Here is a 144,179-nt window from a genome sequence, read left to right as displayed (position 1 = left end):
CACTCAGGTGCGCATTAGTGAGAGCATTTTCGGAAAAAGCACACACTCAAACCATCTTTAACTCACAAAAACAAACTTTCTCTTCTTAACAGAGCAGCATGTCGCCGATTTTCCTCATGATAAGATACACACATTGACCGTGACACATATTATGATTCACTACATTATTTTCTAGCTGCAACAAACATGTGCGAGTGACAAGCGTTCCCCGCGCTGTAGTGTGCATCAGCAGGGAGAAGATTCAATCTCTTCCCCGGTCACTTCACGCAACTCATAGATGCGACGCTGAACCGCACAGAGAAATGCCAGTTTCAGAGTTTATTTTCATAACCTGCTTCCTTATTATTTGAACTTTAATAAAGATGCTTTAAAGATATAACACTGGGGTGTTTCATTGCGAAATGGAATGCGGCACAATAATCATTTTATCTCGATTATCTTGTTTTTCTAATTGTTGGAAGCCAAAATCATAATTGAAAATAGTATTTGAATAATTGCCAAGCCCTTCTGCACAGTGTTACCGGTTTACTCATTATATCCATATACATGCCCTTGGTCCGTAAGCTGCTTTCTCCACAGCAAAGGGGATACAATGGAATTTCCCCACGATGCTGACTGAAATAACAAACATGAAATCCACAGAAGACTTAACTTTTGTGTTTTGTGTCCTGTTGCTTCACTTTTTTTCCACATGTTCCACAGTTGGTGCTGTGCTTGTTTCTTTAATATTCCACAAGGCCTGCAGCCGCATTGTGTTGCAATAGTGGAGGGTTAAGTCATACTGCGGTTTTCCCCCAGCACACATGAGCACATATACAGATGTGACGAATAGTCGATATTCTAAACTGTGTTCTGGTCAATTGTGTGTGAATGGATGTGTGCGTTTTACCCCAGAAATGTTTAATTCTCACCATGTTGACTTTTGATATGATGTAGCGCTATATCCTATGCCAGTTTAGTGTTTCCACACAAATGCATACTCTACAAAAAACGATAAGCATGCCGCTTATGTTGTTACATGGCCATATGAGCCACATTCTCAGGAGAGAATTAGGTTTGTTAAATCATTTTATTTTAATCCCTTATATGGTGTTAGGAAAACAGCGTTAGTTTTTACATCATGTTTCAGAACAGTGCTTTCTCCAAAAACCCTGGAATAACTGTTTTCTTAAGTGCTTGTAAGCATGTTCAGTAAAACATATATAACGAGTGGAACAATGCTTGCAAAACTTATAGCTTGATGTTTTGGTCTCATTTCACAGACTTCAGTTGATCATGGAGGCAGAAGCTGAGGCAGAGTCCATCAGAGTGAGTTCATGAATCTCCACATGTAAAACTGTTTTAGTGTTACTGTTTAAATAAACCACAACCCACATATCCCATAACACACATCTCCCTTCTCTCATTCTGTATCTCTTTCTCAGATGAGAGGTGAGGCTGAAGCCTTTGCAATGGAGGCTAAGGGTCGTGCTGAGGCTGAGCAGATGTCCAAAAAGGCTGAAGCTTTTAAACAGTACAAAGAGGGAGCCATGGTGGACATGCTGCTGGAGAAACTCCCACTGGTTAGTCCATCCATTAATCTGAATGTCAATAAATGGATACAAATCTTGAAATGTTCCAGTGCTGTTATACAAAATATTCTGCTGTTTGTCCAATCAGATTAGAGTACTGTAACTAACTGTTGTATAATAAATAATAAAATCAGTGATGTGAAGTCAAAATTAGTTATCCAATCCTCTAGATGGCAGAAGAGATCAGCAAGCCAATCTGTGCAGTCCAGAAGGTTACCATGGTGTCCAGCGGAGGATCAGAGGTCGGCGCAGCTAAACTGACAGGAGAGGTTCTGGAAATCATGACTCGCCTGCCGGCCACAGTGGAGAAACTGACTGGAATCAACATCTCACAGGTGACCATACTCTCATTTACCTAATGAACTATTCAATTGGGGTCACTGTGTTGCTGCAAATCACACATATACACACATTTATAATGCACTTACAGGGATGTTCACCCAAAAGTAAAATTCTTTTAACATTTACCCACCATGTTGTCCCAAACCCATATGTCTTTCTTCTTTGGAACACAAAAAGACATGTTCAGAATTTTAGCCTTATTCAGAATTCACTTTTATAGCATCTTTTTTCCATACAAGGAAAGTAAAATGTGACTTTTTGCCTAATATTTCCTTTGGTGTTCCACAAAAGAAAGCGAGTCATATGGGTTTGTATAAGAGTGAGTAAACGATGACATGTAATTTTTGGTTGAACACACTTTAAGACTCATTCGCACTAAACCTGGTGACTCTCTCTTTTTGCCCAGGTGTCCTCAACCCGCATGGGCTAATGTAGTTCATGGAGAATGAATCAGACCTGATCACCTCTGAGGATGGATCTCAGCTCCTCTTGTCCATGTATGCATGTGTGTGTTAGTACTAAACCTGGAACCTTGAGGTCAATGTAGTTTAGTTTTTGCTTTGTTTTTTGTAATCCACCTTATAATGTTTGATTAAGTTTTTTATATATATATATATATATATATATATTCTGTTTTGTGAATTACAGTATATTATATAATCATATGTGGTATATTTAATGGGATAGTTCACCCCAAAATGAACATTCTCTGATAATTTACTCAACTTCATGTCATCTGAGATGTGTATGTCTTTCTTCTGCAAAACACTTTTGAAGATTTGTAGAAAAAGATCCAGGCTCAGCAGGTCCTTGGATTGTGAGTGGATGGTGATTAGATATTTGTAGGCCCAAAAAGCACAGATAGTCAGCATAAAATAAATCAATCCCATACATTGATGTCTTCTAAAGCAGTGTTTCTCAACCTTTTTGGAGTATTGGACCCCCATAATATCTGAAACCAGCCTCATGGACCCCCCTACCCCTGTTCTCACCCACCATCCACTGTTTTCTTTCCAATCACAATGATTTTCACAGTTAAACGCTATGAATGCAATATCAGTGAATGCAAGTTAAGTAAATAATCATTTTTTTTAATGACTGGCAACTAGAATGAATCGCATCTGGCCATTTAATTTGATTGCATTGAAACGGCACAACACATTACACAATCACAACAACATTGTCAATTTCAGAACAATATTCTACTGCATTCTGTAAAACATCACATGTCCATTAATGTCCAATTTGAGATTAATATTTTAACAACATCCATTTGAATGTTACTTTCTTTTGTAAACTTCTTTTGTACACACACTTAATACTAAAATTTCATTCTACTGCATTAAAATTACACAACACATGCTTCATATACAACCAATTCTTTGGAACAATATTCTCTTTCAACACATGGAACAGTTTCAACACTGCCATCTATGTAATTTGACTTTAACTTTTTAACATGTCCATCTGAATGTTATTTTACTTGAATCTTTTGTTTAATGTGAAATTTGCACCTGTTTATCACAAATAAGCTTGTGCATCCTGGGGTGAAGTGTAGCAACAGCAGCAATAAGGTTCCTCTCCAAGCTGAGTCTGTTTCTCTGTTTTGTCTTTATGTGTGCCATGGCTGAAAATGTGACCTCACACAAATAGGTTGATCCAAAAGGCAGCAGTTCATACAGAGCATGTTTCCCAACATCAGGGTACTCCTTTTCAACATTGCACCAAAACTGTGTCAGTGATGTTTCTGAAAACATTATTTTCAAACCCCTATCTGAGGACACATCAATAAGTCTTTCCTGGAGAGTAACAGGAACGGTCTGGGTGCAGGTAGCCACAAAAGGGTTCCTTATCCAGTCAAGTGCAGAATTATGAACCTCAATGTCAGGAAAATATGATCTGAACTCAGAGGAAAGTTTGTCCAAGTGTGCCTGTACTGTTTGCAGAATGCTCACTTTTTCAGCTCTCACATTAACAAGGCACATGTCCAGCTGAGGGAAACTACTGACATCCCCATTCTGGCATTTCCGACACCAGAGCTCAATTTTCTTCATGAACCCTGAAACTCGATCATACAGGTGTAGGACAGTTGTGTCTTTACCTTGCAATTCCAAGTTCAAGTCATTCAGCCTGCTGAATACCATCTGCCAGGTAAGCTAAATATGCCAGCCAGCTGTTGTTCTTCAGCAGTGGTGCAAGTGAATGCAAGTGCTCAGAGAGAAAGTCACTGACTTGATCCCGTAACTCAAACAGTCTCTGGAGTGTTTTTCCCCTTGAGAGCCAGCGTATATCAGTGTGAAGCAACAATTGCTGGTGTTCAGAATTTGCTCCATCACATAGTTTTTCAAACAGTCTGGCATTTAGAGGTCGGGATTTGATGAAGTTTATGATTTTAACAGCATCATTAAGGACTTCGTGTAATTTGGGGCACATACGTTTTGAAGCTAAAGCTTCCCTGTGAATTATGCAGTGAACTGTCTTAATGCCAGGGTTTACCTGTTTTACGCGTGCGAGGAATCCACGGGTGCGCCCCGTCATTGATGCTGCACCGTCCGTGCAGATATGTGAGCAGCGCTGCCAGTTCAACGAGTGCTCCGTGAAAAAAGAATCCACAACATTAAAAACATCCTCGCCGGTGGTTCTGGCCAGCATTGGCTTGCAGAAAAGAATATGTTCGGTGATATTATCTGTGTCCTTGAAGCGAACAAACGCTACCAGTTGTGATTTGCCACTAACGTCAGTTGACTCGTCTAATTGTAAAGCAAAACAGTCAGACCGCTTTAATTTCTCCACCACTTGCGCAAGGATATCCGCAGACATATCATCAATCCGACGGCATACAGTGTCGTTGGATAAAGGCACCGTTTTAATTGCATCTGCTGCCTTCTTGTCTAACATTGTTTCTGCTAGGATGGCAGCTGCTGGCACAATTAATTCCTCAGCAACTGAGTATGGTTCTACTCAGAAAATATTCTTCCAAAACTCAGAAACAACAGGACAAAACCAAAAAGTATGAGCATGCGTCCCATCTGAGCTCTTACATCTATCTCATAATGGGGAAACTGAAGGGTCAATTTTATTGAGTTAAGTTCCCCGTCTGTCGCTCACTTCGACATTGTGTCAAAGAGGTCTCTCTTGAGAGCCTCGCACATCTCTGAAATTGAGAAAAGGCCAATGAGAAATTGGCAGACAGAATTTGCATGTCCCGCCCCTGGACATACGGGTATAAAGGGAGGGAAATGCATCTGTCCATTCAGAAATTTTCTTTAGAGCTGACCGGTCGTGTGATCAGCGAGCTGCGATTCCAGGACCCGGCAGGCTTCCAAGCATTCCTGAGACGGACGACCCAGAGATCGAGACATTTGCTCCGGAGCTGGTAAACAGACCACTCCGTCCCCCGGTGGAGGGCCGGGAGGAGAATCCTCAGTTCAGTTTGTTTTCTTTGCCGCATCCCCTTCGGGCTGTGGTACCCACATTCTCAATAAAGGAGAAATTTCCTCTTTCTCTGGGTCACCCGTCATGCAAATGCCGTTCTCACGGCACCCCGGTGCCACACCTCAACAGTCCCGGCACATCGGACGCGGATCCCCCGCCTCAAGACCCACGACTATTGCCCCCCGGCCAGCCGGTTCTGACCAGTATAGAGGATGGGAACTCCTCCTCAGTCACTAACCCGCTCCCTGCCAGGTGTGCGGAGCAAGGTAAGTGATTTGAGTCTTCCCTCAGCACCAGAACCTCGGGACGTGCTTTTGGCTCCCGACGCCGTATTGCTTGCGCCGCACCGCTGCTCCACTCCTCGTCAAAAACGATCGTCCCCTTAGTGTCCCTAGCACGGAGCTTGGATGCATGGCTTTCACTTCCCAACCTGTCACGCTGGCTGGCCAGGACCATCCGACTCGGTTATGCAATTCATTTTGCCAGGCCTCCGCACCTTTTCTGGGGTGTCCGCTTTGCACGGCGAAGACACCAACTCCCTGCGTGTGGTAATCGCAACCCTCTTACTCAAAGATGCAATAGAGCCTGTCCCTCCAGCCGAGATGAAGAAGGGTTTCTACAGCCCTTACTTCATCTTACCGAAGAAAGGCAGCGGCTTACGACCAATCTTGGACTTGCGAGTTTTCCTCTGGGCCTTGAAAAAACTCATGTTCAAAATGCTCATGCAAAGACACATTTTAACTTGTGTCCGGCATCGAAATTGGTTTGCAGATAAAACAGACCACTCCATCTGAAGGACGCGTACTCTCGGATCTCATGCTCCTTGCGACAGTCCCTACCTGGCGAATTCCCCTGAGGAAGGACCTTCTTTCTCAGGGACGGGGCACCCTCTGGCATCCACGCCCAGACCTCTGGAACCTCCATGTCTGGCCCCTGGATGGGATGCGGAAGATCTAAGTGACCTACCACCTGCCATCGTAGACACGATCAACCAAGCCAGAGCTCCTTCTACCAGGCAACTTTATGCCCTGATGGACAAGCGACAGCTTGTTTGCGAATTGGTGTTCTTCCTGGTCTGAGGACCCATAGAGGTGCGCAGTCGAGTCAGCGCTCTCATTTCTGCTGGAGAGGTTGGAGGGGAGGCTGTCCCCCTCCACCTTGAATGTATATGATGCAGCTAATGCGGCCCACTATGACGTAGTAGATGGAAAGTCTTTGGGTAAGCACGATTTGATTATCAGGTTCCTTAGAGGCGCCCAGAGATTGAACCCTCCTCGGCCAAACCTGTTCCCCTCCTGGGATCTCTCAGTGGTCCTCTTGGGCATTCAGAGATCCCCCTTCGAACTGCTAGAATCAGGTGAGCTCAAGGCCCTCTCCCTGAAGACGGTCCTCCTGATCATGCTCGCTTCCATCAAGAGGGTCGGGGACCTGCAAGCATTCTCTTTCAATGACACCTGCCTGGAGTTTGGTCCAGCAGACACTCACGTCGTCCTAAGACTGCGACCGGGCTACGTGCCCAAGTTTCCTATGACTCCCTTCAGAGACCAGGTAGTGAACCTGCAAGCACTGGGAGGAGGCAGACCCAGCCCCTTCGTTGCTGTGTCCAGTACGCACCCTGCGCACTTATGTGGAACGCACGTAGAGCTTTACACATTCTGAGCTGCTCTTTGTCTGCTTTGGTGGACAGCGGAAAGGGAACGCTGTCACCAAACAGAGGCTTTCCCACTGGGTGGTTGACACCATAGCATTGGCCTATCACACCCAGGCCATGCCTGCCCCATTGCGGGTGCGAGCACACTCTACAAGAAGTATGGCATCCTTGTGGGAACTGGCCAAAGGCACCTCCCTAGCAGTCATATGCAGAGCAGCGGGTTGGGCAACACACAATACCTTTACGAGGTTTTACAATCTCAGTGTTGAGTCGGTTTCATCCCGTGTTCTCTCAGGTCCGAGCTGGTAGAACTCGGTAACGTGGTAACCGGGTGTACCGCTTGCACCTAGCGCCTTTCCCTCCACTGAGGTAATATTGTGCGCTCTTATCCCAGGAGATCCCACTAACTTGGCTCCCTGAATGACTCCTCCCTAGCCCTCTGAATCGCAAATTCAGCAGAGGAATTCCCCGACCAGACCCACTACGAGTACTCAAACTACTCTGTACTGGAATAGGTGCTCCACAGGTCAGGCCCCCGTGTGGACTTGTCCCCCTGTGTGTTTTTTCCATGGTACGGTCCCCTTGCAATCGGACCCGTGTCTCTGTTGGGCAGTCCCTGTTGCCCCCCAGTCGCTGTGTTTGTAGCAACTCCTCCCTCCCAATAAGGTAGGATCTACCACCGTGCCATTTTCCACATGTGACCTGAAATCCCATGAGATGTATTTCACTCTTTACCTCTCCCAGCCTTGGCAGGTGTGGTCTCTGCAGGGTCTTTCCCCCCTGAAAGAATAGGAATTCGGAAAAAACACCTTCCCCGATGCGTGTGATAGCGTTAAGATGGCCCCAGCCGCTTTAGCTCCATGCGAGAAACATAGAGAGAGAAAAGGCGCGGCTAGCGCAGCTTGCTCCCATGCTTGGCATGTCACCTTGTTCCCCCCATATCAGGGTGTAGGGAACCAGAAGTTTATGATGATTTTAAGGCTGACACGGCCTGTCGCTTTGGCACGCAACTGCCTGCCCGCACATGCGTCAGCAGCGCACGTACACGGTTCAGCGCATGGCGCTTCTTCGACACAACGTCGAAGTGAGCGACAGACGGGGAATGTCTAGGTTACTGTTGTAATCTCTGTTCACTGACGTTGTGTCCTCTCGGCCATGTTGCTGAACTGGGCCACTGTTACAGCTGAACCTCATTTTCTGCTCCTCAGGCAAAATCCTGAATGTGTAATAGATTAATTATGTTCTTATAATTAATTATCAGTCTGACTTATTATGTCTGAAGAATTTGTTATAAAAAAAAATCTGTTTGGTGAAATAACTAAAATGCACAATGCATTATTTTCTTAATCTAAAACATTTGTTATTTTACTAAGCAATCCTAATTTGAAAGTATAATCAAACCTAAGGACTGCAACTTCAGAAGGTAAGTTTTTATTATCTTTACACTGCAGCATGTATATAAATTAATTACTTTACAAAGTGGTGACAGACATGTTTACCTTTTAACATATAGGCCTACTTATCTATTATGTATCTTATGTATCCTTTGATTTTTTTAGGAGCTGACATATGTGGAGTATTCTATAATACAGTTTCCAGAAAAAAGTTTGTCAAAAATGAGAATGTGAGTAGACTGCCACATTTACTTGTTTGTCCATCAGTGTCCACTCTCATCCCTATTAAGAGAAAATGAGACCTGTCTTACACCTCCTAAACAGTTTATGTATTAAACTCATGGCACCCCTTTTTGATATCTTTTTTTTAAATGCACATTTTCTCTGTAATCACAAAAATGGACTCAAATCTTTATTGCAACAACTTGTTTCCAGAGTTAATTTTTTGGGGATGCATTAATAAATAAGTTGTTCAAAATAAATTGTGCGTGCAAGTCATGCATATAATAAAGGTACCTTAACTGCACTGTTAATAATTTACTAAAGGTAGCACAAAACCTCAGCTTCATCTGCACATTTTTGGTAAGTTAAAGTCTAAGCTCTGACTCATTCTGCACATCGTGGTTTGATCAGCCGCAGATCCATATTCCTCTAAAGAATTTAAGGAATCTCCCTTGTTTCATCTGAGCACACAGAGATTCTTTATTAATTTGTTCAATATTTTTGCTATTGAAGGGTAAAATTATGTCTAATTGAACTTGAGTTAGAACTGGAACAAAATGTACAAAAAAAGAGGGTGAATACTCTCTGATGTCACTAAAGATGAAGCTTAGTTCATATTTATGTGACACTTTCAGTAAGAAATGTTCTCATTATAAAATGTATATTGATCAAGCAACATTCTGAATGTACAATATGTCCTGTTAATATACTGTATATTTTCAGAGCTGAAAAAGAAAGAGAGAAAGAAAGAATCTTGTGTGCAATGTTATGCATGTTACCTCTCATAGTTTTCATTAAAAAGCGTCTAAGGTTGTCTTAACGCTACAGATGCGTCGTGGAAGGCATCCTTTCCCGTTCCTAGTCATTCAGCGGGAAAAGGCCCTGCGGAGGCCACAACCTGCCCAGACTGGGGGAGGCAACTTGTGGCTAATACGCACGGGGGTTGTCAAGCCACCCGTGGGCATGGTGCGGTGGTAGATCCTGCCTGACCAGGGAGGAGTTGCTACAGACACAGTGACCAGGTGGTAGCGAGGACTGCCCAAGGGAGACGCGGGTCCTGCCAGCAGGGGGACTATACCATGGAAAACACATCACAGGGAGTTGCCTGAAGTTGGAACAATGCCTGTGGAGCCCAAGCCCAACACGGAGCACTCGACTCGTGGTGAGTCTGGTGGCGAATTCCTCTGCTGAATCTGCGGCCAGAGGGCTAGGGAGGAAAAGAATCCAGGAAGTGAGACTGGCTAACCTGGGAAAGAAGGCGCATTGTATCAACTTGGTGAAGGGCGCAAGGTGCAAGCGGAACACCCGGTCGGCTGTTCTGTATTACCGAGTTCTACCGGCTTGGACCTGATAAAACACGGGACGAGACCGTCTCAAACCTGAGGTTGTAGAACCTAGCAAAGGTGCTGGGTGTTGACCAGCCTGCTGCTCTGCAGATGTCTGCTAAGGAGGTGCTATGGGCCAGTGCCCACAAGGATGCCACACTTCTTGTAGAGTGTGCTCGAACCTGCGGGGGGGGCACGGCCTGGGTATGATAAGCTAGGGAAATAGCATCAACAACCAATTGAGCTACCTCTGTTGGGAGATGTCATTCTCTTTCCACCATCCGCCAAAGCAGACAAAGAGCTGCTCAGAGCATCTAAAGCTCTGTGTTCGGTCCACATAGATACACATAGCACATACCGGACACAGCAACGAAGAGGCTGGGTCTGCCTCCTCCCGGGGCAGCACTTGCAGGTTCATGACCTGGTCCTTGAAAGGGGTCGTAGGAACCTTGGGCACGTAGCCCGGTCTCGGTCTTCGGATGATGTGAGCATCAGCCAGATAGAAATCCAGGCAAGTGTCCCTGACAGAGAAGGCTTGCAGGTCCCCAACCCTCTGGATGGAAGCGAGCGCGATCAGGAGGGCCATCTTCAAGGAGAGGGCTTTGAGCTTGACTGAATCAAGTGGCTCGAATGGGGTTTCTGAAGGCCTGAGAGGATTACTGAGAGATCCCAGGAGGGGAACAGGCTTGGCCGGGAAGGGTTCTGAATGCGCCTCTCCGTGCGCCTCTAAGGAACCTGATAATCAAGTCATGCTTACCAAGGGACTTACCGTCTACTGTGACGTTGTGCCGAAGGAGCGACACTAGGGGTCTACAAAGGGAGGGAAATGCATCTGTTTCATTCAGATATTTTCTTCGGAGCCGATGGCTGTGTATGCAGCGAGCTGCGAGTCACACACTGTTCCTCCCATCTCTGAGCGATTGCTGTTGGATCTACGGCGCATTTCAGCGCTTTCTCCCTTCTCTGCATGGCAGTGCAGCTTGCCCCTCGGTGCTTCGACAGCACAATTAAAAGAGTTATTTTCTCTAAAAGAGCAATACACAGACTGGCGTTGAACGTCCTTTTCAGGACGCGTCTTTTTAAAGATGTCTTTCCGCCTCTGTGTAGTTTCTGGATGCGGTTGATTTCTCTCCACTTCTGACAGTCATACAAGCTGCCTCGCGTGCCTGGGCTGCGATCACACACAGGCAGCGTTTTATGAATGGTTCATGTTCTCAGTGCGAGAACATAGCCATGGCAGCATTGCGCTTGCTGCTTTCATTTGTCACGAGAGAAAGCCAATTTTGCTGCCCACTGCGCTGCGCCAACTTTGGGTCTGCTCGCCCAGTCTGAGGCTGACGCGCAGAGGTCCGCTATGCTTTCCCAGGCCGCCGCGAGCATGAGGCTGGACCGGAGACCTCCGCCCCCCCCCCTCACAGCTACTCGATTGGTTCCCCCCCACCCCCTTTCTTCCCGGACGTGCATGACGAGTTGAGTAATCCGTAAAGGGCACCTTTTACTGCCCAAAACCGGCTTCCTCGCTCCTCCGCAATCACTACCCTTGGCGGTGGAGCGGTCCCGAGTTCCTGGCGGTCCCCCAGGTGGACAGAGCGGTTGCGATCCACCTGTGTACCCGAGAACGCCGGCCTGTAGGATGACGTCGTCACTGACCTCAAAAGCCTACAGCACCACCGGCCCCTCCTGCAACCCACCAGGCCAATGCACTTCAAAATCTGCACTTGGGTAGTCCTGTTCCTGATGTGCTTCAGGAACTGTGCTCAATGACCGATTGTGCCCCCCGGGTCCACGAAGGTCCCAGCGCCGGCACTCGGACGGGCGATGGCCACCCTTGTGGTCCAAAAATATAATCTATGGACTGAGCCTGGTCGAGATACAGGAGGTAGACAAAGCACGCTTTCTGAAACGCCCCCGTCTCCCAGCTCGGACGACTCCGCCCAGCAGTCCTCAGCGGTGAAGAAGTAGACGGAGGACATCTCTCATCATCATGCACCGTCGCACTACCAGCATGGACCATGCTCCGTCTGCCCACCAAGGGCGTCCTCCTGCGGCTTCCAAAAAAACGTGCAGCTCCGCCTCAACCCGGGCCCAGCTGTCAGCCCCAGCGTCGAGCGCCCTGCAGGAACCCGGAAGTTTCCCAAGCATTCCTGAGACGGACGACCCAGAGACCGAGATGTTTGCTCCGGAGCTGGTAAGCAGACCACTCCGTCCCCCAGTGGAGGGCCGGAAGAGAACCTTCAGTTAAAGGTATTTTCTGCACATTTTTCAATAATAGAGCAATTTCCTCTTTCTCTGGGTCACCTGGCCCGCAAATGCCATTCTCACGGCACTCTGCAGCCACACCTCAACAGTCCTGGCCCGTTGGATGCAGACCTTTTGCATCCAGCCCCACGACTGTTCCCCGGCCGGCTGGTTCTGACGAGTCCAAAGGACGTCTCCATGGGACCTCCTCCTCAGTCACTAACCCGCCCCCTGCTGGGTGTGCGGAGCAAGGTAAGTGCTTCGAGTCTTCTCTCAGCACCAGAGCCTCCAGACACTGCATTACCTGCTCCGCCCCGCTGCGAAGCCCCGCCGGGTAAGTCAAAAATAATCGTCCATGTAAAAATGTTGACTAGTAGAAGCTGATTTTGCCGGTTGATAACAGACCCACTACAGAGTGTCCGGTGAGAGACTTTTACCAGAGATGATCAGGTATTTGGGAATAACCCATTTATTGTCACCACAACTCAGTACACTGAATAAATTCGACTTTGCATGTGTGTGTGGTTTTCTATACAGATATAAGAAAATAGATAAGTACAAATAACAATAACAAATAACAAAAATGGAAAAGTGCACTGCTAGAAATGATTAATACTGAGCGGTTGAAATTCGACACCTTTGCCCGCTGAGGAAAGAAATAGAGCCGCTCTGTCTAGCACATTAGTGTGCATGCGCTCAAAGAGTGCTTTAACTCTAGAAGTGAGCTGTATATATATATATATATATATATATATATATATATATATATTAATATAATAACCATATAATGACTAAAAGGCACATAGATTATGTCTTCTAAATATAACAATGCAATACGTGAGGAAACGAGTATGTAAATATACACACAAACATCTTTACGAGCTAGTTCGTATTGTCACTCGCATACATTAACTTTTACACATGCGGGCCTATTCAAACGCTCATAAACTAAGTAGAGAACAATGTATAAACGGGCTTCTACTCACTTTACAGGCATGCACACAACTTTAGCAAAGATAAACGCTGCAGTATAGCTTGCATCCATCCGCTTTCCCGTTCGGTCAGACTCAATTCATTGGGCGCGAGCACTAACCGGCACGTCTTTTCCGCGGCGCTGATTGGCCCGCTGGATAGATGCTGCGACGAATGTGTCAAATTTGTCATATAATAAAGGAACTAAGACTCTTGAATATAACTCTAATAGTGGCCTTTTTTTTACAGTCCCCTTAGTGGCCCTAGCACGTAGCTTGGATGCTTGGCTTTCACTTCCCAATCCATCACTCTGGCTGGCTGGCCGACTCAGTTACGCAATTCAGTTTGACAGGACTCCGCCCCCCTTCGCGGGTGTCCGCTTTACCGCAGTGCACAGCAAAGACGCCAAATCCCTGCGTGTGCGCGACTCTCTTACTCAAAGATCCGATAGAGCCTGTCCCTCCAGCCGAGATGAAGAAGGGTCCCTACAGCCCTTACTTTATCGTACCCAAGAAAGGAGGCGGCTTACTACCGATCTTGGACTTGCGAGTTTTCAACCGGGCCTTGCACAAACTCCCATTCAAAATGTTCACTCATGACACCTCCTAACTTGCGTCTGGCATCTAGATTGGTTCGCAGCGGCAGACCTGAAGGACGCGTACTCCCACATCTCAATCTTGCCTGGACGTCAACCCTTTCTACGGCTCGCGTTCATGGCCAGGCGTATCAGTACAAGGTCCCCCCCTGTCCCCTTGCCTCTTTACGAAGGTGGCAGAGGCAGCCCTTGCCCCGCTTCGGGAAGCAGGCGTTCGCATACTCAACTACTTTGACGACTGGCTCATCCTGGCCCACTCCCGAGAATTACTGTGCATCCACAGAGACCAGGTGCTCAGGCACCTCATCCGTTTAGGGCTTCAGGTCAACCGGGAAAAGGGCTAGCTCGCCCCGGCTAGCGCATCTCTTTTCTCGGCATGGAGTTAGACTTAGTCTCAATGTCAGCACGCCTCACCAACAAGCACGTGCAGTCAGTGCTGAAATGCCTCGCCTCGTTCAGGCGGTCACTTAAAACTTTTCCAAAGGCTCCTGGGGCATATGGTGTCCTCCGCGGCGGTCACCCCCAGTTGGTCCAGCTGATTTGGGAACGGTGCGGCAATGCCTAGGTAGACCTATTCGCCTCCCGAGAGACCTCCCACTGCCCACTCTGGTAGGCCCGGACGGAGGCTCCCTTGGGGCAGAATTGCTGGCACACAGCTGGCCCATGGGGCTGTGAGCCTTCTTGCACAGGTGCTGTGCAAGGTCAGGGAGGACGAGGAACAAGTCACTCTAGTGGCCCCCTATTGGCCCACTCGGAACTTGGTTCTCGCATCTCGTACTCCTAGCGACCTCCCTGGCGAATTCCCCTGAGGAAGGACCTTCTTTCTCAGGGACGGGCACGCTCAGGCATCCGCACCCAGACCTCTGGAACCTCCATGTCTGGCCCCTAGATGGGATGCGGAAGATCTGGCTGATCTACCACCTGCCGTCATAGACACGATCAACCAAGCCAGAGCCCCTTCTACCAGGTAACTTTATGCCCTGAAGTGGCGCTTGTTCTAACGTTTCAGTGCATTCCACTTAGACCTCTCCTAAAAAAGATACTTGAACTACCAGGCATCATGTCTAAGGTTATTGCATGGCAGAAGCAAGACAGTGGTGAATGCAAGACTTTTGTGATGGTGAGCTCTGCAAATTCCATGCCTTGTTCTCCCGTGAAGTCTCTATTCCTCTTCTTCTTTACATTGATGATGTAGAAACTGTGAATCCCCTTGGCTCAAAGACATCTGTTAACAAATTAGGATTTATGTATTTTGCTATCAAATGTTTACCGAAAAAGCTGCTTTCCTGCCTTTCCTCACTTTTTTTGCTGGCAGTCTACAAAACCGATGATGCCAAAACATATGGCAATGATGCTGTTTTAAAGCCCATAGTGGAGGACATAAAATCATTAGAGAAAGAGGGTGTTGAAATCAAAACATCATCCTTTGAGGGAACAGTAAAAGTCAGCACCTGCTAGGTTGTTGGTGATAATTTGGGGCTGAACGCAGTTCTTGGATTTACTGAAGGCTTTGCCAGCAATTATGCTTGCCGGTGGTGCCGTGTTCCAAAAGAAGTCCTATGGGTACAGGTAAAAGAAGACCGTGGCATTCTCCGAACTGCTGAGTCCAATGAGAGAGATATTGGTCTTGATAGTGTCTCAGACACTGGCCTAAAACGTGCAAGTGCCCTCAATGATTTCCACTTTTTTTATGTCAGCAAAAACATGGCACCAGGCATTATGCATGACATCTTAGAAGGTGTAGGGAGTTATGAGATGAAGCTGATCATAAACTCACTGATTGAGGAAGGACACTTCACTCTAGACACACTAAATTACAGGATCACAAGCTTTGATATGGCTTTAGTGATGTCCACAACAAGCCCAATTTGATTACAAAGCATTACCTGTGTAACAAAGATGGGGTCATGAAGCAGACAGCAGAACAGATGTGGTGCCTTTTGAGACTCTTTCCTCTAATGGTTGGAGATCTAGTCCCAGAGTCAAATAGGTTCTGGGAACTACTGCTTCTCCTTCTTTCCTGCATGGAATTCATTTTTTCTCCATCTCTCACTGTCGAGAGCACAATCTACTTGAAGTGGCTAATAGAGGAACACCATACTCTCTTTCTTGAGTTGTACCCACATCAACATCTGAAACCTAAAAACCACTTCATGTTGCATTATCCAAGAGCTATAAGACAGCTTGGGCCATTGGTGCAGTTTTGGACTATGCGATTTGAAGCGATGCATGGCTTCTTTAAACGCATAAGCCATATCACGTGCAACTTCAGGAATATCTGTAAGATGATGGCCATTAGACATCAAGTAATGTTGTGTTACAATTTCTGGAGGTGTCTTTGATCACAATGTTGAAGTGGGCCAAGGTCACAGCACTATTCTCGCTGATCTTGAGAAATGTGATGAAATCCAAGGAGGCTTGGAAAATATTCCATCCTACACAGAGGTGTATGTGCCAGCCTGGGTAAAACTTAAGGGAACAACATATAGGCCAGGTATGACAGTGTTTGTGTCTTACTGTTCAAGTGGTGACCCACAATTTGGATGTATAAGACACTGCTTGGCTTTTAACTCCAAATTCAAATTAGTGATTGAGAAGTTAGTCACTGTTGATTTGAAAGGCATTTATTTGCCTTTGCTGTGCAACACACTCGTGCCATCACATGTATTGATGTCACTGATCTGACCTAATTTATTTGCCTAAACATTGTTTTTTTCGTTCTGTAGAACAGTATCCCGCCACAGCACGGCACTGAAAATGCACAGGCCACCATTGCATCTGAAATTGCACAGCCCAGCACTGCACATGAAAATTCACAACCAACATTTGTTTATAATCTTTTTCCAGATGACACGTTTGTATGTTTCCTGACAACTAGGAAAAGCGTGAGTACTGACAACTATTTTTAATTTGTTGTCAGTACCTTTTTGTAAAGTAACATCTCCTACATTTACAGTAAGATACTATATTTACTGACAAATCTGCTATGTACCAGGATATCCGTGCAATACTGATGAAAGCACCACATGGACCCTCTATTGTGGAGAGTCTAGAGAATAATAAAATTTCCACCAAGCAAAGGTGTGCAATGGTGCGAATTACCGTTTCTTATCTTATTGAGAAATATGGCGAAACGTGAGTATAAATACTATGTATTTTCACCCAAATCAAGACAGAATAAGACTATCTATTTTGAAACAATGTTTTTCTTTCTTATTTGGCAATCATAATACAGACCATCAACAGAGACCAAAAAGGCAATGGCCATTTCTCTAGTAGAGACATTTCCCTGTCTTCGTGACCCTGAAGGAAATGGCTTTGTGAGTGTATTCATCTTATTTTATTCTGCTGACTGACATTATCTATCTCAACTGTCATTTAACTTTTCTGTCATACTGAGTTATAATGGTCAACTTTTTTGTTAAATATTATTTTTTTTATGATTTTTTTATTATTTTTTTAAGTTGAGTTAACCATTACTGTTGTTTTTTGCACATTGGTGATTTAAAGGGGTCATGACATGAGAAACCAAATTTGCCTTGATCTTTTGGTATATAAGAGGTCTTTGTATCATTAAAACGTCCTGCAAGTTTAATATTTTAAGACGTCCTCCCCATTCTAAACGAATCATTTATTTAATCAAGCTCAAAATACAGCTCGTTCTGGATTCATGGTTAGAAGTGACGTGTCGGTTAGAAGTGACGTAACAGCATTTGCATATGACCGCCTCCAGCACAAGATAACTACGCTTTAAGCGCAAGACTACGCTCATTTCAGTATCGCCGTGCGCCTCACAAGTGTTCAGTCGATGGACAGCGAGCTCTGACAGAGACTACTTGTGCACAGGAAAATTACGATGCCACACAGATGTGCTGTTCCTGGCTGCGGTCAAACAAAACCTCTGAATAAGCTGCCGAAAGATCCAGACGTCAGGGAAAAATGGATGCAGTTTATTTTTTGCGGACGTTCCAGTCACGGCAGTGTTAACTTAAGCGTTTGTTCTGTACATTTTAAGGATGACTGTTTTGAGAACAAATCTCAATATGATGCTGGCTTTGCCAGAAAACTGTTGCTCAAAGATAAGTCCGTGCCGACTATTCTGGGAACAACGACGACGCAAACTGTAAGTAGGCCTAATCTATTTTAAACTTTAAACTACTTTTTAAAGCGCAATTTCATTCATTATGAATAATCACAGTGTTTTTACTTAGTTTACTTGCATATTGTTCTGGCTGGGGGCGTCAATAATTGATACATAGGCACTGACGTTAGCCAATCATAACAGTGGGCGTTAACACTGAAGTCTTAAATGGAAAACGCCCCCAAAACAGACTGTTTGAATCAGAGGATGAGAAACAGGGTGGGAAAAGGTCATAAATCACTAGATTTTAAAAGTTTTTCTTAAAAAAAAATATATTAATACTATAATTGCACCTAAGGGAACATAATAATACAATAAAAAAACCCATGTCATGACCCCTTTAAGGTTGCAAATGATACTATGTAGATTTTGAAACATTAAATAACAACAACAATGACAAACATTATCTTTCAGGAGGCCTGGTTCAGCCAGGGGCGAAAACACAGGCCTTCCACAGGATTTCTTGAAGAGCGCCTTCGCAATATAAGAAAGAGGATGCAGGATTAAGAACACAGCCCTCCGTAGTGTCTGTCGGTGAGGAGAGGTTGACTTTCATACCTAGTAAGACTTACGCTTATAATATTTGTTTTCAAGAATGAAAAACTATTTGAAGAAAAATCTACTTAAATTATGTGGGAAAACAAGTTTATTTTTCTTAAACCCATTGGCAGATTATTTTTCTTGTTGTAAGAATAAAATCAGATTTCTCTGAAAACAAGACTTAATATCTTATGCCATTTTGCTTGACAAGTAATTAGTATGGTTTTTAAAATGTTTAGATATTTTTACAGTAAAACAGGACAAAAATACTGGGTTAAATTGTGTAATGTGGCACAAGTCTTCATAGCTATTTGATCGCCCACATTTATTTAATTATTTGATTATTAAATAATTTTACTTGATTTATAGGTTAGATTTTTTGGAATATTTGAATGAAATAACAAAAGGATAAACAGCCTGTTTTTCTCATATTTGCCAAGGGTGGCAATATTTGTGGAGGGCATGTACACGTACGTATAGCTGATGTAAATTCACCAATATGACTTTTCACTTTGTCAATAGCATCAACTTTGTCTCCTGAGAGAGCAATTCAATTAAAAGAATGGCTAAAAAACAAAATCAGACCACTGGACCAGGTTGAGCAGAATATGAAAGCAACTGCTCTTTTTAGGGCTCATTGGATTCGCCAGAACAGCTCCAAACCAATATCTGAGATTTTATCAGATTTCCCTCGTCTAATGGATACCCCAGGCATGGTAAATGCAATATATCCTCAGTGTCTTTTTCACTTCGTTGCCTAGTAGATTGAAGCAGATTAATTTTAAATTTGATTTAATAATAATTATAATAACATTAATCATGTGATAAAGTGCCAGCCTCACTTTCATCAATGAGTAAAATGTGTGAATTTATCACAAAAATTCTATGATATTATAATCATAATTGTCATAATATTAATTTCCAACTACAGATATCTCAAGACTTTAGTGTACTCCACCCTGATGCTGCTGACAAATTGTGGTCATCCTGGTTGCCTGACTTTGCTGACAAGATCATGGCCTTTGCTAAAAGAGATGGACGACAAATGGATTTCCTCAATGTCTGCAGGTTAGTAATTATGTAAAATCAAATGCAGAAGAAACAGTTGCATTAAAAGTACTTGCCCCTTCTTGATCTTCTCTTTTCTCACTTTTTAAAAACACTAAAATGCTGTTTAGCTTATTTAAAGAGGCGTTTCATGTGAGTTGATCACAAGTGGCCAGGCGAGACATCAGGGAATGGTCTCTGATTTCATCACCTTTATGTCATCTCAAACTCAAATAACTTTCATTCCTCTGCAAAACACAAATAAATTATTGTTTTGTTGCAATCTGGAACCCTGGAAAAAATAAGTTACATTTTAGTCTGTTTATTACCCAAAAGCTATCGAATCAGATGACAAGGATTAAACCACTGGACTCTGGAAGGTATGGATTACCTTCATGTTGCCTTTAGGACAATTTTGGAACTTAAATGTTTCAGACCCCATTGAATTTTATTAAAAGTACAAACAGACATCTCCTTCAAATTATCTTTGTTTGTGTTCTGCAGAAGAAAGTCATATGAGATTGAGATGGCATAAGGATGAGAAAATTATGAAAGAATTAGATATTTTTGGTGAACTATGTTTTAAAGCCACACAGAACCAGCAATGTTTAAAACTCTTGTTAGTGCAGCAGTTGTTTAGTAGCTGAGATGTGTACTTTAGCTACTGTCCAGTTCGCATTGAGGATGGATTAGTGTTTACACCTAAAATGTGATGTGGTCACTTGTGTCTTTGATGACCTCCATACAGTATATGCTTTTTGTGATCCAGTTACAAAACATTTTGGGCCCCCATTTATACCTGTATTTTGTGCTGATCGCTTGTGATCGGATCACTGAAATTAACTTTTCTCTCCTTTTAGATACCAAAGGCACCATGGCACTGAAAATGTTACCTCAGATCCTTCCACCATCAGTGTACAAGATTGGCAACAAAACCTTCCGGCCAACTATTGAGGAAGCCAGAACCTCTTTCACTGATGTACAACCAGTAAGTAGAACATGTGAAAACAACACCAGAGCATGCTTATTTATTTACTTTAAATTACAGCTGTTCTTTAATTGCACTTAAACCTGTAACAATTTTTTGGTAAGGAGTACATGCACTTTAATTTGATGTTATTTTCTTATTTAGTCTGGAACCAACAGTGCAGTACCTACTAAAACAGAGGGAGGAGAAGGCCTTCCCATTTGTCTTAGAACTTGGAGTTGGTGAACAGTTTTTCGTGGTGGTGAATGGGGAAGTCCTAGAAGAGCAAACTCTCCTCAAGGCAGAAGATGTTTGTTTCAAGTCCTTTTTTTGCTTTGACACCCACTTTCCAAAACAATGTTCCCCTGCCTGGGAGTTTTTGCAGCAGGTAGTTTATGAGTTGCCTGGTTCCGAAAATTTAAAAATGTGCTTTTTGCATGCCTCCATTTATGCTGCTGAGGACTAAATTGTTTATTAAACTAACTAATGCAGGTATTTTGTATCCATGTCTGTATCTATTTGTATTTATTTATTTGGTGTTTTTTGAATTGATTTGCTACAATTTAGTAATTCTTGTACATTCTTAATAATTAAAAGCACTGCCTTGTTCCAAAAATGTAATTATAGATTGTTTGAATAATTTTATGCTAGACTAAAGAAATTAAATGTTAAATAATATACTGATAGTATTTATTTAATTTGATATTCTGTATAATAACTATTTGCTATTATTTTGTCATCCAAAAATGTATTTTTTTTAATAGTGTTTTAATTTTCTGCCTGATACAGAATAAAATGATAGTTTTTGCTGGCCATTTAATAATTAAATAAAATGCATACATGTATACTGTTGTGAAATGTTTTTTAATAAGCATAACATGCTTATTACTATTTTTAGTAGTAGATTATCTAAAATAAAGAACCTTTAAAAAGTAGTCGCTTTTAACCCAGCATTGTGTCAAGAAACAACCCAGCACACTGTTTAAAATAAATAACCCAGCAAGCTGAGTCAAAAATAACCCAGCGTGTGTTCTGACCAATATTTACCCAGCACTGGGTTACCAAATGGTTAATTTTAACCCAGCATTTTTTAGAGTGTATTTGCATACATTTGGAATTAGACATTTTTAAAAAAAAATTATAAAGCTTGCAAGAGGCACATTCACAACAATGTTTCACCTCCGTGAAGTTGGCATCACTTATAATTAAATAATCACCACTATTTTATTCGTTTGTGCTGTGTTTGGGCTGATTTGTGCTGCAGAAATTAACGTTTGTGCTGGTTTGTTGTTTGAGATATTAAGCATTCAATTTTGGGCTGTTTGACGTCACTCTCCTTCCCATCTTGTTCAAATCGACCCAAACCGGTGCCAATCGTTTGTGCTCTGTTTGTCCCGTTAAAACAAACATTGAAACTATTTTCCTTCCTAATATATAGCAAAAATGCTTTTGTGCTCGATTTGTGTCAGTTTGTGCTGTTGAAAGAAACAATCTAACTAATTCCATTACATAGAAATAACAAAATTATCTCCCGGATCTGTGACGTCAGTCATGCATTTACCTCATCTCATCCAATGCGCTCATTTTCTGACTCGTTCGTTTGTGCTCGCTCGGTGCAGGTTTCTTACCGTTGCTGTCATTGGTTTATTTTTTTATTGACAGTTTGACTTAAAGCTTCAAATTCAAATTTAGGGTAGTCATTAATTACACAAAGCAACACTGAATGACCCTAAAATATCATGAGCAGAGGAATATAAACCTATAAAACTTATTCCAAACAGTTTAATTAAATTGCATATACTGTATTTCAAATGTTAATGTGAGATTTTAGTTGGCTGTGGAATTTTGGTATGTTTTTCAGGATGTTTATATCTTCTCGATGATTATGTAATATTAGTGTCTTCGTTATACAGATTGAATACCAAATTAACCTATTTTCTATAAAAAATATTGTGATTATTATAATGATTTACAGACATTTACAGGAAATGTTTAAATTATCTAGGAAAATTTGATTCTGTTTGGTAAAACAAGTTAAAAATAATTAGAAAAAAAAATCTACTTAAAAAAAAATACATTAATCTAGAATCAAATTATTGCTATCGTTTAATATTTCTACTCGTATTAAATACAAATTCACTTTTCTAACTTCTGTCTGCTCTAATGAGAGGGCACTAGCTTGCTAATTTCACCTGACAGACTAATACAAAAGCAACCACCTGCTTGTTTTATGTATCTACATGCACTTTAGCCCATGTAATGAAGAGCCCAATCTGTGAGTATACTAACCACACCCCTGGAAGAGCTCAGGAGCCTCTGAACTTCCATCATTGTTTCATGATCACATATGAATCAAAAGTGTCCCCTCTTGCAAACCTAAACAAATGGCAAAAACCTGTTCTTTCATCACTACCCTCAACAAAAAGTTATGGAATGGGCCATTCATCCATCCTCCAGCCCAGGAACTGTTGTTAACATCACCCTAGACAAAGATGTCAATCCTACAAAGGTCTGAGTCACTGCACAACAGTCAAAGAAAGTTACATGGCTATAACAGAATCAAGATCATTTAATTGACAGAGTTTACTAATGGCAGAATGTTCTCCGGAATTTCAAAGGCAGAAGTCAGCAATTCAGCATAACCGGTTGCCAATAAATTCAAAGATCTAACCAGTAGTGGCTCATGACCAAAGATATTGGTAGAGCAGATCTTGCTTTTTATTTTTATTATTATAATTTTATTTTACATTATTCAACTTGTTCAAACACAAACGCAATATGAGGTGTCCTTGCATTATTCCATCACAAGGAGGCTCCCTTAGAACATAATATTGATTCTAATATTCAAAATAAGAATGCTTTACCTTAAAATGTTGTAGATCAAAATCTAAATCAAATGCAATTTTATAATGTTAAGTGTTGTTGAAAAACCCTAGGGAGGAGAGAGAGAAAGAAACAGAACTATTTACATGCCATTTACACATTCCCTCACTACAAAAAAACGAAATGCTTTATAATTAGCCTATAATTTTCTAAATCACAGTAAAAAAAAAAAAAAAAAAGAAGGCTTTTTGACATACAATTTGTCGTCTTACAAAACATACAATGACCTACCATTATCTTTTGATTGCCAAACAATTTTTTATGTCTGGATTGTCAGGACCAAGTTGTTTGAAGGCCAATTTGAAGGAACTGAATAGAAAGGACACACACGTTTATCGATAGTGCCCACCATGTTCGCAATATGTCACACTGGTGGCCCGCACTAATACTAAAGTTACCTTTGCTTTGGTACTATGTTTATGGTCAGGTTAATTTTTGCCACAATGGGTGTCAAAAATGGTTCTCTTGCATTACCATATTTGGCCACAGATTTCCATTGCAAACACTGAGGGGCGCTGTGGAGTTCAGGAGGCCAGCAGACTGTCTGTACACAGACTTCTGTGTAATGGAGCTTTCAGTTACTTTACGACTTACAAAATATGGTAAAAGCTTATACTAGGCCTGCTTTTAAAAACACATGTCAGCATTTTGAATACATTTATGGGCACACAAATTAAATTATTTAGTTTATAATATGGATCTATGTTTTAAATTGATGAATATTCCAGTCTGCACAGATAGATAAACCGCAGCTGTTTGTAACGCCTTTTTTTTTTATTTTGTACTTTATTTTATTGTTTTATCTAATTTCTTACTCTATGCACTTATGATATCTGCATGTGTGTGTATCTCATGGTTTCTAAATGTTGTTGAGTTGTGTATGGATGCATATGTGAAATGATGAACTTCAGATTAACAAAATGGATTGTGTTTGAATGTAAATGCAAATAAGCACCTGGTTTAAACTTTATTTGAAAAGGTTATTTTATTAAAACATCTATAAAAATAGACAACAGGCAATGACAATGACTAAAAGAGGCAGAGTCTAAAACATATACGGACAGACCCGATTAACAACATATACCAAATATTAATGAAGAATATTATGTTCCATGAATTATTTACATTTTTAATGAAACATGAATAGATGAAATAGCTGAGGACAGAAGATACCCAAAACTATATTTATAAAAATACAATAGAAGCTTAGTTCAGTGTACCAAAAAATGTTAAAGCTCATTCAATAAGCATAGTCAGCACAGCAACATAACCATTTATGACTTATATTCTTGTGTATATTACAGTATAGGGCTACTTATGTGGCTTTGTTACTTTCCACCACTACATACATATCAATGATGTATATTTATCCAAACACCAGTTTTAAAGGTACAGTCTGCAGCTTCTGAAACAGTACCACAGAGACTTCAAGAGTTATCTGAACTTTATGGCAAAAAAAAATAAAAAATACAAATAGCTTTGCGTTTAAAAGTGCATGTACAACATTTACACAGAGGCAACATACATCCTTATTACCTTGTAGCTCCTAAAGGTGGCTGTTGTGCCACCAACAATCATCCAGTTGCAGAAATTACATAAAGTAACAGCTATCACTTTCTCTGTAAGTCCCCCATGTGTTTACATAGTTAATATGATCACTTTTGTAAAATTACTTTTCTAACTTTCTGAATGAAAGTGGTTAAGATTTGTTTGATGTCTTAAGTCTATCAACTTATTGAGGAATTAAGTGTTAATGAGAGTGATTGACAGATTCAAATGTGCTGCTACTGTAAAACAGCAGCTGGATTTTTTTGTATTGCAATTGAACTTTCAATTATTCTTTGTAAACACAGAAAATTATTAATTAATTTCTGTCACGCTTACTGATATAAATGTATATCCTTTCTGTACTGTTGCCTTTCTGCTCATTTTACTCTTTCTCCATACTTTCCAGGCACCTTTGTTACAAATCTGTCAAGTTCAGACACATCGAGTCCTTTCAAATAGCACATTAGGAGTATACTACCACACAGTCCATCTGTGTACAAAACAATTAGGATTTCCAAAAGTCCAGTTGAACCCAGAACATACTACTACCACAAGTTCTGATCAAGAAGTTCTGCTTAGTTCAAGTCATTTCACATAATGCCAGGCCAATTACAAAACTATCTGCAGACTCTGACTACACAATAAATCACATTTACAGTAAATGAAAGGAGTGACAGAGATCATTTGTGTGATGTTGGACAGGTATGAAGCCACAAATATCAATCCTACATCACATTGTTGAACAGAATTATAGACCTTTGTCAAATTCAACAGTATACACTTGAATCCCTTTTCTGTTTTATCATGATCTTCACAGAAAAGTTCATCCCCACTTTAGATGGGTCTTCAGAAGGTCCACTGCCTTCAATTTCTCAGATTGGCTGCATTAACTGAATGGGCTCTATTTTCATGACCACACAAGGTGCAGTGCAATGCACAACGAAAGTGTGCAATGCCGCATCTGATTTTCGTGAGAGCGCTAATCCTAATCCCAATCTTTGTGCCAGCGCAAGTGGGGGTGGGAGTGTTTACACTGTCTGTGGGTTTATGCCGTCAAACTGTGGAAGTATTGTATGCTGATGAAGCGGTACAAAGCCCAATATGCTATTTTCCTGAGAAATAGGTCATTGCGTTAAGATGTTTTAAAAGATGTATAACTCAGTTCCTGCATTTGTAGTTTGGAGATTCCACCAGCAGTTGGATAATGTCCAAACTCTGAAAATATAGTGGAATATCAAATTATCTCCCTGATAATCCGTTGTAGCTATTTTAAAAACAAAAAGTTAAGAGATTTGTGTTAAACTTTCTAACTTTCTTTAATTTTCAATGATTATTCTTATTTTGTTTTAATTTAAAATTGTATTTCTGATCTAGTTTGTACTGGTATTTGTCATTGTAGATTGATTTTTAGATGCTGGTAGAAATTGGGGAGGGTAACATTTTTGGATTTTACAGCAGGTGGTAAAATTTGTTTTTGACCACTTCATGGTTTTAATTATATTTTCATTAAATTTGAAATTAGAAATATTTTTGGTTTAAATTTTTTGTGTTTCAATAAATGAATGCAATTTTTAAAGCAAAATCAGCAGGTAGAAGTGAAGTGTGTGCCAAAAAAACCCAAAACAAATCAATCCACAATCGAATCTAGGCTGATACAATCAGTTAATACTACCCATGATTTGTGTGACAGTAGATCAATTTGATTAATAACTAACATTTTCTATAATTTAATGGAGCCAACATTTAAGTCCTGATGAAACCACATTTTCCATGCAAATAAAAGGAGCGTGTCACTGTCATAGAAGACTAACATTCAGCAAGGATGCAGTTAAATGCACAAAAGAACGTAAATCCATATTTCTATTCTTCTAATTCACTGCACACAGCCCTTATACACTACCAACTTCTTATGAATGTGCTGTCTTTGTTTATATCGCTGGTGCTTAACAGGGAATGGATTACAGTATATATTGTAATAGGATGCAGTTGGTGCCAGAGAAGAACCTCTGAATTAAATTGCACTTGACCCAGCCCATTTGCACTATGTTCATGCAACTTTGCCAAACCCACTTGCGCCTAGACTTAGTGCATCATTGTACGAAATTCCCAAAACGTATTGGGCATGCCCATCGACTTTGCGTGTATGACTTCTCGCATAGCGCTGCACTTAGCACTCTTAAAATAGGGCTCAGTGTGACAGAATGCTTATGATGTCTCAACATTTAGCCAAAACACTGATAACTACCATGAATTAGCTTATTTAAAAAATTAGATGTGTTTACATGACATTCAAAATAATGGAATCATTTGTTGCTTTTGACATAAAAATTAAAATACGCATGTGCACAGAACTTGCGCACACTGGATAAGCGGGTAAGAATGCCGGGAAAGGTGATTACTTGCAGATGGATACTATACGTAATTACACCAAAATATTTGTCTATTTTTCCAGACATTCTTATCAAATGTATACAAGTGTTGTGCGCATGTCTGTTTATGTTTTAACGTCAAAAGCAGAGAATAATCAGATGATTTCAAATGTCAATGTGTTATTCTTGCACTGTCAGATTTTTGAATAAGCAGATTTTGGGTAGTTATACAGATATTGGTGTGCAGGTATAAGCACTCATTAAGTTCTAACCAGAAAAGTTAACAGCAACAACCAATAAGCCATCATTGAACACTAGAGTGGGATTTTTTACCAATGAGATTTCACACTGAGTGAGGCAACTCTGTACAGCACCACAGAAATGTCCTGTCACTCATCTTGTTGCATCACGGCTGGTTAGGACATGATTCAAAATAATAATTTTATATTACTTATTGAGATGAAATAAATTCCCCAACAATGTGTATGTTTAATGATCTGTATGATCTTAATTATTACTTTCCTAGTTTGCAATTTACCCTCCACCACAGTAAAATACACATAAATCTGGCTGATACACCCTCACAATTCTCTAAATGACCTTAAATGCTATTTACTGCTAAATTAATTTTAAATGTTATTCTCTATAATTATTTATTATGCAAGTAGAAAAAAAGCATAACTGCTGTATTTTTTTATACAGTATGTTTAAATATGCGCAATCAATCATTTGTCCAATGCTGCCCACAGAAAACTATGACTAAAGAGTTTTTAGAGCTGTCTACTTTGGTGCTGCCTGTCATCTAGCTACAAAACCCTCCACCAGTTACTATGATTATGTTTTGAGATCTATTCAGTGTTCAGGGAATGAAGAAACAGCTTTGTTAGCTGTTGGTTCAGGGTTTAGGGATATAGGTTAGATGACCAGGATATAGAGTTCAGCTGCAAAGCAACATTTTATCACAAAATCTCATATTTTTCCTTTTAGCCCATTGTCAGTAATTAGTCAACATAACTGGACCTCACAGAGCAAACTAGACTTGAATTTCATAGTTGGAAACAATTACAGAAAGGGTTCATTTTTAATTTTCCTTCACTGTTTAAAGAGATAGTTTACCCAAAAATGTAAAACATTACTTTTCATTACTCAACCTCATGTCATTCCAAACCCGTATGCTGTTTTTTTTTTCCATGTACCACAAAATAAGTATTTTCATTAAAACGGTGATTTGAAATCAACAACCGAATTAGTTTAATTAGTGAATGGAGCATTCTTTCGAGTTGGTTCTTTTCAATGAACCAATTCACAAACTGGACAGAACAATTCGTTTACGAATTGGACTGATCCGTTTTTTCGAGTTCTGGAGAAGAGCGTCACTGAATAGCGAACGGTCTGTTCCTCAAAGAAAGTTATCATATGGCTTCAGAAGACTTGGAATATATCACACAAGTTGTATGAACAATTTTATGGTATTATTTTCTTGTCATATTAGTGCTTTGTTGTATGGAAAACACCTGCATTAAGAGTTTTCAAAATACAGGTATGGGTTTGGAATGACATGAGGGTGAGTAAATACTAATAGAATTTTAATTTAGGGTGAACTATCCCTTTAAAGAAAGTATGAGGCAGAGAAATGTCCAAGTAATGTTTAGGGAAGGAAAGAATGGCCTGGCCATGTCCGTAGTGCATTCTGTGTGATTTAAAACTAATACTTTGAAATGTAATGTGATGAGCATTAACAGGGGAACAGCAAGCTTAAAAACTCATTTTGGGATAAAATGTTGCTTATTGAGTTTAGGATAAGGGACGAGCAGCAGGTCATTTAGGGGCACCGAACCTGCGGTGGGCCCCGACCCACCGATCATAAAATACACTAATTTACATAAGAGTGCTTAGCCGTTGTGTCTGCTTAAAAACACACCACCAGTCTGTGGTCCACACACTTTCTTACATCTCTCCTCTGTCTCCTGCTAAAACAGAAGAGCAGAATAAAAGAGCAGTCTTTTTCATCTCTTAGTCCCTCTCTCTCTAAACCATGTTCATGGCATCTTCAGTGAGGAAGGAGTGAATGTACGCAAAGGAAGGCCGTAGTTTACAGTCTCTGTTCCAGCAGCTAAGCATCAGCTCGTACAAACCCTGTGGGCACACCACCGGGCGAGCCAGGTACACCTGATAAAGAGAGAGAGAGAGAGAGAGAGAGAGAGAGAGAGAGAGAGAGAGAGAGAGTGAGACTATGTCTATGTAGAGTGTTAATGTATATGTTTGGAAGCATTCATACCTGTCTGCCCTGGTCTCTGAAGAACTCCCCTGCATTGTCAATGACCTGTTCATCGGTCATGTGACTGTATGGCTGCTCCTGACACACACTCAGCATCTCCCACAACGTCACACCAAATGCCCACACGTCACTTGCAGTAGTGAACTTCCCCTACACACACACACACACACACATAGAAAAATGACTCACATGAACCATTATAACACCAATATTTATATGAATGTAAAAGTGTGTATATTAGGTGCTGCGTATGGTCACCATTTAATTTCTTTTTCACCATTTTTAAGCACCTTTTTCCTTTCACTAGTTCATTTTAAATGGTCCTGCAGTGTGACAAATTTCTCAATAAATATGAGCTCATGAATAATAATAAAAAAAAAATGGCAAAAGCTGTCTACAATAGTTTTAGAGTATAACATGTCATACATGCCATGCATAACATGTCACCTTCCCAAAAGTATTTTATGTGAATAGAAAATAAAATGTCTAAAATCAAATTAAGTAATTAAATATACTGAATCTTCTGACATAAAGTACTTCTGCAATGTAAATGAGTCATTCTAGATATAAAAAGTTCAATCACTAATTTTGAGTATGTTCTCTCACCATAAGTATGCACTCCCATGCCATCCAGCGAATAGGCAGCACAGCTCTGCCCTGGATCCTGTAGTAATCGCCAGCATAGAGGTTCCTGCTCATGCCAAAGTCAGCAATTTTGATCTGACGCTCTTCTCCACTGTCCTCTCCCTCTCCTCTCTCTCCACCCACCAGGCAGTTTCGTGTGGCCAGGTCTCGATGCACAAAGTTCAGAGACGACAAGAACTTCATACCTGATGCAATCTGACTCGCCATGGAGATCAACGCTGGGTAGCTTAGACAGAAAGAGAGAGAGATTTAGTTTTTTTTGCATTTTGATAATTCTTCCTAACTAAGACAAATGTGTGTGCATGTGTACCTGATGGTTGGTGTATTATGTAGAGGTCCAGTCTTGTCCAGTAACACTCTCTGGGAGAGGTACTGATTGAGGTCTCCACTTTCCATGTACTCTGTGACCATACACAATGGGTCACTGCACACACACACACCCAGCAGACGGATGATGTTCGGATCCTTCAAGCGAGATAAGATCTTCACCTCCTTCAGAAAATCATTCCTGTAGAAAGACGCGTTGGGAAAGAACGAGGGTGCACACATGAGGGGAAACAAGAAGAAAAGACAAAAAATTGTACAGTATGTGAAGATCAAAAACTTTATTAAAATTTACAAAGAAGCAAAATAGCTATCATTGTTTTACAGTTAAAGGTGCACTCAGTAAGATTTCAGCTGGCTCTTACTCATCCCATCAGTCCTAGTAGCACTTGTGGTTATAGACTCTACTTTCCTCTATCGTCCTGGATACTGGGAGTTTGTTTATTAAATGCTGCCGCTTTACACCAAAGATGTTTGTTTATCTTCTGTTTTGTTACTCAATTCTGTGTTTTTCTCTGTCTCATACTACAAACATCCCAGTTATGGACATTCTTGGATTTAATCCATATAAATTTTCAAGCAATTTTGAACGCTGGACTGTGACCGGACGCCCGCGAGCTCAACCCCGCCCTGTGCTTGCCATTTATAGGTGCTGTGAGAGAAGCAGGACTTGTTTGGACAGTTTATATTTTCACTTGCTCTCATTATGTTGAACTATCTGTTGAATCACAATCATGCTGATCCCATCAATCTGGACTATACTATTGACTCTGGCTCCATTATTTTCTGTAGTAAGTACACTGCCTGGCCAAAAATAAAGTCGCTGATTGGATTTAAATAAGCAGATACTTAAGAGCCTATGACTAGATCATTATTGCAGTGATTAATATTTCAGCTGGAAACAATTCTTTTAACCCTAACTGATGCTTTGTGTAGCTTCTCATTTCTTAAACAACCATGTCGGAGGACGTATCATGTTATTGGCCTGCATCAAGCAAAGAAAACAACTATGGAGATTGCTGAAATCACTGGAACTGGGTTAAGAACTGGTACATTATTAAAACCTGGAAGGATAGTGGTGAACAGTCAGATTCACTGAAGAGATGTGGTCGGAAAAAAATCTGGAATGATCGTGATCGGAGATCACTAAAACGCTTGGTGAAGTCACATCGTAAAAAATTGACAGTAGAACTAACGGCTATGTTTAATAGTGAAATGTATAGCATTTCCACTCACACAATGCAAAGAGAACTTACAGGATTGGACTAAACAGCTGTGTGGCCACAAGAAAGCCACTTGTTAGTGAGGCTAATCTGAAAAAACAACTAGGGAGCATTAAGATTGGACTGTGGAGCAATGAAAAAGGTCATGTGGTCTGATGAGTCCAGATTTACCCTATTCCAAAGTGATGGACGTATCAGGGTAAGAAGGGAAGCACATAAGCGATGCACCCGTCATGAATAGTGCCCACTGTACAAACCTCTGGAGATAGTGTTATGATCTGGGGTTGCTTCAATTGGTCAGGTCTAGGCTCAGCAACATTATGTGGCAATAAAATGAAGTCAGCTGACTACCTGAATGTACTGAATGACCAGGTTATCCCATCAATGGATTTTATCTTACCTAACGGCACAGGCATATTCCAGGATGACAATGGCAAGATTCATCGGGTGCAAATTGTGCAAGAGTGTTTCAGGAAACATGCAATAATTTTCACACATGAATTGGCCACCGAGTCCTGACCTTAACCTCTTTGATAGTTTTTGGGATGTGCTGGAGAAGACTTTACAGAGTGGTTCGACTCTGTCATCAATACAAGATCTCAGTCAAAAATAAATGCAACTCTGGATGAAAATAAATGTTGTGACGTTGCATAAGGTTGTAGAGAATGTACGCTAAAGGCGGTCCAATTAAATATTAGAGTATGCAACTTTTTTTGGGCCAGGCAGTGTATATTGTGTTTGTTGTTATATTGTTTGGTTTGCTTGTTTTGTTTACATGTACTTTTATGAGCATTGGCTGAAAGCACTATATAAAATAAACTTCACTAAAAATTAACTCCGTAAATTGCTTGACACAGTTTCATGTGCTGTCAACATGGCAGCACCAATGAGGGGCGACGGTGCCATGTAAAAATAAACAGCTTAATTACCGATATGAATGGAGTCTTCATCTCATGTGAGTGCACATTATTTTCTGGTCTTTGTGTGTAAAACTTGTATAATAAGTAAAAACTTGTAGTATAGTGCACCTATAAAGGCCCAATCACACCAAGTTTGAATATTTGGCAATAAAAATATAAATGACAATATTTTACAACAAAACAGTGAACTCCTACAGACGGAGTCTGAAATATTATTTAAATATCATATTGCAATCATCTGTCTCTTTATTTATTGCAGGCATCAATTTTTTAACTGTTCAGATGGAAAACGAGTAATTTTCAAAACCATTTTCAGAGAAAAAATGAATTTAGCATGAATTTTTGAACACTATCTTACAAAACTTGTCAAGACAATGTCCTGATCGTATTTAACTCCAAATCAATAAAAAAAATTATAATATATAAAATATTTATTTTGAATACATTTAAGATTTTTTGCATTGTGACATTATTTTCAGGAAACTTGAGCACGTTTTACACTCCAGTTCTCATTACTATAACAAGTCTGGACGTTTAAGCTTTATTATTTCAATTGTTTTCACTGATTATTCTTATTACCGCAACACATTTTTACTGTATTTTTGTATTACTATAGGAATTACTATAATGATGTATAAAAACTTATACAATTTACACAATTTTAATAATACATAATTCATTTTCAAATTGCAGTTATGAGAATAGCACAATCTTTTTTTCATAATGAGAACAGGGGAGAAATGTGTGTAACCGTCATGAAAATAAGGTCAAAATATAAAAATCTGTTAATGGTCTTAAAAATAGACTTTCATTCTCAAAATGCAAAATAAGATTTATTTGTTTCTTTTGATTTTTAAGTTTAGAAGGACCAGGGCCTGTATTTACAAAACACCTTAAAGCTAAATGTAGCACCTAACGCAGAAATGTAGTAGCAACTCCTGTCACTCAAAATTTTAAGACTCGTAAAATTGTTTGGTTTGGACAATCCGTATCTTTCCGCTTTTAATTCAGCGGTGACTTCTAGTTCAGTTACCTGGCATTTTTAGATGCATCGGGCCGTAGAATCTTCACAGCTACCAGCAGAGGTCGTCCTTTCCTCACATTAAATGGGAACTCCAGGTTCGGAAGTTCCTGAGGGTTTTCAATCTCACACAAATGAACCTAAAACGAAATAGCCAGGTATAAATGGAACAACATAATTTGTCTCAAGTTTTTCTTTAGGCAGCACAATATCATTTCCAACTGAAGAATTTCATAAAGGTAAGAGAGGTGTGGAAAAATATATGTTTGTATAAGCCAAAGTACCTCTCCAAATTGGCCTTCTCCCAGCTTTTCTTTGAATATAAGTCGTTCCCGTGGCAACTCAGGCAGTGGTGGGCAGTCTGTGGGCGTTGCCGAGAGGGCGGGGACTGCATATGTATTGTTACCACTACAGCCTTGCAGACTAATTATGTCAGCTTCTGCATAATGAGGAACACTCCCCACACCTCCTGATGCCTTTCCATAATGAGCTCCTGATAGGCCAGGGGGCGTGGCTCCAGGGTAAGGAGGCGGTCCTTCCTGAATGGGTAGTCCTTTATCAACTATATCAATAGCACAAGCTGAGAGATAAGAAAAAGGTAGAGTGACAGAAGAAAAAGTTATAATAGAGAGCCAATGACCCATGTTTTACATGAATGCATAATTATGAACTCCAAACATGCACTTAAATACTCAAACATACACTGAAGGGGACACATTGTGTACATGCATACAGTGATATGTATGGTTTTATGGCTTAAGTCTCACAAAACACTAACATACCATTCACTCCTCAATGGGCTCATACAGCGCCAAATCCAGGGTCCAAAATGAACTTTTTGCTAGTTCCATTAGTGAGAAAAATGTATCCTAGATTAAATCATTGATGTAGTTATCCTTGATAAATGGTAAAAGTCCTTACAAGATAGTGCTAGTCACAACAGATGTTTTTTGTTTGTTTGTTTGTTTGTTTTTTGAGTAAATAGTTTTTATTTATTTTATTTGAATCAATCGTATGGCTTACATCAGCTATTACATGTATTATGTTGCTGCTCCTTATTAAAAGACCAATCAATTGGCAAGCAACTCGTAAAGTAAATTTTATTGCATTTGACAGTAAGCGAATGTTAATTGTGGACCCTGACCAGTGACTACATCATTAATAAAACCTGTTCAAGACCCTCTCTGCAGCTCGGGGGTCATTATTTAACCCTAAATGTTACCTTAAGAATTTCTGGGGATTTTAACTGCTCCCTAGGGAGGACACCACCCTTTTGCCCTTTCTTAGGGCAATATGACCACCCTCTCTCTTACCCTGGGGAAGGTTTTGGGGCTTTTCTTGCTGGCTGTGGCAGTTTGTCAGCCTGTTGGGGCCATGTTTCAGGTCAGACAGGAGAAGATGATATGCTGGGTTGTTTAACAGCAGTGCTAGGAGACATACATGAATCCCACCCACACACAAGTCCACAAACAAGGGCACAACACCACAAGACATTCCACAAATGACACAACACAGAGTGAGGGTCGACAAAACGAGTCACAAGGCAAAAAAACAACACAAAACAGCACAACCACAACACGATACAAAAGACGCATCACGACACAACAACAAAACACAAACAACAGGGCCGTTAGAGGAACAGAGCATACCAGTTACATGTGAGATGCACAGACACAGCAGGCAGTGTTATCACTGATAATGATGCAGGCTGTTAATCGTTTTATTCACAGGACAGACTGCTTTTGATATTTCTAACAATTCAATAATTCTGGTCGTTATAGCTACCAGACATAGCACCATACATAACACCAAAGATATGTATGGTGTGAACTTTCTTAGAACCATATTACATAAACCAACATCTACTAATTCGCCCCGTAAGAAAATTTTACCCAGGACCCTGAATATAGCACTTTTGAATGTCAGATCTCTTTTAACCTAAACATTTCTTTTTAAAGATCTGATTTTAGATAATAACATTGATTAAATGTTTTTAACTAAGACATGGCTTAATACTGATGGACCAGCTACTCTTATTGAAGCCTCACCACCAAGCTTCAAATTTTCATATTCCTCTAGGAAGGATAAAAAAGGTGGGGGTACAGCGACCATCCTTTCAGCATCACTTGCTTTTAAAGATATTAGGTTTGATAACTACTTATCCTTTGAATATCATTCTTTTATTTTTAGTAGCCCTCCTATACTATGTAAAACAGTTTACAGGCCACCCAAACAATGCACCGTCTTTGTCAGATTTTTCAGAATTACTCTCAATTATCATGTACAGTACATGTACATGAAATATTAAGTACAACAGAATTATTATCTTAGGTGATTTTAAGGTTCTACATGTGGACAATCAATCAGACACTTTTGCTTCAGAAATTTAAATCTCAGTTTAATTGTATGCATTTTATTCAAACACATCTTGTAATAACTCACGGCCTGTCTAATAATATCCCTTCAGTTGTTATGTAGGCTTGTCTGATCACCTTTGTGTCTTTTTTGTGTCTTGTTAATGGTTTTATTCAACAGGATTTCCAAACTGACGAACTGTCAGGAAACACTATCTTACCACTGAAGTGGCTGCAAATTGTATTCATTTTATGTGACACTCCTGCTGATATTATACCCTCCTCTTGTGATTTTATTGTAGATCATTTTAATAGTACACTAAGATCAACCCTTGACATAGTAGTTCCATTAAAACTGAAACTGAAAAACACCTCCTCTGAGAAACGAGGAAATTAAACAATAAAAGAGAAGATGTCTAACAGCAGAAAGAAGATGGAGAAAGAATAAATTGACGGTAAATTATCACATTTTCCATGAACAGTTGACTAATTACAATAAGACAATTAAACATGCAATACTTCTCAAAATTAATTACTGACAACCAGAAAAATCCCCAAATCCTTTTCTCAACTACTGTTCTTTTAACTAATCCATGTCGAATAACTATAAATGTGAAGAATCTGCAGCCCACTTCAGAAGTAAAATAGACATGGTTATATCGAATTTATCTCAATGTCAGCATATCAATTTTAACACCCTAGAGAAATTTGTCCTGGTTGATGCTGAGATGCTTGGTACAGTTATCTCCCAACTAAAACTCCCAACTTGCTTTTTAAATCCCATTCACACATCCTTTTTAAAACACTTTTTAGCTTTTTTAAAGAAGATTTACTGAACATTTTAAATTATTCACTTCAGATGGGTGTTTTTTTCTTACAGCTTTTTTCTTAAGACCGTTCTAGTTAAACCCCTTCTGAAGAAAAACAATTTAGATGGCTGTGGCAGGGCGGAGGCATAATTAGCCTAATACAGGACCGGGTGCGTAGGATCACGACCCGGCCCCGCCCTCCGCCCTCCACCCTGCCACAATGGCACAATCCACTTTATGTTACATTCTGTTTGTATGAAAAGTGCTATACAAATAGAGTCTGATTGATAGATTTTATGTTGATTAATATATGAAAATAATCCCATAATCATAAAAAAATGTATGGATTCAACATGGCAGCAACAAAAAGATTAAATGAGGAAAACCAACATTAGTTTCAAAGAGGAACATTTAAAGTATAAGTGGACAAACAGTGCACCAAAAAGTATTTGGACACTTAACGGAATAGTCCTCTCAAAATTCTCTCATCATTTACTCACCCTCATGCCATCCCAGATATGTATGGTTTCTTCTGCAGAACACAAACAAAAGATTTTTAGAAGAATATTTCAGCTTTGTTGGTCCATACGATGCAAGTGAATGACCAGACATTTGAAGCTCCAAAATCACATAAATGCATCATAAAAGTAATCCATCTGACTCTAATGGTTTAATACATGTCTTCTGAAGTGATGCAATCACTTTGGGTGAAAAACAGATTATTATTTCAATCCTCTTTTTCTATAAATCTCCAGTTTCAGTGTGAAAGTGGAAAGTTGAGATTTATAGTAAAAAGGACTTAAATATTGATCTGTTTCTCACTCACACCTATCATATCACTTCTGAAGACATGTATTAAACAACTGGAGTCAGATGGATTATTTTATGTTTCCTTGATGTGATTTTTGGAGCTTGAAATGTCTGGCCACCATTCACTTGCATTGTATGGATCTACAGACCTAAAATACTCTTTTAAAAATCTTTGTTTGTGTTCATCAGAAGAATGAAAATAATACACATCTAGGATGGCATGAGGGTGAGTAAATGAGCGAATTTTCATTTTTGGATGAACTATGCCTTTAAGGCACACATACAAATTTAGAAATGTCTTTACATTATATAACAAAATATCAAACCGATGGCATTAAAAAAGTTGTTAGGTTTAAAATAATAAAACAATAGCTTCATTGTAAAATTAATAAATTATTTTGACAATTTTTGGTTGTCCAACTTAGTGGAATGCAGTTGTGATGAACTACATCTGCGGTTACTCTGCTAGGCTGTGTGATCTTGAGGGGGTTGACTTAAAACATCTAGTATAAATTACTTTGAGACCAGTTAGGTAAAAGTAATTTTAAAAATGACTATGAAAAGTGAAGTAACTGTAGCTCTGAGAACAGATCTAGCATCTTTTGTTTGCAGATGCCACTTGGTTTGATTTTTTTATCTAATGCAATTAAGACATTTTTACATGTGACCTAAGTGTCTAAAAGCCACTATAATAAAGTAAATTTGGAGTTTGCTCCTTTCTCTCTCTCTCTCTCTCTCTCTCTCTCTCTCTATCAGATAGGACAGTGTGTCTTTGTATCTAGGTTGTGGATTGTCCTAAAGTACTTTTTTGATGTTGTTTTGGCAGTGCTGTTCATTCTATGTGGTGACTTGGGTTTCTTCTGCACATACTGAGAGATATATATTAAGGGACGCACTCATAGTGTGTGCGTGCATGTCACCTGTGCTGTCACACTGCTCTCGGGGTCGCAGTACAGTGCTGGGCTCCTGGTACTCGCCCTCTCGGTCTCTGTCATCGGGGAAGGTGTGTATGCGCTGATAGCGGCTGGAGTATGTGTGTGTGTTTGTGTTGTTGATCACAACATTATCCGATGGAACCGAAAGATGAACTCGTAGGTCGTCACTGGAGAGACTGCCCTGGGCCTGGATATATATATACACATGCACAAAATCAAAAGCCATGAAGTCAAAAATATGAGTTTTGTGGCTTTAATCCATGTTTGTTAGCTTTAAGGCCATCGATATGCCAGTGTACTCCTAGAAATGTAAAAAAAAAAAAATGTAAGCAGTCTTTCTCATCCAAAAAAAATATGGACCTAAATATTGATTGAATATATTGATGACTCGTTGTCTGCAGGGTCATAAACAACTTTTTGTCCAGTAAAGTGCTCTCTAGAATGAAAATGTCCTCTCCCAATAAATTACACTACACTACACGAATACATTATACTAATATGCTGCCCTTTTAATTAATTTAATACTTATAATGTTTTCATTTTGTATTTGTTTAAAGCAATCACTTTCTTATATTAGTTTTTGATTTCTTTATCTGCTTATTTTATTATATGTGATGCACTTACAAATAAATTGCATTATGAACTGCCTCTTATTACCAAATCATGTTTTGTGATGACTTCAACTAAAAGCTATTCGCTCTTTTTTTTTTTTTTTTAAAAAAAAGCACAAGCTCTAGAATATGTCCCACCACAACTTCCTGTTTAACTAAGTACTAAAATTGCCCTTGTCAAACAATTTCTTGGGGTCTTTCAATTTAACTCCAATGCATACTGTTTATTAAGATATGCTATAAATTTAGCCATCAAATACAAGCCCCTCCCTTCCCACCTTGCTAAGTAGCTTTTTCCAGTACTGCCTCCACAGTATGACAGCTATGATGGCCAATAGGAGCAGGATAATTCCAACCAGGCAACCAATCAGGATGGCCGTGTTGCTGCTGTCATCTTTGGCCACCGGTAAACCCGCCCTCAGAGTGATGGCTTGGAACTCCGCCCCTATAAAATACAGCAACTCTTTGATTACAAACAACGCACACATGTGTGCATGCTTATGTATCACTGACCTGTCATATAAACCATTACCAGAGGCATTTCAAGGCCCACAGAGTGTTTACAGAGTCAAAGCAAAGCTTATCTCTCCAGAACAGCCACCTGCTTATCTCAGACATGATGGGTGGGGCAGTAAATAAGCACATGCCATATGGTCATTGACACACTTTCTGTGATACGACTTGCTTTTTTCCGTATACACCCCCTGTCTTTATCTTTGTATGTGTGTATGTGTTTATGTCTGTAAATTTAGAAGGCAGCTGTTGTTTTGGGGTGTTGTAATAAGCTTTGATGTGAGTAAAAGAACTGTGAGAGTGGGCACGATCCTAAAAATTAGGGAATGAGAGTTTATTCAAAGAGGCACAGGACCAATGACCGAAGAAATTTCACAATTAAGAGACTTTATGAATTGGGCATATATGAAACACAAGCTTAAAACAATAGCATATTGTTAGTCAAAAACCAAACCATGCAAAAAAAAAAAAAAACATCTCTTCATACTTAAACCCTGCTGAAAAGACTAGCTTAAACCAACAATAATTTCCATGCTGTTCTAGCTGGTGGAACAGCATAGCCATGTAGTTCACCACTGAAAAACTTGAATATTTAAAAAAAAAAAACTGGTTTACCAATGGAGGTTAAGCTAGTGAAAAAGCCTGGTACGGACACCAGCAAACCAGATAAACAAAATATATGCTGATGACCATCAATAATTGGTCTTTTCAACAGGGAAGATAGACACACATTTTTTCAGGCATTTTGTTAGGGCTGTATTTTAAATTGGAAGCAAACAGCATAAAAGTAATTGTACTGGAAAACATGCTGTAAAAATCCAAGACATATTAAACAGCAAGCATGGAGACAATATAATTTTTTTCCCTCATCCCTCTCTCTCTCTCACCTGTTGGCATGCTGCTGGGCAGCATTGGGGATGTTCTCATGAGGAGGTCTGGAAATATGAGGGTGTACATGTCAGAAGAGTAAGATATAGGTAAATGGGGGTGGGGTTGGAGGGTGGAAGAGGGCCAGAGAGAGATGTAAAGTAATGCTAAATGATAAGGGATGGTCCAACATGTCCAACATTCAACAACCAGACAACAACCAACAATCTGACGAACATATGTAACTTGCCAATGTTTTGCATTCACACTCATAATACAGTGCACCCCCACACAGCCAGACTTTAGGTTTGCGGCATTAAAATCTGGTCCTCATTGTAGCCAATTTTGATCAAGAACTGCCCACTTAGAACTATCAGCTCTGAAAGTCCATACAATGTCATTAAATGCTGACTAGACTTTTGAAGGTCCAAAATGCACATAAAGGCAGCATAAAAGTTATCCATAAGACTCCAGTTGTTAAATCCATATTTTCAGAAGCAATATGATAGGTTGTAGGAGTGAAACTTCAGTCCTTTTTTTCCTATAAATCTCCACTTTCACTTTCAAATTCTACTTCTTTTATTTTTGGTGATTTGATTTGTATTCTTACTCCCAGAAGTTGACCCGTCAATTTCAGAGAGCGTTTGGCATTTAAGTATGCATTATGCATCAGGCGGTCAGTGAAAACTATAGGCACTAATGCGGCAGTTACTCACCGGTGGGGCTGCTGCTTCCATTTGCAGAGTTAGAAGTTTGTGGAGTGGTGGTATTGAGAGGACGAGCACTGGAGGAAGGGGGAGGAGGAGGGAGAGATCCATCATCAAATGGCACTAGAAACGAGAAAGACAAATGAAAACAAACCGAGAGAGAATGAGATATATATGTTCAAATGTCTTTGATACAACATGAATATCTATCATAAACCAATACCTTGTTGCTTAATATGTGGCTTTTCAATAACAATTTGATTAAAAAATCTCTTTATCTAAATTATTCTTCAACAAATTGTTGTCTGAGCCTTGTCAACTGTAATAAATTTCAGTATCATCACAATGACAGTCTTTGGTATCTAAGACACCGAGATAGCTATCTAAAAAAAATGGTTATCTAGCACATTTTAGGCTACATTTCATGAATGGGTAGGTGAGAAAATTAAGCAGCGATATGAGAAAGAATAGCGAACATTCGGAGAGAAGTGAGAACTACAAGACTCACTTGATTCTGACTGGTCGATTGTGGCATTCTGTGATCAAATATATTTGAATAACTGACTGCAGCTCAAATCAACACTTCTTGTCTATTTGTTAATTTGGTACTGTATTTAGCCATGTAATGAGTGTGATTATGTAACAAAATTCCTACTATTAGATATATTAGAAGTGGATTTTTTTAAATGTGGTACATAAATACTTAAATTACATTTGTTCACTTGGGTCCTGAACTGAATAATTACCACAACTGTAAGGTAATGATGTAGTGTGTGTTGCTGCTAGAGGTCAGGTGTGTATGTCTTTGTGTACCAGAGTAGAAGCTTATCTCGCTGATGAGGAGCCAGCGGTCGCTGAAGGCAAAACGGCAGCGGAGGATTTGAGCTGGTTGTCCTCCAAGAGGCAGTGAGATTGTGCGGGATGAGGGGTCATGCAGGTCATCCAGTGGCACCTTAAGGCTGAATGCTGGCTCCGCCCATGGACTCAAAAGACTGGGCTTAAACTCACACACCACCTCACTGAACACCCGCACACCCTGACTGTGCCTGTTATTACTATGCACCTGAGACACACAAAGAAAAATTTAACAACAACCAAGAGCATCCGAAATTAATAGAACAAAAACTTTTAGATCCTTAGTATTTACTTTGTCCCTCTTTTGCTTTAACAACAGCATGCCCTCGAGCTGGCATATACTTGACAAGTTTGTGCAAAACCTGATGGTACATGTTATTCCAGCATGATTTGAGAATGTTCCAAAGAGCATCTTGTGTGCTTCAATGGAAGCAGGGAATTGTAGGAGTTAACATGGCAAAAGTCACAAATTTGCTCATTTGATAATGATCGAAAAATAGTGCAGAATATAAGATTTACCACATTAATTTTGTCATAACGTTTCTATGCTCTATTTATTTCCAGTTTGAAATTAGATTTCAATCCTAGATTTTCAATGTGTAGCTCAGGACTCCTAAGCAACCAAATTGGCCTGGTTGCTAGGGAGGGTAGAGTCACATGGGGTAACCTCCTTGTGGTTGCTATAATGTGTGGTTCTCGCTCTTGGTGGGGCTTGTGGTGAGTTGTGCGTGGATGCCATGGAGAATAGGGTGGGTCTCCACATGCGCTACATCTCCGCGGTAACACACTCAACAAGTGACGTGATAAGATGCACGGATTGGCGATCTCAGATGCGAAGGCAACTGAGATTCGTCCTCCGCCAACCAGATTGAGGTGAGTCACTACGCAACCATGAGGACTTAGAGTGCATTGCGTATTGGGCGTTGGTATAATGTAGATTTATTTAGCGTGGAGACAAAGGGCATCAGGGAGACATAAACAGAAGTTATTACTCAAAAAATGGGAGATGAGGGAAGAGCAAAGAGAGAGAAGAAACAGAGGGAGTGAATGAGGGGAGGATGGCAAGAACACATATAATGTGACAGGTTAGACATTAACGGTCCCGTTAGGTCACCGTCTAACTGCACACATCTGTGCAAACACTCAGTGACATATGTCATATGTGTTCCAAAACAAACAACTACAACAGAGGTAACCTGGCAGGGAGGTTAAAAGCTCACACACACACACATACACGTCTCGTTCCCTCCATCAGGGAACGGAGGTTACAACAGTGACCTAGAAGTTCCCCGTCTGTCGCTCACTCGACGTTGTGTCGAATGAAGCGACACTAGGGGTCCCTATTCAATCACCGTGGAAAATGTACACAGGGGGATTAATCCGTGAAGGCCTATCCTGTGGAGCACCTATTCCAGTACAGAGTAATTAGTATCCATAGTGGGTCTGGTCGGGTAATTTCTCAGCTGAATTTGCAGACCAGAGGGCTATGGAGGAAGGACATCCAGGGAGTGTGAGTTTAGTGGACTCTCCTGGGTGAAACAGCGCATGTGATCACCTCAGAGGAGGGGCAAGGCACTATGTGCAAGCGTATTCCCGAGTTCTACGTGCTCGGACCTGAGAGAATACGGGAAAAATGTATTGGGTGGTGCCCAGTCCGCTGCTCTACAGATGTCTGCTAGGGAGGTGCTGTTGGCCAGTGCCCACGAGGATGCCAAACTTCTCATTGAGTGTGCTCGAACCCGCAAGGGGGCAGGCACGGCCTGGGTGTGATAGGCCAAAGTGATGGTGTCGACGACCCAGTGGGATAGCCTCTGTTTGGAGACAGCGTTCCCTTTCTGCTGTCCACCAAAACAGACAAAGAGCTGCTCAGAACATCTAAAGCTCTGCGTGCGGTCCACATAGGTACACAAAGCATGCACCGGACACAGCAACGATAAGGCTGGGTCTGCCTCCTCCCGGGGCAGCACTTGCAGGTTCACTACCTGGTCCCTGAATGGGGTCGTAGGAACCTTGGGCACGTAGCCCGGTCGAGGTCTTGGGATGACGTGAGCATCTGCCGGACCGGACTCCAGGCAAGTGTCGCTGACAGAGAATGCTCGCAGGTCCCCAACCCTCTTGATGGAAACGAGCACAATCAGGAGGGCCGTCTTCAAGGAGAGGGCTCTAAGCTCGACTGATTCTAGCGGCTTGAAGGGGGGTCTCTGAAGGCCTGAAAGGACCACGGAGAGATCCCATGAGGGGAAGAGGCCATGGTGCCTAAATAGACCTTCAAGGTGGGGGGGGGGGCAGCCTCCCCTCTAGCCTCTCCTGCAGACATGAGAGCACTGACCCGGTTGCGCATCTCTGCGGGTATTCAGATCAGGAAGAACACCAATTCGCGAACAAGCGCCACTTCGGGGAATAAAGCTGCCTGATAGAGGGAGCTCTGGCTTGGTTGATCGTGTCTATGACAGCAGGTGGTAGGCCACTTAGATCTTCCACATCCCATCCAGGAGCCAGACGTGGAGGTTCCAGAGGTCTGGGCGCGGATGCAAGAGGGTAACACATCCCTGAGAAAGAAGGTCCTTCCTCAGGGGAATTTGCCAGGTAGGGGCAGTCGCGAGGAGCGTGAGATCCGAGAACCAAGTCAGTGTGGGCCAATAGGGGGCCACTAGAGTGACTTGTTCCTCATCCTCCCTGACACAGCGCCCGTGCAAGTAGGCTTACTGGGCGATATGCGTACCTGCGCAGCCCCCGGGGCCAGCTGTGTGCCAGCGCATCTATCCTGAGGGAAGCCTAAGCTAGGGAGTACCAGAGCGGGCAGTGGGAGGTCTCTTGGGAAGCAAACAGGTCTACTTGTGCCTTGCCGAACCGCTCCCAAATCAGCTGGACTGCCTGGGGGTGGAGCCTCCACTCTCCGCTGAGCGTTCCCTGTCACAACAGCGTGTCCGCTGCCGTGTTGATGTTGCCCAGGATATGAGTCGCTGCTGGCTCCAAAGGAGGAGATGGCGGGCGAGTTGCGACATGTGATGCTATCGTGGTGGTGCTGTCTGAAAGAATCAAGACGTGCTTACCCCGAAGTAGTGGGAGAAACCTCCGCAGGGCAAGAATTACAACCAGCAACTCTAGGCAGTTGATGTGCCAACCCAGCTGGCGCCCTGTCCAGGAGCCGGCAGCTGCGTGCCCGTTGCACATGACGCCCCAACCCTGTTTGGAGGCATCTGTGGTGACCAGAACACATCGGGACACCTGCTGTAGGGGGACTCCTGTCTGCAGAAAACAGAGATTGGATGTAGGGTTGGATGTCTGGTGGCAGAAAGAGGTGATGAACATACAGTATGTGCTGTGGTGCCATGCCCATCTCGGGACTCGAGTCTGAAGCCAGTGGTGAAGTGGTCTCATATGCACCAACCCGAGCGGCCCGGCCACCGCTTAGGATGTCATATGCCCGAGGAGCATCTGGAACTGTCGCAGTGGAATCGCTGTGCCTTGTCTGAGAGAACTTAGGCAGTTCAGCACCGGCTGTGTGCACTCGTTTGTGAGGCACACTGTCGTTGCGACTGAGTCTACTCCATGCCAAGAAAAGGGATGCTCTGAACCGAGGAGAGCTTGCTCTTTTCCCAGTTGACCTGAATCCCTAGACGGCTGAGGTGCCTGAGCACCTGGTCCCTGTGGGTGCACAGAAACTCTTGAGTGAGCTAGAATCATCCAGTCATCGAGGAAATCAAGTATGCGGATGCCCACTTCCCTTAGCGGGGCAAGGGCGGCCTCTGTGACCTTCGTGAAGACACAAAGGGACAGGGACAATCCGAAGGGGAGGACCTGGTACTAGTACGTTGGGCCGTCGGATGCGAGCCATAGGAAAGGGTCTGTGCTGAGGCAAAAGTGAGACGTGAAAGTACGTATCCTTCAGGTCTGTCGCTACGAACCAATCTAGATGCTGGACACACGTTAGAATAAGTTTCTGTATGAGCACCTTTGAACAGGAGTCTGTGTGAGGCTCGGTTCAGAACTCAGAGGTCCAAGATTGGCGAGCTAAATCGTGTCGCCAAGTCGGATGGTCCCATCCAGCCAGTGCAATAGGTTGGAAGCGTAAGCATAAGCGTCCAAGCTTCGAGCAGGGGGCACTAAGGGACGATCAGGTATGACGTACCCAGTGGGGCTTCACAGCGGGAGGAGCAGGTAATAATATTTTAGGGAGCAAAGTTGCAGTCGAGTCATCAGCATCAGACGCCATTGTGATGCTCTAGGATGCAGCGGCGAAATCATCATCCAGCTCGTGGTGTCCGAGGGAGACATCAGAATGGCCATGGGACGAGCCAGTCTTGCAAACGAGAAGCAAACGAGCGTGCTAGGGGACGGGTGGTTCGTGGGGATTTACCTGGCGAAACCGAGCCTGTTGGACTCCCCAAATCGCCTTCATCACCAGCTGCACTGGTGTGTGGAGAAGGAGAAAGCCACTGATACGCGCCGCAGATACATAGGTCTCAGCTCGCTGATATCACAACCACTCGGCTCAGAAGAAGAAATTTGAATGAACAGATGCACAATTCCCTCCTTTTATGTCTGGGGGAGGGACATGCACATTCTGTCTGCCAATTTCTCATTGGCCTTTTCTCAAGTTCAATGGTAACCGAGGCCTTCAAGAAAGTCTCCAAGTGTCACTTCATTCGACACAACGGGGGAACTTATTTTTGTGGTAATCAACATTGTGCCACAAATGCTGCCGATTGATATTCATTTGTGTTGAACTCTGAATATTAATTTTAATCTTATTTTATAAAATCTAACAACATTTTGTGAGGTTTAAGTTTAAAACAATACAAATCTATTTCCACATGTGAAAAATGTTTTTGTATCCCATTAGTTTTAGGCATTTAAGCACATGCCTCACAACATTTAGAAAAAACAAGACTATATATATTATGTCATTTTGCTTCTCGTGTAAATGTATATTTTTAATAGAAAGCAAAGTTACCTGGTAAAACAAACAAAAGTATTGAGTTAAAAAAGGAATTTTGCAGTGGGGACAATATAGGCAAAACCTGACACACATACACTATAAGTGAGTAAGCTCCATTGCTCCACATGATGGCCTGTGGCAAACATTGCACTGGAGTTCCTGATCACAATAGAGGTAATTATTTGCCTGGACAGGCTGCAGGTATTCTGTTACTGCAGGAATTTCTCTGAACAAAGGTCTGGGATATGGTGATTATTTAAAGGGATGGAGAGAGCAGAGGGAGGTGTAAAAATTATTTCACAACGACACGTGAACAAGCAATTGTTTTTATGGGAAATGTTTAACGGGCCCTCTGGTCCTGTTTCTCTGATTTTTTGGGGGGAATTTACAGCAAGACATACAAGTGAGGAGAGGAAGTGTTCAAATAGTGGGAAGCCACAGGAAAAACATTAACAACATGGTAAGTGTTTATGTATGCCATGATGAGGGAGATCGGAAAATGTAAAGAATTCCCTCTCAAAACCAGAAAGTCACATACAGATGGAGACTGTCAGAAGTGGGGAAAAACAAACCAGCATGCCTGGTCAGAAGACCCTCAAAAAATTACAATATGCTCACATACCAGAAACAAAAGAAAAATAATTATGGTTCTGCAAATTGCCCAACAAAACACTCAGATTGCCTCAGAATCACACACTACCACAAAATCAATCCCACAGGCAGAGAGACAAACACAAACAAATCAAATGTTCATTAAAGGGTTTAAGGGTAATGACAGGTTCCTGAGGGTGGAACTGGGAGGATTTACTGAGCTGGAGAATTATCATTACTGCCTTACTGACTGACTGATCTTAATTCTCGGATAGCTTTTGCTGTCTAGGACGTTCAGTAGAGTTGAAGATGAATGGTACAAATAATACAGATACCACGAGATACCATATATATTCACACACCAGACACTGAAATTAAGTAATTTAAAGAAATTTAAGAAAAAAACGCAATTAATGCAATCATACCAAATCGGGGGGATGTGGAATGGGGGAGGAAACAAACTCTGGTTCGGTCCTAGAAATCGAACCAAGTGTGAAAGCACCCTAAATGTCCTCATGGTGTATTTCTTAGTTTTGTATTTGTAACATCTGATATAGTTTTAAATATTCTATTCCAAGCTTGGTTATACATATTATTTCATAAAATAGTATAAGTGGATTTAACTTTATGAATAAGGGGCCATTGAAGATGAATCCATTTTACAGTTTTCTGCACTGTTCGCCTGTTTTTTTTTTTTTTTTATGTAAACGTGCTAGATGGACTTCCTTGAGCATTGTGCCAAGTCTTGCTGATTTTTCAGCTTCTCACACAGGAGTGTTGCATGTTTAGACACCTTGCCGAGTTAAAAAGAACTTCAACTTTTAAAAAGACATCTCTCGACACCTACATTCTGTTCCATTCGACGCGCTTCATCCAGCTTTTGTATCGCAAAAACTCTTCCAGTCTGAATGGCCCCTGAGATGTAATAAATGTAATTATTCGTTAACCCTTTATAATAAGGTTTCATTTGTTAACATTAGTTAACAACATTAGTTAACATGAACTAACAATGAACAATACTTTTACAGCATTTATTAAACCTGTTTAATGTTCATTTCAACATATAGTAATACATTTTTTAAATCTAAATTTGTATATGCTAACATTAGTTAATGCACTATGAACCAACATGCACTAACAATAAACAATTGTATTTTTATTAACTATCACAGATGAACTAACTAACAATGATTAATACATTCTGTAAAAAATATATTTTTCATTGTTAGTTCATGATACCTAATGCATTAAAGTGGTCATGATATACACTTTTTTATAATTTATCTTCCCTGAGATCCACTGATAATCTTAGTAAAGTTTTTTTGCTCCAAAATTGGCATAATTTAGTAATATATGATCATTTTCCACCATGTATCTGGCCCTCTGTCTGAAACACTTGGTTTTGGCCAAGGCTATGCAGCAGCTGAATGAAACAGGGTCTCCTTTTCAGAGTTGTAACTGTAAGACTTTTAAAAAGCGGCATGAGATACATGACAAAAGTCAAAGATGTCTGTTTAGTGCATATTTATATCCAAATATAATTCAAAATAGTCCACATGGGTCCCCTTTGATGTTCAGGAATAGTTATTAGGCCACACCAGGCCTGTCTGTCCTGCACTCTATCAGTTTCCGAACTGAACCCCAGTGGGCGAGGCCAGGGTGTGATGACATAAAGTAGGCATTGATGTTTTTGCTGTAGAGGCGGTCATGAATTAATGGGACCCTAGTGTTGTGACATAAGGAAATTGTGGAAGTAGAAAACGAGCCGTTTTTCAGCTTGGTTTTAATAAATGCTTTTATTGCATTAAAGGTTCTGGGTTCAATATAAGTTAAGCTCAATCAACAGCATTTGTGGCATAATGTTGATTACCACAAAAATGTATTTTGACATTTCACTCACAAAAAAAAGTAAAAATTGAGGTTACATTGAGGCACATACAATGGAAGAGAATGGGGACAATGTAAATGGGACACATTTTTGGAGCGTTTAAACACAGAAATGTGAAGCTTAAAATGTTATAAAAGCACTTACATTAATTCTAGTAGAATGACTTCTTACAACTCAAAATATCAAGAAAAATTGTATTCATCATGACATGACTGATCATAACAAATAGATCCTTATTAAAATGTTACCAATTATTAAAATTGAGAATTTTTGATAAATTAATTAAATTGAAGTATTTCACACAAATGGATGGCATATCATATTCTTTATATTGTTGGAAAATAATATGCCCTTGTAAAAGTGGACCTGGACACACTGCACTTCTCTGGTTGGCAGGCAGGTGTGGCATGATGCTCTTGCAAAAGGTAACAAAAATGCCCAGGAAATCAAATCCAGGGAGAAAAGGTTGCCCCTTAATTGGAAAAATAATTTCTTACACTGATACAAACATAAACATACCTGCATGGTGTGAAAAACCCGTGTTTTCTCAAAGTGGAACTCAATGTCGACAGTGGGTTGACCCAATGCTTCGCGACTCCATCCCACATAATCATATCCTGGCCACACTCTCAACTCTTTACTCTCCACGAAATCATTCCCACCTAAAACACCATCACACAACTGGCCCACGCCTCCAAACATCACCCTACAGAGAGGAAAAACATACATTACAGAACCGAAGTCAAGTTGAATTTACCATGTCATTGGGCATGTGCACACATATACATAGATGTATGTGCTCAAACACATTTTCCCACGCACACACATCTGTGAGAGTCACATCTGGCTAGTGTCAAAAATGTTAGCTAAACTATTGCAAACATTTCTGCCCTATTACAATCACATCTGGGAGTGTTTCTACAAGACATTCACCAACCCCACCTTACACACACACACACACACACACACACACACACACACACACACACACACACACAAACTTGTTTTTAAATCATTGTGAGGACACTCCATAGACTTCCATGCATTTTATTAATTTTATACAGATCTAACAATAATCCCTAACCCTACCCCTAAACCTAACAGAAACCTTTTTGCATTTTTACATAAAAATAAAAAAAAACATAGTTTAGAATGTTTAATATGCCATTTCCTTCGCTGGCACCACAATGTAGGTGATCTCAGGTTTTACTATCCTTGTGGGCACAGCTGGTCCCCACAATGTAGTATAAGCACACACTCACTCACTCACTTACACTCACACACACTCACTCACTCACACACACACACACACACACACACACACACACACACACACACACACACACACACACACAGAAGCACACACAGAAAATTAAGCTAGACTTTAACATACATCCTCATTTGGAAAAACTATACATTCATAAATTATTTTGGAGATAGGGTTATGAAAGTGTTTAGGTATATATAGTATTTATAATTAGCTTTTTATGAAAATAACTGAAGTCCGTGGTACAGTGCTCTCATTTGGCAAAAAAAACATGTGTGTGTCTGTGTGTGTGTGTCTGTCTGTATTACCCTGCCTCTTTGCTGCCATCATAGACAGAGTCATTAAGGTAGACAGGTGAGCCTGACAGGTGCATCACATGACCCACAGGAGCAGTGTACGCATTCAGTCCATCTAACAAAGAACACAAGCACATTACTCAAAGTCAAATGTCATTTGAATGCAGAATGTGCCTGTAGTTAAAGGTGCACTAAGTAATTTTTTGCTTATTAAAAAAGTTTTACACAAAGCATTTTGTAAATAGCATTTTCTTTTTAATTAAAAGCATTTAATTTTAGATAGAGTGGGTCGCCGCCTCATGGGAGCTGCCATGTTCACAGCACATGACACTGTGTCATGCAATTGACTGATTTACAACCACTAATACTGACAAAAATAATATTTGTATTTATATAGCACTTTCAGCCAACGCTCAAACATAAAATACATGTAAACAAAACAAACAATATAACAACAAACACAATATACTTACTTTACAGACAATAACGGAGTCAGAGTCAACGGTATAGTCCAGAGTGATGTTTAGCAGAATCGCGGCTGTACGCGCACGTAAAAACGCTTGGAAATTCCTTCGGATTAAATCCAAGAATGTCCATAAATGTGATGTGTGTAGTATGAGACAGACATAAACACAGACTAAAAGTAACAAAACAGAAGATAAACAAGCATCTTCGAATAAAGCGGCAGCGTTTAATAAGCAGACTCCCAGTATCCAGGACGATGGGGGTTAGTAGAGTCCAAAACCACAACAACTACTGGAACTGATGGGAAGAGTAAGAGCCAGCTAAAGTCTTACTGAGTGCACCTTTAATGTGTGTTTTGGGAATAATACTGATGATGGATTGCATGTCATACATGGAACTCACCCTTCCAGACACAACCGTAGAGTTCAACTCTCAGACACACACTCATCACGCGGTCTGCCAGCGGGTAGAACCGCACCATGCGTGCTATAATGGGTGGACCCAGGTCTTTTAGGACTATGTCATATGTGTTCTTATTCCCTGATACCACCTGAGACAAAACACCAGACACACACTACTGTAAGAGAAAAGAACAACTAGTGCTTTTGTACTACCTGCTACTTATGACATTATTCTGAGGACATATTTAATGCTGAGACCTCCTGCGCCCAGCGGTCCTTCCATGTTATCCAGTGTCGTCCATCACGGGAGTAACGGAGTTGATAACTACGTGCAAACTCCCGTCCGAGCCCATCTGCATGCCGCCCCTGCGTGCCAACCAGAGAAAGGAAGTGCAGTGTGTGCAGGTCCACCTGCAGGTACTCAGAACCACTAGGGAACACCGGACCAGCTGGACACCATGCCCCGTCCCCCTCTCCTTTGCTTAGCCTAGGAGAGAGCATAAATAAAATAAATATTTGGAGGCACAACATTATGAAAACATTCAGAAGGTACTTTTTAAAAGCACTGTACACATATATACATAAAATAAAATGCATTTAATATTTAAGGCAAAGTTTGCTTATGTGTTTGTGTGGCTATCCTTATGAGGATTCTCCATGGACAAAATTATTTTTATACTTTACAAACTATAGATTATATCCCCTAACCCTACCCCTAAACCTAACCCTCACAAAAAAACTTTCAGCATTTTTACATTTTCAAAAAACATAGTTTAGTATGTTTTTTAAGTGATTTGAATTATGGGGACACTAGAAATGCCCTTATAAACCACATTTATAACCACATTTACCAGATTGTAACCTAAAAAAAAGTCCTCGTAAACCACATAAACCTGCCCACACACACTATTTACTCAAATAAAACACATTTTCTGGTCTAATTTATCTTTCATAATCTTTTATCTTCACTTCACATTCATTCAGTTCCAGGTGTCCTACATGTTTCTTATTGAATAACCAGTTTCATTCACAAATACACAATATTTCAAAAGTAAAATATGTTTTGAACAGTGTTTCACATTGACTGAGTAACACATTCAAAGGAAAAAATCAAAACTACACACTCCACATTCAGCTACTGTCATTATCACACACTCAAGACAAGATACTGATGACCGACAACTGAGACACACACTTAGGAATAAGATATTCCAGTATGGTGTGGGTACTGTCACCTCAGTGACACAGAGACACAGCTGAGATCCAGAATCTGAGACCATACTGAGACATTTCAGATTCACCATTTATTCACCTCGATCCGGAGCCCACAAGATTTCAGTCTCACAGAGACAGACTTCTGACTATCTGCACAACGTCTGGTTCAATTTGCAGCCTCTTCACAGTGTAGTGCATTTCATGAACAAATGACTCTTATTACATGGCTCTTTTTAGTTGTTCAAAAACACTTAAACATCAGTCAGAGTAGTTGTACTTAAAGCTGGTGACATTCAATCAGACAGTTCAGTTACAGACTGGTTGTTCATATGACAATGTGAAGTTAAAAGATACAAAAAAAAAGTGTAATCAGGGGAATTTTATGAAGAAACATACAATTAAATTAAATATGTTATAATTTTTTTTGTAGAGCTGTCAGAATTAACGTGTTAATGCATGCGATTAATGTAAAAAATGTTAACACGTAAAATTTTCTTAAACGTGATTAACGCATGTAGAGTAATATTTAGCATTAGCACTTGTGTGAAGGGTGGAACCTTTGTAATGTGTCTGCCCTAAGTCATTACACTGATGTACACTTCACAAACAGGCACAGTGCCAGAGCCCTTTTAACAAGACGAGCTTACAAGCTTAGCATAAAATAGCATAACACGGCAGTCTCATAGATATTCTATGGGCGGTACTGTCGTAACACTCTCCTATGATAGAGCAGTGGAGGTTGTTATTCTAAACAAATAAAAGTATCTCTGACAGTGCTTCCCTGTCTGAGATAAAATGATGGTGAAAGGAGCTCTTAGTGCTATTTCATGTACAAAACAAGCCCTCATGGGATTGTAAGGCGCATTTTAATTACCACATAAGCAAGTCAAGTCTTAACTTAACTTAATCACCAAAATGCAAAATGAGACGTTTTTGTCTGGAAGCGCTTTTCATAGTGAGTTCAAAGATTGACGCTCGCGTTGACACTCTGACGTGAATTATGAACGCAGCCAAAGCCTTTCTAGCAATTCATTCCATTGTCGGCCATCTTTGGAACGCTCTCTTGAGGCTATTTCCAGTCATGCCAGTGCAACTCCAGCAGCTCCCCGACTCGGTCCTTCTACCCAAGGGGTCGGTTAGCACTGGGGCAATTTGGGGATTTCAATGGGAGCTTGTGGGACTTCCTTTCGACATCCGTTGACCGTTGGCTGCCGTTGGGCGTTCCAATTTCTCCCATTCATTTTAATAGAAGTGGTCCATCTCTGCTCAATAATCTCTGACGCAGCTTCACGATTCCTCTAACAAAGCGGATAGCCACAGTCTACCGGCAGATTAATATAAAGATATGTAATGACCATTGCAATGAATATGCAATGTATGAGGATACTAGTTTTTTCATTTAGTTAACCTCCCACTTTACGTTTAATGTTACTCGAATTGGTGATATTTTAGTGCATTTCATGTGGAAGGCTACGTTTGGAAAATGTTAATAAAGCAATATATTGTTAGATATTGTTTGTTTTTTTCTTTCCTAAAATGGAAATAAATTAATTTTGACATGAAAATACGTATATCAAATAAGTGTCAAATTTTAGCACTTTCAAAATCTGTGAATAATCACGAATAACTACAAAAAATTATACAATTAATCACGATTAAAAAAAATTATCGACTGACAGCACTCATTTTTTGTTTTGGAACTTTTTTATTTAATGTATATTTAGGATCAATTATTGGATTGCAGTTATGCCTCTAAGAAGTCTGTGTAAGCAGGTTTATTTCAAGAATTGCATTAATTTCTGATTTGTTAGCCAATATCTGCTAGCCTATATAATTCTAAATCTTTTTTCCAAATCTTTTTTCCTCAAAAGTATCAAATGAATTGTTAATGGAACAGATAAGGAACCAGAATCGTTAAGAGGTATCACAATCGGAAACCAAAATAGTTAATGTCCTTACAATTCCCATTCCTAGTACGATTACAAACCGTTCCCGCCACGGATTCCTTAGCATGATCAGCTAGCCGTGATAAGGACAGAAAAACGTGTAGGTGGAATGCTTTAGTGACAAGGTGAATCACGATTGGTCACTTGCCAAGTCATTCCATTCTAATCCTGATTTTGCAGCACAAACAGAGGAAAAAGAAAAGTGACGTGTCAACAAGCCTCGATTGATATGGAACGTAACGATTCAGCAAACGTAACCTTCCAGCCAGATGGTGGAAAAGTGTCTATATATATGGCTTTCATCTAGTATGAGAGCAACATTAAAGGACTACAGAGAAGCTCTACAGGACACTTGGTTGATCTTTTTTTAATGAGCCGAGAGTTTGTGTGATCTGCTCAGAACAGACACAATCCTTCCTGCAAACACCCAATGCTGCAACTCTTACTACATCTCTACAACTACTGCCCTCCATTCCCCACACTCCCACACACAGACACACAGACACATACACTGTATCCTCACTATAAATCTCTGCTTCAGCACCTCTCTGCACCTCATCACTTCTCTTCACCTACACCCTTTCTATCCCTTTTTCTCCCTCCATGTTTAAGGCTGTAACACCCTCTCCCTCACCCAGCTTCTCCTGTAAACTCCTCTCCCCTCTGTTCAAAATCCCCATCCTGTCTTCAACAGAATGCCGACTTAATAACAACCACATGATTTACGTGCTGCCAAAAGACAGAAACACACACACTTCTCTGTTTCAGGACGGAATGAGCTTATTTGTCAAGTGTGTGTGTGTGTGTGTGTGTGTGTGTGTGTGTGTGTGTTTGTTTGTTTGTTTGTTTGTATTTGCCTCTTTGTTTATTGTGTGATCATACTGTATGTGTATGTTGTGTCCTTGCTAATGTGTGTGTGGTACTGGCCTTTATTCAGCAGTATGTGAGTCTATTCCGGCAGACAGTGATGTAATGTCATTACCTAATGCTCTATATCAGGATACGCTCCATTACTGACATCTCACGTAACCTAATCACTCCCCCACATGAGAGTTAGGTATGAACACAAACACATACCCACAAATCACACCAACACCAAATTAGAGTGAAAATAAACTTTATTATGCAGAACTCTCAAATGAAATCATGCTAATGATCTCACCTCCCATGTTTGGCTTCAGTGGAGTCAGACCAGGCGCTGGACGCAGTGATGTCAGAGTCGGGTATTGAGCCATCCTCCATTCCTAGAGCATAGCGACACCTACCTGTGAGATAAAGAGAAAACACATCAGACAGAATCTGAAGGCACCCTCCAAAACAAGCTTTATGAGATTCTCACACTAATAAACACAAACATATTTACTCGGCTATATAAATGAGGATATTTCACAGACTTCTAAAAATACAGCTTAAACCAGCCTAAAATTGATTACTACCCCATCCTGATTAGGTAGGTCTTTTTGCTGGTTTTGGGGACTTGTCAACTGGTCAGGCTGGAATAACACCTTAAAACAGCTAAGACTAGCAAACCAGGTTGGTGTGGTTTAATTATTTATTTTTTTAAAGCAGTCAGGATACGTTTAGCATTTTTTTTAAATAAAAGGAGTGCCGCTTGCAAACACGCACTCAGATTTCTTCTTCGGAGCCGAGCAGACGTATTCACAGAGCTGAATTCCTCCTGGTGTTCCATTCATCTCTCTCTCTGAAAAGCTGTTGGATCTACAGTGCATTACAATGGTTCTCCCCCTCACACACAACGGTTGTGTTGAGTAACACCCCTGGGCACTTCGACAGCTGAGCAGATCTTCTTATATATATATACACACAAATAAAAAGAGTTGATTTTCCTCTAAAAGAGTGGCGCAACCGAAAGTGTCTTTTTCAAGATGCCTTCTCGTTTGTGTGTATGTTTCCTTGTTGTGATCGTTACCTCTCTGCTTATCTCGGCCACTATCACTGCCTCTCGTGTTGGGCACTGCCCACGCGGGGACAGCACTTGTGGACGGGTCATGATCTCACTGCGAGGGCATGATTTTGGGAACGTTGCGTTCACGGCTTTCTCACTCCAGCGGCTCCCGGACTCGGTCCTTCTACCCACGGGTATGAGGCGGTGTCGGTTAGCACTGGGGGCGATTTGGGGATTTCAATGGGAGCTTCTCCGCCAGAAAACCCCCAGGCATCCTTGTTTGCCCCAGCGAGATCTGCGATGTGCCCGCTGGCTCGTCTCCGCCCCTGATGTGATGGTCTCCATGGGCTACAAGGATGAAAATCTTCCTCCCCTGTAACAGGCTGTTCCGGGAGTGATCACATGGAGCCAGTTAAGTGCTTTGATGTCTCTAGACTCAGCACAGCCACAAGTGGCACCTCAGGCTCTGTCCCATCATGAGGCCCCGCCTGCTGGTATGTCCGACATGATTTTTCCCCCTCGTGTGTTGCTTGGGGGTGTGGCTCGCGCTCCCCAACCCCCTGTGATGGCAGATTATGACTGTCCGACTCGGCTACGCGATTCAGTTCGCTAGTTAATTACTGTTAATTGCATAATTTGTTCTATTTACAAGTATTTTCATTGATTTGTTCAACAAATGCTTAAGCTGGTCTCTTTGACAAAAAATGGCATTTCTGGAAAGAGCGTATGTAAATGAGCGTTTGTTAATGAGAGAACGCTCAGATTGCTTTATGTTATCTGTGCAATGCATGATTAGAAATTAAATATACATTTTTTATTGTTTTTGATCAACAGCTGACTGTATAGAACAAAATGGGTATTAAAAGAGACATTATTCAATGACAAATGTGTTGCGTGGATCTCGTCTTTGGACACACAATCATTAAATGGGACAACTTTTCTTCCAAACACGCAGTGAAAGGATCTCACTGCTAAATATTCCACCACTATACTACAAAATTACTGGCGAGTGAAATTTAAACATTTACCAGCCAGTTACCCACCCCTAGTCTTTAGCTGGCAAGGCCAGTCAAACAAACTGAGCACTATTGAAAGTGCCAAAGAGCCACAGTGTTCACACTCTTCAGGGAGCTCAACCTACAAATTATTTACTTATGATCGTATCTGGATATTAAATAAAATTAAACACAGATTTAACTTCTGGGGACAATTTAATCCCCAAACTATTGCTAACTAAACCCACACACACGACACAATGTAAAAATCTAAAAAATACCAAAGAAATACTGTCGCATTGTTGGAATGCTTGGGTTGCTGTGGCAATGAATCACAGGTGTAGCACAGTGAAAAGGAGAAAGAAAAAGAGGGAGTGAGTGGAAAGAAAGATGAAATGAGGACAGTAGAGAAAGATTCTGGCACAAACTGATCATATATCTGTCCTGCCTATAGGGTGTGCCTGTCAGTGTGTGTGAGTTTTAAAGCTGGGGGTGATGGGAGAGGTTTTTGGGGGGTACTCAGTTGCTTTAAAGTGAGTCATGAGATAAGAATGCTATGGCTGAAAAACAAACCCTGCCCAGCCAGCAAGACCCTCACATACACACACACACACACTGTAGACAGTTGCCCATTTCATTACATCATAACACTGCTGCCAATAAACTTTTTCTCTTTTCCAAACTCTCTCTCTCCATGCATGACTCTTAATCTCTCTCCCTCCCAGTCTTAATCTCTATCTATCTCAAATATCTCCAGCTAATACAGAGCAGATGAGAGCTGCTCTTTACAGTCATTGCTTATTATAAGCAGATGTCTTTGAAACGCCTCATTGACATTCTCATCCTGATCTATTTGCACACACTATCTCTCCTCAGGAAACACATAACTCTCACTAAATTAACAAATTCTCACTTTATTTTCTTCGCCATGCACACACTGCAGCTCCGGTTGACACTAGTGTCACAAAAACACCCAAGAGCAGAGGAACAGTTCAAAGTCTTTATTAACAATAAATAGCTATTTAAACTGTACTGGCAAAGAATGGTGTACCCAGCACTGGCTGCAGTAGCAGGGGGAGAAGCTTGTGTATGTATGTGCGCCATGGCCGCGCAGTGGGCAGATCCGTGAGGACTCCGTGAATAGTGTGTTTGTAGGCGAGTGTGTGCGTCATTGTAGTCAGGAGCAGATTCGTGAGAATCCTCCGTTGAAGTGTAGTGAAGTGCAGAGAACCAGCGCACAGCAGACTGGAAGGCAATCAATCTCCTAACACGCGGACAGAGACAAGGAATCATCAATTGAAGATTTGTGAGCTCAGAGATCAAGCATACGGCAAACTGAAAGGCAACCACACTCCCAACACATGGGCAGAGATGGGCAACCAAACAGATACACAAGACTGGATCAACTAGGCAGAGAGACTGAGGTAAGTTACTTCACACCAGACAACAATCTAGCAAAGATACTGACAACAAAAAGGGATTAAGTAGGGAGTGAATCCGCGGAGAACCAGGTGCTGCTAGCATGCTATTTAGTGGCATGATCAGTGTTCCCCTGGGAACAATCAGTGCTCCAATGGAAACACTGATCATGAATGCTGGCAGTGCCTTCGAAACATGAGAGAGAGAAATATCAAAACAAATAAAATAAACCAACAAACTACCTGGAGCCATGACAACTAGGGCTATGTGATATATTGAATATTTACAACATATTTGTGATAAACAATTAAGCAACATTGTGAATATCAATGTTTTTGATCATTTCTAATTTCTTTAAAAACAATGCAAGTTGGGGGGCTGGGGTAGCTCAGCGAGTAAAGACACTGACTACCACCCCTGGAGTCACGAGTTAGAATCCAGGGCATGCTGAGTGGCTCCAGCCAGGTCTCCTAAGCAATCAAATTGGCCCAGTTGCTAGGGAGGGTAGAGTCACATGGGGAAACCTAACGTTGGTCGCTATAATGTGTTTCGCTCTCGGTGGAGCACATGTTGAGTTGTGCGTGGATGCCACAGAGAATAGCGTGAGCCTCCACACGCGCTTTGTCTCCGTGGTAACGTGCTCAACAAGCCACGTGATAAGATGCACGGATTGATGGTCTCAGACGCAGAGGCAACTGAGATTCGTCCTCCCCCACCCTGATTGAGGCGAGTCACTATGCCACCACGAGGACTTAACGAGCACATTGTGCTTCGTGTGAATTATCTAAGGATCTATGCATCCGATTACCTTGTGTGTGGGCCCATTTGAAAGATAACGATACTCTTTGAGAGCTTTCCAACAACATATGACACATGGCTATTTGAAAAGTTTTATGTTTTTACCGATGTACACTGATATAATAATATGTACAGTGTGGAATTTTAATAAATTATCAAAACAGAACACTTCTGATTTGTCTGAAAATTTAAAAGCACTTGATCAGTTTTAGTCATAATGCCTACTTGAGCTGGAAAGTAGAGCTTCTAAGCTTCTAAACAATACATATTTTGTGTTGGTCAAGACTGTAATTATTAATATTTTGACAATTCCTTTTTTTTTTCTACTCGCAGGTCCCACCAAGCTTAAAGGGTTCAAATGTGATTGTCACTACCAAAACTTTGCAATGTGTAGATGGCCTGTGTACATTCTCTCTCCTGTGGCAAATTGTGTGACCAGAATTGTCTCCGTTCCAGCTTATTACATGATTAACTATTAGTAACAACTCATGAAAAAAGCACCGTTGCCCAAAATGATGGATCATGATCTTTCATTCAAAGACTGGGCTTGAATTTAATGGCTTTTCATGACCACAGAACCATTTCACAGACATTAAAAATGCATTAGAAACCCTCAACAAACAGCAGAAAGAAAGAAGGAAACGGACAGGAAGAGAGTGTTTAAGATGTGAACACAAGAAGACTGATGAAAGGAAATCTGACTGTAGGACTGACTGTAGTCCTCAATATCTGACCACAAACCACACATAAAATAAAATGTGTGTTTTTCACACTTGCTGTGATGTATGACAACTGTAATAAACAGAACATTTGACATTCTTACCAGAGTCAAAATGCCAATCCAAGTCCTGGGCTGTTGTCCAGGAAGCGAGGAGGACAGCGAGGAGGGCAGGCAACAATGGCAGCAAATGTATTGCCATAGCAACAGTGACACACCTGGCTACCTGTCCAGAGTTCGACTATATTCTACAGACATACCTAAAGGGAAGAGAGTAAAAGTAAATTAGTAATTTGTTAAAAAAAAAAAGAAAAATCAATTGCTTTCTAAATTCCTTTCATGAAACTTTTACAAATGAAATATTACATATTCTATACTATACTATACTATACTATACTAAACATTCACTACTGTTCAAAAATGTTCGAACATAAAGACAATTTTGTTTTTTAGAGAAATCAATACTTACGTTCACCAAGGATGTATTACATTTACATTTAGTCATTTAGCAGAAGCTTTTATCCAAAGCGACTTACAAATGAGGAACATAGCAAGCAATTTGTCATACAAAGTTCAACAACATCTACATTGTGGTACTGCCAAGCTCTCAAGGTGGCTGGAGTAATATAGACACTATAGCGCAGTAGAAAGAGACAGACAAGTATATATATACACTCACCTAAAGGATTATTAGGAACACCATACTAATACTGTGTTTGACCCCCTTTCACCTTCAGAACTGCCTTAATTCTACGTGGAATTGATTCAACAAGGTGCTGAAAGCATTCTTTAGAAATGTTGGCCCATATTGTTAGGATAGCATCTTGCAGTTGATGGAGATTTGTGGGATGCACATCCAGGGCACGAAGCTCCCGTTCCACCACATCCCAAAGATGCTCTATTGGGTTGAGATCTGGTGACTGTGGGGGCCATTTTAGTACAGTGAACTCATTGTCATGTTCAAGAAACCAATTTGAAATGATTCGAGCTTTGTGACATGGTGCATTATCCTGCTGGAAGTAGCCATCAGAGGATGGGTACATGGTGGCCATAAAGGGATGGACATGGTCAGAAACAATGCTCAGGTAGGCCGTGGCATTTAAACGATGCCCAATTGGCACTAAGGGGCCTAAAGTGTGCCAAGAAAACATCCCCCACACCATTACACCACCACAGTGGTAACAAGGCATGATGGATCCATGTTCTCATTCTGTTTACGCCAAATTCTGACTCTACCATCTGAATGTCTTAACAGAAATCGAGACTCATCAGACCAGGCAAAATTTTTCCAGTCTTCAACTGTCCAATTTTGGTGAGCTCTTGCAAATTGTTGCCTCTTTTTCCTATTTATAGTGGAGATGAGTGGTACCTGGTGGGGTCTTCTGCTGTTGTAGCCCATCCGCCTCAAGGTTGTGCGTGTTGTGGCTTCACAAATGCTTTGCTGCATACCTCGGTTGTAACGAGTGGTTATTTCAGGCAAAGTTGCTCTTCTATCAGCTTGAATCAGTCGGCCCATTCTCCTCTGACCTCTAGCATCAACAAGGCATTTTCTCCCACAGGACTGCCGAATACTGGATGTTTTTCCCTTTTCACACCAATCTTTGTAAACCCTAGAAATGGTTGTGCGTGAAAATCCCAGTAACTGAGCAGATTGTGAAATACTCAGACCGGCCCGTCTGGCACCAACAACCATGCCATGCTCAAAATTGCTTAAATCAGCTTTCTTTCCCATTCTGACATTCAGTTTGGAGTTCAGGAGATTGTCTTGACCAGGACCACACCCCTAAATGCATTGAAGCAACTGCCATGTGATTGATTAGATAATTGCATTAATGAGAAATTGAACAGGCGTTCCTAATAATCCTTTAGGTGAGTGTATATATATATATATATATATATATATATATATATATATATATATATATATATATATATATATATCTCAACAACACTGCCAAAAATTATTAATTTAGCCAATTATTAATACTGTTTGAAATAAGTGTTTTGTATTTTAATTTATTTTAAAATAAAATGTTTACACATGATGGTAAAGCCCTATTTTCAGCATTCATTACTCGAGTCTACTGTCCTAAGAATACTGTGCCACCCAATCCTTAAGAAATCATTCAAATCTCACCATCAAAGCTGTCAAGAACATGTCCAGTTAATCTTGTTCTCCAAAATAAAAAGGTAAATATATATATAACAAATAAGCAATAAAGCCCCCAAGTGCCGTTACTGTAATGCAGAAGTAGTAATGATAAATTATTTAAACTGTAAAGTTTTTATTAATCAAGGTAGTCTGTTGTACTGGCTTTGATTTATGCTGATTTTAATCAGAATGATGATTACATTCAATGTAATAAGGATTTTCTCTGCTGTATTACACTAATGAGATTCTAATGAGAACCATCATTGAGAATAATGAGAATTACAATCCAACTCAAAAGCAAAACACCCAGGCGCATTGCAGTAATGAGAATGGATGGTGAAAATGTGATTAATTGTCATGAAAATAATGTCAATCAAAAAAATGGAAAATCGTATAATCTATTTTTTCTTTTGATTTTGCCATAATGTATTATTGTGAAAATCACCAGATGATGATAATGAGGGGAATCTCCACTGATGTAGCCATTTGGTGGGAAGTAGATATAAACCTTTGATATCATCACACTTCACTTACACTGTGGTCCATAAGTCTAGAAACAGTTCCAAACTTAACCATTCCAACAGCTAAATGTACCAAAACACATTACAAAAAGAAAATTAATCTACACAGCACATCATCTTTTCCATGAACACCACCCAGTTGTCTCTGTGAATATGTGATTTGGATTTGTATGTGTGCACATGGAAGGCATGGAATGAGGGGGTCTATGTGTTGGTGTGTGTTTGTGTGAGGTGGCAGCTGTCCCCGTGCAGAGTGACAGGGCTGGTTCTGAAGTCTGAGAGACAGACAGCTGATGCACAGCTGTGCAGACACAAGGACAAAGAGAGAGTAGAAGAGAGCAGGAGAATTTGAAAGGAGGTGTGGAAAAGAGGTGTAGACGAGGCATGTAATAGAGCCAGCTTAATGGACTGTGTGTTAGTGTGTGCATGCAGTATTCTACATAGTGCTGTGTGTGATAGAGAGAGCGAGTGCCCCAGCCAGTGCAGCTGCCCAGAGCTCAAGACAGACAGTGGCCAACACAAACAGAGTGCAAGTGTTTCCAAAACCAAGGGAAACAGAAGAAAAGGTTATCTGTGTGTGCCAAATAATACGGCACTGTAACGCAAGTTTGGGGTTTATTACAGTTGGCATTACAAATCCTCTCACGTCTGTTGACAATATGGGCAATCACTGTTGTGTATCCTCAGTAACACATCAATAAATTTAAATGAAACATAACCAAAAAACTGACAGAGAGAGAGAGAAAATTCTGAGACCCATTGGAAAAGAGAAGGAAAAAAACTAATATATAATCGCCCATATCATGTTCTTGAAAGAAAGACATATGCTGTATTTACACTACTTGGCCAAAATTGTATGGATCCCCCTATCTATTTAACAGGTTTGTCTATTCCACTCATTTCAGTGAAGGCAAGTTGTGCTACGGTACACAATTACATTCTTTGGGGCCCTTTTTTGTTCCAGCATGACAATGCCCCTGTGCAAAAAGCAAGATTCATAAAAGAAACACCCCTTAAGATAAGACAACCTTTATTGACAATAGCCTTACAATTATAACTAAGGATTTTCTTAACCCATGCAACAATAGCCCAGAACTTGAATTCTATTAAACATCTTTAGGATGAAATGGAATGGCAACTATGATCAAGACCCTATAGCTTAAAATCAATGCCGAACCTCAATAAAGGTCTTGAGTCTGAGTGAGAGAAAATCCCCACAGCTATGCTCTATCATTGAAAGCCTTCACAGAAGATTGGAGGTTGTTTTGAAATTTAATGTTCAACAACCACACATGTGTGTTTTGTTTAGGTAGTCCACATACTGTATTTTTGGCCATGTAGAGTAGCTGTATTAGTTTGAAATCTTCTTGCAAGACCAGAGGTGGGTAGAGAAGCCAAAAACTGTACTCAAGTAAAAGTACAAAGTCTTTTAAAAAGTAATTACTCAAGTAGAAGTAAAAAGTACAAATGTTAATAATTACTTGAGTTAGAGTAAGAAAGTATCAAATTAAAAGATTACTCAAGTAGTGAGTAACTAGTTACATTGCAAAGATCTGATTAATAATTTTAACACCTTGCGTGCATGAATCATGTGCCTTTGTCATCCTTTATACCCACTGTTACCGTGATAGTTTAAAAATTAAAATGACGATATCCTTTATTCACCCTCATGTTCTAAACCAGCATGACTTGGATACAATGAACATAATTAATGAGACGTTAGACAGAATTTACTGACACCATTTACTTCCATTTGTTTGTCATTTTTGAATGCATTATCAAGCATGCAATCAGCAGACATTCTGCCTAACACCTTGCTTTTGGTTCCAGAAAAGACGAAGACACAAGGTTTGGAACAACGAGAGTGAATCTAAATGATGACAGAATATACATTTATGGGTGAACTATTACTTTAAGGATGCTTGACAGATTAGGTTTGAAAATTAGAAGAAAAGTTTGTAAACGTTTCTAGCAATTACTACAGAAAAAAATGAATGTCTCACAGGTTCAATTATATAATTATGCATAATATTGTATATTTTTGGTGATGAAATAAAGCAAGATCATGCATTATTAATGCCTAATGTCGCTATTTCACAAATTCTGCATGGATTCTTTGTTCAGTATATTCTGTAGCTTACAGTATATACACTGACAAAATAATTTTGATCATTTGTTTTGAGCAATAAAAGTGAAGTTGCACCTTTATCTATGTGTTAGAAGAGTGTTTAAGCTTATTTTAGTTCAGAGCTTGTTCTATGTTGTCCTTAAGAAAAATGCATCACATGCGTGCTTTATAACGCATATGGCTGTATGCTCGTGCTGCATTATCAAGCATGCAATCAGCAGAGCAAAATAACGCGTTGTCTACATCAGATGCGAGATCCACGGCACGATGCGACAAAAACAAATTGCTCCCATAATCAATGACTCTGTCTACAACGGATGCGTCCGCATGGCATAGCGATGTACATCGCTCGCATCCATTGTAGACAGTTTGTAATAGGGCTGCACGATTTGGACAAAAAGTCATATTGCAATTATTTTGAAAAATATTGCGATTGCGATTTGAGCTGCGATTATGATGGTAATGTTTTCCACATGTTCAACAACAAAAAGTCTACTGGGATTTTCACACTTGAGTCCTCTTAAAAAGAACCAAACTGAGACCTTTTTTTCAGTTCAACCACAAACAAATAAATATATAAACAGTGAAACAAAGTCTTCTTCATATCCAAATGTTACCGTCCACCGTACCTGTTTTTGTCTATTTTGTGACAGGATCTCAGCCCACTAATCATCATCATAATTTTTAGAAACATAGTCAATTTGAATATTAGGGATGCTCCAATCAGGATTTAAAAATCTGACACCGATCTCCAATTTTCATCTCATCAATAGATGCTGATCATTTAACTTTTTATCAGCAGCTGTCAAAACTGGTTATATGTATAAGCTTTCTGCTCAATGTCACTGTTAACTACATTTCCTGTTTGTAAAACCATAGTTGTTGCCTAGTATTTGCTGTCAAAAATAATGTTGGTTGATTAAATAATTCAGTATACACAACATATCATTTTAAAATATAAATGTTATTCTTAGGGATTAAAAATTAGTAGGCTTATACAAACTATTATTTACTGTATATATATATATATATATATATATATATATATATATATATATATATATATATATATATATATATATATAAGATAGTCCTAAAGAATGAGGCTTGATGTCAAACTGAATTTTGAACTAATAACCCATTTGGTGTAATTCAATTTAAAGTGAAAATATTGGATAGTTTGTAACCATTTAATTAAATTATATTCATTATTTTATTATACTAAATTTAACAATTTGCATTATATTATAGTAACTAAATATTTGATATAGACTTATTATATGTATGTTCCTTCCTTTTCATTTTTTGGGATGTTAGAAATATTAGTTCCGCTTTCACTTGTTTCCGCGGGGAGTGTAATAAGGGCGACATGCTCTCTCGTTAGGGAAACAAATGACAGTAGAAGAGATAAAGAGATGTTTTTGGACTCTACAGGTGTTACTGTTAATGCTGTTTGCTCAACAATCATTTAATAAAGATGTTTGAATTATACCCCATCTTGTATTCTGCGTTAGTATTATGATACCTGCGCCTTGCGGAGACTGAGATGCTGCTACCGCAGAAAATAATAAAAAACGCTTTTATATAGTCTGGACTGAGCAGCGCAAATAAACTTTGAATGGAGCAGCCTATTTATTTAATTAATTAAATCGCAGCCCTTTGCAATTTAATAATCCCACAAGGTCATATCGTTTCGATTTTATTTCGATTAATTGTGCAGCCCTAGTTTGTAACATGGAATTGTATGCACTGACATATTGCAGCACTGATATAAGAAAACTTATAATTTAAAAACTGAGATCAAAAGAGCCCGTAGGTACAGAATTACACTGAAACTGATCATCACCATAACAAACAAGTCAGTTATCATTATCACCACAACTTACCCGCAACATGTTTTCTTAATTGAATCCGTAATTCTGTATGCTGAAATTCCTGCTTATTTTGGTGTTGAATGAAGGCATCAGATAAAAGTAAATCTTCATTTTCACTGTGTGAAATAAAGAAAGTGTTTGTTTTGAGCACTTATTGCTGTTGCTGCAGTGATGAACTTCAGTCGAGTGACAGTGCCACTGTAAAGTTCCGGCGCAGTAAAAAATATCTCAATAAATGACACAGTACGGATTAAGAGTACATTTTTTTCATTCGAATTTCACTTGTGTAAGAGTAAAAAGTACTCACCATTAAATCTACTCTTAACAGTGCATTTTCTCCAAAAAGTTACTCAAGTAAATATAACTGAGTAAATGTAGCATGTTACTACCCACCTCTGTGCAGGACTGATGGAAATGACAGTGGTTTAATTGGCAGATCTAGTCCAGTGGGAGGAATATAGGAACTAACCTGAAATGACGCCCATATGTACTGTTCCGTTAATCAGACATTTAACATACTCAAAAGACGCATTATGCTCACAAACATCAAAACTTAATTAGAGCCGCTCATCCCTTCTTAAGTAACAATGAAGCTCATTTGTCAGGATGACACAGTTGAGGTCAGACCAGCTCCGGGCTTTATTAGTTTTCAGTGTGATTCTGCTCTAGGGAATTTCACACAGCAAATTTGTCAGCTCAGCTCCATTTGACAAAAACCCTCTAAACAAAAAATGTCAAACTGACTTGCCTGAAGCAAATTTACACACACGCATATCAAGAACTGTCAGTATTACATCTGCCGATAAGGCAAAAGTGTATGCGACTTCCTTACATTATAATCCTGTCACACAGCCCTTTAGGATCATTTCACAATCACATTAACTTAAGCAATGCATCATTATCATTGACATTTACTTTCTTGACCCCATCTGCACTGTTTCAAACACCGTAGGCAAAATAATACAATTGAATTACTGTAATGCAGGCACTTGCCATGGGTTTTGAGACTGGGCAAACATTAAAGATTTTTAATACATATTATTAAACGCTGTGGGCAAAACGCATTATACGGGTGAGTATTATGTCACAGAAATGTTATTGACGTAAATTGTTGCCTTAGAAACATCAGTCAATGGAAACAATTATGTTACAGAAATTCATGACCAAACTATTTTCAATTCAGGATAATGAATTGCTCATATCACATAAATTAAAGATTGTCATATAATGAGCTGAGCATGTTTATGTCCATTAAATCATACAATGAACCATAGTGCCAGAAGTACATGATTTGACATACAACTAAAAGAAAAAGGAAAGATTGCCTGTTACTAGTTTCAACATCATAACATGCCTCTTTCTCCATTATTAAAGTAAATTAACTTAATCTGGATAGATCATACTGACATTCAAAAGGAGACATGCCTAGAGAAGAATAGTAAAGGGTGTTACGTGCAAACTCATCTCAGATTAATCGAGAGCTCCATGTTGAGTGATTGTCGGCGACCAGGCATATTAGTGTCCTTTCAATGTCTTGGTTTACTCTCTCTGTCTGGTCACTGGACTGGAGGTGGATGCCAGAAGACAGGCTGCTGGAAGATCCGTTGAGCCGACCAAACGCCTTCCAGAACCGTGACGTGAACTGTGGGCCCCGGTCGGAAACCATATTCTGCGGGAACCCGTAGATCCTTAACATGTGCCTCATTAAACGTTCTGCTGTTTGGTTTGCTGTGGGGAGCTTTGGCAAAGCTAAAAGATGACAAGCCTTAGAAAATCTGTCCACCACCACCAGAATTACCATATTTCCTTGAGACTGTGGTAAGCCTGTGATGTCCAAGGAAATGTGGGACCAAGGGCGTCTCGGGATAGGTAGTGGGTGCAGCAAGCCTTGGGGGTGGGTCCTAGGTTCCTTGTTCTGGGCACAAATGGAGCAATCAGTTTAGGCCACCAGAACTTCCTCTGGACAAGCTTGCAAGTTCTAGTTGTTCCCGAATGTCCATAAGGGAGGGAGGCATGAGCCCACTGCAAAACCTCAGACAGTTAGGGACAAACAGGTGCCCTGGAGGGCCATTACCAGGTCCTGGCTGTTGCAGTTGGGCCCAGCCATCCCTGGAAGTGGGGAGAATGGGTTCTGGACAGCACTCCCCCTCTGGTGGCTCAAACTGTCTCGAGAGTGCATCTGGCTTAAGATTCTTGGAACCTGGGTGATAGGAAAGAGTGAAATTAAATCAGTTAAAAAGAGGGACCAACGGGCTTGTCGAGAATTCAACCTCTTTGCCTTCTGGATGTAAGTGAGGTTCCTGTGGTCCATCCATATGAGGAAATGGTATTTGGCCCCCTCCAGCCAATGCCTCCACTCTTCCAATGCCATTTTAATGGCCAGCAGCTCCCTGTTCTCAATATCATAATTCCTCTGAGTTTGGGTAAGCTGACGAGAGAAGAATGCACATGGATGAAGCTTATTATCACTCTTACTCCTCTGTGACAGGACAGCTCCTATCCCCACATTTGAGGCATCCACCTCCAATACACAGGGCATCTCTGGATCAGGGAGCGTAAGGATAGGGGCAGATGTGAAGAGTTGCTTCAATTTATTGAAGGCCTGGTTAGCTCTGCTGGTCCACGCAAACTGTCTGGTTGACTTAGTGAGTGCGGAGAGAGGCTCTGCAACAGAACTGAAGTTTTTAATGAATCTCCTATAAAAATTGGAGAAGCCTAGAAAGCGCTGTACCTGCTTCACTGAAGTTGGACAGGGCCAATCCAAGACTGTCCGAATCTTGCCAGGATCCATCTGGAGACTGCCCTTGGACACACAGAAGCCAAGGAATGAGACTGCTGGAACATGAAATTCACTCTTCTCCAGCTTCACAAAGAGTTTATGCTTCAGCAACTGCACTAGGACCTGCCGAACATGCTGAACGTGTTCTTGGTAGTTGTGGGAGAATATGAGTATGTAATCCAGATAAACAAACACAAATCATTCTTCCACTTGTCTCCCTCACAGATTCTAACTAGGTGATATGCATTACGAAGGTCTAGTTTGGTAAAGATGGTGGCACCCTGCAGGATCTCAAAAGCCGTGGTCATGAGGGGGAGTGGGTACCGGTTCTTGATGGTAATATGGTTTAGACCTCGGTAGTCTATGCAGGGTCGGAGGCTGCCATCCTTCTTTTCAACAAATAAAAAACGGCTCCTGCAGGTGAGGTGGAAGGATGGATGAATCCACTGTCCAGAGATTCTTTGAGGTATTTATCCATGGCTAATCTTTCAGAACCAGAGAGAGAGTAGAGCCTTCCACAAGGTGGGCAGGTACTAGGAAGCAGTTTGTGGCATGGGGGGCGTGGTCGTGTGTCGGTCTGCGGAAGAGAGAGCGGAAATTCTCTCCCCCTCTCTCGACACTTGGCGTTCCTTAAATGTCTCTCTCCATATCACTATAATAAGACACAGGTGTTAGAGGTAATTACAAACCAGGTGACAAGCCTTACCGCTCTCTCTCTCTCCCGCAGACCGACACACGACCACGCCCCCCATGCCACACAGTTCAATAGAGCAATCATAAGATCTATGAGGGGGCAGTGAGGCAGCTCTGTCTTTACTGAAGACTTAATGGAGATCCGCATACTCCGGGGGAACTCGGGATAACTTGGGAAGATGCGTTAGAGACTTGGGTTTCGCCGGCTCCATCTTGAGAGGAGCCATGACTTCCGTGGACAGGGTCTCGGGAACAGAGGTACAACTCCACCTGAAAATCTCTGGCGAAGGTTCTGGGAAAGATCTTAGCAGATTGGGGGTACAGCAGAAGGTGATGTCTGAGACACGGCAGTTGGTTCCCTAGGTTCTAACAACCCCTCGGTACCAGTCAATGTGTGGGTTGTGAGCAGTCAGCCATGGGAAGCCAAGAATTAGAGGAAGCTTAGGAGAGTGAATCAAAAGGAACTGTATCTGTTCCTGGAGTTGCCCCACCCTCAGCTGGAGAGGTGGGGTACATTGACTAACCTGTCAGAGAGGACTGCCATCAACTGCAGTAATGTTAAGGGGTTTCTGAAGGGTTGCAGGCTGAATAGAAAGTATCTTGGCCAACTCAAAGTCCATAAAACTCCTGGCGGCCCCAGAGTCTACAAAGGCACAAACTTGATGATGTTGAATGCCATGGGTAAGGGTGACATGGATGGTCAAACCAGAGGTCGCCGAGCAGGGAATGGTTCCTATTCTCACCCTGGCTCCCCTCCTCCTGGATGAGAGTTGGCTTTTCCCGACAACTCAGGACATGCAAAGCGAAAGTGTTCTGGCTTGCCACAATAGAGACAGCGTCTGTCCCTCATCCATCGGTTCCGTTCTGCTTGGGATATCCTGATTCTACCCAGCTGCATGGGTTCCTTGGGGTCGCTAGGGGATGAAGGCAGTTTAATAGGGCTGGCAGAGTCCAGCAATCTGATCTCCTGCTGTCACTCCTGTTGGTGTTTTCTGAGGCGGTGGTCTACCCAGATGGCCATGTCAATGAGGGATTCGAGATTAGGTGCAGGGTCTCGGAACGCCAACTCGTCCTTGAGCTCAGGAGACAAGGCATGGTGAAAGGTAGCTCTCAGGGCTCATTGATCCCATCCACTCCCTGTGGCAAGGGTATGAAACTCGATAGCAAACTCTGCTGCACTCCGGTACATTGAGAGAAATGAAGCAAGCGATGATCCACATCTCCCACATCTAGCTGGTCCCATAAGGCTGAGGCCCAGTCCAATGCCTTGCCTGTGAGAAGGGTAATGATGTAGGCCACTTTATTACTTTCAGTGGGAAAGCTGCTGGGCTGGAGCTGGAAGGCCAGGGTTCACTGGGTAATGAAACCTCTACATTTCTCAGGACTGCCATCAAATTGTTCGGGGGCTGGTAGTCTGGGCTCTGATGGTAAAGTATAGGTCTTGGTGAAAGATAGGGAGGTGGGTCTCGGGATGAGGCGGCTTGAGACTGGTGACTCAGAAGTTGAAGGATCTCTGACCTCTGAATGGTAGCAGCTTGATCTGAAAGGGCTGTTTGAAGACCCTTCCGCTGGGCTCGCTTCCATGGTTCAGTCTTGCTGTAATGAGGCTGCCGTAACCGGGTCTGCAGTGCTCAAGTGTTAGGTGTTTTACCACTGAGCTAACTCCCCGATAGTTGAACCCAAGAGCAGAAGTTTTTTTTTGTTTCTTCCCCAAAAACTATAATCTTTACTTGAAAAATAAAGCAAAGTACAAATAAACAAGGAAAGCCGAGCTTCCACAAAACAGAGAAACACAAATAGACAAAAGGGTCAAAAAGGGTATAATAAGGAAAACACTTGAACTGGTCACTGGAGGCACAGGGTACATATGCTCAAGACTGAACACAAAGGCAGGTGAAGGGAATGAGGATTAACGAGCAGAGAGTTGAACAGGGTTAGGGGTGTTTGTGCCATCTGCAAGAGTGGAGAGAACAGAGCTCAAGGTATAAGTGCCATCTGCAGGCCTGGAAAGAGGATGGCATGGAAGGCTCAAGGAAAGCATCCCCTGCTGGTCTGGAGGGGAACAGCAACCCAAAGAGGAGATCCTTTACAGATATACACTCAATGAGCATTTAATTAGGTACACCTGTACACCTACTTATTCATTATTTATCTAACCATCTAATCATGTGGCAGCAGTGCAGTGCATAACATCATGCAGATATAGGTCAGGAGCTTCAGTTAATTTTTACATCAACCATCAGAATGGGGAAAAAATGTGATCTCAGTCATTTCAACCGTGGCGTTATTGTTGGTGCCAGATGAGCTGGTTTGAGTATTTCTGTAACTGCTGATCTCCTGAGATTTTCACACACAACAGTATACTCAGAATGGTGCCAAAAACAAAAAACATCCAGTGAGTTCTGCAGACAGAAATGACATGTTGATGAAAGAGGTCAATGGAGAATGGCTAGACTGTTTGAGCTGACAAAAAAGGCTGCAGTAACTCAGATAACCACTCTGTACAACTGTAGTGAGCTGAATAGCATATCAGAATGCACAACACATCGATCCTTAAGGTGGATGTGCTACAAAAGCAGAAGACTACGTTGGGCACTTTATTAGGACTATAGTTACTAATAAATTACAATAGGCAACTAAGAATTGTGAATGGGTAAAATCGTAATGGTCCTAATAAATAGGGCTCTTTTTCATTTTGCTAAATATTAGGGTTGCGTGGTATAACAGTACTAACGAAATATCACGATACCCAAAAAATTTCAATGGTACAATATCATCTTGTTGTTAAATTTGGTACCATTTTAAAGTATGCTGCAATTAGCAAAATGTAATGTAATGTGAGAGTTTTGAGATTAAATCAAAGACCATTTGAAAATAATAAAAATAAATTTTATATGGTCAACTGTTTCATTAAATTAATTTCATTTGTTTCACAGTCACATGCACGCCACAGAACGAATGAGAGGCTCTGCACTGTCATCTCCTTCACACAAACAGACATGCACACAAACACACCACTAATGCTTGATTTTCATGCAGTGTGTCCAATAGTATCCATCTGCAGAGCCGCAGAGCAGTGTGTTTAGTGTATAAATGGCTGTGAATACTTGATATAACGACCCCTCAAAAAACAGGATAAACTTCAAAGGTCTTTCAAAATAAAAGTCCTGCTGAAATGAGAGCTATGTTGAACTGGATTCATGAAATTGAAGACATTATGAAAATTTTTACTAGTTTAAATGTCCAATATTCAAAGTAGTTGCAATAATACTCATAAAAACAACTATATCATATTAAATGGTTATATTATTAGTATTATTATCTGCAAGCAATGTCACAAAAGCCAGTGTGCTGAATATCAGTTAGCTCTGTAGTGCATCTTTATTGTTTTTTACCACATATATATATATATATATATATATATATATATTTTTTTTTTTTTTTTTTTGTGAAAATTATTATATTTTCCTTTGATTAAATGCTGTACAGTATGTATTTGATTAAACACAATTTGGCAATTACATTTAATTAAACTATTTAATATGAATCAGAAATATAAGTGAAAAGGCATACTTTTTAGGCAGTTCTTTAGTCAAGTAATTTTCTTTGTCATTTCATAAAAAATCTGAGTTTTTTTTTATTTGTTGCCTAAGTATTGAGTTAGCATTGATACCGAGGTACCAGGGCTGGAATCGTACCGAACCCAACATTTTGGAATAGGAACAACCCTACTAAATATAGGGCTAATTTCTTCTCTCTTTTTATAATTTTGGGATGAAACTTGACCTGTGCATTTTTGGTAGTTTTCATGAGATTCACCCAAATATATCACACATTTTGTTAGAGATAATGTCAGAATAGGTAAAAGTAAAGGATGGCATTTAACTGGCTTTCTGTCACTTTTTATTGATAAAGGGAAAGATGAACACAACATGAAAACATTCAAAGTGCAGGATAGAAAAAGTTAATAAACCCTTGTTTTTAATAACCATATAGGGTACTTCCAATGTTAAAATTTCTTTTAGCATAAATGCTTTTTTCCAACATTGTCAGGCATTATTGTAATTTCATCACTATAACAACATTGTAATCCTGTTATACAACACAAATGGAGTAAAACTGTACACCACTTGTTTTAAATGACAGTGTTGACTGTACCACACTTCATGCCATTTTGCATAAATGAGTGTGTTATGAGTGAGTCCTGCTAACTCCGCCAGGCATTTGAAAAGTTTCCAGCCATTCTGTCCAAATCTGCTAAGAATGATTGAAACAGTATGTGAGTTCACACTGGCATAAGAAAGAAGTGGTGAGTAATGGCTGCTCTGAGCAGACAGAGGTCTCAGCTGCATTGTTTTGATGCTATCCTTTAAACATCAGATATGAGGGAATTTCCTTACAGCCAATTTGACCTTTGAGTCTTAGGATCAAAGAGTCTGACATCACAAAACTGCCGAATTTAGCTATCTCTAGAACGGCAGTGTTTGAAGACTGAATGTTTACATGATTTTCACAGCAATGTCATGACTCAGGTTTGCGTTAGTTGCCGGAGTGACTCATCCTCTAGCTGTCCAGCCAAGATGACCACTAATGGGTGAAAAATTTCTGGTTGACAGGAAGAGGAAAGAAGAATGAATGACTTACTCTATGAACAAGAGGAGAGTCTGAGATCAGAGGGAGGGTAAATGTGACAGAGCAAGCAAGAGTGAACTGGGCGATAAATGTAATATTCGTGATGATTTTGCTGACAATTTCAAATAAGCAACATTGTGAACAAGTTGCTAATTTTAAAAATATTAAAAACGGTATTAGTTAGGCTTAATTCATTTCAGTTCAAACTGTCAGTTTCAATTAATTGATTTATAACGCTGATTTGTTTGCAGATCACTAAAATATTTTTTGTAGAAGTCTCCATGGCATTAATCATTTTGAATAGATGTAGATAGCTTAAATATTTAACAATAGTATGTATTGATATGCACTGTATATGGTTCAATTAAATTCTTTCCCATGTTTATTTAAAGAAAATAGTGTGGAAAACATGCATTTACTTTTTAAAATAAGCCAATTCAGGACAAATATATATTGAGATTTTTATTTAATGTTGTTAAAAGATTGAAAGGATATAGATCCAAGCCCTAGTGAGAACTGGGCAAAAAAGAAAGAGAAGAGAGAAAGAACAAAAGACAATGAAGGTTGAATAATGGCAGGAAGGTTTAGTCACGTTACAAGGGGAGAATATTTTACTGGAAATGTCTGGAGAGGGCCAAATTAAACCTTTCCTATTGCACATCATCTACACAAAAACATACACGCCCAACAGACATTATATTAATTTGACCTGCCAGGTACACTTCTGCCCTCATCTTCTTCTAGTTACAAACACTCACTGCATAGCTGACATTTCCCACAGCACACTCAAACCATTTAAACAGGAAGCCAAATCCAAACCTTTCCCATGCACTGATATTCATACTGAGAAAATCACCCTATTTAGTTTCCTGATCTTTGAGTGTACTCATGAAATACAAAACTTAAATGTGTTTTTTCAGATGTAACCATCTGTGTTGATCTGCCAAAACCAAGACATCTCATCAATGTGGTCAGATATTCCACTGAATGGCAGAATGTGCCTCATAGAACAAACCACTAACACATTTTATGAACTCAAAACTGTTTTTATGTGAAAATAAGTTTAAAATGAGTCGTGTGCTTGAGCCCCTCCATTACAGGCAAATGGAACCAAACCAGTATCATAATGTATTACATGAACATTTATTGTATAAATGAGTCTAAAGGCCAGGGAATACTGCGTTGAGCAGCAAGTGAATTCAGTGTTCTTTTATTTCAACATATTATCATTTAATAGACTGAAAAATACTACCAGTATAGCACTGAGGGGGAAATTCAATTTAGAATTAATTGCACCAACTGACAGCATATATTTTATTTTATTGTGTTGTCTGTGCAGTTTTAGCACCCGATTCAAAAGTAATTGTAAAAATCAGATACACACACACACAAACACACACACAAAAATAGGTGTTAAAATAAATGTTAGTGCTAAAAACAAATTCCCATATTGTAGGCTGGATGTTAGTCATATTATGTCAAGGATGACACAAAATAGTGTTAATGCTACTAAACAATTCCATATTGTAGGCTGGTGTTATCATATGTCAAGATGCAATGACTACCACTCTGTTACTGCGATCCAGGTAACTAAATCAGCTCTTTAAAATGCTGAAAGGGTGCTCAACTATTATAACACGTCTAAAGAATCATTTGATGAATAACTGCTGCCTTGATCATTAGAAAAATTTACAAATGTCTCTTTTAAACTAAATTCTTTCACTGCATTATTTCCGCAGCTGGTAATAGCGCAACATTATTGCACAAGAGAATACTTTGTGAATAAGATTCAAACTATAATAAAAAGCCTAACTTGCATAGAAAGAGTTGAGAAAAAGAGACTTAATTTACATATGCAAGCCGCAACACTACACAAAGCCTATTTAAGGAACATGATCACACAGGAGGTCAGCATGTTGTTTTCAAAAGTTCTGGTACCCTAGGATCGGCCGACCCACCGACAAGCAGCATCTCCTATCAGACATTTTTGCATCAGCCCCAGCATGTTTACCTTCCCCTGTGGCGCAACTGGAACCGTGTTGTGTCAGCAGCCAAGGAAACCTGGGTTCGGATCCTGTATTTACACCAGGAAGTAATTGTGTTTGCATAATCAGTAACAAGTGTGTTTCGGAGGTTGCATTTTTCCCTCTAACATTAAATTTTTACTCCACTCATAGATAGGTTTGGGGGTTTGGTTGGGGGGTTCAGTTTATAATATGCATTTCTCTTCACTGTATTATAGCCTGAACAGCTGAAACAACTTGCAAGGTTTTTGCACTGAAAATACAAAGTGCAAAAATGGTACAACTGTAATAATATTGTCAATTTGCCCCTGAATGTCTCCCTTAGTTTTGAAAAAAACATATAACAGTTTAACTAAACCATTACAGAGTTTGAGAGACACTGAAGTATGTGATAGACCTGTGTGACTTTTGTGATGACTGGCTAGAAAAAGGTCAGTTGATGAACAAGTACAAACTCACAAACAGCAGAGCTGAGAGAGAAATTACACAGGTTGGGATACTTTACTGCTCTGTTATTCAACTGCAGTTGTAACCTTGAAGAACAAATTGGAAAATAAACAATAAAAGATTAGCAAAAACTTGAGAAAATTGTATACAAGGCTAATAATTTAAAACAGGTGAAAATAAGAGAAAAGAAGGCATACTCAAAAAGCAGAAAAGCAGAAAGTGAGGGAGAGAAAATAATGAAGAGAACAAGTCAAACGGAAAAACCTCAGTACAGTGAACAACAGCAATGTATGCCCATAATAACACCAAACCAGCAAGACCTGAGCACACACAGAAATCTCCTTCTGGAGCTTAACATTAGTTAGCACAAGACATTCAGGACTGTCTGTCTGATCCATTTAGATATCACAAAGCTGAAAAAAGGAGAAAGCCAAAACAAACAGGAGAGTGAAGGTGCAATAACTGCTTAACATCTGGAGAATTACTAAATACTCTGAAGAACACAAACACAATGGCACTGAGAAGTATATAAGCAGAAGTGAAGTGAATGGTCTTATATTGCCTCTTAGAGTGTTTGGCAGTTGAGATTTAGGAAGAGGAAAAAAACACTTAAAGAAGATGCCATGTTGTTTTTGAATGTTTCTATTTTCCCGAACAACGTTCAAAAGCTTGTATATGTTTGCGTGAAGTTGGGAGTAATTACTGGAGAGAGAAATGAACCCTTTAGCAACTTTAAAGTGAGAGAATGCATGTTTAAGTGTGTGTGTGTGTGTGTGTGTGTGTGTGTGTGTGTGTGTGTGTTCGTTACTACACCGTACCCTAACCAGGAGCAATATGACATGTTTCCAGCAACAAGTAATTTGTCTGTCAACACTGAATATGAAAGTGCTGCACGACACAATCAGTACATTTACATGCACAGTTATAATCAAACTACAGCAGGTTTTTTTGTAGTGAATCTACAGTCTTTCTGTCATTTCAAGTATGCATCACATGATGTTAAAAAAAAGTGTTAAATACATGGCCCATGATACCTCAGCCTTTCAGAGCATGTCCACAACATTGAGGCCAATTGTGGTTCAATTAATGTGTAAACATGTTGGACGAAGCAGAGTTACAATCACATTTTCTTGGTCTGTTATTCCAAATTTGCAACAATCGGACTGGTATGATTTCAGTCAGACTAAAGTGTTTACATGACATCTTAAAGATGAAGGATTGTTTTACTCTGACTGAAATCAATCTTTGCAGTGCTTTCCAGACTTTTCAGTACCTTTAAATGTACTGATTCACAGGCAATCAATTGTTTAAAGACCCTGTAAAATCAAAATAAACATTTTCTGCTTTTAGTCTGTTAGCCTATTTGTACTATATATGCTAGTGTGCTTCTAAATGTTGAATAAAAACAAGTTTTCAGAAGATATAAGCATTTCAAATCTGCAGTCTCTCCGAAGATTATAACTTCTGAAAGGGACCCAAATATGGGAGTTGTGTGCAAGGAACGTTTTCCAGCAGTTTCTGGGGATGTACAGCACGTGTACATGTTTTTTCTTTATGTTTAGTGTATTGTTATTCAAAACATTAATATATTGTGATGTTTTACTCGCATGTTTCTCATTTATCTGTATTGGACTTGCACAGCAGCTCCAGCATCGTCGTAAGCAAAGACCACGACACGTTGTGTTCGTTTGTGGGCCTGTTATGGAGTAATGTGGTAAGTTAGATCATTGTTTGTTTCTCAAGTCAGTGTAAAAGCGGTCAGACTCTGTATTGAGATTAATTATCAGTTTCCATGATCTCCTGCACGAGCAGCACCACATTGGAAAGGAGTGTGTTTGGCTTTTCCAAGTGCTGCAATGAAAACTAAATCCTATTGGCTACTGTTATAAAAGGAACGAGATTTTCAACAAGTCCTGCCCCAACTTCATGTTTCAGTAGAAAGAACATCAACAGGCCAAAGAAAACTCATGGGGACTTTAAAGTACAGATCACTGGTTCATATAGTCCTGGAGCACATTAAGCTAAACGTATTTAGTGAGCTGTAAATAACTGTCCATAGTGCAGATTTACATGGAAGAAATAGTTATGAAATAGGATATGGCAGTACACAGGTTCTTGATGCAAAACTTTCTTCAGTGTTAAAACACTGTGGAGGTGAGGGCATGGTCGAGCGCCCACGACAGCGCATCCCTCCTCCTTCCCGGGTTTCGGCATCAATGTAAAAGGGGGGATAAAATGGGAAAGGAGGAGACGGGAACTGGCTGAACAGTCAAAATAATATTTAATGTAAAATTAAAACATAAAGACAAAACCATAAACACACACACATGGCAGCTGTGTGTGTCTCTCTCTCTCCCGAACTGCTGCATCTGGCTGCCTTTATCCCTCTCTTTGGCTGATTAGCCTGATTGGGGGCCGGGCGTGCATAGTCACGGCCTGGCACCGCCCTCCTCCTCGTCACAAACACTTTTTCATTACAAAGAATAGGCATGCAAATTTACATAACATTGCTTGAAATAACTGAATCAAGAAAAAATAAAGACCACCTCAAGCAATTTACATATACATCGATAAGTACAGGTGCTGGTCATATAATTCGAATACCATCAAAAAGTTGATTTATTTCAGTAATTCCATTCAAAAAGTGAAATTTGGATAATGTAAACATTCATTCCACACAGACTGATATATTTCAAGTGTTCATTACTTTTAATTGATGATTATAACTGACAACTAATGAAAAACCCCAAAATCAGTATCTCAGAAAATTAGAATATTGTGAAAAGGTTCAATATTGAAGACACCGGGTGCCACACACTAATCAGCTAATTAAATCAATACACCTGCAAAGGCCTTTAAATGGTCTCTCAGTCTAGTTCTGTAGGCTACACAATCATGGGGAAGACTGCTGACTTGACAGCTGTCCAAAAGACGACCATTGACACCTTTGCACAAGGAGGGCAAGACACAAAGATCATTGCTAAAGAGGCTGGCTGTTCACAGAGCTCTGTGTCCAAGCACATTAATAGAGAGGCGAAGGGAAGGAAAAGATGTGGTAGAAAAAAGTGTACAAGTAATAGGGATAACCGCACCCTGGAGAGGATTGTGAAACAAAACCCATTAAAAAATGTGGGGGAGATTCACAAAGAGAGGACTGCAGCTGGAGTCAGTGCTTCAAGAACCACCACGCACAGACGTATGCAAGACATGGGTTTCAGCTGTTGCATTCCTTGTGTCAAGCCACTCTTTAACAAGACACAGCATCAGAAGCGTCTCGCCTGGGCTAAAGAAAAAAGGTCTGGACTGCTGCTGAGTGGTCCAAAGTTATGTTCTCTAATGAAAGTAAATTTTGCATTTCCTTTGGAAATCAAGGTCCCAGAGTCTGGAGGAAGAGAGGAGAGGCACAGAATCCACGTTGCTTGAAGTCCAGTGTAAAGTTTCCACAGTCAGTGATGGTTTGGGGTGCCATGTCATCTGCTGGTGTTGGTCCACTGTGTTTTCTGAGGTCCAAGGTCAACACAGCCGTCTACCAGGAAGTTTTAGAGCACTTCATGCTTCCTGCTGCTGACCAACTTTATGGAGATGCAGATTTCATTTTCCAACAGGACTTGGCACCTGCACACAGTGCCAAAGCTACCAGTACCTGGTTTAAGGACCATGGTATCCCTGTTCTTAATTGGCCAGCAAACTCGCCTGACCTTAACCCTATAGAAAATCTATGGGGTATTGTGAAGAGGAAGATGCGATACGTCAGACCCAACAATGCAGAAGAGCTGAAGGCCACTATCAGAGCAACCTGGGCTCTCATAACACCCGAGCAGTGCCACAGACTGATCGACTCCATGCCACGCCGCATTGCTGCAGTAATTCAGGCAAAAGGAGCCCCAACTAAGTATTGAGTGCTGTACATGCTCATAGTTTTCATGTTCATACTTTTCAGTTGGCCAACACTTCTAAAAATCCTTTTTTTGTATTGGTCTTAAGTAATATTCACATTTTCGGAAATACTGAATTTGGAATTTTCATTAGTTGTCAGTTTTAATCATCACAATTACTGAAATAAACATTTGAAATATATCAGCCTGTGTGTAATGAATGAATATAATATCCAAGTTTCACTTTTTGAATGGAATTACTGAAATAAATCAACTTTTTGATGATATTCTAATTATATGCGCCTGTATATGTAAATTCAGTCTGTTCACTATGTGTTCAGTGATGTATCATTTCTTCCTGCAAGAGTGAATCTTTCGGAATAACACACCTGAGAGTTTAGTTTGTCCATCTCACTGCAGTCTTAGACAGCAAGTTTTTTAAACCTGGCTGCTGTGAGCAGAACTGGCTGTAATGTTTCACTTTGTGGTTATCCCTTGAAGTAAGTCATTAATGAACACTGAACCCTTTTGCAAGAATGATTCATGAAGCTTAACCAGTACTGCCGGCAAGGTTCATGTAAACAAGCCAAGAATACATTAAACTGATTTTCTCAGTGATCTAAGCTACTACAGAGGGGCTATCTCTGATTCTTAAAGTACATGAGCAGTAAACAATAAGCTTTTTGTTTACATCTAAAATTTTATGGAAGCATTATTACTACCTACGTGCCATAAAACAATTAGGAACTGGACGCAAACACTCCCTATGAAAATGTTTAAAGAGAAACATTTTTGAAAGGGGTCCAAATATAGGAGAATGAAGATAAAAAGAGTGAGGTGAAACTGAAAGATTAAGTGGTGGCTGGCTGGCTGGTTAAATAAACAAGTTATTTCAATGTGAAGATGCGATAGCATTGAGACAGTGATGGAAGACAGGAGACAAACAGAATGTGATATGAAATAAGACAGATCGCTCAGGAAAATGAATTATGTATTGAAGGTATGAGAAGTGGAGAGAGAAAAGAGAGAGGTATTGGCATGTCAAAAGGTAATTTAACATGAAATAAGACAGTCTGATGTTAGTTCTATCTCAGAGGACGTTTCCATTTGGTATGCCACTCATGTTGCTCCCTTTCTCTTTAATTTGTCCTTCAAAACCTTTATCGTTACACATCACACGCTAGTGGAGGAGCTAAGAGAATACCCTGCTGTTTACAATTTTATGAGTGCAAGGACAAAACGGTGTAGATGCCAGTAAAAAACAACTCATTGTGTGGTTAAACACAAACACCCAGATAAACAGTGGATGAAGATAAGAAGAGCCAAGAGGAAAAAATGCAGGTGAAATGCAAATGAAAGTGTTTTATAGTCCTTTATCTGAAAGTAAAGTCAAACCTCCCTGAGATAAAGCCCCAGAATACAGAGCTATTGGGAGATTTCTCCAAAAAATTCACACAAAGTCCTAAAATAAAGCCCACATTGCCCAAATCAAGGCATTCAGCCCCCTCAGAGAAGTTTGCTCAGTGTGTGCTTGCTTACACACACATTCCTCTGGACCCCACTTGGCACTTGGTCCCCTCCCTTGGTGACACAGCACAACTCACTGCACTTTTCTTTGTGTTTTTATTCACAAGTCTCCAAAAACCCTTTTAAACAGAGAGAGTAGAGAGGAGAAGTGGGAGACAGAAAAAGGGGAAGGGGGAATTTTCAGCTACATGGTGCATTCACTAGCATCTCTTCATTGAAGAACATGCTTTTGCGCATAATCTGCCTTTTTTTTCTCAGTTCATAAACAAATTGGCAATAACTTAACACAGAAAAGGTTATAAAGCAATTTTATCACATTAAAATCATGTTAAAACTTAAAACACATTGTTTGTCTTGTGGCTATACTTTTGAAATAGTATTAACGTTTACAGATTGGCCCCATTCACTTCCATTGTATTTACCTCACTAGAACCCAGATGTTTGCTTTTTCTTTTCTTTTTTATGAAAAGGAGGGGCAAGTCAATGCTGACAATTGAACTTAATTTGAACTGAACCTGGAATATACCATAAATATAATGTCCACCATTATTGAATGTCCACAAGACCATACTACATTTACAACCATTATAATTTATAATATAACTTATATAAGTTATAACTATTTAACACTTTTATTTATTTTGCTTTCTTGGATAGCAAAGTGGCTGAATCCTCCTGACACTGTTTGAATAAGTATCCGTATGATCTTATAATGATTTCACAGTCTGAATAACTCATAACTATTGTTTTTTGGGGGAAACTATAGTTATAGAAACATATGGCCTTTTTCAGACTCAAAAGTACATTCAAGTGTCAATTGTTTCTTATGGCTTGTTAATTTTAAGAGCTTTGCAAGACTGAGGAGGCTTGTGTGAATTCGTTGTCTCTAGTCACATATAAGCTCTCGTGACGCTGGTCCGTCCACTGGGTCTCGCGCCAATCTGAGGTTACCTCTCGCGCGGAAGGGTCGCAGAACTCCAGCAACCACCTGGGCGTCATGAGCTAATCGTAAAAAGGGTCGTTTTATTGAGCTTATTCATCCAGTTCCTGTAAGGTATCATTAGCCGTATCGCAACTCATTGTACGGCATGTAAAGAATTTATGGCCCTAGTGTCGCGCGCACTGTGCTGAGGGGGCTCTTTCGGAATATCCACATTTGATTACAACTGGGCGCTACATTCCCACCCTATAATTCAAACACACTGCTGTTAGATTAACCTTAAACAAAATGTCAAAGCGGCTTAATGTGATAAACCGTTATTTGAATACAAGTTGTAAATCAGACACGAAGTGCAATCGTATATCAGTTCATGGTGCGCAATCACACGCAGGTCTGATTAGAACTTTGCATACATATTACTGACAGTGTCTCGTCTGTCTTGAGTGTTTTCGAGACCGCTATGCAATCACAGTTAAAAGCGAGTTTGCTTTAGCCCATAAATACTAACTAACGCGTAATGCAAGGGCCACGGGTGGGTAAATAGACCACAATAACGCCCAAAAGCAGTGTAAAAGCGTTTTCGCCGTATCTGCTCAAATAATTGCTGTCAAGTATCATATCCAGGAACCCTTCAATTCAGCGAGCGGGTGTGAATAACAACTTCACCGTGAACACAAACAAACAGCACGACCTCGCAACAGACCAAGCGTATTACCCGGGACCGTTGCAGGCGTCCAATCCCTCCCAACACATACACACATCGAGACTTCTGGCCGCCATGAACGAGACAGAGACGGTGAATAAACTCGCGCAACGACTTCACACATTTCAGCATAATCTAAAAACAACTGTAGTTAAATGGACAGTTTCCAAGAGGTGGTTGAAACAACACGTAACATAGCAATCCGAGAATCCAAAGTGCATTTAGACACTAAAACGTTAGGAGTAAAAAAAAACAACGTCTAGTCTGAAGCATGTTCCGGATAAATACACTATACATGCATGTTTATATACGCAGCCTGTGTACAAATAAGTATCAGTGTATTTATTTTTACACTTACCTAGATGTCTTTCAGAAATCTTAAAAGTGTCGACACGCGAAAAAGTAGCTTGATCTTCTTTTTTAATCCGGGTTGTTCACTTCGGCAGGTTGTTTTTATACTAGGAGTCAAATTAGTCCAGCACAGTATTATGGGTTTATGCTTATACCCACTAAAGCCCCAATGAAAAAAACGGAATAAAGAAGGCGAAATACAGTTAGCCAGAAAGTTTTTGAAAGTAGGCACGTTGTACGTCCCACACTCGACAAGGTAAGAATGTTCTGTTGGTGTTTCGTCCCTCTACTCTATCACGCGGGAAAACTAGCGCAAATTACATGGACGTCCTTAATTATTTATTAGCTCCTCTCTCCTCTCTTGGCATTAGACCTCTCTTTCTCTTCCCTCCGGGCTTGCAAACACGACCAGGTGCTCATTTACATAACTGCACTAGCTGCGTCCAATGGCTGGCCTCAATCAGGTGCCTGATTGAATATTTCATGAGGTAATTGACCAATCCGCAGCGAGTAAAGGATGGAACCCGTGACTTGGCAGCGACGCTGTAACTGATACTTTATGCGTACCTCTGAGAGACCTTTTTGTAAGTATTACAAGAACGGAGAGATTTGGGGAATATGAAATTCAATATTACTGGAAGGAAACAACAGGATTTACCTGGTTAACTCTTTCCAGTGTCCGTTTTAACCCTTGCATAGAACTATATTTGACGGGAAATTAAACAAGGATGCGAGGATTAATCTGTGCAATGGAATGCACTGTATAAAACTCCTAAATCACATCTAATTTTCACACCTCGTGTTTTATGGAGTTTTTTTTTTTTCTTCTATTTATTTGGAAAGATGATCGGTATATATAGTTTTGCCAGCTTAACGATCAACACCAATCTAAGCAACAGTAGACTACACATCCCATTGAAGAAAGTGTACTTCTGTCTCTCAGACTCGTTTTACTCTGAATAAGGTCCATGGAGACTTATTTCTTTTCACATTTCCAGGCAGTGGCGTAGATTTTAATTTCACATTTTCTTTCTAGGAGTTTCACCAAAAATTAAGTTGGCAGTTTTCCTATAGGTTTAAAGAATTGATGTTTGGGCTCTTATTGATGCATATACTCTAAGTGTGTGTGTCAAGAGACTTCCCCTTAGTAGTGTTAAAAGATTGCATTATTACAGGGTAAGACTCCAGCAATATACCATTATGTCCTCAGGCCAGACTGTAACAACAGTCTGTTAACAGACTAAAAACCTGAGATTTCAGAGGCAATGAGGTCAAATAAGAAGGAAGAGTTATTTAGCTTTAAAAAGATCAAGCATTAGGTTGGATTATACTCATGCACAGGTGGTTGAAAAGGGTGTGGTGCTTTAATGTCAGTGAAAATCAATATACTGTATAGGTAAATAGGACAGGTAGAGGAGGGTGGGTGAGTGAAGGAAAGAACTATTCCACAGCTATGTGTTGCTACTTGCCCATCCATTGGGAGGAGATGGGAAATTGGAAATTTGTTGGCAGTCATTCAGTTACACTGAGATAAATAGTGGACTAATAGAGAGACAACAGTCTACCTAGAGTGTCAGTATTGTCTCTCAAAGTGCATAGACCGCAAGCCTTGTGCATGAGCATTTGTATGTATGTGTGATTGTGCAAATTTATTGCTTTTTATGGTGCGGAAAGTATTTGCACAGGGAGAGCGAGAGCAAAAGAGCATATATGAGACAACGAGAGAAAGAGATCATTTAACACCTTGGGCATGGATGTGAGAGGTGTGTTGAGAGAGAGAGAGAGAAAGAGAGACAGCGAGAGAGAGAGTAAAATTGTCAAAAGAGTCCTGTTTGAAACTTTGCTGTGACTTGCCACTTTGTTTTGTAGGAGGTAAAACTCACTTTTTTCCACCAACTTTTGACCTCTTTGCTCCGAATGAACAATGGTGCTGGCCTGGTTTGACTTTTCATTAGCATATGATTAGATATAGCTCTTGAACACACATACACAAACGCACTTGGTAATGGTTTCTCTTACCCAAATCCAACCACTTGGTTCTTCTCCCTCCCATTTTACTTTCTTTGTTTTACTGACTGGTTCAATTGCTGCAATTCTGTGGTTAATTAAGTTGGGATCTCTTAACTAATATTTCAATGAGAAATGTTATTGATGGAAGGGGTTAAAGTGATGCAACTGATCTTTTTCATGTTTTATAATAAAAATCAATACTGTGCAGGCCATTTTCAACATAGCTCAATAAAACCCAGAGGGCATGTCCTTGTGCAGAGCTCATTTTACCAGTATGCCACAAGAAAACAGGATCTATAACTTTTACTACTGTGTTAGAAAAAGGGGTTTCTTTGCCACAAGCTTAACTCGTGATACAGCTCTTGGCAAGCTGATCTCTTCCTCTCCTTCTCCCATTCTTTCTCTCTTTTTTTCACTCCCTCCCTCTTTTTTACCACTCTCCTGCTGGCCTAGCTTTGTTTGTTGCCCTGGCAACCTCCGATCCCCCTGTAATGTTGCAATGACCTTTGCATATTGTTTCAACTTCTTTCACTGGCTTTGTTTCTTTCACTTTTCTTCCTGAAGATAAGACTCTCTGTCACGCTTGTTGTGAATGACTCTTTATTTCAACAGATCTCTTCAACAGCTACAGTTGCATTCTTTTTCCTTCTCTCTGTATCTCTCTCTCCTTCTCCTTCCCTCTCTGTTTCTGTCTCTCTCTCTCTCTCTCTCTCTCTCTCTCTCTCTCTAATTTTTTTCATGATGCAGCAAAGCATGAAAAGCAAGCCTGATCCTGTGTTGAATTCACTGTGAAGAATATTGAGGGACGGAGAGAGAGAAATAGGAGGTAAATCTGATCAGAGAAATCTTTGTTAAAGGGATAGTTCACCAAAAAAATGCAATTTCTCATGTCCAAACCTGTATGACTTGAATAATAAAAAAAAAATCCTGCATTTCTTTTCTATATAATGACAGTTAATGAGGATGAGACCTCACACAATTGCATGCATTGTATGGCTTCAGATAACTTGAAAATAATGCAAGAGTCATATAGACCCTTATGATACTTTTAAGATGTTTTTCTTTTTTTTTTTTTGTCATATTGGACTGGAATGATATGATATGTGTGTGAGCAACAGATCAATATTTAAGTCTTTTTTCCTATAAGTTCTCCTCTCTGCCCAGTAGGTGGCAATATGCACAAATAATGTGTATCACCAAAAACAAAAGAAGAATGTGAATGTGAAAGTGGAGATTTATAGTAAAAATTACTTAAATATTGATCTGTTTCTCACCCACACCTATTATATTGCTTTTATATGGATTTTACATCTAGAGTCTAATGGATTAATTTTATGCTGCCTTTATGTCCTTTTGGAGCTTCAAAAGTTTGGCACTTTAATTTAATTTAATTTAATTTAATTTAATTTAATTTAATTTGACCAATTGTCACACATTATACATACATTTCTGCATATACATGGTGAAATTATTTATTTTTCACATTTTATGGACCTACAGAGCTGAAATGTTCTTCTAAAAATCTTTGTTTGAGTTCAGCAAAAGAAAGAAAATCATACACATCTGGGATGGCATGAGGGTAAGTAAATGAGAGAATTTAAATTTTTGGGTGAACTATCCCTTTAAGCTAGATAGACAGCAAAAAGGAGAATGATAAGGAGGAGATACAGGAAGTTTCTGTTAATCAAAGTTTCTCCCCTTGAGAAGTCAGTAATTCATAACATTATAATGCATTTGAATAAAATTAAAACTGAGTTGATCTCTATGATTTATGTAATTAATTGCCTATTCTCAAAGGTGAAGTGAGGAAGCTCAGAACATATATACATCCAGGCATGCTTCCATGCATGCACCCCTCCCCTCCGACAAACACATACACACATCACAGCTGTTGAGGGGCAGAGTGGGCTGATCACTCTCACAATGTCAGGCCAGCAGAATGCATGGAAGCGACAGAAACTGGCATTCCTTCCATTCCCTTACTAAAGCACCTAATCTATCCATCTCTCCCTCTCGCACTGTATCCCTCTTTCTACCTCGCTACCAAGGAGTTCTCAATGTCACACACATAAATTCTCCCCCACCTCCACACACACACTTGAAGAATACCAGGACACTCTCTGTTCTGCCCTCTGTGGTGTCCTCTTTCAAAATGGCTGTCAGTATCAGGGGCCCTAGGGTTACAGAGTGCTTCTCTAAGTGTCATAAGGGAATAAAAGACAAAGATGATTCAGAGAGACAGTGTAAAATATGTGTGTATGAGTGAGAGAGAGTGTGTGAGTGGTTTTTTAAATAAGTCAGCCGCATTTGGTGTCTGAGGTTTGAAGGATTTTGAGACTTTGGACTTTGTCCTGTGTGTGCGTGTGTGTGTGTGTGTGTGTGTGTGTGTGTGTGCACAATGACAGAAGGAAATTCACATCTATTACAGCTAAATAACTGGCTACATGCCATGTCATAGCATGTTATTCTTATGTGGTACACTGTAAAATACATTTTGTCATGTAACCAAAATATGTGTTCAATATACAAATATACAAAGACAATACAAAAAGCGGCTTTAGAATACAATGTATTGTTTACTACCATATTATTGATCATAAGTCAATCATTGGCATACAGTTCACAGCAATCCATTACACAAGTGAATTTGTCAATCAGTTGGAGATTTATTATGAGGGCTTGTTTAAGGACCCGTCAATGACCACCTGCATGAGACATTTTTTATAATGTTTTTTAAACAAGCCAAAGGTAAACATAGTACACAATACTGCAGATATATTTTACAATAATGCCAAGACATTATATTCATTACATAGTGTAATGCTTTTCAATGCTTTGGAGTTGTTGAAGGTACAAAGAGTATTTAAATAATATTTTAAGTCTTTACAAAAAAGTGCAAATAGAGGCTTTATAGACATAAATATACACTTATTTATAAAAAAAAAACTTGGCAAGAAAAATAAACAGATTAATCAGAAAATATTAACTTAAAGGGCACCTATTATGGCATTTAAAATGTTCCTAATATTGTTTTGGGAGTCCCCAACAACAGATTTACATGCATGCAATGACAAAAAACACTTTTGTTGTCTTATAATATGCATTTATGTTTACCTGATTTGCTCACTGACTCCCAAATGATTCGTTCAACGACTCATTTTTCCAAACCCCTCCTTTGCGTGACGCTAATCTGCGGTGATTGGTCAGATGACCCAGTCAGTTGTGATTGGTATACTCTGTGCAGAGATTGTCGGAAACGGAATGCCCATCACCGCTTTGTAGTAAAAAAATCAAAATCAGAGAAGGAATTTGAGTCGATATATGTTAGCGTTCATAGCCCAAAGTTTGGTGGTAAACACCCAATCAGTTATTGTTTGCGTTAGCCCAGCGCATAAACATATTGGTAAAGCACTGCATTACTACAAGTTATTGCTCTATTCTTTATGACAACTCCAATAACATCGACAAACATTTCACATATTTCAAAACAATTGACATTGGAGACCTAGAAGCTGCGCTGAGCGTAACTTACACAACACACACAAATACTTATTAAGCATGCTAAAAAACACATAAAAGCAACAATTATTAATAATACTTACAGGTTGTGATTCAGATGAGGAAGCTGATCCAAATAAACTTGGTACTGAACCTTCCTTCAGTATCAACCGGCTCGCGAATCCACACTTGAAAGCATTCATGTTCATAAAGCAATCGTCATTAAAATGACACGAACACAGCACAAGGTTCGGGCTATACTTGTGTGGTATGTAAATATAAACTCTAGCCACTGATTCTTCACATGCTCGTCCCTGGGCAGTGAAAAAAAGGTCGCTTTTTATATGCACTTCAGAACACAGCGTCTTGTTGTAGACATGATGTTTTCAAGTTTTCCCTGGTGTCTCTGTGCGCACAATGAGTGGTGCGGCCAATTTGATAATTTTTCGTCTTGACGTCACAACGAAAAGGAAAATGACTCATTGGAAAAACAATTCATTACATTGACTCAAGAGTCGACTCCTACTTTTGAGAGACAATAACTTTTGTTACGGTGAACTTTCATATATAAAACTTTGCAGGATGTTTTTGTTCACTTAAATCTATGTTACACACTACATGAAAGATAATTTTCAAAATTCCATAACAGGTGCCCTTTAAGTTATCAAAACTGTGAAAACCAAATAAATGTCTTTTTAAAGCAAAGAAAAACTAGTTATAGAGGTACGTACAAAACTTTTCTCCAAAATACTACAGCGTGGACACATTCCCAAAAAAGGTGAGGGGCAGATTCATCTACAGCATTACAGGAGCAGCAAAGTGGATCAATTTCAGGGAGCATATTTCTTAAATAAAGATTGACTGTGTACAAACAGTGTAACAGTTTAAAGGACACCTCCTTAACCTTGTTGGTAATTAAATATTTGTGAGGTAAAGACCATACGACCTGTGTCAGACATGCTTATGTCGCGTTTGGGGTGTGTTGCATCATAAACATAAAATGTTTAGGTCACTGTGTCAAGTTAAATATAGTTTAATACTCAATCTTTAAACACATCTTGAGATCCTTTGGTACGCATTTGCTCTCTTTCAAGTGTTTTGAATGCAAGAAAATAACGCATGTGTCCGCTGAAGTGTTGTTAATGTTTTGTTCACTGTAATAAACTGTGTGTCGCTCACACAGCTGAAATTTCACTTACTGCCCTCTGGAGTAACCAGGTGGTACTACAAGCTTGCATTGCAAAGCATTGAGCATTGCGATTAAATGCGTAAATTTATATATATATATATATATAAATAACAGTTAGTTCTGATGCTTCACTGTGTATGCATCACTCAGCTTGTGTTCATGCCATTCTAAACGAAAGTGTAAGAGCAGTGCATATGTGTTAAGGGCTTCTGTTTGTTTTGTTTTTTTACAACACATATGTTAGTCAGCAGGTGGTGGCAAAAGTTAATTTTTGTGTGTTATATGAGCCAGTCTGGTGACATGAAGTGAATCCTGTCAGCTAGTGTTTACATAAAACAGCTCTTCATGATCACTTGTATTACTACTACATTACTAAAGTTAGGAAATAGCTTTAAATGGCTTTAAACAAACAACTTCAGCATTACGGATCATCACAGCTGAGAGACACAACAGACTGATTAATTACACAATGGGTGCTGTTTAAAATGGTGGAGGATATTGCAGTTTCTACAGTGATCGACTCTTGCGCACTGGCCACCACAAAATATGGAGAAATAAACCTGCTTGGACACTAGTTTTCCACTGAGAAAGCTGATCTTCTGAAAGCTGACAGGATCGGCCTGTGGCCGAATCACAGCAGTGCTGATGTAGGGCCATATCACACACTTGCTTGTATGATATTGCTTAAATATATATATAGTTATATACACATACACACACACACCAAAACACGTTGAACATGTACATTTGTATCTCATACGCTGACATGGAATTCTTTTGGCAAAAAAGTATTCAAGGGTGTTTGATATGGCCCAAGGCAATAGTGTTATGGATAACTCTGAGCTGCCAGTCATTGTGCTTCATTAAATAAAGAGGTCATGACTTTTGACATTGATCTTTTGGCATATAAGAGGTCATTGTACTATAAAAACATACTGTAAGTTTCAGAACTGAAAACTTCCTCCAGAAAAAGAGCATTTATTTAAACCAAGGTGCAAAAATGGCTCATTTGGAATTTGTGGAACATGTGATGTCACAAGTAACAAATACATCTGCATATGAAATGCCTATTTTTCCGTTATTGCACCCTTGGCCCCTCCCACTAGTGCTCAGAGTCAGTCACACAGATGAAGAGGAGAAAGATGGGCCTGTCATTGGAAATTTGTCTAAAGTGGATAACACAGGACATATTCATGTGCCTGTCTGGAATTAAATGTTTTCTACATGCAAATGTGCATGGCTTTGACTGTTATCATACATCTTGCAGCACTTTTAAAAGACGCAATGTCAAGTTATAACTCTAAAATGGAGACTACCGTTGTGTTTCATTCAGCTGCACTGTTTTGCTGTTGTGCTGATTTGAAGGCGTCCTGGACTGTTTATTCACCCATCTATGCTATTTTTAATGGTTGGTCTTTTGTAAACATGCACTCGTTGGAATCTTTGATAGTTTTGATGCATTTTCGGTGATGTGTGCCACGTTTTAAGAGCAGCAGCAACACAACTTTCAAAAACACATGTTATTCTGCTGCTGCAACTGACTGGGAGAAACATGGAGTCCTGTGTGTAAACAAACATGGAAGATGTGAGATTTGAAGAATAGAGTCTCTGCTTTTACCTGTTGAAGCTGAAGGAGCCAAACGCCACCACCATGGACTGTTTGTCTTGTACTCAGAAGGATTGTATGCTTTCGCCTCATATTATGAGCTTGATTGCTTGTGAACCAGTCACAGAAACTGTTATTTAAGGATGGGGCAGTTAAAAACTATTGGAAGGGAAATCCGTAAGTAAACAATCATGACTGATTATGGTTTTGCTTAAGTGCAAAGTTTAATACATTCAGAATAAGTGTGTTGGATGAGGGTTATATGTTAAAATTATAATTTAGATTTATAAATGTTGTGGTCTAATGGAGTTTATTAATTTTCCTCAGATTTAATCTAAAATAAGGCTCCATTGGAAGGGCTGCATGATGTTAGCCAATCACAACAGTGGGCATTTACATTGAAGTCTTAAAGGGCCAGACATCTTAAAATCAAGCATTTCAGACAGAGGGCCAGAGACAGGGTGGGAAATTATTATATATGACTAAATTATGAACTCAGGGAAGATAATAAAAAAAATTATTATGTCATGACCCCTTAAATGCACCAATGTTAGATATATTAGGTTGTGCATTTGAATATACTGACCATTTTAGGACCTCTATAGGCTTTCCAGAGAGGTGAATGTGTCAGAGGTCATGAGATCAGGCTGCAGCCGCAGGCGAGTGTCTGGGTGGGAGTCAGAAAGGGTGTCAGTCCTCTGAACTTTGTTGCTGGTATTGGGGAGTAAAAATGCACTATGCAGCCCATCATCCACAACCTCCAATGCTCCATCACTGATATCAGTCACTTCACATAGCTTGAGGACTATTCTGCTTGATGCTTCAGTTCTTTCACATATCTGCAGACTGTCCACACCTACCTGCTTCTAGCCATCAGTTCTGCCTGGAACAGACTTGGGCTACACAGGAACGCAAAGGCTCAGCTTCAGTGTAATGAATTAAATTATGTTTTTGTATACCCAGACCCTAAGTCTTTTCCTGGTTCATGATCCCATTTATTAATTTTTATAGGGATCTTTTACCAAAAAAATAACAATTCTGTCAAATTTACACACACTCATGTTGTTCTCAACCTGTATGAATTTCTTTCTTATGTTTAACACAAAAGGAGATGTTTAAATAATCTCAGCCATCTTTTCAATACTGTGGCAGTGGATAGTGCCTCACTTTAAAGCATCATCTTTAAAGTATCATAAAAGTAGTCCATGTGACTCATTCTTCATATTACATGCCTTCTGAAGGAATACAATAGTGTCTGGTGAAAAACATTATCTTTCAGTCTACAACATTCTAAACTCAACAAAAAAAGAAATGTCCTCTCACATTCAACTGCTTTTTATTTTCAGCAAACTTAACATGTGTAATATTTGTATGAACATAAAAAGATTCAACAACTAAGACATAAACTGAACAAGTTTCACAAACATCAGATTTACCAGTTCTTGCTGTAAGATTTTACCCCACTCTTCCACCAAGGCACTTGCAAGTTCCCAAACATTTCTGGGGGAAATGGCCCTAGCCCTCACCCTCGGATACAACAGGTCCCAGACATGCTCAAAGGGATTGAGATCCAGGCTCTTCGGCTGGCCATGGCAGAATTCTGACACTCCTATCTTGCAGGAAATCATGCACAGAACGAGCAGTATGGCTGGTGGCATTGTCATGCTGGAGGGTCATATCAGGATGAGTCTGCAGGAAGGGTACCACATGAGGGAGGAGGATGTCTTCCCTGTAATGCACAGCGTTGAGATTGCCTGGAATGACAACATGCTCAGTCGGATGATGCTGTGACATACCGCCCCAGACCACTATGGACCCTCCACCTCCAAATTAATCCCACTCCAGTGTACAGGTCTCAATGTAACACTCATTCCTTTGATGATAAATGTGAGTCCAACGATCTGATGGAGGGATTGTGCATTCCTGGTGTAACTCGGGCAGTTGTTGTTTCCATCCTGTATGTGTCCCACAGGTGTGATATTCAGATGTACTGATCCTGTGCAGGTGTTGTTACACGTGGTCTGCCTCTACGAGTGCGATCAGCTGTCCTTCCTGTCTCCCTGTAGTGCTATCTTAGTAATCTCACATTATGGACATTGCATTATATTGCTCTGGCCACATCTGCAGTCCTCATGCCTCCATACAGCATACCTAAGGCATGTTCACATACATGAGCAGGGACCATGGCCATCTTTCTTTTGGTGTTTTTCAGAGTCAGTAGAAAGGTCTCTTTAGTGTCTTAATTTTTATAACTGTGACCTTAATTGCCTACCGTCTGTAAGCTGTTAGAGTCTTAACGACTATTCCACAGGTTCATGTTTATTAAATGTTTATGGTTCATTGAACAAGTATGAAAAACATTGTTTAAACCCTTTACAATAAAGATCTGTAAAGTTACTTGGATTTTTACAAATTATCTTTAAAATACAGTGTTCTGAAAAAGGGATGTTTCTTTTTTTGCTTAGAGTACAACACACACTCTGATCAGAACCATTCCAACTCTGTGTCCTTACCAGACAAGCTTTTTGCAAATTATTTCTTGCTGGAATCTTGGATTTTCACGCACAACAGTCTCTAGAGTTTACGCAGAATGGTGCCAAAAACAAAAAATTTCAAGTGAGCGGCACTTCTGTGGATGGAAGCACATTGTTGATGAGAGAGGTCAATGTGGCAGAAAAGCTACGGTAACTCAGATAATCACTCTGTACAATTGGAGTGAGAAGAATAGCATGCACAACAAATTGAACCTTGAGGCTAATAGACTACAACAGCAGAAGACCACGTCGGGCACATTATTAGGACCATAGTGTTTCTAATAAGTGAGTGTGTACTCCATCTATCTATCTATACAGTACATACTGTATATACTGTATATAATATAACGTGTGACCACTATATGTATATATATTGTAGTGTTAATTTATGTGTGGGTGCGAGAAGAAAAATAACAACAAAAGAGAAGAACAGGAAAGGAATATATTTTTGAATTCTGATGTTTCTAAATAGTTGTGAGCTCTTTTTAAAGGGGTCATGACATGAGAAACCAAATTTGCCTTGATCTTTTGGTATATAAGAGGTCTTTGTATCATTAAAACGTCCTGCAAGTTTAATATTTTAAGACGTCCTCCCCATTCTAAACGAATCATTTATTTAATCAAGCTCAAAATACAGCTCGTTCTGGATTCATGGTTAGAAGTGACGTGACGGTTAGAAGTGACGTACCAGCGTTTGCATATGACCGCCTCCAGCACAAGATAACTACGCTTTAAGCGCAAGACAACTACGCTCATTTCAGTATCGCCGTGCGCCTCACAAGTGTTCAGTCGATGGACAGCGAGCTCTGACAGAGACTACTTGTGCACAGGAAAATTACGATGCCACACAGATGTGCTGTTCCTGGCTGTGGTCAAACAAAACCTCTGTATAAGCTGCCGAAAGATCCAGACGTCAGGGAAAAATGGATGCAGTTTATTTTTGCGGACGTCCCAGTCACGGCAGTGTTAACTTAAGCGTTTGTTCTGTACATTTTAAGGATGACTGTTTTGAGAACAAATCTCAATATGATGCTGGCTTTGCCAGAAAACTGTTGCTCAAAGATAAGTCTGTGCCGACTATTCTGGGAACAACGACGACGCAAACTGTAAGTAATCTATTTTAAACTTTAAACTACTTTTTAAAGCGCAATTTCATTCATTATGAATAATCACAGTGTTTTTACTTAGTTTACTTGCATATTGTTCTGGCTGGGGGCGTCAATAATTGATACATAGGCACTGACGTTAGCCAATCATAACAGTGGGCGTTAACACTGAAGTCTTAAATGGATGAGAAACAGGGTGGGAAAAGGTCATAAATCACTAGATTTTAAAGGTTTTTCTTAAAAAAAAAATATATTTATACTATAATTGCACCTAAGGGAACATAATAATACTATAAAAAAACCCATGTCATGACCCCTTTAAGGAAATTCTCTGTGGCTGAATACAACACATATGTGAATGTGACCGCTGGTATTATTTAGTAGACGATAATTGTGTTTGTGTCTGTCTCTGTCTGTCTGTGAGTTTGTGTCACGTGTCTAGATGTTTGTGCTCTGGTTGACCACTCACATTATATGCTTCATAAAGACTCGGTAGGGGATTTAATGTTCCACCCACACACTCCTCAATCAGTCTGCTCGCTCCAATCCCACATCTCTGCACAAGTCTTCGGGTGTCTGATTCTCTCTAAATGGAAAGAGGAAGGTGAGGACACACTGAAGGGAGAGAGAATGAGATGTCGTATTTGGGCCTCCTTTTCAACTGTTTCTGGAGTTCAGGCTGTCAATAAGCACAAGTTTAAAGGGACAGTTCACCTAAATTGAAAATTATGTCACCATTTACCTCTCATGGGCCAGTATGACTTTATTTCTTCATGCCAGCCAGGTTGTTAGCCTCATTCACCATTCATTTTTATTGCCTAAAAAAAACATTAAAAAAAATGCCAAGTTAACATTTATTAAGCGTGCCTAACATCTTCTTTTGTGTTCCATAGAGGTTGAAATGTCATACAGGTTTTGGAACAACATTAAGTTGAGTATATCATGTCAGAATTTACATTGTTGGATGAACTTTCCTTTTAAGTTCCACTTCACTTTCTCATCTTCCACCGCTTCTCTCATTATTTTGGGTCTGTGGATAAACATGTTTGTCTTTTATATGTGCCATGCCAGCAACTGTGATTTTGGTAAGTCTGTGGTCTAATTAATTAGTTCCCCTTTTTAAAATCTTATTGTCTTTTATAATTATGGGTTCTCCCTTTCAATCTGTCTGTCTCCATCTCTCTTTCTCCCTCCCTCCCTCTCCACATCAGACAGAATGTTATTCTCTGCAAATTACTGTTATTCTCTGTCTCTGCCTGGAGTCTATGAGTGGTTAACAATGTAGTGCCTGCCGGTAATAAGTGGTTCAGTCAGGGCATGACGATCAGGTAGGTAAATTTCAACAACCCATTGTTGTCCTATTTCAAACTATCTCCATGGATACAGAGCAGTGAGGTTCTAATTCTGCAGAGACTGTCAGTATGATAGTGTAAATGTCCTGCTCGCTCTCTCCCCATCTCTCTGGTCTATCTGGCTCCACAGTGAGAGTGAGTGTGGAGTGGGGGGTTGCTGAGATTTTGGGAATGAGTGCCATTGCAATGCAGTGAGAGCCCAGTCTAAAAATATCTATTGACACATAGACTCCAACAAACACGGTGAGACGCAAAGAGTCACACCACCCAAAGCACATATGCAAGTGTGCCCACACACACACACACACACACACACACACACACACACACACACACACACACACACACACACACACACACACATCCCCCATCCACCCACCCACACAAACACACACACGTTGGTGTGGCTATCCTTATGAGGACTCTCCATAAACATAATGATTTTTATACAGTATGAACTATAGATGTTATCTCCTAAACCTAACCCTCACAAAAAACTTTCTGCATTTTTACATTTACAAAAAAACATAGTTTAGTATGTTTTTTAAGCAATTTGAATTATGGGGAAACTAGAAATACCCCCATAAACCACATTTATAGCATAATACCCTTGTAATTACCAGTTTGTAACCTAAAACAATTTCCTAGTAAACCACCCAACCCACTGTCAAACATTGAGGCGGATGAGCTACAGCAGCAGAAGGCCATGTCGGGCACTTTATTAACACCATAGTGTTCCTTATAAAGTGCTCACTCAGTGTTTGTATTAATCACCATGATCATATCAATATGTTTGTTTGAGTCTATAGCTGCGTCCATATTGCTGCATCCAAATTTTGAGTATGTACTGCATTAAATGACAAATTTACTTAACGGCCATAAAATAACATACTTTTATCATTGTTAAGTACATTTAGGTATGCAGGTGAGTAGTGTGAATACATTCCTAAACATACTTCATACAGGAACTTATAGCATTGTCCCATGATGCACACTTCAACATTTTGGTGGATGTCATATTTTCATCAGACATTCACCTTAATTGACATACTTTTATCATACTATTTATTAGGGTAGTAGGCATATTTGGATGCATAGTATGTGTAAACATTTGGTCCTAACAAGTATAGCTAAACATGTACACACACACACACACACACACACACACACACAGAAATATGAAAGAACAATTCAATTCCTCAGAACACATGTTTTACATGTTTTTTATCCTGTAAAAGCCTCTTAAGGTCCTACACATAACCAAAGGCCTGCTGTAATGAAATCTATAGCTCCAGTGATGGGATATAAGGCAATGCTGTCTAAAGTTATTATGTTACGTCTGTCCTACTATGTGCCAGAATAGTTTGGGCTCCCTGACTTGCCGTACTGAAAACAGATTAGATTCGGACAGAAGACAGGACACCTAATACACTCTGCTGTCATCCCTAGCACTCAGCATGGAAGCAGACTGAGAGACAACTGCCTGCTCATAAATTAAACTGGTGTGTGTGTGTGTGTGTGTGTGTGTGTGTGCGCGTGCACACTTATTCCTGCAGCTTTGAGCTTCCTGAAATGAATTTAGGATCAACTTTGATCCAAATATAAACTCAAAATAAATAATTTCACCCAAAAAAAGATATGATATATGATATAATATTATAATTTTATTTTGCAATTTAGTAATAAAATCACATGTATTCACTCGAATATAACCAGTTAATTGATGTTACCACATAAAGCACATATTGAAGTTCTCTGACAAAATTTTTGTTAGTGTAGTTTTGCATGGTCATCTCAGCGGTAAATATCAATAAAAACAAAAATTCATACTCTGAAAGATCAATGAAATCATAAATATTATGGAGCTGAAAGACTGGTGGCATTCCTCAGATCTTCAGTACCAGTGTTAACACCAACGTTCCTTCTGCATTCCAGTGGAAGGTGATTCAGAGTCTGTAAGGTCAAGATGACAAAATACCCGCTCTGCAATTCCTCCAAATATGGAAGCAAACTAGTCCATACTTTCACATCTTTGCAATGAAGATTAAAGGTACAGTTAACCCAAAGATGAAAATTCTGTCATCATTTACTCATCACCCAAATGTGGAACACAAAAGGATATGTTTGGCAGAATGTTAAAGACTGACAGCCTCAGTCACCATTCAATTTCAATGCATTTAGACTGTTCTTCTGCCAAACATCTGCTCTTTTGTTCCATAGATGAAAGTCATATGGGATTGGAAAGACACAGGGGTGAGTAAATGATGACAGAAATATCTCTTTACCGTTTACCATAATGTACACCAGGACTATATGATCCGGTGAACTAGTGAAGTGGCATTTTACTGTGAGTGATATGCAATCAATCAGAAGCCCTATCTGGGCAAGTTATCCCTTCATGTAATTAAGAGAAGATCAAGTGTTTGTCAGTATAATAAGTCAATACATGTTGTCTTTAGGTTGCATGAATGGTACAGCTCTCAATGTCTGCCAGAATCACCAGATTTCCACACATGCAAATGTGACTGTTGCTTACAATCAAGCAGAATAGAGATGTGTGTCTGGTCTCCGATTAACTTCAACGTGACCTGTGGTGTGTTAACTGTCACAGTGACTCACATTGATAAGAACTCAGACTTTGTTGGAAACAAAGATAATGGAAGACACTTGATTAATGACTTTGTATAAAAACAGATGGGTTCATTAGGAGTAATTAATTCACTGTTTGTTGATTAGGGTGTTGCAGGATCGTTGTGCACATCACGTGAAAGGAAGGTTGCTCTACACTAATGCAACACATATGGACAGCACAAGCATGACCAATGACTCCTGTTAAAGACCACAGAATTTAATTTGGATAATTTATGAGGTCACGCTTGAGTGAAATATGAGAGTAGAATAATATGAGAGCGTGGAGTTAGCGGGTGTAATAGTTTTACACAAACTCCAGGAAATTAGTGAGTTATGTTTATCTGTTTTGAATAGGGGAATATTAATTTGTGTTGGTTGTTTCTCTCCAAGTAACACCCGAAACCACAAGCCCGCTTCAATAGTTTTCCCAGTCTAATTGGAAATGAATTCTAATGTAATCCACATGTTAGTACTTGACTTGTTTTTGGTTGTGGCTGAATAATCAAATAGGATAATGCTGCAGTGTTTTAAGCTAACCTAATGAAGTGCTGTTGGACTTGATTTTCATCTCAGAAGTCATTTGGCCAGCGACAGTCAAGTCTTATTTTACATGTTAATGTAAATTTAATTTACAGTACCAGTTAGTTTAGGAAGACCATTGTCCAATTTTTACAATAATGAAACTGAGTCATAAAAACTATGAAATAACACAAACGGAAATGTGGAAACGGAAACAGTCTCCAGAAAAAGTCTTACATTTTCTATTCTTAGAATTTGCCTTGATATCAGCTTTTTACACTCCTGGCATTCTTTAAATCTCAACTTCGTGAGGAATGCCATTGAAAATGGATGGAAAGGATTTGAAAACTTTTGGGAAGGCATGTACTTGAGTCTTAACAGGAGTTCTCATATGTACTGGCACTTGTTGGTCAAACTCATCCATTAAAAAAAAAAAAATTGTAAAGAATTTGTACGTAGGTTAATTTAAACGTAATGCTCATTGACAAATAAAGTTACCTGAGATGATCAAAATAATAAACCTTTTTGCATATATGTAATATTTGTGTTCATGTTGGTTTCAATGAAAAACATTTTCCTCAAAAATTGATTTAATGACTTTAAACATGTCAAGTGGTGTAATCATCAAATAAAAGGTGTTAAATTACTTTAATTACACCCTGAATACACGTGTGTACATTATTAATTTAAAAAGAAATGTCAAACAAATAGATCCGGAACAAAAAAAAAATGAACATGTCATTGACCCAAAAGCCTTTAGCTCAAACTTCTTCCAAAGTCTTTCCAAACGATTGATTAATACTCTGCTCAACGACTCTCTTAGATGTTAATTTATATTATGCAAACATTACCAAATATACATTTTTGCCTGCATTATACATTTAGTTACATTTACATTGCACTATGTAAAGCTTTTTGATAACTGTGTCCTCGTGCAAAAGTTATTACAGCAACGAGTCAGGCGAATAGCATCATCAGGGCTCATTTTTATTGCAGAGGGGTCTTTCAAGTTATATAACTTCTCAATAAAGAAAGAATAGTGATTCACACACTATTACACCCACACAAACAAAAACACACCCCACATGAAATCCCTCAGCAAGAGCACTAGAGGCTGAAAAGCAGAACACCAGCAGCCTTGTATCGACATTTCTGCGCATATCATCCCCATTACCTGAGTCCTATAGTAAAAGTGCACAAACTATAGTCAAACTCGTTCTGCAATACCACTCTCAGCTTCGGCTTCTCACGAAAGAATGACACGTGTTGGTGTGCATGTATAAGTTGTTCTACAATCTCATCTTTTTCAAAACTAGAACAATATATCAGGCTTTCTTATATCTCATTAAATTCTGCATAGTCTAGAACATTTTGTGGCAAAAATTCACTCCCATTGCAACCTCACTTAATTATCTAGATAATAAAAGTATACAGCAGCTGCTAAATGTATTTGGCCATACTTTACAATATGTGAATGTCATTGTATTATATAACAAAACATAAAACAAAGTGTCTAACATTTTAAAGTATAGCATAAACCCTTTTCAAGCCAAAATAAGTTTGTTATATTTCAAATTAAAAAGCAATATTTTGCTCAAAATTAAGACAACTTATTTGAACAATCTGACTTCATACGTTCACTGAAATCACATTGACACCAGTTGCTTTAAAGTCATTGCAGAAATGGCTTAGAAATTTTATTTTAGTTCCAAGAAAAGCGTAGTTTGATATTTTGTATCTAAGGCAATGACATTCAGACATTTTTAAGCATGACTTCAGTGTCCAAATACTTTGAGGGGACACCGTTTCTGCTAACTGGTCAGAAACTACAGTATTCAATAGTAAAAGAGTGCTGGTTGACTCTTTCTTAAAAAGTGCTTTGAGTGTTCATAACTTTTTGTTTCTGGCTGTTTTACTCCATTCAGTGATCAGCCTTACACAGCTGGTTCTGTCCAGTATGCAGAGTTTTGCAATACTGAGATAAAGCATTAAATACATTCACAAATGGGCAACTCTGGCAATGTCTTCTCAATTCAACTCACAGTCAGAGATCAAACTGGTCCTATACCAGTTGAGCTTACCTGACCTTTGGCATCACTGTTGTTAGTTTATAATAAATCAGATTAATAATAAATAAGTGATTGTATTGTTTCAATGCTTCGTTACACTGATTGTACAATCACTGGTTGCACAGACATTCCCTCTGCGCTCTCAGAAAAGCAGGGTGCATCCAGGAGAGGAAAAATGTTTTCAAAGATTTCTAATAATAATGTTCTGTTGATAATAAGGGAAACAGAGATGTTGCAAAAACAAAACTGCTTTAAAACCTGCATTATTATGCAAAGAAGGGGAATGTGTTGTTTATAAGGGCTGTATAAGTGCACGAGTGTCAATCGAGAAATAAACTTGCTTATATTCAAAACTTTATCCAGTCACTTGATTGACACATTGCAGATTGAAGAGAAATGACAGAACTGATCAGTGATAAATGGAGATTCTGATTGATAATTACAACAGGAATGTGTGAGAACGGAATGACAGAACTCATCCTCACTGACATTCGTTCTCTCCTAGCACACAGAACATGTTGAGAGTGAGGCCCTTCCTGTCAGCTTTCACATTATCATCTTCATCATCTCCATCAGCGTCCTCATCATCATCTGCATCTCGATCATGCTCCTCCTCCAGCTCTGAGCTGGATTCACCCTCCTCGTCTTCTTTCTCACCACACTCCTCTTCTTCCTTTCTTCCTTGTAGAGCGATGATCTCAGCCAGGTCTGAGTGTGACTCCCATTCATCTGGAGAGGTAAGTGTAATTATACCTCAAATCTTTTACGTGTCCAAATAAAGTGCCATTCAAATGTCTCAGACTATTTTGTACACTTCTAATTTAATCGTTTTAATTTACAAATTATTATTATAATACAAAGTGTGAGAAATTGAAAATGTATTTCTCACTTTTTGCTATGTCCCCCTTTAGTAACAGCATACACTCGAGCTAGCATGAAATCCATTTTATCCCAGCATGATTATTATTATTTTTATTAATCCCCCTTTTTCTTCCCAATTTGGCATGCCCAATTCCCACTGCTTACTAGTTCCTCATGGTGGCGCCTTTCCTCACCTCAATCTGGGTGGCGGAGGACAAGTCTGTGATAGTCAATTTGCGCATTTTATCACATGGCTCGCTGTGCATGACACCGCGGAGACTCACAGCATGTGGAAGCTCATGCTATTCTCCAGGATCCACACACCCAATTGAGAGCGAGAACCACTAATCGCGACCACAAGGGGGTTACCCCATGTGACTATACCCTCCCAAGCAACCGGGCCAATTTGGTTGCTTAGGAAACCTGTCTAGAGTCACTCAGCACACCCTGGATTTGAACTCGTGACTCAATGGGTGGTAGTCAGTGCCAATACTCACTGAGCTACACAGGCATTAGAGAATGTTCAAAACAGCATCTTGTGTGCTTTAAATAAAGCAAGGATATCTGGCAGTTCATTAACATAACTGGTCACAAATTTGCTTTCTTTAAAATGTTTCAAAATCCAATAACTGTTTATTTTCAAGTTTAAATACAATTTTGAATCCCATTTTTCAATATGGACTCAGACTTGTAAGATGACCAGAACATATCTGTAGCGATTTGACCACTGACCTTTGTTCTGAGAGTATCCAGGTGGCTGCAGACATAAACACAGTCGTCCATCGATGGCTAACCGCAGGAGACTGTTGGCCGCTCGATAGACATCGTTACGGGCTGCCTTGGCGGTCTTATACCCTCTCCTCTCAGCCCAGGCTGAATAAATAAAAAATTACACTTTTGAGCATGTGAATCATAACAAACACTCAAAACAACATCATTTAAATTCTCTGAGCTCCTCTCTTCAGTCAAACTGTAAATCTGAAAAGAATAGTGCCACATCAGAACAGTTAGACCAGTATGTACAAATATCACACATCAGAACAGCACAAACCTTCACACACATCCCATGCAGTCCAGTCCAGTGTGTTGGGGTCATGCGGTGTTCCTGGGCTCTGGTCAGGATGTTTCAGCTTTAAAACAGAGAGGAAGTTGGTCCGTTCACACAGGTACCCTACTGAACTGTAAGGCTCCTGCAGCTGGGACACTGGATATATACCAGCCAGGATCTGATTAAGCAGATGCACAAATAAACACACACACGGTTTATTTAACTTTCATAAATAAAGTGGTATCGTTCATCACTCCTTTAGTATACATATATGTAATATTTTTACTTTTTACCTGTAGTTGCTTGTCCACAAGGGAGGGCAAGACAAGCCCAGGACAATCACACAGTTTAACAGTGGGAGTGAGGTAGTATGTTTGGAAATATTTTGTGTGGCCAGGTGTCCGAGACACACTCACAACCTTCCTGCCAACCAGACTATTCAGCACTGAAGATTTGCCTACATTAGGAAAACCTGTAAAAAGTGCAAACATTAAGGTTGAGATACTTCATTCAAGACCTGAACATATGCTGACAAAACATGCAACTGGCATTGATGTAGAACAACTAAACTTAATCTAGATGTTTTACCTAGACAGCCTAACGTTACTACCCCATCTTTATAAAGTTCTTGCGTGGGGCTGTTCATTTCCATGGCAACATCACTATGATGCTCCACCAACACAGATTCCAAACCATCATCGGTCAAATCCCCCTCTGCTCCCATGGCAACAGCATCCCTTTGGATCTTATTCTCCCAGCTACTCAAATCCACTGAAAACAAAATCATCACAGTCACTCCAGTATTCCAGTGTATAATGCTAATTTATTGTGATGTAATACTTTGTTGTGTCTTACCTTTTCCTGCTGTGATTTCCTGACACGCTCTCATGATGTGGATTGGTCCTCCTGCCTGGTTATTTCCTGCCTTCTTCCTCATCCTCCTCTTTTGTAGAACTGCAGAGAGAGCATAAGCAGAGCAGGAATTAGGGAAACATCCATAATATTTTCTTTAATTACATCATATTTAAGCACTGAGAATGAAGAGACACTCTCACCGGTGCTGTAGGTTTGTCCTGGGTGCGAGGTGAAGCAGACACAGTGCAGGTGGGGAAACTGTTTGGTTAGGTAGTGTTTCCATGCCAAAACCAGTGGTGCTGGGCACAAGTCAACCTTATTGAGTACCAGGATGATGTGCTTCTTTAATTCATCAGTGAAGTAGTGATACAGAGCAGGAGGGAACTGCAGCACCTACAGACAGAAAGACAGATTTTCTGCATGTATTGAATGGCAGTGAAGCCTTGTTGTACATCATTAATAATGCATCTATACAACTCCTCAAACAAGTGAACTCTAAACCGAACTCCTTTTTTTTTTCCCTCAAACAATATAATGTAATGCAGGCATGTAATTGTCTGGTATTATACTTAATACAATCTCTGGCCCCACCTAGTGGTAATTTAAGCAATTTTTCATTCATTTGAGACTTCTCACATTTAGAGTATGCAATTTTGATGATGTTTTGAAAACAACTAAAAGTTTCAACAGATGTTACAGTCACACACTCACTGGGTGTCTGATGTCCACTATGAGCAGAATGATATCAGACATCTCTATTACCCTCCACAGCTGCCTCCATGTCTGAGAGAGAGAGAGAGAGAGAGAGAGAGACCAAAATCAAAACCAAAAGATAATACACATTGTCATTTAATGGAGTTCAATTGTTTTTCTGAATCACAATTTAAGAAATTACCCCATGGGCAGCCAATCAGAAGACTTTGATGTGCTTTCTGTCTCTCAATCATTTTGCAAGTTTTCATAGTGTAGTAGTTGAAGCAGATCATTCAGGTTTAATTAATCTTTAATTTCATAACAGTTGTCAGCCGAGGGTGCTATTTTGCTACTGTTGTGTTACAAGACAACCGTGAAAAGGTGACGTTCTAAATGTTATCTTCGGCCGGGCTTTTTGGAAAAAGGGGGCATGTTCAATTCATGGCTCAGTCTCGTGGAAGTTCCAGAATGGCTAAAATCGCTTAAAACACCATTATGCGCAACAATGGATTGGGATTGAGAAGGTTTTTCTGGCTGAGGCATTTTATGGAGCTCTCTTTGCAACATATTAATACAAAAATATGTTTCTGTAACTGGAACCTGTTTAACTGAGATCCACTTCTTGCTCAACAACTGTTCAGCTAAAAACTTTTAAGTTGAAAACTTAAAACAAACAAAAAAGGTTGTTTGTCTCACTCTGAGAATTATCTGTGCAGTTTAGTGGTGCCTCTCTCATCTGAGAGCTGGTAAAAACAAACAGGAATCACAAAAGCCTAATTTTAATTGGAAAAAAATTAACACGGTTTGCTCCCTGGGGTTATCTGGCCAAACAGACGCTCACACTCATTAAAAACTATTGCATTACATAATATTGCAATCTCATTCTGATTGCTGATGAAGATGACTATTTCTCAAAGTACTTCAGTTCTGCCTTCTATAATGGAATTTGTCTCACCTCAAGATTGTGCTCAAAATGACTGAGGGTACCAGGGGGATTCTTAGAGTGAAGAGCTTCCAGATACTCCCGAAATGACTTCTCTTCTTTCTGCAGTAGCTCCTCTCTCCGCATACCGTAATGCCATGAGGGTCGCCGAGGGAAATTCAGGCCTATGATTAGACAAAATTAAAATGAAATAAAGTAGGACAGAATGACATGGCATAATATTCTTCAAGAAAAAGTTACGATAAATCCATGTCCTCATACCGGTGAACACAAGAAAATCTGTCTTACGCCCATTTCACACATACTCCGTGTGCAGTGCGTTTGCGGTGTGCTACTGATCCGCAGTTTCTGTGTGCCACAAAATCAAAAATGTGTAAGGAATTTTGATTTTAAATCCAAACGTTAACTTTGACATTGTTTAAGACATTGAAACAGTATGAAAATTCATTTTAATCAATGTGACTCTTTGTTTTACATGTAGTTCGAGTTGTTGACAGAAGAAAAGCTATCGCGCTATATCTGTTGCTAATAAGGAGAAGAATGAGACACATTTGGGTTCACTGTCTTTTTTTAGGGTAAAAAAAATCATATAGGATGGCATTTTGCAACTTTTGGGACTATAATCATACTTTGTTTTTCTTGACCCTGTAATTTAGTAACTGTAGAACACATTAACTGTAATTATGCGTATATGATGAAATTATTACAGCTTCTTGACAATCTATGTCTATTTTAATGTGAACAATGCGCTGTCACTTTAATTCAGTGCGGTGCAACAGCAAAAATAGACTCGGTCCGTAAACCATCGCTGCACTGCTGTATACGCAACACAACTGGAACGGATCGATGGACTGCATCCGCGTGCAGTGTAAAAGCTCTAACCTGTTAACATGGGTACAGAAAAAAATACACAACGCATACGCACTGCAAATGGAGTATGTGTGAAACGGGCGTTAGACTGACTTTGATCTGATGCAACTTTTGGGGTTCCCAACCTTCCCATCTTTTTTTTTTTTTTTTTTCCATTTACAGCAAAAAGATGCAGGTAGACACATCATTTTTAACAAGTCTGTTGACTTATCTATTTGAAAGTAGTCAAAATATGCACAGTACTTTCAAATTTGTTTGACACAGATGATGCAACATCTTATTCTTTAAAACGAAGGTGAAATTTGGTGTTAGTTGCTCGGACTTGTATAAAAAAAAATTCCCCTTGAAATCAAAGTTGACATAATAGTAAGAGTTCTACAGTGTACAGCTACAATACATGCCTTCCCTTCAGTTTAAATTCTTCTGGCATATAAATACCTTTCTCTTCTGGGTATAGCTGGTTTATATCCATCTCTAGCTCCTTTTCTGCCACCGGCTTGAGGATTTTCTTCATCGCTATTTTCTTCCTTCTTTCAACCTCCTCTTTGCTCTCCTTCTCAAAGTGCAGATGGAATCTAAACAAACATTCCATTATTAGATTCACAAACAGGACGATACATGGCTGCCAAAATAGCTCAAGTTAAATTAATAGGACAAGTCTGAACTGACTGTTTCACCTGTCCCACCTCACCTATTGGGGTCATATCTGCCATCTCTGAGGGCAGGCTGATTGTTGATCCTAGTAATAGCTGTCGTCTCGCTGTCTGATGTATCCGACTGTCTGTCTCTGCCAGTTCCTCTCTCCACGCTGGCATTACGGCTATTGGGACTTGAACATGTTTCTCCTACACACATACACAAACTTTTCAGTGAACAACATCCCATAATTGTATCCATGATCCCCAAAAATTAACACACTGTATTCATTACAACAATTATGACAAAATGTAAGGACTATGTGCTTTACTGTGAAAAGGTAGTTAACAAAAAGATATTGCAAAAACAATTGTCTAGGGGTAAAGTGGCGAGACTGATTGACAGCAGGCTGGTGACTTTTCATTAAAGCATCTTTGTATAACAGAAAAGAACAGGTCTCTAGAAAGACTTTAATGCTTTTTCATGAGAACATTTACCACTTCAATCCCAATGGGTTTACTGTATACTAGACTCGAGTACTAACAGTTCTGCAGTAGAACAGCAGTTAATACAGCCTGCGTTGCGTTTATTGCTAGCTTTGTTGTGGAGTTACGTAACTTCACGCTGAGTCTGCGCACTTGCATAATACAAGCGCTAACTAAAGCAAAACACGAGCTCTAACTTTCACCATAATCCTACTGAGAGCATTAGCAAATAACTGCAACGGTGTAAAACACGCGTGTCTGAATTCCAACCAGCCAGGAGTTGTTTACACGACAGTAAGGGTGTTTGATTTCGAGTCTTTTGGAATCAACTCCGATTCCCAAATCCAGCCGTTGGAGTCGACGCTTTGTCTTAAATCGCACACTAAATTTCGTTTTTATTTTCTTTTAAAAGTTTTTAAAATGTGTGACATGGAATTATAAACTTCTGCTATTATAATTATAGACATTGCATAACTTTACCTTAAATAACTGACATTCCCTAGTTTCTGCTCATATCCAATTTTAAGAGGAAAAATAACAAGTAACAAGCTGTGTCTGAAATAAATTAATTGCCATATTGAAACTAGACAAAGTGGGAGAATCCACTTCTCCAACCACTGTCCCTTGCATTGATGTAATACTACACAATCTTCCGAAAGATTTAAAATCTGTCAAACGCTCTCTCTCTCTTTTTGCATCTCTTACTCAACTGAGGTGGCGTCCCACCAACTACCAGGTGTTTGTAGAGGATGTGATTGGTTCTTAAGAACGCACATTCATTATTTTGAGCCAATCACAACGTCATGTTCGTGAAGTTACGTGGTCGAACGAAAGAATCGATTCCTGTATCAGACTCGACTCCGATTCGAAGAATCGACTCTTTTGGAGTCGACTCCCCATCTCTACACGAGAGTCTGCTGCAGACTTACACAGCCCCCATCAAGCTCAATATGATGCATTTATGTTGTTGATGGAGGTAAACTTCAGTGTCTATTCTTGTCTGCAACCCACAAATAAAGGTGACAGTACGCAGTGTATACTGTCATCAAATTTGGCTACACACATCCACAGAAACTTAGCAAACGCAGTACTTTCAGCAGCGTCATAGATTAATGCACGAACCATAAGAGGGAAACTAACCACGTTTAGTTTAAAATATACACGTACATTTAAAATATAAATTATAAAACGTGTCACGCGCCTAAAGTATAACGCGAGACATGTCTCGAGACACGTTTGTTTTTCTGAGCGGGTTCGCTTCGTCGCGCGCTAACATACAGAGCTAAGCTAACAGCAATAGTTACCCACCTCGCTTTCTCTCGCGTTTCACCTGGAGCTGCTTCTTTTTCTGCTTGTTACTAAAAGGCTTTTTGCGTGGCATCGTCGCATGAGTTAAAAGAAGAAAAACAAAGAAATGTGCGTGGACGTAACTTCTGTTGTTCACTCAGTATTGACATGCGTGAAGTTTATCCGCCACTCGCTTGGACTTTTCGGTGACGCCGCCCACTGATGGGGTGGATGATACCATTATGAACTCACACTATTAAAGGGATAGTTCACCCAAAAATGAGAATTCTATCATCTTTTACTCACCTTCATGACATCCCAGATATGTATGGCTTTCTTCTGCAGAACACAAACAAAGATTTTTAGAAAAATATATCAGCTCTGTAGGTCCACACAATGCAGGTGAATGTGGCCAGAAATGTGAAGGTCCAAAAAGCCCATAAAGGTAACATCAAATTAATCCATATGATGCGAGTGGTTAAATCAATGTCTTCTGAAGCAATATGATCAATATTGCATACTGAATATGATTGATATGAACAGATCACAGTTTATGTCATTTTTACCATAAATCTCCACTTTGACATTTTGAAAGTGTCATTTGAAAGTGTCATCTGAAATCTCCACTTTGACATTTTGAAAGTGTCATTTGAAAGTTGTAGTAAAAAAAAAAAAAGTATTAAAATATTTATATTTTTCCACCCAAAGTGATTGTTGCATCGCTTCTGAAGATGTATATTAATCACATTGAGTCTTGTGTATTAATTTTATGCTGCCTTTATGTGCTTTTTGGACCTTTATAGTTTTAGCCACCATTCACTTGCACTGAATATCTCACTACATTGCTGAAGTATTCTTCTAAAAATCTTCATTTGTGGTCAGCAGAAGAAAGAAAGTCATACACATCTGGGATGGCATTAAAAAGTGAGTAAATTATGAGAGAACTTCCATTTTTGGGTGAACTATACCTTTATTATTATTGTTATTATTATTATTATTATTATTCTTTATTGTCATTGTACACAAGATACAACGAAATTGCGGAGCTTCTGCATAAGGTGCATGGTACATAAAAAGATAAATAAATAATAAATAGTATAAAGTGATGTATTAAAAATGTTTAAGCTAGGACAAAGAATAAGGAAGTACAACATAGGAAGAGTTGCCACAGTTTGTCAAAATTATATTTTGACAAATACAATACTACACTAAACTAAAGGTATAAAAAGATGGAGATTGCACAGAAATATAACACATAAATACACATATTGTGCTGGGTAAGATGTCAGTACATCCAAGGTGTTCAGTGCATATGTGCATTCAGTGTAATTATAGCTCTGGGAAAAAAGCTGTCCTTGAGTCTATTTGTCCTTGACTTAAAGCATCTGTATCGCCTACCAGAGGGCAGCAGTTTAAACAGGTGAGAACCAGGGTGAGAGTGGTCTTTTTCAATGTTCTTGGCTCTGCTGATGCAGCGGGAGTTGTAAAGGTCCTTCAGGGAGGGAAGAGGGCAACCAATGATCCTCTGTGCGGTGTTAATAATCCACTGTATTCTCTTTCTCTCTGCCTCAGTACAGCTACAGTACCATACTGAAATACAGTATGTCAGCAGGCTCTCCACTGCAGAGCGATAGAAGGTCTCCAGCAGCTTCTCCTTTAAGTTGTTCCTCTTTAACACTCCTCTCAAGAAGTGAAGGCGCTGCTGTGCCTTCTTGATGATTGCTGTCGTGTTGGCTGACCATTTAAATACTGTGAGTGCCACAAATAAATGTCATTGCCTCCGTACAACTGTTATTTGTCATTTTATTGCCTCAACTCACTTATTTATAAAACCCTGCCAAAAGAAATGATAAAGTATAAAACAATTTTACCCCCAATTATTTCAATAGTGGTGCAGTCTGTAATGGAAATGAAACTGACTACTGTGGGACACGATATTTGTCATGAGCATCAATCCAATGAACAGCATCTTTAGGGACAGCCAATTGACTATAAATAACTCTGTGATGATGATGTTGCTGGATAACTAATGTAAACATCACTTGGTCATGTCTGGACACTAATTAAACCACACATTGTTCATTCAATAATACATATTTTATTACTATATCTGACCAAGCAGACAACTGTTGATGATTATTTACAGTCTGAGTAAATTTAGATGGTGAACTCTTAATATTGTATTTTCTTTAATATTGTATTCTAAAATGCTTAATCCATGCTAATTTAGAGGTTTGGGGTGCATTTTAACAGTTGTTATTGTGATAGTATAATAGTGACAATGTTGTAATAAAAGAATAATACATGTAATTTGCAGATATGAATTCTAAACAAGATAATTCATCGTTAACACATAATCTCATAGGAGTCATAAGATATTTGCCACAGCATTATTTGACACCAATTTTTTGTCTTATTTACTGATATGCTTTACTCGTTCACACAAGATACACTTGATAATCATATATCCTGTATGCCCTTTTCTGTTTTACATACATTTCTGCAAAAAACCTCTCTTTTAAAATGGAAAAGGACCAACAATTCTACACATACTCTGCAAGACACAGAATATTTCCATTCATATTGACAATAACAATAATGATGTTGAAGGTGCAGTGACCATACAAACCCCTACAGATGCAGATGATCATAAAAACAGGATAAACCAGAAATTGAACTATACGCTGTAACAGACTTCAGATATATGAACTGTGCATTGAATGAAAAAGCCACAGTTTAAAAATGAAGTATTTGCAAGGAAGATCAGTATTCCAGAAGTACATTTAAAAAAAAAATGGGAAAGAAAAAAAAATATATAAAAGTTTCACCTTAGCGATTCCTTCACCTTTGTCCATTTAAATCCACAGTCATACTTCCTCCTTCATACAAATAGGAAGGCATAGAGTAAGAAAATGTCCCCAATGTATCCACAACTCTCGTCTATTTCACAAGTTTTTCAGTTTTAAAGTTTTGTCCCTTGCTCTATGGGATTTCTCATGAGTTCAGGCGTTCCACCTGAATGGCAGATGCCTCCCAAGTAATGCAGAGGTCTTTGTGAGGGGAGATGTCTGATACATTGACAGTTTTATACTGTACATCTGCAGAAGTTACTGGTTTATAATGGTTCCGGTCAAATATACATGGCACAACAGCCTGCTGGGTGAAGGTGTTGCTCCTCTCAGCCCTGTCTCCCGCTGAGCCTCCTCCTCCAGCATGGCCGGGGCTATTTGACCCGGGTGGAGCTAGAACCGCATGTTTACGCATGTGTTTCATCAGATACATCTCCTAGAGGCAGAACCAGGGCAGACAAAAAGAGAGATACACATAAAGATCATTTTGAGATAAAAAGATAGTATATTGGGAATGCTGCAAGTTTTAAATAGGGTGTAAGATTAGGTACTAAAAGGCAGTACCGATGTATAAGTATGGTTGCATATACCACAGGAGTACATCTTAGCGTGCTTGACTGTGTGAGTAGACAGATGTACTTCCAGGCTGGATGCGTCTACATAACCACGGTTACAATGTTGACACTTATATGGCTTGTCCTTGTTGTGCTGACGCCGATGAGACTGCAAATGATTAAGACAAAGACATTATACAAACTGTGAATTCATTTACATTAGCACAGTAGAGCCTAGTAAAAGTAACACTATAATTTAAAACCTGAATTAACAACTAATTTACCACCAAAAGCTCTGTGTAAGGATTCAAGGATGAGCAAGGAGGTGGCGGGACCCGGCTTGACAATCCACGTGAAACTTTAATAACACATATACACTTTTCAGTGTCACACAATAGGACTTTTCAGCCATAAAATTCAACACACAGACATGTCAGGTTTGCTTTTTAGCAGTCCCCAACAGATACAAACACATTGCCACGTCCACACACAGTCAGCTCTGTGCGTCTCACTCTCTCTCTCTCTCTCGTCTGCTGCTGTCTCACCCCCTCAAATACTCCCGCCGCCCTTGACTGGTATGCGAGACCGGGGTGGCACACAGGTGGGGCTCATTCACCACCTATCTTCCCAGCCTCGCTCTGCCCAGATGTCGCTTGGCCCCGCCCTGCTCACCACACTCTTCTTGACAAATTTAAACAGAGACCTTATTTACAGTTGATATAGAGTTGTTTAAGGTGATCCGATAACAGATCGCTGGTTGCACCTAGTAGTGAGATATATCTTCTGTGATCACTTCGCCCTGGATTTTGAAGGGAGGATCTCATATTTCATGACTAAAAACATCACATACTATGTCATGGTAATGCGTGGGGGGAATTTACTTCACATTAGTTCTGTGAAGACTTGTAAATGTTATGCATGCGTTTTTTCCTCAAATTTCCAGATTGAACAGTTTTATTTTAAGGTTGTACATAACTGGAAAAGTTAAAATGCCCTGGTTTTAGCATAGTGAAAGATTTACATATTACTAGGTGGTCCTTCACTGTTGTCCAGAAAGCATCAGGATGTTTAACAGTACAATGTTCAATGATCAAATCACAGAACATTTTGCACCCTGTTTGCACCTGAATTAACTGCTGCCCACTTGTGATCGGATCACCTGAGATGGATCTTCATACCAGGTGTTAACAGGGTCTGAGACAGATTTCCTTTTCTTACCCGCAGGTTAGAGAGCTGAGTGAAAGACTTCTCGCAACCTGGTTGTGTACATTTGTATGGCCTGTCTCCTGTGTGGATCCTGAATAGAGAAATAACTTATAAGTCAAGAAGCAAAAGATGAAAAGAAAACAACGTAGTATGATTAAGAAGATAGTCTAACAGATGTCAATGAACTTAAATAAAAATAAAAAACAGACATGACCTGTGAAGTACCTGTGGTGTTGCTGTAAGTGGCTGAGTTGTCGGAAGGTCTTTTGGCAGAAATTACAAGTGTAAGGCTTCACTCCTGTGTGTATTCGTACATGCTGAGCCAGATAACTTGTGTTGGAAAATGATTTTGTGCAATGAGGACACTTATAAGCTTTAGATTCTGTGTGGTTTCTGTTAAGTGGGAAAGAAAGAAGGAAACAAGGGAGGAAAGAAAGGAAGGATGGAAGGAAACAAGGGAGGAAAGACAGGAAGGATGGAAGGGAAAAATGGATGAAAGAGGGAGGAGGAGAAAGAAGGAAATGGAGGAAAAGAAAGAATGGAGGAAATAAAGAAAGGAAAAGAGGAAAGGGAGGTAAGGAAGAAGGAAAGAAAGAGGGGAGGGAAGGAAGGAGGACAGAGGTGTGGGTGGGGAGGGAAGGAAGAAGAAAGTGCAGGAAGAAAGGCAGGCAGGAAGAAAAAGAAGAATGAAGGGCAGGAGGAAGGAGGAATGAAAGGAAGAGAAGAAAGGAGGAAAGAAAGGACAGAAGGCAGGAAAGGAAAGAAAGGAGGAGCAAAGGAAAGAAGAAAAGGGAGGAAAGAAAAGAAGGGAAAAGAAAAGGAAGGAAGGAAAGGAAAGAAGGGAAGAAGAAAAGGAAGCAAGGAAAGGAAGGAGGAAAGGAAAGAAGGGAAGGTAAAGAAGAAGGAAAGGAAAGAAGGAATGGAGTGTAGGGATGAAAGGAAATAACAAAAGAAACATAGTTACACAATGGATGATTTAATAATTAAGAGAACTCATGATTAATTAACATCAGCTGTACAAATATGTGACAAGACAATATTTAAACATTTTCTCTACAGTGCCTCTTTCGGCTGACCTTTTTTAGGCGGCTGTGACTTTCTCGCTTGGCTGGGAAGGAGGAAGCGGGAGCCAGGTGAACAATCCAACACTTTTAGTCACACTTTTCAGCATTACAAACATGGTTGGCATTTCAGCCCAATAACTAAACACACATACACAACAGCATTGCTTTTCAGCATGCTGTCACATACACACTCGGCTTTGTGCGTCTCTCTCCTCGTCTGCCACTGTCTCCTCTCCTTAAATACCCTGTCACTCCTCACTGGAACACGAGACAGGCGTGAAGCACAGGTGAAACTCATTCACCGATCATCTCCCCCAGCCTCACTCTGCCCAGACACCGCTCGCCCCCCCCACCCAGACAGTGGCCCCTATTAGTATCGCCACCAAATGCTCAAAATCGTGGTAAGCGTCTGAGGTATCAATATTTGAGTAAGTCACAGACAGGGCAGATCAGTCTTTCAACAATATTTGCAATAAATTCTCACAGGAACTCTGTGTGCTGCAGTGCTCAATCCCATGTCCAAGTGAGTTCAGGAGTGGATGAAACCTTTGTGACCTCCATTTCAGAGAGAGGCAAAACCACATAAAATTTTGGCAAAGTTATATGATCATAATGCAGTGTCAAAGAGAGCTGAACTCTCAATGACAGCCGCAATTTCAGTTCAATAATTCAAGGGTTTGAGTGTGTGTCTCTTTCTCTCTCGCTATGTGTGTGTGTGTCAAACCCCCCACAAAGTGGTGTAAAAGTTTGTGTAGTCTGCAGTAATAAAAAATACGCCAGAAGATAAATTAATTATACAAAGAGAGGTGGAAAAGGAAGGAGAGATATAGAGGATAAAAAATGTTCTAGCAATTATTCCTCCTACTGAGAGAACTATATTCAATGTGCAATCTGCCCACTTCATATGGCGACATCAGCTATAACCACCTTCGCCATTATAAATACTGTGGTATATAATTACACAGTCCATTACACATAAAGTTTTACATATCAGCAAGTTGTTAGCAGAGTATGTTGCCATAGCAACAAGCAGGAGAGGATCCTCCATCCGACATGAACATTAGAACCACTAAAGTGGTGTACAGGAAAATGTTTGCTCAAAATGTGCTTGGTGGACCTTAATGGAATGGAACAGAAAGCAGGATGCTGAGGCTCAAGAAATACCACCCAGACTACTCGCTGGTTATCAATGAAGTGGTAAATAATCACCCTGACCCTAAAGGCTGATGTATACTTCTGCATCAAGCCTGCACTGTAGGTTACGGCATAGCCTGACGTGCACCTCTCCAAAAATGTATCTGCACCTCACGTCGACGAAGACTAGGGCAGCACAATTTGGGGAAAATGTCATATTGCGATTATTGAGTTTAATATTGCGATATGCGATATAATAAACAAATGGTAACATGAGTCAACTTGCTTGGTTATCAAGGAAAATGCACAAATAGATTACTGATAATGCTGAAATTTTTATTTTTCAACTCAAACATACAAACTAGCAACAACAACAACTATAAATGCAGTGTTTTCAAATTAAAATATTTTTACAAAATTAAATAATATCTTTGCATTACTGCAAACTTGTTATTTTCTCAATATTGCACCTAAATAAATGAACAATAAATAAGAACATACAAATTTTCAAGAAAATAAGATTGTCCAAACAAACAGGGACATTTAAGCAGGATGTAACATACTTTCTATAAACTCTTTTGAAAAGGAAACTGGATATAAAAGTGTGGTTCACTCAATCAAACCACTAAAACTGTTGTTGTTGTGTATAATATATATATATATATTATATATACACACACACACACATTTTATTGTTGTTGTAATTTTAGTGTTATTTTTCACATAAGATTGACTTATCATGATGATGACGTTGCGAACTGCAGATAGCGAGGGTGAGAGATGAGCGTCTCCGTGTTAGAGTGCGCATCACCAAGCGGAACTTTATATCTCTCCCGGTCTCGACTCCCGCTCAGATTGGGTCTCTTCCGCGACTGGTTGAAGCAGCTCTAACCGCACAGAGAAGGACAGTTTTGGAGTTGTGCTTATTTACATGTCACGCTCCCGTATTATATTAACTTTAATTATTGATGAAATAAAGACATATCGTCAAGCTGTGATCTGTGTTTCTGTGTTATTTGTTCTGACCACCAGTTCAGTGTCGGTCTGCTCGGCATCTATCTCCACGCTGAACACAGAAAACTCACATGACATGACCGCACGTGCCACTCCCTAAACTGAGACTGACTGGTCATCTTTTTATTAGTGGTGTAGAAAATGGGCAAACAGCTCTCAGAGAGAATGGGCTGTCACGTCCACACATTAACTTATTTGTTTAATAAAATCGCAGCATTTGCCGTCATATAATCGCACAGGCTGACATCACGATTAATCGTACAGCACTAACGCAGACGACAACAACTGTGATTGGTTCGCTGTGTTACCAGAGACTGGCCACAGCATGAAAAGAAATTATCTGTGGTAGCGTTGCATTTTCTCCAATATTATTTTATCTCCATCTCCACTGATCAGTGATTGTGTCACATTGTGTTTGGACCCGTTTAATTTTTTTGTGAGCATCTGCTGTTTTTATATTCTGTTTTATATGAAAAAGTCAATGGAAAACTGTTTACATCTAATAAACTCATATTCTACTCGAGAATCTGTATGATGTTTTGACCGTATAATTATCCGTATGGAGTAAATAATCATATTTCTTAAGTCATGAAAACAGAACACTTCTAATTTGTCAGCAGATTAAAAAACTCTTAACACTTGTTAAGAGTTGGTATATATATATATATAGATCAGTGCTCTATTCTGTTTATGTAAACGTATGTACTCTTTAAGTGAAAATGATTGTGCAAAACAGCAGTAATTGAACTAAATCCAACCTCAACTGTAAACGACAGATGTATCCTCAAGTGAAGAACAAGTGTAATGTAATTGCTACACATCATATTGGACCGCTTTCTATTTAAGTACAAGTGACAGGTTTCTCTTCAAGAACAAAAGTTGCTAAACGTTCTGACAGTCTCTCCTGTCAGAAAGCTCATCAAGAACATAAGATGCTGCACTGAACAGTCTCTCACTCTCTGTGCTGGTGCTTGGGCAGATAAATACCTGTGCGCAATCCGCGCAAGCAAAGGAAAGCGGTCTTTGTTTATGCGACCGTAGTCAAGGGGATTGTCGCTTCTGGCGTAGTTCAGCTATACGTCTCATGTTGTGTTGTAGCTGCGCTAGTTGTGACATTTTCCAGTAGAATCTCTTGCTGTATTCTGTATATATATATATATCTTGAAAGTTCTGCTGAATAAACACTGCAGATCGCAAATTTGATGTCCTTATCAGAAACTTTGAAGAATTTCCACACCGCTGACATGATCGGCCTTTGTTTGGTAGCGCTGTGATAAGGGCTAGATCGATCCAGATTGAAATCTGAGCACTGAGGGCGGGCGAGGAGGTATATATTTTCGGCTCATATTTTCGGCCTTTTTTCTCTTTCGGCCGAAAACCGAAAGTGCTGAAAGTGCCATTTTCGGCCGAAAATTTTCGGCGGCCGAAATTTCGGTGCATCCCTATAAATAATATTTTATTAATAAACTTAAACAAAAGACAAAACACACACACACAACTGACATGTCCGTAAACTATCTCTCTCTCTCGCACCACCGTCTGCCATCGGCCTTTATCCCTCTCGGAGGCTTAATTAGCCTGATAAGGGACTGGGTGTGTATAATCACAACCCGGCCACGCTCTCTGCCCTGCCACAGGAGTGTAGATTGATGTGAAAATGAAATACATACTTTAAAGCAAAAGGCTGCAACAAAACAAAATGTGAAAAAATAAATGGTCTAAATACTTTCTGAATGCACTGTAACAGCACAAAGGAAACATTAACTATGTTTGAGCACATAAATAATCAAATGCAAAAGGTTACAATTGTCTTTTTAAATATATTATAATTTTTTACAGTATATTTTAAGGTAAATGCCTGTTTACCAATTAACAATTTTGTTAATCACAGTGCACGGTTAAATTTGGTACTGGATCTTTAATGCTGTGGGGCGGTTTTTCTGCCAGAGGTCCTGGACATCTTGTTTGGATACATGGCATCACAGACTCTATCAATTACCAACAGATAAAAAATCTAAACCTGGCTGCCACTGCCAGAAAGCTTAAATTGGGCCCTGGTTGAATCTTCCAGCAGGACAATGATCCAAAACAAACATAAAAATCAACACAATAATGGTTCATTAACCACAAAATCAAGGTTCTGCCATAGCCATCCCAGTCCCCTGACCTGAACCCCATAGAACATTTGTGGGGTGAACTGAAGAGGAGAGTACACAACATGGAGCTCTGAATTTGAAGGATCTGGAGAGATTCTGTATGAAGGAATGGTCTCAGATCCCTTGCCAGATGTTCTCCAACATCATTAGGCATTATAAGAGTAGACTCATGGCTGTTATTTTTGTACAGGTAGGTTGCAAAAATTACTGAATAAAAGGGTGCCAATAATTATGGCCAATGCATTTTGGAGAAAAATATTTATTTAATAATTAGATATTTCCCCTGTTTCAATTGTTTTACTTCAATTAAAGGTTAGAGTTTTGTGATTTTTTTAAATTAAATATCAAAAGGATAAACAATGCAGATTTTTTTCACAGCCTTCTTTGCTCATATTTACCAAGGGTGCCAATATTTTGGCCACCACTGTATATATTATGTACAAGTCTGTTCCCCCTATGTTTCCACTCAGGTTAGTGTCGAAGTCTGTTCCCTCTATGTTTCCACTCAGGTTAGTGTCGAAGTCTGTTCCCTCTATGTTTCCACTCAGGTTAGTGTCGAAGTCTGTTCCCCCTATGTTTCCACTCAGGTTAGTGTCGAAGTCTGTTCCCCCTATGTTTCTTCTTAGATTAGTGTCGAATACTGTTCCCCCTATGTTTCGCCTTAGGTTAGCGTCGAAGTCTGTTCCCCCTATGTTTCATGTTCCCCCTATGTTTAAGCAACAAAAAAACAAGAGCCACAAAAGCTGAAGAAATGCATCTTCTCTTCAGAGTTGAAAGTTGACAGCGTCTTTTAAAAGCATGACAGAGAGATGACAACAGTCAAAGAGTCTGTGTAGTACATAATAATTCAAAATATTCCAGATGGGTCCCCTTCCGTGTTCAGGAGTAGTCAGGCCTCAGATAGTAGGCCTTTTGTCCTTCTCTTCATCTCTGTTCATGAGCAAAGTGAGCACCAGTGGGCGGAGCCATGGGTACGATGATTATAAAATAGGCGTTGATGTTGTTACTGTAGAGGCCGTCTTGAATTAATGAGTACCCCAAGAGACGCACGTTCTGCAAGTGTCACAGAAGTAGAGAACGGACGTTTTGCCTGCTTGGTTTCAATAAATCCTTTTATTGCATTGGGGATTAAGTTATGAGTTTTTGAATTTTTCTGTATATTTTAGTAGAATGACCTCTTATATGTCAAAATATCAAGGAAAATGTAATTCCTCATTACAAGGAATTACATTTCTTTAATCTCTGTAATAAACACATTTTTTGTGTTTGTAAGAAACACATTTCTATTTACATTTATGGAAGATTAATTATCCATTAATTGAAATGGTCAGAAAATAAACCTAAATTTAATCTATTTCTGATAGAACAGCAATGTTATTTTAAGATGGTAAAGCTTTGTAAAAATAATAAAGCAAAAAAGATTTATTAGAATTTGTATCTAACTTAACAGATTAATTATCTTTTTATTTTAAAGCCCGTCTTTTATTTATTTTATTACTATTATTAACCTACTTTTGTGTTTTTGTTATTTTTGGTTTGTTTTTGTAGGTTTGCATTGTACCTGAACATGTTTAACAAAATAACCAATGTTGCCTCACACAAGTCATTCATTTTTTTAATGAGGCACAACGCACACTGTTCACTCAGTTACAAAAAAATCTAATGCACACTGCCATGGGAATTGGGGTCCAGTAAAGTCAAAGCGCACTTCTGCCAACGCCGTGATAATGTAATTTTTCTTGCGAACTCGCAGACGCAGCGAGTATAAACCAGGCTTCAGAGTGCCACCAGTGGTTATGCATTTGATGTAAATATATCAACTTAATATAAAAGTGAAAAATAAAAAAATAAAAACAAATGTAAATCCTGAAATGTCACTTAATAAATATAGAAAAGTATTAGATACTTTGTAACGGTGTTGTGGTGGATTCTTCATCCTAGGGACGTATTCATTTTCTGTTTTTTAGAGACTTCTAGATTTTGCGCTACATAGCGTATTATAGGAACGGCGTATTCACAATGTAAGAAGAATGTGAAAGAAAGGGCTCGCACCCATTTAAGATGTCTTTCTAAAAGTAAATCTCTGTAGTGCATCTGCTTCATCTAACTACTGCAGACCTAATTTTATTATATTTATACTGCTGATTAATCTCTTATATACATATGATGCGTTTGAAAATAGGTGATTAAAAAAGCGCTTTATTTTTACCAGGGATCAGTGCTTTCATCACACTACACAGTTTAGATGGGAAAAATCTTCACAATACATGACTGGATTAATTAAATAAATAAGGCTTTTATTAACAAGGTTTTTCTTCTTCTAATGAATTGTCAGTGTGTTGGTAATATCTTGCAGTGTTGTTTTTTCATCAACAATGTTTTAATGAAAATTGTTAAAATTATCCTCATGATCCCATCTTTGTTAATGGAATTAAACGACACCTCAAACATTTTGTCAGTAATTTAGTTGACAAGTTTAACACTGCCTTCTGGACATGTATTCAGTGCAGAAATTTTACTGATATTGTTATTGACTGCAGGCATTTCGGCAAATCAAAAACCCTATTTACAAGCATGGTCCATCAATAGTGAAAGGAGAAACAAGAGGCAAGAAAAAAAAAAGCAAAAAAAAAAAAAAAGAGATGAAACAAGCAGGAGTGTGAGAGAGGAGATCAATGGAGAATAATCCAGAAGGAAATCGTAGACTCTGTCACTATAATAGAAAGATTAGAGGAAAAGGCCAGACACACGAGTGTATAGGGCAATGAGATAGACAAGAGCGTGTGAAGGAGAGAGAGCGACAGAGAAGTGTGTGCAGCCGAGGTGGCAAATGCTGCTGAGCAGAAAACACACTTTCTACTAAAGCACAGCAAACAAACACACAGACACACTCTTTGCAACAGCCTCGAAAGCTGTCTACCAGGAGGGCCATGCACTTCTGCAGTATGAAGTATAACGTGGCTTAGGAATCCCTGCCTCTATCTTTGCCTCTTCTATTAAATTGTATGACACTGTGTGTATGTGGAGCCAGGTTCCCACTGAGAGGCCTTACCTGTATGTTTTTCCACCGTCTTTCCCAGTATGTACTTCTTCTGGGGAGAGACTGAAGGGGTTGGCAGAATGATGCTGGAGAGGGAAAAAAGAGAGAATACATGTAGGACAAACACAAGTGTTTTCAATACCATTAATTTTAACTATATTAAATGACTGACGTAGGTATACATTTTCTGATGCATGGACAGACCCCTGGTTTAAAGGGATAGTTCACCCAAAAATGCACTTGGGTAAATTTGGCCATTCGTCAACGCCTGACTGGAAGCGATCTTTTATAGTTAAAATGTTCTTAAATATTGTTCTTTTTCACACACAAATTGACCAATTCACTTTAAAAGACATTAATGTTAATGCTGGTTGGATTACTTTTATGCTGACTACCTGTGCTTTTTGGACCTACAAATACAGTCAGGTCCATAAATATTGGGAAATCGACACAATTCCAATCTTTTTGGCTCTATACACCACCACAATGGAAATGAAATGAAACGAACAAGATGTGCTTTAACTGCAGACTTTCAGCTTTAATTTGAGGGTATTTACATCCAAATCAGGTGAACGGTGTAGGAATTACAACAGTTTGTATATGTGCCTCCCACTTTTTAAGGGCCTCATCATCATCCTCTCCCATTCTAAGGACCTGCTGAGCCTGGATCTTTTTCTACAAATCTTCAAAAGTGTTTTGCAGAAGAAAGAAGGTCATACACATCTTAGTTGGCATGAGGGTGAGTAAATTATCAGAGAATTAAAATTTTTGGGTGAACTATTCCTTTAATGTATAACTCCATAAAGCTCTCAATGCACAGTTTTTATACCTGTTCTGCAAAACCCAAAATCAAGGGATCTATCCCAGTAGGTGAGCCAACAAACGGGAGCGTTGATTTCTTCTTTCTTCCCCTTTTTGAAGGTAATGGTATGATAACCGGTGAGCATGGCACTGATTCTTTATTCTTGTCTGGTGGAGTCATCAAAAGTAAAATGCTTTGATTATGTGCTAGTCAAGACTGACGAAACAATAAAAAATATCTGTCAGACCTACAGTACACTCTATCGTATAACAACATATAAGCATATATACTGAAGATATTCCAATAATTATTGTGTGATAATGGTAAGCAGTGTAGACAGAGATGTGGGCAGAGTTCTAACGGGGACATATGAGGTTCGTGTAAAAGGATCTATCTGTATGTAAAATAATGTGCATTACCTGTATGGACTGTTATCATGGTGGTGGACGGATGGGACTGGGCAGAGGACACTGGAGACACCAGGGTGACCAAACCCGCTAGACAGAGTGAGAAAATGATGGAAGACTGTGAGTGAGAGTGAAAAAGAGTGCAAACGAGTCCAAACAGGTGAAAGAATGAGAAATGAAGAACCTGAGAGTTCCCTGTAACCATTTAACATCAACCACACATACAGTACCTGCTGTCATGATGCCCGTAGATTGCATCGGCACCACTGTGATACTGTGTGAGGCCTGGGACGCTTGTGCCTGTTCCTGTTTCAGTGTCTGTCTCCCTGCTGTGGTATCCATGGCACCCCCGGCAACGGCCACCACTGCTGTGGCTGGATAGTGGGCAGGGCCATATGAGTAGATGGGGCTTTTATCATGACCAAGCTGCTCCTTGACGTTATTGAGAAATACAGCATTCTCAATCTAAATGGAAAACACAGAGTTGTGTTGACATCTGTAATATTATGCATGGTTATGCAAACTTATGCAGAGTCTGATTTTACTCCCTGGTTTCATATGTTGTGAATCAGTATATCATGAACACAAATTCTGGCACTAGCAAGTGCACATACTGTACTACAGACAGTTGAAGTGCGTATAGTGTGCTTACCTGTCCCTGCACAGGAGACCAGAAGTATGAGTTAAAATGGGAATCCTCCATCACCCCTGACACAAGAAAGTAAATATTTTAATGCAACTTTTGACATTTTGATGTGATGGAGCAAGAGGTTAAAGGGATAGTTCGCCTTGCCCTCATTCCATCCCATATGTGTATGACTTTCTTTCTTCTGCAGAACACAAACAAATATTTTTTGAATAAAGTCTCAGCTCTGTTGGTCATTACAATGCAAGTGAATGGTGACCAAAACTTTGAAGCTCCAAAAATCACATAAAGGCCACATAGCTAAAAGTAATCCATATGACTCCAGTGGCTAAATCCATCTCATCAGAAATGATATGATAAGTGGTGGTGAGATTCAAATCAATATTTACCACAAATCTCTACTTTCACTTTCAGATGTGAAAGTGAAACTAAACAGGCACCACATGTGACATTTAAATGTGAATTTGAAAGTGGAGATTTATAGTAAAAAAGGATTTAAATATTGATTTAGTTTCTAACCCACATCTATTATATTCTTTTGAAGATATGGATTTAACCACTGCAGATTTATTGATTACTTTTATATGCTTTTTGGACCTTCAGATTTCTGGACACCGTTCACTTGCATCTAAAGGACCAACAGGGCTGAGATATTCTTCTAAAAATCTTAATTTGTGTTCTGCAGAAAAATGAAAGTCATACATATCTGGGATGGCATGAGGGTGAGTAAATAATGAGAGAATTTTCATTTTTGGGTAAACTAACTCTTTTAGGAAAGGGATAGTGTTAGAGTCAAGACAATATCCAGTGGTGCATTTAACAACACTTCAGAAATTAAATATACAATTTACTAATAACCAATATCAATATATCTGTATGTGTAATATATAATGAATAGGACTAAATGCTAAAACAGGACAGCATAATCTTCTTTCATGGAGGAAATATAATTAATGCATGAATAGCATATATCAATCATTGTTAATTTATGGCCAACACGATAAAAAACTGCAACCTAACCATAGATGACTACTACAGTCATCTATGGTTAGGTTGCAGTTTTTTATCGGTTATTGATCCTCGATCAATCATCAAATCAAGAGTCCCTGTTTCCATGTTTTTACAAATTACTGTTTTGCTTTATTAATGTAAACACGTTGCATGGTAGAGTTGGGTTTATGATCAACATTTTCAAACATCCCATTATATCTTATATATAAAAAAAAATATGTTATTTACAGACTATAATAACGAATGCGGACCAGCAGTCCACTACATGAGGTGAGATGCCCCTTGCACTCACTCTATGTCTGCTTAGTAAAAAGGCGAGAGAAAAAAAGACAGGAGAGAGAGAGAGAGGAAATAATGAGAGAGAGAGAGAGAGAGAGAGAGAGAGAGAGAGAGAGAGAGAGAGAGAGAGAGAGAGAGAGAGAGAGAGCACGGGGGGGACGGGACGTAGACTCTGGGACTAAGGCTGTTTTACGCAGACTTCCGGCAAATGAGTGTCGGCTATCGGACGATAGCAGCGCCAGAGGATTACATCAAGTGTCACAAAACAAGGTTCAAAGTAAAAAATAAAGAGCGATTACCAGATCCGAAGACTTTGTCTTCTCTCGCGGGGGATTTCCTTAGATTGGGATAGTTTGTGAAGTCTTTCCGAAAGCCCCAGTTTGAAGAAATGTAATTAGTTTTTTTTCCTCCCTTGTGTTTTTCTTTCTTTCTATTTTTTTCTTTCTTACGGAGTTGGCCGAACTGTCTACACAGCACTTCCGCTCGAACGATGTAATTTCCGCCCAGTGAAGTTTTTTACGTAACATATAATAGGGGAATACATATACATAAATCATGTGCAGCTTTTAATATCCATGTACATCATACAACTTACTTCTGACTTATAGCAACTAAATACAACTATGAATCTCTATCAATAATATTTTTCTACAGCAAAGACGTCTTATCAGCTCGTCCAGTGAAGTCAAACATAAGAACACCAGCAAAATAATAATAATAATAATAATTTATAATATTTGAAGGACCAAAAATGGTTTTATATAATAGAACCCCTAATATTTTACATTTCCGTTGTGTTATCATATGTAAATACAAAGTTTGAAGCCTGTAATACCATGTATTCTCATAGATTTTTAATGCATTGTTACAAAGTTTGAATGCCATTTAAAAACAGCTGTAGTACTAAACCGCATTTTTGGCCAATGTTTGCTTGTTAAAATGAGATGGGCTTTCATTCACAGAGCTGTATGCGGCGTTTGAATTTGATTTATAGATGTGGAGCCACATTCAAGGTCAGCATTCTCAACTCAGTGGCAAAATACGCCATTACAGAAACGATATCTACAATAATGCTGACGGGGAGTAGACGTTATTTTAAAGATAAAATAGATAGAAATTGCTACCATAAATCCACGAGATGTCGCCAGAGATATTAAGACACATTTCCTTTAGATGAGGTCATTCTATAGCTGTCAATTTCCGGTTGATGAGGTCTGAGAACACGTCGACGTACATACAGAATCCGCGATTGTTCTACTGGAGTAGTGCACCCCTTGTTTACAGTATCAACCTGGGGCTGAATTTAGTGTATATACAATCATCTATGAAAGCATGCGAGTCTAATCAAGAGCATTAGTGACTACACGAAGAATCGCTTCATTTTGACAATACATCGGGCATTGGGGTTGTGTTATAAGCTGAAGTCAGATGGGGGAGGTGAGGAAACTCCAAAAGAAGTTAAGGCAAATTGAGAACTTGGAGATCAAAGTTTCACTCACTCCAGAAGAAAAAATAAAGGTACAGAATTATCCTGCTCTTCTTCTCTCACATGGGCTATTTGTGTATTCTTATTGCATTCCATCAGAGCATACTAATTACCATATGTTCAAAGTACATCTCATCTCTTCAGTTCAGCTGAGGACCTCCTGGTCTGATATAATCAGCAGGTCAATGGATCCTTCTTCTTAGTCAAGACAGTGAACATATAACATGATCACAATTATTCAGAGATGGCTAAGTAACAGGAATTCCATCTTTTCAAAGCTGGCTAATGAATTCTGCTAAACCATAATGGTGATGTTGTCTTTCTGACTATGTTTAATTATACCATGCAATGAAGTACCACCACTGTCACTCTCTGTAGGTCTTAAAGAAGGCGGAGCTTCGTTTCAGATTGGCTGAGCTTCTGCTGCAGCTTTCTGGCCCCCAGCAAACTGAAGGCATTGTGGGAAAAGAGGAGGATAAAATGAAAAGACAAGTGTAAGAATGAGCGACTAGGTGGGGAAGGAGAAAGCGAGACAGTCAAAGCTTGCCCAAGATTTAACTCTAGTTATCGGCCCGTGGCTAGTCCTCTCTGCTGTCTAGCCAGTATTGATTCATCATGTTTGTTTAAAAAGTAAATCCTTGAACTCCCACCCTCCTGTCTTACATATTATTATTATTTAATAATATACATGTTACAACAAAGCTATATGCAAGACAGGCATGTGATTAACACCGATGGGCTGGCATGCGAATTATAAAGAAAGATCTTTTGTTTTAAGGATTTTTGCTTGATGGTATGTTTGTTATTTTTCATGATAGGGAGAAGGTCACAGAGCAACATGTTTCTCAGCCTCCTGCACTGAAGATAGCACGAGAGGAGAGAAGAGAGAATGAAGATGTGAATGGAGGCAATACAGGTGGTGGAAGAGAAACGCATGAATCTCCAGTCAACTCCAGTAAAGAGGAACAAGAAGGTCAAATGTTCACACAGACAATTACAGTAACTCACACAGATTAATTACAAGCCTGCATGCCTTTCACAAATTTTGCCTGATTTATAGTCTCATTCTGATGGTTTAATTTATCTGCATTTACCAGAGAAAAAAGAAATGACCACAATTTAAATAATCCTCATAGAGCAGAGGTGCCCAAACGTTTTCCTACGAAGGGCCAAAAAGTAAACTTGATTGAGGGCCATCAAGAATATCTCTGCTCTGTATGTCCATAATACAATGGGGTCTGAAACATTGAAGCTCCAAAAAGCACATAAAGGCAGCATAAAAGTAATCCATAAGTGGTTTAATCCATGTCTTCTGAAGCGATCTTGTCAGTTTTGGATGAGAACAGACCAGACTCCTTTTTCGCTGTACATCTTGCCATTGCAGTCTATTGGCATGGTCATGATTTCAAGAGAACATTGCATTCTAATATTCAGGGCCTGAAATTCATTCTGAAAATATTTTTACCTTATTATTTTCTAGGCTTTCAAATGCTTTCATTTAAACAATTATAAAAAAATTTAAATGTCATGTTTCAATAATTACAAAATTCTGTGATCTCTAAATTGCAAAATGTGCATTTTTAATAAAAAATTTTTTTCTCATTCACACATTTCCAAATATTTTGGCTATTGAATTAACAGCCTACAATATCAAATGCACCGACACAGAGTAGATTACATAATTTCTCCAGATTTGGAATGAGGAACGTATATAAAACTTAGCAACACCTTCAAACCAATTTAATAAAACAAATAACAGTATTCAGATAAATGATTCGTACACCAAAAGTGGTTAATGTTCTGTAAATTATTATTATATCATTAGTTATGTTTTATTTAACACAACCAGATATTATTTTTGTCAAAGCTACACTGTCACTTTTTTTTTCTAAAAAACAACAAATTGTTATTTATGAGAAAGTGCAATAAAAATCCATCTACCAAACCATGTCTTTACCCAAATACACTTTGATAAACCTATAAGAATGATTCATATTTTAGAGCTGTTGGGACATATTTTGCGGGAAATTGCATACATAGTTTATTCGCCCGTGCGTGTTGATATCAGATCAGTACACAAAGAAAAGAAGCTCCGGCTACTGTAGCTCGTGTGTGGGAGTAGCGTGAAGCTGAAAGTTTGTTGTCACAGCGAACGAGAAAAATTTACCATGGATCATTAAAAACAACAAACCTCTAGGGAATCACCTGTTGTAAAAACAAAGAAACCCCGAACAGAGCAGAGACTACAAGCACAAAGGGAAAGTGACAGAGTCCGTAATAAAACCCGAATCAACATCAGCTTGGCTTTTCAGAGGTGGCGACAACTCAGAGATCTGAAAGGATATAAAAGCAACCCAAAGATGGCTTTTGTCTTACTCAACAGATAAGATATTTTATTGATATGGTTTATGTAGAGTTGTTGACCACTGGTTGGTAAGTATATAAATAAATTAGTATAAATCTATAAATTAGTTACTACCGTGGTCTATTTGGCCAGAATATCCTGCAGTTATAAAAACTTTACAACATTTGACCATATCAGACTAGCAATCCTTATGTCTAATGTTAACAACTTTTGTAACGTCATTTATTTAAAAACATCAATGTTAACAATAAGTTAAATCAACAGCATAAGATATGGCACTAACCCTATTTATTTGTCTATTTGCTCTGATGTCTTGTAACCTTGTGTACATAAGTACCTCAAACCACATTAATTCGCACAGAGGAGCAGAGCCTAAGCATGACTAATGTCATTACCATAACAATGTTCTTCCTCAAGGCATGTGTAGTTTAATTTTTTAACCGCTAGAGGGCCAAAAGTTACATAGTGTAGCGTTAATGTTATTATTATTATTTTTATAATTTTTTTTATCCCATTTTCTCCCAATTTGGAATGCCCAATTCCCCTTACTTAGTAGGTCATCGTGGTGGTGCGGATACTCACCTCAATCCGGGTGGTGGAGTACAAGTCTCAGTTGCCTCTTATCAGGGTTTCCGTTGTCCGGTAATTACCGGACATTGGCCGGTAAAAAAATTAAATGTCCGACAAAATTAAATCTCTCCGGTCAAATTGTCCGATTAAAATTGCCTAATAATCCCATCCCCCTAACACAATCTGAATTTGAGAATAAGCCTAAAATGTATAAAGCAAAAATACACCGATCTCTTGCTATGTTATAAAGGAACAGGCTCTATCGTTTGAAAGTTATGAAACAACATCGCATGCTGCATTTCAAATAAAGCGCACGCCTAAAACGGCTGCAATATAGACCTAAACTATGGAACGCCAAAAGGGTCAAATTTCACCACTAACGAAACGTCTTTCATTCTCAAAATGCCGGTGTTTACGGCGTTTAAGACGAAAAGACGCCACAAAGTACGGCGTTCTGTGATACAAACGCCGCAAATTACGGCGTTTACAAAGCAAAATGCCGTCATTATCGGCGTTATTTTTAATCCAGCCAATGACGCCGTTTCTGACGCCGCAGGCCATCCATAGTGCGCCGTAATTTGCGGCGTTTCTGTCTGACAAAGATGGCGTAAAAAGCGGTGTTTTGTATAATATTACAATCAGCCCCTCCCTTTTCTTCAAAGTTCAGCCCATCTAATGAAGCAAATGGAAAGATATGTAGTAGATTGTCGAACTGAATGATCGGGTTCTGTTTTTCTAACGACATATTTTTTATTTCTTCATTGGGCACGTGTATCCCCCTTTTTCCTTTATCATATGTGGGTATGATTTTAGCCTCTGTTTACATTCATGTCTGTGAAATACATTAGATTACACAGGAAACTTACTACCTCCATTAGGACGTTGGTCTGTGTGCACAGAAAGCAGAGTCGTTTTGCTCTTATAGTGACAGGGGTTCGACTCCAAGGTCCGACCGTATTTTTATCTCCGCTTCTTTTCTTTTGTATTGGTCTGTTGGTGTATGTCTTTTAAATTTCGGAAGGCTACCCTATAGCTGACAACTGATTGAGTAGGAATGACAGCAGCAACTGTTTTAAGCCCGCTTACAGTGGCTGCTGTGGGTCCCTTTATTGCTGATTATAGCTAATGATGTAGATGGGCAGATGCTTCACGATATAGTCCATTTCGCTTTTTAAGATCATAAGACTCTGGAGTTTTAGCAGTTCCCAGGATACACGAAAGGAGGTAGAGCCTTCCTAAACGATTGAACTATTAAAACAAGAGATGACGCGCCAGCCCAAGCGCGGACTACCGCTGCTCTTCACCATCATACAAGATAGGCAGGCTATTTCACATATAAATTATTTATTATCACGCTGCCATTGCCTTAAAATAGACATTCATATTGCTAACGGTGAATAATAGGCTATATTTTGTACTACCATGTTCATTCTGATGTCATATATTATAACGATTATATGACGGTTTTATATTTTTTTTATTTTACGCTTTGCTGCCACATATTATTTTCTCGTAATAACGAGATCATATGTCGTTAAAACGACATCTTTTTCTCGTGATAACAAGATGTTATGTCGTTGAAACTACATATTTTCTCGGCCTTACAAGGACATGTGTCATGTAGGCTATAAAATATGCCTTATTATCCACATAAAATGTAGCCTATCACGCCTTTATCACACTTCTTATCACACTTTTGACCCCAGGCAAAATTAATAAATGAGGCCCTTTTTAAAAATATACCTATTTTATATAGGCCTATACGTTTTTTTTTTTATATATAATATATTATATATTTTTGTTAATAGACTATATCTTCATTACCTAGAGATATAATTAAACAAAAAGTAGGCCTAGTCAAAACACACATAGCCTAAGTTGTTTATTTTTTACAACATTGTGTTCTTATTTTGTTTAATTAACGAAATGTCAATCTTTGTCTTTATAACAGAAGATACAATACAATACAAAAATCTTCAAGATACAGCCTACAATCTTCACATGTAACGAATTGTCACCTTATAAACAGTCATTTGTGTGGTGGAATAAGCAATGCTATAGAAATATATGGTAGCATTAGTTCATTAACTAATCGTGCTAAGTCAACTAGTTTTTTTTTCTTTGTTTTTTTTCAAGATTAGTATATTCATATTCATATAATTATGACTTAATTTTGCCTGGGGCCCCTATTCAGTGTTCGCCTCTGATTGGGGGCTGCTACTATTTGCTTAAGCTTTTTGAACGTAGAAGTGATAAAGGCATGATAGGCTACATTTTATGTGGATAATAAGGCATATTTTATAGCCTACATGACACATGTCTTTGTAAGGCCGAGAAAATATGTAGTTTCAACGACATAACATCTTGTTATCACGAGAAAAAGATGTCGTTTTAACGACATATGATCTCGTTATTACGAGAAAATAATATGTGGCAGCAAAGCGTAAAATAAAAAAAATAAAAAACCGTCATATAATCGTTATATTATATGACATCAGAATGAACATGGTAGTACAAAATATAGCCTATTATTCACCGTTAGCAATATGAATGTCTATTTTAAGGCAATGGCAGCGTGATAATAAATAATTTATATGTGAAATAGCCTGCCTATCTTGTATGATGGTGAAGAGCAGCGGTAGTCTGCGCTTGGGCTGTGCGTCATCTCTTGTTTTAATAGTTCAATCGTTTAGGAAGGCTCTACCTCCTTTCGTGTATCCTGGGAACTGCTAAAACTCCAGAGTCTTATGATCTTAAAAAGCGAAATGGACTATATCGTGAAGCATCTGCCCATCTACATCATTAGCTATAATCAGCAATAAAGGGACCCACAGCAGCCACTGTAAGCGGGCTTAAAACAGTTGCTGCTGTCATTCCTACTCAATCAGTTGTCAGCTATAGGGTAGTCTTCCGAAATTTAAAAGACATACACCAACAGACCAATACAAAAGAAAAGAAGCGGAGATAAAAATACGGTCGGACCTTGGAGTCGAACCCCTGTCACTATAAGAGCAAAACGACTCTGCTTTCCGTGCACACAGACCAACGTCCTAATGAAGGTAGTAAGTTTCCTGTGTAATCTAATGTATTTCACAGACATGAATGTAAACAGAGGCTAAAATCATACCCACATATGATAAAGGAAAAAGGGGGATACACGTGCCCAATGAAGAAATAAAAAATATGTCGTTAGAAAAACAGAACCCGATCATTCAGATCGACAATCTACTACATATGTCTTTCCATTTGCTTCATTAGATGGGCTGAACTTTGAAGAAAAGGGAGGGGCTGATTGTAATATTATACAAAACGCCGCTTTTACGCCGTCTTTGTCAGACAGAAACGCCGCAAATTACGGCAAGACTATGGATGGCCTCGCGGCGTCAGAAACGGCGTCATTGGCTGGATAAAAATAACGCCGATAATGACGCCGTTTTTGCTTTGTAAACGCCGTAATTTGCGGCGTTTGTATCACAGAACGCCGTACTTTGCGGTGTCTTTTCGTCTTAAACGCCGTAAACACCGGCGTTTTGAGAATGAATGGCGTTTCGTTAGTGGCAAAATTTGACCCTTTTGGCGTTCCATACTAAACAACGAACGATTGAGTGAGACGTTTCAAATATGGCCAGGCCCAGGCAGACTAGCTTTAAAAGCTTTTTTCAGAGGCCAGACGATGGTGAATCAGGAACATCTCATTATAGATAGATCAGTGCTTCTGATCCGCGCATTCGTGCAGTTTTTTTTCTCTATCATCAAAACTGAATAGCCTATGTTCATCAGTGCATGGTTACAGTCTATATCAAGCAGGGACACGTTTGTGTGCATTTTATTTTGTGATTTCACCGGAATTAATATAGAGTCTCCGCAACGGCGATAGATTGAAACGCGGCGTCCTAGTGGAGATTGCGCAACTCGCGCAGCGTGTCGTCCATGCAACTGATAGCAGCGGACACGAAGCTCGCTTGATTTCAAAAACAACAGATTTTAGCGCTAGATCTCTTATTTAATAATGGACTAAATGAATGATCTGCTAGTTAACTGGAGATGTTTTATTTATTTGTATTAGGTACATCCGTGCCTCAATGTTTCAAAAAGTGAATGTGTGTGAAACCACAGTAAAAAACAATTGGCGTTGATTGACGCCAATCGGACGTTCATGTTTTTTTTTTAGTCTATTTGAAAGTTAAGCTAATAATAATATGTTGCATTCTATACGGCCTGATTATGTCATTTTTTAAGTTACATAGACTGCCTCCAGTTTTCCTCAACTTGACTAATTAAGAGGCGATATATTTGACCGGCATATCATCAAAATGTCCGTAAAACGAAACCTCTGCCGGTCACTTTGAACGGCACCATTTTTTTCTAGCGGAAACTCTGCCTCTTATCACATGGCTCGTTGTGTATGACACCGCGGAGACTCACAGCATGTGGAGGCTCGTGCTACACTCCGCGATCCATGCACAACTTACCACGCACTCCATTGAGAGCGAGAACCACTAATTGCAACCATGAGGAGGTTATCCCATGTGACTCTACCCTCTCTAGCAACCGGGCCAATTTGGTTGCTCAGAAGACCTGGCTGGAGTCACTCAGCACACCCTGGGATTCGAACTCGCAACTCCAGGGGTGGTAGTCAGCGTCAATACCATCTGAGCTAACCAGGCCCCCCAAATAAGACATTTTTAAGCAAATATAGAATTTTCAAGTTGTCATTTTTATTTGTGTAGCGCTTTTCAGAACACTCATAATTCCTAAACAGCTTTACAGAAGGTCATCCCTTCATGCCCAAAAAATGAAAATTCTCTCATCATTTACTCATGACATCCGAGATGTGTTTGACATTCTTTCTTCTGCAGAACACAAACAGAGATTTTAAGAAGAATATCTCTGCTCTGTATGTCCATAATACAATGGGGTCTGAAACATTGAAGCTCCAAAAAGCACATAAAGGCAGCATAAAAGTAATCCAAAAGTGGTTTAATCCATGTCTTCTGAAGCGATCTTGTCAGTTTTGGATGAGAACAGACCATACTCCTTTTTCGCTGTACATCTTGCCATTGCAGTCTATTGGCATGATCATGATTTCAAGTTTGATTAAACTTCCTAATGCTTGCGCAGAACGCTAGACGGGACTAGGAAGTGTAATAATGCTTGAAATCATGATCGCCAAGGAGACCGCAGATATCAAGATTTATAGTGAAATAAGAGTTATATTTTGGTCTGTTCTCACCCAAAACCAACTGGATCACTTCAGAAGACATGGATTAAACCACTGGAGTCTTATGGATTACTTATAGGCTGCCTTTATGTGCTTTTTGGAGATTCAAAGTTTCACTTGCATTGTGTGGCCCTACAGAGCTGAAATATTCTTTCAAAAAATTCTTTGTTTGTGTTCTGCAGAAGAAAGATTGCCATACACATCCAGGATGGAATGAGGATTGATGATGTAAATGATGTGAGAATTAAACATTTTTGGGTGAAATATCCCTTAAAAGCCACAGTGAGCAGCTAAAGGTAATTGTCAAAATACAGTAAAGAATATATTAATGTAGAAATGCCACAAAACTATTTTTTTTTTGTTTGTCTTCACATATCACAGATGCTGAGTTCAGATTCCGCAAACAAACTTGGGAAAATGCCAAGTTTCGTCTTAGAACTCTAGAGGGTCACAGTGACATCATCACCTGTGTGGTCGCTGTCGACAATCTTGTGGTTTCTGGCAGGTACCGGAAAGCCTTTCAATAAGACTGAAATATAATTCGTTTTTGGCTCAAACTAACTGTGAAATTGCTGACATTTCCGCTATCGCGTCTTGTCATTTTTATGTCCGTTTCTCCTTTTTCTGCTTTTCACCCTCTGTTTCTATCAATTTAAGTCGTGATACAACAGTTAAAGTGTGGCATGTTCCCACGGCAACAGAGCAGCGCAATTTGGGAGGTCACAGCGGTGGAGTCACCTGTCTCATTGCACCACCTCCAGAGTACTGCAGAAGACTGGGTACACACACAAACACACACACACACACTCAAGGGCCTTTAAGTGCCGGAAAGTGGAGAATAATTGATCCTGTTGATGGGAGCAGCCAGTTGACACAGATGTTCCCACAACTTTTCACTCATCATTTATCCTCTTTCTCTTTTCCACCACCTCTTTTGTATCAGCTACTCCCTCCTTCACATCTGTCCTTTTTGCTCTCCATCATTCCTTGTCGTGCTGTCTTTGACAGGGCATTTGCTCCTCACGACCTTTGTCCTTCTTTCTCCCTTTTCTCATATGCTACAATCACACATTTGTATTTTATTTTCTCCCTCTCTGTCACACTCACTCATTCTCTTGCTCTGTTTTCCTGCAGCATGTGAACTTGACACAGCTGAGAAGGAAAGATTTGTTATAAGTGGCTCCACAGACTGTTGTGTGAAAATTTGGGCATTGAGCACAGGTGAGACACACACACACACACACACACACACACACACACACACACACACACACACACACACACTCTGTGTGGATTTAGCAAACATTCTGAACATAGGTTTAACTAAAGCCTTCAATGATACTTATCAGTCATCAAATAATCAGTGCACTCAGTAATTATTTTGCTAATTAAACTTTTTATACACAAATAAATTAATAATACTTTTGAGAAATGTGATGCTCACTCACAATAGATTCCAATCATACTAGGCTTCTAGAAATGTTTTATTCTGAATAGAGAGGGGCTCCCCCTCATGGATGCAATCATGATGAGATCACATGACCAGCCATGTCACGCAATAGAGCGCAACAGTCTGGTTCTGGAAGTAAAAATCTCATTAATTGTTTCCATAGGGGAATTGGTTATTCACAATAGCTTTTAAACTTTTAAAGATAGACATACAGTGAGCTCCGAGGCTGTTTATCATTGGTATCTGCTTTTTTATATTTTTCCATCATTTTTAATTTGATTACATCATTTGCAATGCTTCATGGGATTGTAGTACAGTCTCTCTTGAAAGATGTTAAGTACATAGTCTTGTACCTTGCTCTTTTTTTATTCAAATCCAAGTTTTTAAATGCTGTGTGATTCACCTCAAAATTGGTTGGTTTATGGCTTTAAACTCTTTTATGAAGGATTTTATGAAATCCCTATGATAAAAACGAAAGGGAAAAATATTTCCAGAACCAGAACAGCTGAAAAAGCGGGCGGGCACTCTATCGAGTTACAACTACTAATAAAACAATATTAATACTATGTTTACTTTTATCACTTTTGGCCAGTGCGAAAGGTGCTTTACATGGCAAAAAATGTGTAAGTACATGTAAACAAAACAAGCAAACCTAGCAATATAACATCAACAACCACACTATATGTACTAGACACAACATAACAGCAGAGCCTGTGTCAACAGTATAGTCCAGAGTGATGGTATAAATCAGCAGGTGTGTGATTCATCGGCCCAATGTCTAATCAAGCAGAATACACAATGGCCACAGCCACCACACCAAGAAATGTCTTCGTCCGAGACACAGCAACAACAAGGACAGAGCTCGCTGCAGTCCGGTCATGGTGCAATGCAGCTGCCATCCACTATCCACCAATATGTTGGTATTGAATTAATAAATGCCAATTTTATTGATGTGTGAAGTAAGCAACTGAGAAAAACATAGATGAAAAGGAACAAACAAATATAAACAAACACTTTCATTGTGAACTTAAGTAGAAAGTCGAGGAAACTGAGATGAAGAAGAGCAAGTGAAAGGCAGTGTGCTGAATGGCATTATCTACATCTTAAGAATCAGTCATTATCTAACTGGTGGAGAGGCTCCTCATATTTTTATAGATACCACAGTGCCTTTTTTTCCCCCCTCTGCTGATGAGGCCATATTAAAGTCAAGTGCGATTTAGGTGTGTGTGACATGTTTTTTTTTTTTTGTGTCCTGCAGGTCAGTGTGTTAAATCCATTTACACCTTCAATGCCGTTACAAGCCTCTGCTTCATTCCTGAAGGAGAAGGCTGTATCGTCTCTGGCTCAGGTAGGCATTTGTGTGGGTATGTGTGTTAGGATGAGTTGTGTATTTATGTGCAACCCTGTTACTGCATGACTTTCCCCCATTCATTTGGGGATTCATTTTTTTTTTTTAATTGTAACACCCAAAAAGTGCAAATGTTACTTCAAGGATCCATTTCTAATTGATCTAACACCTAAAAACTACTTTAGCTGCTGTAACCTAATTTGCCATGTTCATTAGTCAGATTAAATACAATTGTCGAATTAAAGGAATAGTTCACGCAAAAATTAAAACTCTCTCATCATTTAATTAACCTTATGCCATTCACAATGCTAATTACTTTCTTTCTTCTGCTGAACATAAATGAAGATTTTTCAGAAGAATATTTCAGCTATGTAGGTTCTCCCAATGCAAGTGAATAGGTACCAAAATGTGAGGCTCCAAAAAACACATAACAGCAGCATAAAAGTAATCCATTTGTATCCATTGGTTAAATCAGTATCTTCAGAAGCGATATGATTGGTGTGGATGAGATACAGATCAATATTTTAGTCCCTTTTCCTCTAAATGCTCCTCCCTCCCCAGCAGGTGGCGATAAGCATGATGAATGTGAGTCACCAAAAACAAAAGAATAATGTGAAAATGAATGTGGAGATTGATAGTAATAAAGGTCTTAAATATTGATCTGTTTCTCACCCACACCTATCATATCAATTCTTAACCGCTGGATCCATATGGATTACTTTTATGCTGCTTTAATGGGATTTTTGGAGCTTTAAAATTTTGGTTACTATTCACTAGGGTTGTGAGGGCCTACAGAGCTGAAAAATAATTCAAAAAATCTTTGTTTGGGTTCTGCAGAAGAAAGTCTTCTGTGATGGCATGAGGGTAAGTAAATGATGAGAGAATTTTCGTTTTGGGAACTGTCCCTTTAAGTAAAACTAGTTAATTTGAATGTGACCACGTGAAGCACATTTTTTGGATTACCTTAAAAAACGTATCGGTTACCTAACGTAACCTCGGTTCTCTCTAGATGAGGGAACGAGTATTGCGTAAGCTAGCTTACGCTACGGGAAAGATTCATCTTTTCTGAGATATTGAAGCCAAAAAATTATCCTTAATTTTTGTATCCATTGTCAACGCAGTGCGGCAGCTGCAGACCTTGAGCGGGCTATCTAGCGAGCTCATAGGTTGCTCTGCGGCAACTGCTGCAGCCTATAGACGAGCTTGGGCTGAACTCAGCATCCAATGAGAGGCGTCCGCGGCTCCCTGCATCAAAGCCCGCCAAAATGGGCGTGACTAGAGTGCATATAAGCGTAGTTCGTAGGCTGGAACCCTGGTTTTCATTGACTGAAGCGAAAAGTCGCCAGTAGGCGAAGCACGGCCGGCTACGCAATACTCGTTCCCTCATCTAGAGAGAACCGAGGTTACGTTAGGTAACTGATACGTTCTCTTCACGAGAGGTTCTCTCGTGATATGCAAGCTAGCTTACGCTCACGGGAACCCATTGTCAACGCCGTCGTGCCAAGCATCCACTGTATGAGCCCCAGGGAATTAAGGGGGGACCCGGGGGAGCCCTTATGAGTGGGGAAATAATATTTGGCCGGCAAGAATGCGGGTCATTGATTGTGTAATACATAAGCACATAGTGGGAAGGGAACGAATGTGGAATGTGGAATGTGACCCATCAGTGCAGCTCACCAGGGGAGCTGTAGCGTATTAAACCGCTAGTAGTTTTGCCTGCAGAGCGGGCACTTCCATATTGTAAAATCTGACAAAGGTGGAGGGGGAAGTCCATCCCGCTGCCACACATATGTCGTGAATGGAAATCCCGCTGGACCATGCCCACGAGGATGCCATGCCTCTAGTGGAGTGAGCCCTAATGCCCAACGGGCATGGCAGGTCTTTTGACGCGTATGCAGCAGCAATAGCGTCCACTATCCATCTAGATAGTGTCTGTTTCGAGGCGGCAAGACCTTTGGTGCGCCCTCGAACGAAACAAAAAGCTGCTCAGAGCGTCTGAAAGCGGCGGAGCGCGCAGTATACAATCTCAGTGCTCTGACCGGGCAAAGGAGATTGGCGTCGCGTCAGCTATCGGATGCTGGCAGCGCCGATAGGGAAATTACCTGTGCTCTGAAAGGAGTACCGATCACCTTGGGAACATAGCCGTGTCTAGGCTTTAAAATGACCTTGGAGTCACTTGGTCCAAACTCAAGACACGCAGCGCTGACAGACAGCGTGAAGGTCTCCCACACGTTTGACTGATGACAGGGCAGTCAGAAAAACGGTTTTGAGTGAAAGGTATTTCAAATCCACGGATTGAAGTGGTTCAAAAGGGGGGCTTTCATAGTTTCGAGAACTATAGAAAGATCCCAGATAGGAACCGATGGGGGGCGCGGAGGGTTCATCCTTCTAGCTCCCCTGAGGAAGCGGATGACCAGCTCGTTTTTACCCCATGACTGACCGTGCAGGGGTTCAGCGAACGCCGCAACGGCCACCACATACACTTTGAGCGTGGATGGGGATCTGCCCTTATCCAGCAGCTCTTGTAGGAATACGAGCAGCGACGACACCCCACATGTCCGCGGGTCCAGGTGTCTGTCGGTGCACCATTTTGAGGACACAGACCATTTTGACGCATAGAGTCTTCTCGTGGAAGGGGCTCTAGCGTGTATGATGGTGTTTATTACTCCTTCTGGCAGAGCGACGGGTAGTCGTTGATCACCCACGCATGCAGCGCCCAGCGCTCTGAGTGGGGATGCCAGCTTGTGCTGCGAGCTTGAGAGAGGAGATCTGCTCTCACTGGGATGGGCCACGGCGCTTTCAGTGACAGCTGCGTAAGCTCCGGGAACCATGTCTGATTCACCCAACGCGGGGCTATGAGGAGCACCGAGTGACGCGTTTCCCTGATCCTCTGCATTACCTGTGGCAATAGCGAGACGGGAGGGAAGGCGTAAAGTGGGTGTCTGGGCCAGTCCTGGGCCAGCGCGTCCTCGCTTTTCGATTTTTATCATTTCCAGACAATTTATGTGAAGGAGCTTTTCCTGAACTGACCATAGGCCGAAAACCGGAGAGCCCTCGCAGACCGCGCCCCAACCCGTGTTGGACGCGTCTGTCGAGATGACTTTTCGGCGAGATACAGCTCCCATTGTCACTCCCTGCTGATACCATTCGGCCACTGTCCAGGGCTGCAGAGCTGATATACAGGTTTGAGTCACCTTGATGGGCTGGCGGCCTGTGGCCCAAGCCCGGCGAGACGCGCGGGTGTTTTAGCCAATGCTGAAGCGGGCGCATGTGCAGTAAACCCAGCTGAAGTACTGCTGCGGCTGAGGCCATGTAACCTAGCACTCTCTGGAATTTCTTCAGAGGCGTGAGGCTGTTCATCTGAAAAGATGCGACTAGTCGCTGAACATGGCGTGCGGCTGTGTAGATAAGCTGAGCCATCATTGCCACGGAGTCTAGTTCTATTCCAAGGAAGGAAATTGTCTGACTGGGCTGTAGTGAGCTCTTGGTCCAATTGACTGCAAGACCCAAACTGTTCAGATGGCTGAGGAGAACTGCTCTGTGAGACAGAAGCTCCATATGTGACTGTGCCATAATCAGCCAGTCGTCCAAATAGTTCAAAATTCGCAAACCCTGGCTCCACAGGGTGCGGCGCCGCATCCATGCACTTCGTGAAAGTACGGGTGCTAAGGACAGGCCGAACGGGAGGACGGTGTATTGATAAACCTGGCCGTCGAGCGAATCTCAAGAATGGCCTGTGACGGGATTTATCTGAATCTGAAAGCATGCATCTTTCAGATC

General features: G+C 39.8%; 5 protein-coding genes and 1 long non-coding RNA gene across 9 annotated transcripts in view; 3 read left to right on the top strand and 3 right to left on the bottom strand.

Moving 5' to 3' along the window:
* Nucleotides 1-3,498, top strand: part of LOC127656421 (flotillin-1-like) — a 23,587-nt gene extending 20,089 nt beyond the window's left edge. Inside the window, exons 10-13 of the mRNA XM_052144746.1 lie at nucleotides 1,263-1,308; nucleotides 1,425-1,562; nucleotides 1,742-1,906; nucleotides 2,320-3,498. Coding sequence (XP_052000706.1) covers nucleotides 1,263-1,308; nucleotides 1,425-1,562; nucleotides 1,742-1,906; nucleotides 2,320-2,343 — 373 coding nt within the window. The 3' untranslated portion in view covers nucleotides 2,344-3,498. The remainder of the gene's footprint in view (nucleotides 1-1,262; nucleotides 1,309-1,424; nucleotides 1,563-1,741; nucleotides 1,907-2,319) is intronic.
* Nucleotides 3,499-18,358: 14,860 nt separating this feature from the next.
* On the top strand, nucleotides 18,359-19,488 carry LOC127656484 (uncharacterized). Its single transcript, XR_007972165.1, has 3 exons — nucleotides 18,359-18,447; nucleotides 18,949-19,142; nucleotides 19,358-19,488. It is a non-coding gene; the product is annotated as an uncharacterized LOC127656484 (long non-coding RNA).
* Nucleotides 19,489-24,281: 4,793 nt separating this feature from the next.
* LOC127655559 (epithelial discoidin domain-containing receptor 1-like) lies at nucleotides 24,282-85,964 on the bottom strand. Of its 4 annotated transcripts, none has more exons than XM_052143451.1 (19): nucleotides 85,613-85,964; nucleotides 61,065-61,219; nucleotides 56,286-56,388; nucleotides 52,221-52,449; nucleotides 51,964-52,111; nucleotides 51,109-51,211; nucleotides 50,053-50,239; nucleotides 42,071-42,320; nucleotides 41,267-41,380; nucleotides 40,571-40,618; nucleotides 39,449-39,615; nucleotides 38,545-38,746; nucleotides 34,965-35,078; nucleotides 33,936-34,231; nucleotides 33,664-33,791; nucleotides 30,474-30,671; nucleotides 30,125-30,389; nucleotides 29,519-29,668; nucleotides 24,282-29,409 (listed from the first exon to the last, which is right to left on the bottom strand). In XM_052143451.1, the coding sequence occupies exons 2-19, from the start codon at nucleotides 61,159-61,161 to the stop codon at nucleotides 29,269-29,271; spliced, it is 2,940 nt and encodes a 979-aa protein (XP_051999411.1). In that variant the 5' UTR covers nucleotides 61,162-61,219; nucleotides 85,613-85,964; the 3' UTR covers nucleotides 24,282-29,268. The 4 variants fall into 4 exon arrangements, with proteins under 4 accessions (XP_051999411.1, XP_051999412.1, XP_051999414.1 ...); XM_052143452.1 differs by lacking the exon at nucleotides 85,613-85,964 and adding an exon at nucleotides 83,624-83,684; XM_052143454.1 differs by lacking the exon at nucleotides 34,965-35,078.
* A 16,719-nt stretch (nucleotides 85,965-102,683) lies between these two features.
* On the bottom strand, nucleotides 102,684-112,003 carry LOC127655560 (guanine nucleotide-binding protein-like 1). The gene is made up of 12 exons (XM_052143455.1): nucleotides 111,819-112,003; nucleotides 110,081-110,234; nucleotides 109,828-109,964; nucleotides 108,532-108,683; nucleotides 107,595-107,666; nucleotides 107,084-107,276; nucleotides 106,884-106,982; nucleotides 106,617-106,799; nucleotides 106,322-106,500; nucleotides 106,032-106,206; nucleotides 105,713-105,853; nucleotides 102,684-104,848 (listed from the first exon to the last, which is right to left on the bottom strand). Exons 1-12 carry the CDS (start codon nucleotides 111,889-111,891, stop codon nucleotides 104,601-104,603), a joined length of 1,806 nt encoding a protein of 601 aa, XP_051999415.1. The 5' UTR covers nucleotides 111,892-112,003; the 3' UTR covers nucleotides 102,684-104,600.
* Nucleotides 112,004-113,897: 1,894 nt separating this feature from the next.
* On the bottom strand, nucleotides 113,898-128,429 carry LOC127655562 (zinc finger protein 384-like). Its single transcript, XM_052143457.1, has 10 exons — nucleotides 128,259-128,429; nucleotides 126,676-126,731; nucleotides 126,254-126,488; nucleotides 126,036-126,113; nucleotides 125,644-125,783; nucleotides 124,827-124,900; nucleotides 116,632-116,799; nucleotides 116,419-116,497; nucleotides 115,211-115,369; nucleotides 113,898-115,082 (listed from the first exon to the last, which is right to left on the bottom strand). Exons 2-10 carry the CDS (start codon nucleotides 126,724-126,726, stop codon nucleotides 114,792-114,794), a joined length of 1,275 nt encoding a protein of 424 aa, XP_051999417.1. The 5' UTR covers nucleotides 126,727-126,731; nucleotides 128,259-128,429; the 3' UTR covers nucleotides 113,898-114,791.
* A 733-nt stretch (nucleotides 128,430-129,162) lies between these two features.
* The window catches only part of si:ch211-154o6.3 (uncharacterized protein LOC563854 homolog), a 28,693-nt gene continuing 13,676 nt past the window's right edge, over nucleotides 129,163-144,179 (top strand). Inside the window, exons 1-7 of the mRNA XM_052143456.1 lie at nucleotides 129,163-129,477; nucleotides 129,824-129,939; nucleotides 130,264-130,418; nucleotides 137,983-138,106; nucleotides 138,259-138,380; nucleotides 138,736-138,822; nucleotides 140,310-140,399. Of these exons, the coding sequence (XP_051999416.1) occupies nucleotides 129,388-129,477; nucleotides 129,824-129,939; nucleotides 130,264-130,418; nucleotides 137,983-138,106; nucleotides 138,259-138,380; nucleotides 138,736-138,822; nucleotides 140,310-140,399 (784 nt within the window). The 5' untranslated portion in view covers nucleotides 129,163-129,387. The remainder of the gene's footprint in view (nucleotides 129,478-129,823; nucleotides 129,940-130,263; nucleotides 130,419-137,982; nucleotides 138,107-138,258; nucleotides 138,381-138,735; nucleotides 138,823-140,309; nucleotides 140,400-144,179) is intronic.

Source organism: Xyrauchen texanus, chromosome 15 (assembly GCF_025860055.1).
Source record: "Xyrauchen texanus isolate HMW12.3.18 chromosome 15, RBS_HiC_50CHRs, whole genome shotgun sequence".
NCBI classification, from domain to species: Eukaryota; Metazoa; Chordata; class Actinopteri; order Cypriniformes; family Catostomidae; genus Xyrauchen; species Xyrauchen texanus.
Note: the sequence above shows the minus strand (reverse complement) of the source record. Positions and strands in the feature narration are given on the sequence as shown.

What these genes read in the sequence shown, in the direction of transcription:
- LOC127655559 (XM_052143451.1), bottom strand. Translation starts at nt 61,161, where the DNA reads ATGGCAATACATTTGCTGCCATTGTTGCCTGCCCTCCTCGCTGTCCTC. An exon ending in AGAGCAGTGTGACAGCACAG is followed by an intron (nt 35,079 to 38,544) that starts GTGACATGCACG and finishes TATGTCTCCTAG; the next exon opens with CACTGCTGTTAAACAACCCA. An exon ending in GATGCATCTAAAAATGCCAG is followed by an intron (nt 30,672 to 33,663) that starts GTAACTGAACTA and finishes GTCTTTCTACAG; the next exon opens with GAATGATTTTCTGAAGGAGG.
- LOC127655560 (XM_052143455.1), bottom strand. Translation starts at nt 111,891, where the DNA reads ATGCCACGCAAAAAGCCTTTTAGTAACAAGCAGAAAAAGAAGCAGCTC. An exon ending in ATTTTGAGCACAATCTTGAG is followed by an intron (nt 107,667 to 108,531) that starts GTGAGACAAATT and finishes TCTCTCTCTCAG; the next exon opens with ACATGGAGGCAGCTGTGGAG. An exon ending in AGGACAAACCTACAGCACCG is followed by an intron (nt 106,983 to 107,083) that starts GTGAGAGTGTCT and finishes CTCTCTCTGCAG; the next exon opens with TTCTACAAAAGAGGAGGATG.
- LOC127655562 (XM_052143457.1), bottom strand. Translation starts at nt 126,726, where the DNA reads ATGGAGGATTCCCATTTTAACTCATACTTCTGGTCTCCTGTGCAGGGA. An exon ending in TACGGGCATCATGACAGCAG is followed by an intron (nt 126,114 to 126,253) that starts GTACTGTATGTG and finishes CACTCTGTCTAG; the next exon opens with CGGGTTTGGTCACCCTGGTG. An exon ending in TTTTGGGTTTTGCAGAACAG is followed by an intron (nt 124,901 to 125,643) that starts GTATAAAAACTG and finishes TTCCCTCTCCAG; the next exon opens with CATCATTCTGCCAACCCCTT.